This window comes from Histomonas meleagridis (genome assembly GCF_020186115.1).
Source record: "Histomonas meleagridis strain 2922-C6/04-10x chromosome Unknown contig_20, whole genome shotgun sequence".
Taxonomy (NCBI): domain Eukaryota; phylum Parabasalia; order Tritrichomonadida; family Dientamoebidae; genus Histomonas; species Histomonas meleagridis.
In genome coordinates, this window is record NW_027150805.1 from 1,874,551 (window position 1) to 2,006,706 (window position 132,156).

The 132,156-nt window shown below is 30.1% G+C and overlaps 41 protein-coding genes across 41 annotated transcripts; 18 read left to right on the forward strand and 23 right to left on the reverse strand.

Moving 5' to 3' along the window:
- Positions 1 to 1,908: 1,908 nt before the first annotated feature.
- Positions 1,909 to 3,372, forward strand: GO595_003125 (uncharacterized protein; the record flags this gene model as incomplete). Its single annotated transcript, XM_067916111.1, has 1 exon — positions 1,909 to 3,372. One exon carries the CDS (start codon positions 1,909 to 1,911, stop codon positions 3,370 to 3,372), a length of 1,464 nt encoding a protein of 487 aa, XP_067776926.1.
- A 454-nt stretch (positions 3,373 to 3,826) lies between these two features.
- Positions 3,827 to 7,938, reverse strand: GO595_003126 (Adaptin N terminal region family protein; the record flags this gene model as incomplete). The annotated part of the gene is made up of 2 exons (XM_067916113.1): positions 3,827 to 6,065; positions 6,179 to 7,938. The coding sequence occupies 2 exons, from the start codon at positions 7,936 to 7,938 to the stop codon at positions 3,827 to 3,829; spliced, it is 3,999 nt and encodes a 1,332-aa protein (XP_067776927.1).
- A 437-nt stretch (positions 7,939 to 8,375) lies between these two features.
- Positions 8,376 to 8,924, forward strand: GO595_003127 (uncharacterized protein; the record flags this gene model as incomplete). Its single annotated transcript, XM_067916114.1, has 1 exon — positions 8,376 to 8,924. One exon carries the CDS (start codon positions 8,376 to 8,378, stop codon positions 8,922 to 8,924), a length of 549 nt encoding a protein of 182 aa, XP_067776928.1.
- A 359-nt stretch (positions 8,925 to 9,283) lies between these two features.
- GO595_003128 (protein arginine N-methyltransferase 5) lies at positions 9,284 to 10,861 on the forward strand (the record flags this gene model as incomplete). Its single annotated transcript, XM_067916115.1, has 1 exon — positions 9,284 to 10,861. One exon carries the CDS (start codon positions 9,284 to 9,286, stop codon positions 10,859 to 10,861), a length of 1,578 nt encoding a protein of 525 aa, XP_067776929.1.
- A 2,056-nt stretch (positions 10,862 to 12,917) lies between these two features.
- Positions 12,918 to 14,231, forward strand: GO595_003129 (AGC family protein kinase; the record flags this gene model as incomplete). Its single annotated transcript, XM_067916116.1, has 1 exon — positions 12,918 to 14,231. The coding sequence occupies one exon, from the start codon at positions 12,918 to 12,920 to the stop codon at positions 14,229 to 14,231; it is 1,314 nt and encodes a 437-aa protein (XP_067776930.1).
- A 2,469-nt stretch (positions 14,232 to 16,700) lies between these two features.
- Positions 16,701 to 17,795, reverse strand: GO595_003130 (uncharacterized protein; the record flags this gene model as incomplete). The annotated part of the gene is made up of 1 exon (XM_067916117.1): positions 16,701 to 17,795. The coding sequence occupies one exon, from the start codon at positions 17,793 to 17,795 to the stop codon at positions 16,701 to 16,703; it is 1,095 nt and encodes a 364-aa protein (XP_067776931.1).
- Positions 17,796 to 17,899: 104 nt separating this feature from the next.
- Positions 17,900 to 18,316, forward strand: GO595_003131 (ribosomal protein L23; the record flags this gene model as incomplete). Its single annotated transcript, XM_067916118.1, has 1 exon — positions 17,900 to 18,316. The coding sequence occupies one exon, from the start codon at positions 17,900 to 17,902 to the stop codon at positions 18,314 to 18,316; it is 417 nt and encodes a 138-aa protein (XP_067776932.1).
- A 63-nt stretch (positions 18,317 to 18,379) lies between these two features.
- On the reverse strand, positions 18,380 to 18,982 carry GO595_003132 (small GTP-binding protein; the record flags this gene model as incomplete). The annotated part of the gene is made up of 1 exon (XM_067916119.1): positions 18,380 to 18,982. The coding sequence occupies one exon, from the start codon at positions 18,980 to 18,982 to the stop codon at positions 18,380 to 18,382; it is 603 nt and encodes a 200-aa protein (XP_067776933.1).
- A 397-nt stretch (positions 18,983 to 19,379) lies between these two features.
- On the reverse strand, positions 19,380 to 22,499 carry GO595_003133 (ATP-dependent DNA helicase, RecQ family protein; the record flags this gene model as incomplete). Its single annotated transcript, XM_067916120.1, has 1 exon — positions 19,380 to 22,499. One exon carries the CDS (start codon positions 22,497 to 22,499, stop codon positions 19,380 to 19,382), a length of 3,120 nt encoding a protein of 1,039 aa, XP_067776934.1.
- A 4,814-nt stretch (positions 22,500 to 27,313) lies between these two features.
- Positions 27,314 to 29,617, forward strand: GO595_003134 (ABC transporter family protein; the record flags this gene model as incomplete). Its single annotated transcript, XM_067916121.1, has 1 exon — positions 27,314 to 29,617. The coding sequence occupies one exon, from the start codon at positions 27,314 to 27,316 to the stop codon at positions 29,615 to 29,617; it is 2,304 nt and encodes a 767-aa protein (XP_067776935.1).
- Positions 29,618 to 30,487: 870 nt separating this feature from the next.
- GO595_003135 (small GTP-binding protein) lies at positions 30,488 to 31,093 on the reverse strand (the record flags this gene model as incomplete). Its single annotated transcript, XM_067916122.1, has 1 exon — positions 30,488 to 31,093. One exon carries the CDS (start codon positions 31,091 to 31,093, stop codon positions 30,488 to 30,490), a length of 606 nt encoding a protein of 201 aa, XP_067776936.1.
- A 319-nt stretch (positions 31,094 to 31,412) lies between these two features.
- Positions 31,413 to 31,760, reverse strand: GO595_003136 (uncharacterized protein; the record flags this gene model as incomplete). The annotated part of the gene is made up of 1 exon (XM_067916124.1): positions 31,413 to 31,760. One exon carries the CDS (start codon positions 31,758 to 31,760, stop codon positions 31,413 to 31,415), a length of 348 nt encoding a protein of 115 aa, XP_067776937.1.
- Positions 31,761 to 34,473: 2,713 nt separating this feature from the next.
- Positions 34,474 to 34,947, reverse strand: GO595_003137 (uncharacterized protein; the record flags this gene model as incomplete). Its single annotated transcript, XM_067916125.1, has 1 exon — positions 34,474 to 34,947. One exon carries the CDS (start codon positions 34,945 to 34,947, stop codon positions 34,474 to 34,476), a length of 474 nt encoding a protein of 157 aa, XP_067776938.1.
- A 154-nt stretch (positions 34,948 to 35,101) lies between these two features.
- GO595_003138 (Leucine Rich Repeat family protein) lies at positions 35,102 to 36,889 on the reverse strand (the record flags this gene model as incomplete). The annotated part of the gene is made up of 1 exon (XM_067916126.1): positions 35,102 to 36,889. One exon carries the CDS (start codon positions 36,887 to 36,889, stop codon positions 35,102 to 35,104), a length of 1,788 nt encoding a protein of 595 aa, XP_067776939.1.
- A 702-nt stretch (positions 36,890 to 37,591) lies between these two features.
- GO595_003139 (Myb-like DNA-binding domain containing protein) lies at positions 37,592 to 38,209 on the forward strand (the record flags this gene model as incomplete). The annotated part of the gene is made up of 1 exon (XM_067916127.1): positions 37,592 to 38,209. One exon carries the CDS (start codon positions 37,592 to 37,594, stop codon positions 38,207 to 38,209), a length of 618 nt encoding a protein of 205 aa, XP_067776940.1.
- A 7,673-nt stretch (positions 38,210 to 45,882) lies between these two features.
- Positions 45,883 to 47,118, forward strand: GO595_003140 (ubiquitin-activating enzyme E1 C; the record flags this gene model as incomplete). The annotated part of the gene is made up of 1 exon (XM_067916128.1): positions 45,883 to 47,118. One exon carries the CDS (start codon positions 45,883 to 45,885, stop codon positions 47,116 to 47,118), a length of 1,236 nt encoding a protein of 411 aa, XP_067776941.1.
- A 247-nt stretch (positions 47,119 to 47,365) lies between these two features.
- On the reverse strand, positions 47,366 to 50,455 carry GO595_003141 (uncharacterized protein; the record flags this gene model as incomplete). Its single annotated transcript, XM_067916129.1, has 2 exons — positions 47,366 to 48,654; positions 49,795 to 50,455. 2 exons carry the CDS (start codon positions 50,453 to 50,455, stop codon positions 47,366 to 47,368), a joined length of 1,950 nt encoding a protein of 649 aa, XP_067776942.1.
- Positions 50,456 to 52,745: 2,290 nt separating this feature from the next.
- GO595_003142 (chromobox protein-like 5-like) lies at positions 52,746 to 53,270 on the forward strand (the record flags this gene model as incomplete). The annotated part of the gene is made up of 1 exon (XM_067916130.1): positions 52,746 to 53,270. The coding sequence occupies one exon, from the start codon at positions 52,746 to 52,748 to the stop codon at positions 53,268 to 53,270; it is 525 nt and encodes a 174-aa protein (XP_067776943.1).
- A 2,411-nt stretch (positions 53,271 to 55,681) lies between these two features.
- GO595_003143 (Bromodomain containing protein) lies at positions 55,682 to 56,371 on the forward strand (the record flags this gene model as incomplete). Its single annotated transcript, XM_067916131.1, has 1 exon — positions 55,682 to 56,371. One exon carries the CDS (start codon positions 55,682 to 55,684, stop codon positions 56,369 to 56,371), a length of 690 nt encoding a protein of 229 aa, XP_067776944.1.
- Positions 56,372 to 56,737: 366 nt separating this feature from the next.
- GO595_003144 (uncharacterized protein) lies at positions 56,738 to 57,661 on the reverse strand (the record flags this gene model as incomplete). The annotated part of the gene is made up of 1 exon (XM_067916132.1): positions 56,738 to 57,661. One exon carries the CDS (start codon positions 57,659 to 57,661, stop codon positions 56,738 to 56,740), a length of 924 nt encoding a protein of 307 aa, XP_067776945.1.
- A 4,226-nt stretch (positions 57,662 to 61,887) lies between these two features.
- GO595_003145 (small GTP-binding protein) lies at positions 61,888 to 62,472 on the forward strand (the record flags this gene model as incomplete). The annotated part of the gene is made up of 1 exon (XM_067916133.1): positions 61,888 to 62,472. The coding sequence occupies one exon, from the start codon at positions 61,888 to 61,890 to the stop codon at positions 62,470 to 62,472; it is 585 nt and encodes a 194-aa protein (XP_067776946.1).
- Positions 62,473 to 62,917: 445 nt separating this feature from the next.
- Positions 62,918 to 65,176, reverse strand: GO595_003146 (TKL family protein kinase; the record flags this gene model as incomplete). Its single annotated transcript, XM_067916135.1, has 1 exon — positions 62,918 to 65,176. One exon carries the CDS (start codon positions 65,174 to 65,176, stop codon positions 62,918 to 62,920), a length of 2,259 nt encoding a protein of 752 aa, XP_067776947.1.
- A 975-nt stretch (positions 65,177 to 66,151) lies between these two features.
- GO595_003147 (small nuclear ribonucleoprotein-associated protein B') lies at positions 66,152 to 66,625 on the forward strand (the record flags this gene model as incomplete). The annotated part of the gene is made up of 1 exon (XM_067916136.1): positions 66,152 to 66,625. The coding sequence occupies one exon, from the start codon at positions 66,152 to 66,154 to the stop codon at positions 66,623 to 66,625; it is 474 nt and encodes a 157-aa protein (XP_067776948.1).
- A 263-nt stretch (positions 66,626 to 66,888) lies between these two features.
- On the reverse strand, positions 66,889 to 68,394 carry GO595_003148 (uncharacterized protein; the record flags this gene model as incomplete). Its single annotated transcript, XM_067916137.1, has 1 exon — positions 66,889 to 68,394. The coding sequence occupies one exon, from the start codon at positions 68,392 to 68,394 to the stop codon at positions 66,889 to 66,891; it is 1,506 nt and encodes a 501-aa protein (XP_067776949.1).
- A 2,473-nt stretch (positions 68,395 to 70,867) lies between these two features.
- Positions 70,868 to 71,938, reverse strand: GO595_003149 (glyceraldehyde-3-phosphate dehydrogenase; the record flags this gene model as incomplete). The annotated part of the gene is made up of 1 exon (XM_067916138.1): positions 70,868 to 71,938. The coding sequence occupies one exon, from the start codon at positions 71,936 to 71,938 to the stop codon at positions 70,868 to 70,870; it is 1,071 nt and encodes a 356-aa protein (XP_067776950.1).
- Positions 71,939 to 72,498: 560 nt separating this feature from the next.
- Positions 72,499 to 73,269, forward strand: GO595_003150 (Ubiquitin-conjugating enzyme family protein; the record flags this gene model as incomplete). Its single annotated transcript, XM_067916139.1, has 1 exon — positions 72,499 to 73,269. One exon carries the CDS (start codon positions 72,499 to 72,501, stop codon positions 73,267 to 73,269), a length of 771 nt encoding a protein of 256 aa, XP_067776951.1.
- A 357-nt stretch (positions 73,270 to 73,626) lies between these two features.
- Positions 73,627 to 74,598, forward strand: GO595_003151 (uncharacterized protein; the record flags this gene model as incomplete). The annotated part of the gene is made up of 1 exon (XM_067916140.1): positions 73,627 to 74,598. One exon carries the CDS (start codon positions 73,627 to 73,629, stop codon positions 74,596 to 74,598), a length of 972 nt encoding a protein of 323 aa, XP_067776952.1.
- A 1,837-nt stretch (positions 74,599 to 76,435) lies between these two features.
- Positions 76,436 to 77,431, forward strand: GO595_003152 (Diphosphomevalonate decarboxylase; the record flags this gene model as incomplete). The annotated part of the gene is made up of 1 exon (XM_067916141.1): positions 76,436 to 77,431. The coding sequence occupies one exon, from the start codon at positions 76,436 to 76,438 to the stop codon at positions 77,429 to 77,431; it is 996 nt and encodes a 331-aa protein (XP_067776953.1).
- Positions 77,432 to 79,423: 1,992 nt separating this feature from the next.
- On the reverse strand, positions 79,424 to 81,283 carry GO595_003153 (RasGEF domain containing protein; the record flags this gene model as incomplete). Its single annotated transcript, XM_067916142.1, has 1 exon — positions 79,424 to 81,283. One exon carries the CDS (start codon positions 81,281 to 81,283, stop codon positions 79,424 to 79,426), a length of 1,860 nt encoding a protein of 619 aa, XP_067776954.1.
- A 4,077-nt stretch (positions 81,284 to 85,360) lies between these two features.
- On the reverse strand, positions 85,361 to 89,044 carry GO595_003154 (Clan CA, family C19, ubiquitin hydrolase-like cysteine peptidase; the record flags this gene model as incomplete). The annotated part of the gene is made up of 1 exon (XM_067916143.1): positions 85,361 to 89,044. One exon carries the CDS (start codon positions 89,042 to 89,044, stop codon positions 85,361 to 85,363), a length of 3,684 nt encoding a protein of 1,227 aa, XP_067776955.1.
- A 393-nt stretch (positions 89,045 to 89,437) lies between these two features.
- GO595_003155 (uncharacterized protein) lies at positions 89,438 to 90,571 on the reverse strand (the record flags this gene model as incomplete). The annotated part of the gene is made up of 1 exon (XM_067916144.1): positions 89,438 to 90,571. One exon carries the CDS (start codon positions 90,569 to 90,571, stop codon positions 89,438 to 89,440), a length of 1,134 nt encoding a protein of 377 aa, XP_067776956.1.
- A 2,396-nt stretch (positions 90,572 to 92,967) lies between these two features.
- Positions 92,968 to 94,674, reverse strand: GO595_003156 (cleavage and polyadenylation specificity factor subunit 3-II; the record flags this gene model as incomplete). Its single annotated transcript, XM_067916146.1, has 1 exon — positions 92,968 to 94,674. One exon carries the CDS (start codon positions 94,672 to 94,674, stop codon positions 92,968 to 92,970), a length of 1,707 nt encoding a protein of 568 aa, XP_067776957.1.
- Positions 94,675 to 97,836: 3,162 nt separating this feature from the next.
- GO595_003157 (iron-containing alcohol dehydrogenase) lies at positions 97,837 to 99,015 on the forward strand (the record flags this gene model as incomplete). The annotated part of the gene is made up of 1 exon (XM_067916147.1): positions 97,837 to 99,015. The coding sequence occupies one exon, from the start codon at positions 97,837 to 97,839 to the stop codon at positions 99,013 to 99,015; it is 1,179 nt and encodes a 392-aa protein (XP_067776958.1).
- A 243-nt stretch (positions 99,016 to 99,258) lies between these two features.
- GO595_003158 (MBL fold metallo-hydrolase) lies at positions 99,259 to 100,266 on the forward strand (the record flags this gene model as incomplete). The annotated part of the gene is made up of 1 exon (XM_067916148.1): positions 99,259 to 100,266. One exon carries the CDS (start codon positions 99,259 to 99,261, stop codon positions 100,264 to 100,266), a length of 1,008 nt encoding a protein of 335 aa, XP_067776959.1.
- Positions 100,267 to 100,872: 606 nt separating this feature from the next.
- Positions 100,873 to 103,461, reverse strand: GO595_003159 (myotubularin-related protein 8; the record flags this gene model as incomplete). Its single annotated transcript, XM_067916149.1, has 1 exon — positions 100,873 to 103,461. One exon carries the CDS (start codon positions 103,459 to 103,461, stop codon positions 100,873 to 100,875), a length of 2,589 nt encoding a protein of 862 aa, XP_067776960.1.
- Positions 103,462 to 106,453: 2,992 nt separating this feature from the next.
- On the reverse strand, positions 106,454 to 110,473 carry GO595_003160 (uncharacterized protein; the record flags this gene model as incomplete). Its single annotated transcript, XM_067916150.1, has 1 exon — positions 106,454 to 110,473. The coding sequence occupies one exon, from the start codon at positions 110,471 to 110,473 to the stop codon at positions 106,454 to 106,456; it is 4,020 nt and encodes a 1,339-aa protein (XP_067776961.1).
- Positions 110,474 to 114,010: 3,537 nt separating this feature from the next.
- Positions 114,011 to 116,083, forward strand: GO595_003161 (uncharacterized protein; the record flags this gene model as incomplete). The annotated part of the gene is made up of 1 exon (XM_067916151.1): positions 114,011 to 116,083. The coding sequence occupies one exon, from the start codon at positions 114,011 to 114,013 to the stop codon at positions 116,081 to 116,083; it is 2,073 nt and encodes a 690-aa protein (XP_067776962.1).
- A 1,863-nt stretch (positions 116,084 to 117,946) lies between these two features.
- Positions 117,947 to 120,259, reverse strand: GO595_003162 (LysM peptidoglycan-binding domain-containing protein; the record flags this gene model as incomplete). The annotated part of the gene is made up of 1 exon (XM_067916152.1): positions 117,947 to 120,259. One exon carries the CDS (start codon positions 120,257 to 120,259, stop codon positions 117,947 to 117,949), a length of 2,313 nt encoding a protein of 770 aa, XP_067776963.1.
- Positions 120,260 to 120,575: 316 nt separating this feature from the next.
- On the reverse strand, positions 120,576 to 122,360 carry GO595_003163 (ATP-dependent RNA helicase dbp7; the record flags this gene model as incomplete). Its single annotated transcript, XM_067916153.1, has 1 exon — positions 120,576 to 122,360. One exon carries the CDS (start codon positions 122,358 to 122,360, stop codon positions 120,576 to 120,578), a length of 1,785 nt encoding a protein of 594 aa, XP_067776964.1.
- A 6,951-nt stretch (positions 122,361 to 129,311) lies between these two features.
- GO595_003164 (uncharacterized protein) lies at positions 129,312 to 130,451 on the reverse strand (the record flags this gene model as incomplete). The annotated part of the gene is made up of 1 exon (XM_067916154.1): positions 129,312 to 130,451. One exon carries the CDS (start codon positions 130,449 to 130,451, stop codon positions 129,312 to 129,314), a length of 1,140 nt encoding a protein of 379 aa, XP_067776965.1.
- Positions 130,452 to 130,570: 119 nt separating this feature from the next.
- GO595_003165 (uncharacterized protein) lies at positions 130,571 to 131,374 on the reverse strand (the record flags this gene model as incomplete). The annotated part of the gene is made up of 1 exon (XM_067916155.1): positions 130,571 to 131,374. One exon carries the CDS (start codon positions 131,372 to 131,374, stop codon positions 130,571 to 130,573), a length of 804 nt encoding a protein of 267 aa, XP_067776966.1.
- Between the last annotated feature and the right edge of the window lie 782 nt (positions 131,375 to 132,156).

Here is a 132,156-nt window from a genome sequence, read left to right on the forward strand (position 1 = left end):
CTCGTTTACAAAATGGAAATCGAATATATAGGCCATAAAGAAAAACTAAAAGCCACAGTGTTAAACTGGCTATAAAAAATGTCTTGGTGATGTTTTTAAGATTAATATAACAAATAATGCTTGATGCAAATATGCCAGATATTATATTGGTGATAATGGAATAGATTGCATAATTGAAAATGCCTTGCGACTTCCCATTTTTAAGAATTTGTTGCTTTCGAAAACAATAATAAAATAATGATAAAATTGTTGGAATTAAAAAAATAAGTGAAACACAAACAATTAACATGGCAAGGCTTTCTGTACCATAACACCAGGTGGCAACCTGACCCGGATAACATATTGAATTATTATCAATTGTTGTTCCATTGATCGATTTTTTTGAGTAATCAATACAAAGACCATTACATATATCAAACCCGCATGATATGTTGATTCCGCTTCTTGCAGTTTCATTGGTAATTATGGAATTCATGTCGAAGCTATAAGCCACGAGGGGCAATACCTGATATTAAACGGTTTATGTCTGAAAATTGAATTTGAGAGGCAAAAGCCGTTATTCAACACAAAAAACCAATTCAATTAACACATTTTTTTGGCAGTATTCTAAAGTTCTCTTTTGGCAATGATTGGAGCTTGAAACAATTTCTTATCTATTTCCCCTCAAACAATATGCAATACATTGCACCTTTAACACGCAATTAAAAATTTTTGGAATAACACCGCATTTATTCAAAATTGATTGTATAATTAACTCAAAAATGAAGTAATTCGATACAACTCAAAAAAAATGATTCATAATTGCGTGTTTATTATTAACAATAAAGAATTTTTAGTGATTAAAATTAATTTATGAACTTTAAAAAAAAATAATATTGATAACTGTCACTACCAACCATACTATATCATTAGGATTATTAATTTCATTTGTTATCTTAGCAAATACTATTGGTATAGATATTGAAGCAATTCTTTATATTATGTTTTTTTAAGATAAGCAAATATAAATCATATCAACCACACGCATTAAAATATGCAAACAACCATTTGATATCAGAATTTTTAACTTGTATAAGCTTAAACAGGGGAAAAAAATAATATTATGAAATTCGATGCACGTTTATTAAAAAACCGGTTATTTTTGCACAAATTTTTTTATTCAAAATCCAATACCATTGTTTCATTAAACTTTAGTATGGTTACTGTGTCTTCCTTTCTAAACATTTATGTTATTTCTATCAATCTTTCAAATATAATCACAAAAATTATTAAATTTCCAAATATTCTTTTATTATAAAGCATGACTATGTAGCGATTTAATTAAACAAAATGAAAATATTTCATATTTGTAATCTTGGAATAACCATCTGCAATTAAATTCTTCAATATCATTTTGTGAGCGCTTGGTGAAACATATTCAAATTTGACTATGAACTGGTAAATTGAGTAGAGCGTTTAAGAAAAATTGAATACTTTATACAAAAATTCTTTATCATGTTTGTCAGGTATCTTGACAACGTTCACAACATATCAGATTATACAGTTAAAGAGGAAGTAGCAAGAACCAAAAACACTGTCTTTAAGGAATGTTATTATAGTCATCTTAGTGAGCCATTATTAATAAAAAAATTTAAAAAAGATCAGAAAAAATTATATCAAAATGAAATAAGTGCTTACAATAACGTTATGTCTAATGCTATTTTACCTATCAGAAGTATCTTTTCCACTGAAACAGAAGATTACATAGTTTATAAAAACAGAAAGTTTAAGCAATTAGACAAATTAGTTAAAGAAAATCCTCTTTCATTTCAACTAATAGCAAAATTATCTCGACAATTTTATGAATTTTTAACACAATGCAATAAACAAAATATCTTTTATCTTGAACCAGAGCCACTAAAAACCATAATGCTTGCGCCCGAAGAGCAGATAGTTATTGGTAGTTTCGAATCTGCTTCTATTGGTGGTTCTGAATCTGATTCAATATTTTATCAAATGGATAAAGGTACCAGTGGATATACTGACATGCTTACACTCGGGTGCTTTATACATTGTCTTTTCACAGGGAATTCACCACTTGATTATAATACTAAAACATTTAAAGTTGATTCTGAAATTCCAGATGAAGTTTATGACCTTTTAACCAATCTTCTTGCAACTGATGTTGAACAAAGAAAACGTTTTTCGCCAAAGGAACATCCATTTTTATCGTATGCAGTTGAAATATCAATAGCCAAAAATTTCTTTTCTATTGATCACGTGTTTGTAGATTGGAATGATGGGTTTAAAGCAGGCTTTTACAACTCTGAGATGACCTTTAAAGATGGGATTTCATTTGTATCTGATTCAACAGTCATTACATTTAATGACAAAGAATTATGTTTCACATCTGAAGATCAAATTCTATGTCTTAAAGAAGGTGAGTTACAACTTGGATGTGAATATGCCACATATTGTCTTCGTGATAATTTAGTCTTAGGAAACACATCACAAGATGGTTCAATACAATTTACAAGTGAATCCTTTTATTACACACTCGGTAAGCAACGGGTCAAAATTGCATCTGATGGCGTTACGACGTTTTATTCCAACAAGCCCGTTATTGACGACGATAAGCTCTTAACGGACTCCGCGGTCAAACTCAAAGTTTTACCAAATGGAATTACGTCAACCATCAACCGAACCGATGTAACCATCTCTAAAAATGGTGTAAAGTTAATATTAGGTTCCTCCGAAATTATTCTTCAGCCACGTGGTGAATCGTTATATGTTATCTTTGGAACATGTTCAGTTTATTTATCAGCAAATGAATTTAATGTTCATATCGGAAATTACCAAATATCAGTCAATAAAGAAGGAGTATTAAATATAATATCAGATAAAACTATCTTTGTAGTAAATAATAAAGAAGTTTCAGTGACAAATAATGGACAACCATTTAATTTGAATAATTTCGGTGTTAAAGTCCCAAATATTAACATCAAATTACCAAAGGCTAAAATCCCAGTCCCGCCAAAGATGTTCGATTCCCCAAATCCTTCGCCTGCTTCACAACGAAAGTTTTCTATTGCGGACTATTTGTTCGAAGGCGAAGAAGTCATTTTGGAATCAAACATTTTGAAGAAAGCAATTTTTGCAAGTGATAAAATGATTGCGATATTAACTTCATATAAAAGAATTATTGTTTTGAAGCAAGAGTATAAGGGATTTAAGAGCGAATTTAAGTTGCCGAATAGTTTCGGAACTAAAGTTTCTAAAACAAAGCTGGAAATTGATACAGTGAAAAAGAAGAAAATTTATAATTTCTTGGACGAAGAAACTGCAAAACAATGGGCTGAAAAAGTAAGCCAATTTAGTCAAAAGAAAAAATAAAATTTTGTTTTGTTTTGAATAAAGAAAATTAGAATATATTTTTTGAAGAAAATTATTATTTAAATCAATTTGAATAATTTTTAGTCAGATTTACACGATAGATTATAACGGTCGCATGTATAATATTTAATTAAATCTGATCTAAGAATTTTTGGATGAATTAAAATCAAAAAAATTTAAATTATTCCATATTTATTTGATGGTGCTGAGATTCACGTCGCTCTCTTGTGTTTCGTGGTTTCATTTGGGAAGCCCAAATTTACCTCCGTTTCAAGAGATTTCGAAATCTAATCACCAATTGGTGTGCTAAAAGTTTTAAGCACTGTTTCGAAATCTCGTGCACCTAATCTGACCTGGAGTCCTTAATGTTGAAGAGGAGAAGCGCTATTTCATGGAAATCAATTTATTTAAGAAAGTTTTTATTATGATATTTGTTTCGACTATTTATTTATATTTAGTTAAATATATTGTTCACTTCGCCTGTTTCAACAATCGGCTGGCTTCCGTAGTTATATGACACTTGTACCTTCATCAGAAGCGGAACGTCACTTTGGGTGTATACCATAAGCTGCTGAAGTATTGGACGGCCTCCGATTGCTTCAAGCGTTGTACTTGAAGGAGGCTGTGTCTGTATGAACCATCCAACAGGTGCTCCATATTTGACATTAAAGTTTGTAAGTGGCATAGTCCCTAAGTTAAAGATCGAAGCTCTAAGTGCTATTTGCTTTGGATTTTGCGGGTTCTTTATGATCTCGAAATAGATTACGTAATCTGGTTTCCGCAGCCCTTCGATAGCGCCTTGGGGTGGCTTAATTTCAACTTTTTGTATGGGCTCTGGCGTCGTTTTGACATCAAAATCTGTCAGCTCATCAAGCAGTGACACTTTTTGCGTTTGATGCTGTTCATCGTTTTTAGTTTCTGTTGTGCTAAATAAGTCCAATAAGTCAACTTCGTCTTTATCATCGACTACAACATTATTCTTTTGGACGTTTCCGGCGTTTTCTTCATTCCGATCAAGAGGCGCTAAGATATCTTCTGAGAAATCTTTGAATCCTAAAATTTCATACATTTCTCCGGCTCTTTGTTGTACTTCTAAATCTTCTGATGGAATAAGTTGCTTTAGGAAGTTTCGAATTTCCGTCTTTTTATCAAATCTGACTGCTAATTTAGCAAGTGATGTTATTAACATACTTTTTGTAATTGTTGTTGTTTGTGGCTGCATTATAATTTTCTTCATTAGTTCAAAAATATCATTTTCAAATTGATCCATAAATTCCCCAATAACATATGCACTCACTTGAACAAGAGTTTGATTATCACTAAAGTTTGTCATTGACCCGGCTAATTGCTGTACTGCATTCTTTTGCATCTCAGGTGTTTTAGAAATTAATTTACAAAATGATACAACTAAATCATTTCCAACATAATTTCCATGTTCAATTAACAACAAATGTACAGTACTAAAATTCCATTCAGGGTTTGGTGAAAATCTTTGGATAGCTGCATATATTTTTGAAACAAGTTCAACTCTAAATTCTTTGTCTGCTAATTTCACATAATCAAGTACTTCTGGTATTAGAGTTTCGACATTATTTTCATCAACAAGTGCTGATATCACGTCCAAAGCTCTTCTTCTAATAGATGGGTCACCATTATTTAAACATCTGACAATTTGTGATTTATACCTTTGTAATGCAACTGAATCTCCACTTGTTCGGCCAATTATTTCATTACCTGAATATAAAACTCTTGAGAAAATCGATAAAGCCGAGTAAATCACATTTGGGTCCTTCAATTTAAAAAGTCGGCCGACTTGTGAAAAAGCCAAACCGCGAAGCGACGGTTTGTTAGCAGTTGTTACAACCGCCATAACAGCTTGAAAAAGTAGTGCGCGACCGGTATTTTTTTTGGTATCGGCGCCGGTTATGATCGACTCCAAAACGGTGTCGAGATCGTCCGACTTTTTGTTAAGGAACGATAGGATGCTGAGGAGCCTCATCTGGAGAAATGGGTCATTAAAGAAATTGTATGAGAATTCTTTTGATGCTTTGGATCGGTTGAGTTGCTTGAGGATTTTTGTAAATGGTGAGCAATAACGACAGAAAAATGAACGGAAATTTGGACACGATCGAACTAATGCTTCCATAAGACAAATACCAGCAATAACTACCCCATGTGAGCCATTTTTGAGAAGTTTCCCGATAAGTGGTTTAAATGATTCTGCATGTTCTGGTAATTTTTGGATTATTCGTATTGCTGCCATGGCTGCACAACGAAGAACTCGGGAATTTTTGGAATTAAAGATTTTGATTACTTCTGGTACTACTGTTTGACATGTTAAAGAAGATCCAATATTTGCAATTAATGATAATGCAAGACATTGTATGTTTCTATCTGTCGATTGTAAATCATTTCTAACTGTCTGTGTTAGTAATACTGATAATTCTGAATTTTCGTCGATCATTACAGCGCAAGCAATATATCCAAGTCTTTTATAACTAAATCTTTCATTTGTCATTAAAGTCAAAGGTTCCAATTGACCGAAAGACACATTTTCTCCTATTATATGTAAGAACAAAAGCTTTGCCACAACTCTTGGCATTAATGATGGATCATAATCTTTAATCAAAGATCTTAAATCAGCCATTTCGCTTCTAATCCTAAACTTTTCTTGTTCAGGGTTTTCAGCTAGTCTTACAGAAGATACGAAATCGAACAATTCCTGAGTCATAATAAACCGTAAAAGTGACACGATTTTTTTATTTATTTATTTTAAATTTTTTCTTTTAATAATAATTCCACGAACGAATTATTTTGTATATCATTATCAGCTTTCAATGATATATTTGTTGGTTTTATTGATTCCTCGAATACCTTTAATAAGTTATTTTTCTTAACTAATTGATTTTTATTATTTAAAACATCATTAGTTAAATTGTTCATAAACTTCATCATCAATTCCATTGGCTCTTTATGTTCTGCGCCAACGGATATATCGATTAAATCATACTCATTGAGCCTCGCAAGTAATGTCTTTTGGTTTTGCTTCTTGCTAAGCTCTTTCGATAAATTCACTTCTTTCTTGAACTTCGGATAGTCGTATAAACGTGGCGAAGTGAATCGCTCGAGCGAAACAAATGAATTATACACTTTCTCAAACACTTGTGGTGATGTAGGTAATGCTCCATCGATTCCGACTGATGACAATTTCGGATTCGATTGCATAAACTCTAAAAATGATAAAAGACCTTTGTCACCCATTTGTGTTCTTTCCATTGTTAATGTCGTTAATTGTGATTTTCCTTTTAAATCGTTAAAGAATTGCACTGCTGATTCTTTAAGTGGATTAGATGATCCGCATGATAATTCTAGACAGCTAAGTTTAGTTTCAATGATAAAGTTTGATAAACGCTTTAAGCATTCATCAATCCGTTTGTTAAAACAGCGTGATAAGTTAAGATAACGTAAATATTTTTGAGTTCGTAAAAAATTATATAATAATTCGCTGGTCTCTGGTGTTAATTCATTTCCGCAATAATTGAATTCGGTGAGGATCGGTAACGGGTTTTTGATGTCAAAACATTTCAACGTATCGTCCGGTGAACCGCTGGTGGCTAATTCAGACAAATTCAATGCAATCGGGTGTTTCCGTGGTTTAGAGAAAAGTGCCTTAAGTAAACTGCTGAGCGCTTCAATATTAATCTCAACCTTACTTAAATCAATATAATTAAGAGATTCTGGAAAGATTATGTCTGGATTAACTTGATCGAAAAAGCGTCCAGATGTAAGATATAATTGTTTTAAGGATTTAGTGCTGGGAAGAATTGATGAACAAATGGTAGATATATCAATAGATGCACGTGAAAGTGTTAAAGAACGAAGTTTAAAGGTGGAAAGGAATTCAGAAAGTTCTTGAATGTTGATCATATCGGCAGTTCCTTCTTCAAGTTTAAGATGAATTAATGTCGAAAAACAAGAAACTTCATTTAAACACTTGTATAACATTTGAAAGTGTTGGGAAGTAAGTTTGGATCGACCAATACATAACGTTTTAATATGGCCTTCAAATTCTTTTAATCCATTTAAAACACCAAAAATTAGATTTGGCGCACAGTTTCTAAAGTTAATTTCAGTTATTTTGGACTTTTCAGTTGCTCTAAGATGGAATGGATCTGGTGGAGCGTCAACATAATTTTCAATAGTAATTCGACAAATTGAGTTAGATGAGGAAAATATTGTACTGAGAAATACGTTGAGCTTCTCAGGGCCAAAGTTATCAAGAATTAAGCCTTTGATGTCGGGTTCCATTGCAATAGCTTCCGCTATTTGTTTAGCAGAATTACCTACATAGAAGTTGGATGGCAAGGAAAGGTTGGGAGTGATGTGTTTATCCCATTGGGCGAGGAGCTGAAGGCATTGAAATGGGAATTTTGAGTCATCTCGACGTGTAAATGCACGATGTACAATAGCCATCATTCTTATTTGGAGTAAATTCATTGGACGCGTTCGAATGTCGATTCGTGGGATATCTTCAGGAGTGGGAAGAAAACGAATTTTACTGAGCATCTTGATATTCTCAAAGTAATAACAACCATAAAGATATAAAACACGAATGAGAAGTTCTGTAACTGCATCGTCGTTTTTTATTGAGATGTTAGTTGCCGAAATCGCGAGTGCTAACGTATGAGGTTTAATATAATTAACAATTGATAAATCTAAAATACTAAGCTTTGTCTCTAAAATTACTTTGGATGATGAGGTAAATTTAAAAATATAAAGCGCACCAAGAGTTAATACAAAAGTTCTTTCATCTCTTATACCATTAATTGTAACAGATTGAAATTCGGCTCCAAACAAAGGAAATTCATTTGCTCCCCAAGCAAATTTAGTAACAAGTCTTTGAAGATAATTATTTGATAGACGATCGTATAATTTTGGAGGTTCCAATTTTTTTTGTGACAGATTTCCACTTTTTTGTAAAAGACATGTTATGTGAAAACACAATGATCCCTTCCAGTTATCCTTCAGCAATTCGATCAATATTAGTTGCTAGTGGTTGTGATACTGCATTAGTTCCACCACCAAGAGAATATGAAACAACAGATAATCCAATTCCAATGGATGAAGCAATTTTTGAATATGATACAAGTAAATTATTTAATGCCGCTGGATTTTCCCCTGAAGCAACTTCAGAATTGGATAAGTATTGGCATGTTAGAAGATTTTACATGGGACAACTAAAAATTTTAAGTAGAAATGATAATGAAGATCCAACTTATGAAAAAATCCAAACAACAGTGCAAGAAAGAAATATAGACAATGTCCTCGAAATGTTTCAGCAAAGACATCAATGGCTTGAAAATTCTTACAAATATAGAGCAGATTGTCATCCGTTATGTAAAATCCAAGATTGCCTAAACGAAGCAATATATGGATCTGAATATTGTATTAACCATTTAGATAATGACCCTAACCAAAACTTATTTAGAAAATGTGAAAAATGTAATCGAATGTATCCTGTTACAAGTAGTTGCTTCTTTTGTCGTGAATAAAAATATAAACACTATTTAGGAAAGTCTAATGTTTTTATTAAAATTCTTTAGCGATGTTATATGTTTTTTATACATTAATATATTTTTTCGATTTTTCTTCTTGAAGGATTGACATTTAATGATGAAGCCATTAATAAATCAGTTGAAATTGGTAATTTATGTCTTTCAGAACATATCCAACAAATTCCAAATGATGTTTTAGTTATTCATCAGCTTCTGGAAATATTGAACTTGTTAAGTATATTTTTGTACAAGAAATTGATATTAATGTGCATAGATGGTTTACTATTTTATAGTGCATAATTTGTTAACAGGTTAAAAAATAAACGGTTCCGATTATTTAAACGGTCTCTCGTTAAATGACTAATTTCGGGATTATTTGCAGAGATTTAAAAGAATATCAAATACTAAATCCATTTATATCAAAAATTACACAATACTCAACAGTGTTTCCTTACGATGTCGTAAAATCAGCACTTTATACACCAATCCTTTCGAATACTAGAACTTTTCCATTTTTAGCAGTTGAGGTTGATATTTCTAAAGACGAACAAATTGATTTAAGTCACTATCTTTCAGCTGCTATTATTTTTTTTCGACCGAATCTAAATGATTTATTTGAATCAGCTTCAAACGCTCTTCGTCAAATTAACAGATACCAAAACTTAAGGTTTTCTGCTTTATTGAACGATTTTTCCAAGTGGAATGAATTTGCAGAATTATGTGGTCATCCACCAACGTTGTTTGTTTCACCAGAATTACCAAACAACATACTGGAATTATCTCTTTGGGGTTCAACTCATATCTTTTCAGTTAGTTTAAGTTCAAGTCATTTTCTTCCTGATTTTACACTTCCAATTGATTTATCTCTTTTTATTAAAAACTTATTTGAGCGTTGTATTCCTGTTTTCCTCCCAGCATCTGTTCCTAACTTTCCAAATCTATTTGCTACAATTTATAGTGTAATGTCCGCAACAACCCCCACACCGTTTGTAGATATCTTTCGTCCTCCCATGGAAACAGTTACATGTGATCTCCCTTCTTTATGCTATGAAGAATTTGAGGAAGATCAAGTCAAGTATGAAAAATATCAATTAGCAATTGAAAAAGCTATAAAATCTAAAGGTGATCCCTCCGCACTATTTGTTGCAGTTGTGGGAGCTGGAAGAGGTCCACTTGTCGATTGTGCTCTCAAAGCGGGAGCCGTTAACATCTTTGTAATTGAGAAAAACCGCTCTGTCTTTCAATTTCTTGAGATGAAAAAAACGGTTTCCTGGCCCGGTACGGTTCAACTTTTTTGCGGTGAAATGAGGAGCATCGAGTTACCGCATAAAGTTGATATATTAATTTCTGAACTACTTGGGGGATTCGGTGATAATGAGCTATGCCCTGAGTGTTTAGAAGGGTGTGAACGTTTCCTTAATAAGAATGCAATTTCTGTTCCAAAAGAATATACATCTTTTTTAGTTCCATTGATGTCTCAACATTTATGGACTAAAGCTCTTTTCGAAATGAAGCAACAATCAATGCTCGTCATTCCATTGGCTGCTTCTGTTTTCATTTCTGAGCCTTCTTCTGTGTTTAAGTTTAGTCATCCAGGAAAAAACGAACTCTATCAAACAAAAATGATAAAGTTTAATCCGTCTCTGTTTAACGGAATGTGTAATGGCTTCGGTGGATGGTTTGAGGCAACACTTTTCGATGATGTTGTGATTTCGTCATCCCCAATTAATGGAACACTGAAAATGATTTCGTGGATGCCGGTCTATTTCCCATTGGAACAAGCTGTGAACGTGAAAGAGGGAGAATGCATATCGATTATGTTTTCGAGAAAATCTGATGGAAATGCGGTGTGGTATGAATGGTCGATGGTAAGCCCAGAATATACATCAATAAGTAATGGTGGCGGAAGAATATTCTCATTTGGATTAAAATAGAATTTATTTTTAGAAAATGTCATATATTATCAATAAACAGATATAATGAATCTAATAATGAATTCCATGTATGTTTTCTTGTAAATTTGAGAAATAATTTCAAACTTTTTTGATGAATAAATTATCAGATTGATGAATTTCTATTTTCTTGCTTGTTTAAAATTAATATTAGATTTTGTAATTAGCATTTTTTAGATAAGTAATGGAATAAAATATATCTACTTGTTAAACTCGTCTTTTGGTTTTGATTATAAGTAAAAAATTAATTAAACGTTCGTTCTTGCATCTGGATGCTTTTGCCTTCGGCAATTTCGGCACCAAATCAAGAGAAAAAAATACCTATCACAGAAATACTTCTTCCGACTAGACAGAAAGGTAATTATCATATGGATTCTTTGGATGCTTTTTTAATTCTATTTTTTTTATTTATTGGCGTTTTAACAAGAATTATTCGTATTCATTTTCCAAATAAAATCACATATGAAGAAGAATCCATTAGTACTTATCTTAATAATTATTACAAAAGAGAATATTTTTTTGATACGAATCCTCCACTAGGAAAGTTAATAGTTACTGGTGTTGCATACCTTAATGGGTATTACAAAGAGTTCAATCTCACACAAGAATCAAATTATTCATTTCCAATACATATTTCAATACGTTTATTTTCAGCAATTTTTTCTGGTTTATGCGTTCCGCTTTCATATGCTATTATGCGTGAAATTGGTTTAAGCTATTTTGGATCATCTCTAACCTCAATATATGTTGCATTGGATATCAGTCTTATTGTTGAGGGAAAGTTTACTGCTAAAAGTGGAATCAATCACTTCTTTGTACTCTTTGCCTTTTTTTCCATTTATATAAATGAGAAAATTTCCACAATTACATCTCTGATTTTTGAAGGCATCTGCTTTGGTCTTGCAGTTTCTATCGACTATAATGCTTGGAGTGTTGTCGTTGCAGGTGTAGCAAGGGAAATGATGTATATTACATCAAATTCCTTGAGTAAATTTTCTCTTATTTCATCAACTTCAAGGATAATAGTGATTACCTCTGCAACAATCATAACACATTATTTAATTTTCTATATTCATCTCTGTTTACTTCCTTATCGTCCAACAGGATCAAATTATATCCCTTTTTACATGAATTCAACACTTGTTGACAAAGAAAAACCAGATTGGAATCAAAGAGGATTTTTCCTATCATATTTATGGAGGATAACTTTTCTTATATTTGATATTATTATAAAAAAATTAATAACAAATAGAGCACATACTCAAGCTCCAACAGCTCGGAATATATTTCATTGGCTTTGTAGATTAGATACTGTTTTTATTGAAAAGAGCGTGATTGTTGCATACTTTCGAAGTTTTGTTTCATGGGGAGCGGTTATGGCGGTTACAGTATTTAACGGTTATCTTGTCTTTCGAGGTAAATGCAGAATTAAAAGTGAAGTTGGAACACTTTTTGTTGCATCTGTCGCATCTCTTATTCTTCAAATTCTTTCTTTTAGAAATCCATCGCAAAGTAGTCGATCGATTGCATTCTATTTCAATCTGTTTCATATGAATTACTTTGTGCAGAAATATTTCACCTCAAAAAAGAGAGGATTTATAACATCTTTTCTGATATTTGTGGCTGTTTTTAGTTATTTTTTATGGTATCCATTTGCTTATGGCATCGAAGTTAAAGATATGCGTTTCTTAGGCATTTTGAACACTACCAAATAACAAACATTAAATATAGTCGCACATTTAGCAGTGGGTTTAATTTATTTATGTATGTTTATTAATAAATTTTAATCAAATAATTTTTTTCTATGATGCGATTATGCGTAATATGATGCATGTTTTCATAGTTATCGTTCTAACCGCCAATTAAGCACGATAAGTATTCAAAATTTGAATGAGTTGAAAAAAGATGTCACTTTTTTGACTAAGCATGGTTTACGATAAATCAAATTCAAAAAGTTAGTAAGAAAATTGACTTTTTCGATGTTTTTTCAATATATTCAAATGTGACAAAAGTTTATTTTGCACGCAAACATTTCCCGATGTCTTCTGATGGGAAAGACTGTGGTCTTTATTGGAAAGGAACCCTTAAAAAGAAGACATTTCTAGGGATTTGGCAAACCTGTTTTTGTGAACTTCAACTCACCGAATTTTACATACGTAAAACAGAATCGACAGCTCAAATCAATAAAAGGATCCCTATGAATTCAGATACTATTGTTAATCTTATCGAAACAAATAATGGTCCCATTCTTACTGTTCAAGGAGCTGATAATGAAGTAATTTATCTTAAAAGCGACAATGAAGAATCAATTTTTAAGTGGGTGATTGCACTTAGGTCAGCTACTTTTTACAATGCTAGTCTTGGAATCGAATCATTCAATTTACTTAGGGTTATTGGAAGAGGATTTTATGGTAAAGTTACTCTTGTTTCAAAAAAGGATACGGGTGAACATTATGCACTTAAAACCATCCACAAAGCTCGTATTATCAAAGCGCGAAAGCTTCAAATCCCAATAACCGAATTAAACATACTCAAAAAGCTTCGGCATCCATTTATTGTCAACCTCAAATTTGCTTTCCAATCAGCCACCAAGTTTTATCTTGGTCTGGAATATGTTCCAGGCGGCGATCTCAAAACATTAATAACTCGCAATCGCGAGAGCCTCACACCTAACCTCATTCGTCTTTACGTTGCTGAAGTTGCACTTGCTTTGAACCACATGCATAGTGTTGGTGTATTGTATCGCGATCTTAAACCAGAAAATCTTCTTATCAACAATGATGGTCATTTAAAGGTCACTGATTTTGGGCTTTCTGAGGACGTTTCAGTTCTCAACTATAAATCTAGCGAGCTATGTGGTACTGCTGAATATGTTGCACCAGAAGTAATCAAACGTGAACATTATTCATATGAAGTTGATTGGTGGGGACTTGGCATACTCACCTATGAGTTGTTTTTCGGTGTAACTCCTTTCTTTGCTCAAACAACAGAACTTATGTACCAAAGAATAGTTTCCAAAAAACCTCTATTCCCTATCGGCGCCGATAGTGACGTTGTATCGTTCGTGAAGTCACTTCTTAAAAAGGACCCTAAAAAAAGGGCAAATTTTGAGGAGCTAAAGGGGAAACCGTTTTGGGGTGGCCTTGACTTTGAAAAAGTGGCAAATAGAGAATATGTTCCTGACTTCATTCCTTTATTAGAAGGCCCTGATGACGTGAAATATTTCGATGAGGAATTCACTGATGAAAAACCATGCGATTCCCCAGCAACGCCAATTATTGGGAGAAATGCTATGTTCACTGAATTTGATACAATTGAGGACTTAGGCGAGCACTGGTTCCAACAGAAATAACATTTTTTCGCGACTGTGTATAAAAATTAGTTGATATCTGTTACTTTTTTGTAATTTGTTTTAACTATGATCAAAAAATTATTTTTCAAATTCTGAATAATCATATTGAAGTTCTACAAAAGACTTTGCGAGATTACATTTGAAAATTCTTTCAGATAATGGTTTCGATATTTGGTTTATAAACATATGTTTTTTGATCGATGTTCATTCGAAATCTAAAAACGAACGGTTGACAAAAAATTGGTTTACAGATGACTTAGCAAATATAAATTTATAATCCACATGCCATATCTAATGTTTAAAAAAATCAAATTTAAAGAGTGTTATGCAAAATTTCTTCATAAGGAATCATATTTCATCTTAAACTTTAAACGATAAAAGTTTCTGTTGAAGCAAATAAAAGAACGTTCTTCCAAAAAAACCGATTCAAATTTGAATGTGGTATAAAAAAAATTCCGAATCGAATTTTGATAGCGAAAATTCAGTATAACTGTAAAATCTCTGATTTCAAAATTTTTGGAAACAATGTTTTTCTGGTGCTTGGTTACTTCTACAATACTTTTTCAGCAAACTTGCCAAGAGAACGAATACAGACTTAAGCCTAGCTTTAGGAAAGTTGCTACGGAAAAAAAGCTCATTTCAGATGCATTCCATCCTAATTCAAAATTAAAAACGCACAGCTCAGAACATGCGATTAAATTTCAAGTATTTCTAGATAAAACAGATTATTTTGTGATATCTTCACCTTACTTTGAAGTTCAAAAACAAAACAATGTTACATCATCACAAAGAAAAATTCTATCATCCGATTTTTTTGAAGAAGGTGACCTTGCAGGTATTACCGTCACTAATGCATCATCAACTGAGTTGTTAGAAAAGTATTTTAATATTCCGCATGTTTATACAGGCACTTCTTTTGAGCCACTTGATACTGAACAAAAAATTATGTTTCCAATTACTGATGAGAATCTAACATTTTCTATGTATTATCCTTACATCGAAAATATCTCTCGTGATGATGGTAATTCGATGATTATATCTACAAGTAACCAAAAAACAGTTGAAGACCAAAAAAAGATTGATATATATTGTCAAGCAAATGTACAAGGAGGAACTTCAGTTTCATTTAATTTGAAACATATAATGTCATCCATAGTATTATCTGTTACATTAGGTGATGGATTTACACCTGATCAAATTTCATCAGGTTGGACATTTTATTTATCAAATTTAAGACTTAATGGAACTTTTAATATTTATAGTGGATATGCAACAGCAGATTTGAACTCAGAACCAGTTACTGATTGGAATATCACAGATTTTGTTCAAACTAATGATGAAACAACAGGTAAAAGACAATATATATTATATTTATTTCCGCAAACATTAGAAAAAGGTTTAAATTTTTCGGCATGTTATAATGGAAAGTTTTACAATAAAACCATAAGTCTTTCTGAATTAAAAACCAATACAAGATATAATTTATCAACAGTATTGGATGAGTTTAATACATTAACATTTTCTGAATCAAATACATATACTAATTCAAACACTTTTACAAATTCTCATACATTTAAAGAGTCAAATACTTTTACTAAATCAAATATTTTTACTGAGTCTTTTCCAAATGATGTTTCGATAACAAAAACTTTTATTTTGATTCATACATTACAAGATACTGTTACGTTCACTCAAACTTTATATCATTCGAAAATATTATCAATGATATTAATTAATTCATCATATTTTTATACTTATTCAGAATTATTTTATTATAATTTTTCATTATTTCATTATTTAACTGAAACTGATATTTATTCACGTTCTTTTATGTATTATCAAACATCAGATTTAAATAATAATAATGAAGATGTTAACAATAAAGAAATGAATCTTACAATGATTATTGTTATTGTTTGTGTTTCAATTATAATTATTGTTCTCATTATTTTATTTGTTATATTCTTGCGACGAAAACATAATATTCAAAAAGAAGATTTAACAGAAGAAGGAAATAAAGATGAACAAGAAATCAACGCTAACACCAATATAACATCATATGAATATATTCCGACTGTTGAAGAAGATCCATTTGCTAAAGATTTTAAAGAAGATAATATGTTCAAAATATGAATTTCATTCATGTTGAAGAGTATTTATTTAAATAAACTGTTTTTATTTGTTAATAATGTCTTTGAATTTGAAATAATTAGTTAAAAATACGAAAATAAATTTAAAATATATCATTCCCCATTGTTAAACAATTTATTAACATATTTTTTTTATACCAAATATTTTAAATGATTATCGTACACATTCTTAAATAGTATAAATACAAATTAACCAAATTCTACATTAAAATTATCCAAATATGAGATAAATTTTGATTAAAAAATAATTTAAAACATAAAATTTTTATATAGTATATAATAACAATAAATATATCAATAAAAAAGAACTTTTTTTTTGTTATTTCTCTGTTACATATTCATGGACATGTATATCCAAGTTTGCGGCAATTGTACTTATTTCCTGTTCGTTCGCGAGACATTTTAGCTTTGGTTCTCTGTATATATCACCTCTAATTTCGATCAGTGCCAATCTTTCCAGCTGTTGCACCTGTAAATAAGCAGAATAATCGAAATCGATTTCGAAAAGATGACTATAAAAAAGTGCCTTTGATATAGCAAACACTCTTTCCAATGATACGTATTCATGATCTTCAAGAAGTTTTGTCGATCTTCTTTTCTTTTTTAATGATCTAGCAAATCTCATCAGATCAGATGTAGTTGAAGTTTTAGAAGCAATATAAACCGCAAGGAGAATCACAGAAGCAACAGTAGACAACCCATCAATACGGCAAACCTTCTGAATGCGCATTGTGTCGAGACATTTAAGAATTTCTTTCCCTATCGTCTTTTGGGGCGCCCCAGAAACCGAATGACATATGAAAATGATGTCTCTGATGTCCTTTGTCATCGGCTCTGAAATGGTAATGATCTTGCGAACTAATACACCAAAGGACTCATCGTCTTCTTTGTTATAGGCAGAAAGAATAATTTGTTCAAGCTCAGGTTTATCATACGCAGGAAAGATAATGTTTGTAATTGAAAATGGATCAATTCTGAAGAAAGAGGGATTAACATGTGTAACAAAAATAAAAGTAAAATTTGTGAGAATGTGTGAATCAATTACAGCAATTGATTGTGCTAAAAGATCATTCGCACCATCTTCAAGAAGATCAAAAGAATCAAAAACTATAATTGTTTCAACTTCATCATTAACATATTTGGTAATTTGTTGAAACGAAGAAATTTTCTTAATTTTTGTTTCTTCATCTGATAATTGTTGAACCATACTTGTCAATACATCTGAAATTGTATCGCCAGTATCACAATAGAGATGAACACATCTTGTTGTATCTTTCACTTGGTCAATAAGAAAGTTCACCGTTATTGTTTTTCCAGATGAAACAGGTCCTGATAAAAGAATTATTTTGCTCCCTGATTTTAAAGAGTATAAAAGCTTTGCGTATTGTTCTTGGCGACAAATTGGATGTTCCATGTTTGAGGAAATGTGACATGAAAACTCTGAGAACGACCGTTATCACTTGTGTTAATTTTTTAACATAGTCTGTGAATTTGGATGCGGTTTTGGCCTTTCTTCACATGTCAGGCAAAGCAGAAGCCGCAGCAAAAGCAGCTGAACAAGGACAAAAAAAGCAAATCAAGAAGACAAGGAATTTCAAGAAGTTCCAAAAGCCAAAAGCTACAATTCCAGCTAAGAAACCACAATATGAACATAAGGCTGTTCAACCAGTTTCTTTAAAGCGTAATGATTACAAGATCATCAAAGGCCCAGTTACATCAGATAAAGCTTCTCGTAAACTTGAAGATGAAAACACAATGACATTCTATGTCGATATCCGTGCTAAGAAACCAGAAATTGCTGCAGCCATCAATCGCCTTTATCATGTTAAACCAGTCAGTGTTAAGACATTGATCACACCCAAGTTCCTTAAGAAGGCTTATGTTCGTCTTCCAGAAGAAGTTGAAGCAATGAATCTTGCAAACGAAATGGCATAAATTGTCACGTTAAATTTTACGTTTTATTTAATTACTTTCTCGGTGAATATGAAAAATTTAAAATTAACCACAACATGACTTTTTACCCTGACCATTGGATTGCTTGATATCTACAGATTGTGTCTTGGTCGCTTTGTTTATAATGTTACCTTTGTTTTGTATTAATTTGTTGAGAGCCATTTGGAACATTCGATCAATACCGGTTCCTTGAGAAGCACTAGTTTCGGCGTAAAGCGCAAAGTTATCAGTAGCTAATGAATTAGCTGTTTGAAATTCAATTACTCTACTATCTTCTAGATCTATTTTGTTACCGCAAATTATTATAACAATTTCATCTTCTACGTTAGTATTAAGTTCTTTGATCCAATAGCTAACGGAATCATAACTTTCAGCTTTTGTAACATCAAAAACGATGATTGCAATCAAAGCACTTCTATAATACATTGGTGCCAACCCTCTATAAACTTCTTGCCCAGCGGTATCCCAAATCAAAAGTTCTAGTTGTTGTCCTTCAATATTTACATCTTTTGTTACAAAAGCAGCACCAATTGTTGGATTAACATTTTCCTGAAATGTTCCTGAGACATACTTCGAGACAATACTCGTTTTTCCAACACCAGAATCGCCAAGAAGCACCAATTTCACTGCATTTCCGTCACCACTCATTTGTAAAGTGAAAATGTATTTCAATGAAACCGCTGTCAATTGTGTTGTAATCTCATTCACAAACATTTCAACTGATCTTCAACAAGAAAAAACTTCAAAACTCAATAATCATCAAAATTAAAATAACATTTTCTTAGAAAAACATTTTCCTTTTAAACTTCTTTAGTTGTAAATTAATTTCGATCATTAGAACTGTTTTGTTGTGTTCCATCATTTCGAATGTGACATTTGCCAATCAGAATAATCCATTGAATTCCGATAACTTTTTGTGTTCGTTGTGTAAAAAAATGCAAAACGATAATAAAATGTAATTTTACTTGTGCAGCCGCAACTTGAATGAGAAATATGCGAAAAAAGAGAAAACGTATTAACAGTTAACGTTTACATATAAGTGTGATCACATTTTCATGAGCAAAGGCTTCAATTGTTCCGCTAATGCCTTTGCAACATCGTTACTCGTCAATAAGTTTTGGATCTTATTCATCAAATCCGTTTCTTCTTTTGGTTTCTGTTGCATTTGTTGCTGCTGAATTGGTGGTGGAGGAGGTGGTGGTGGTCGAGGTCTTTGTTGTTGTTGTTGTTGTGGAGCTATTGTGAGTTGTGGTGGTGGCATTTGTGGTTGAGCCTTTCGATTTGTGCTTTTGTTACCGAAATATGGCGATGATCCTTGAACTGTTTCTTGGCCATTTAATCCACGTATATACTCGCAAAAGCAATCTCCATATCTTGCGATTTGAGTCTTTGTTAGCCCATTAATATTTTCAAGCTCTTTAATATTTTTTGGATTAATTGCAGCCATTTGTTTCAAAGCGTCCGTTGAAACTATACTATTTGGATCTGCTCCAATTTGGTCTGCGATTCTCTGTCTAATATTCAACAATTCCTTATAAGTATTATCATTTGACACCGAAACACCATTTTGTGAATCATTTTCGGGGTGCCTCAATTTTGACGTGTTGTTAACGTTCTCCACCATCACTTTTGGAAACTCGTTCGAACGGATCAAACCAATATTTTTGCCCGCCCTTAAATAAACGATAGGCCCGTGAGCTGAGTGACGGTTTCCCTCTTCCAAAATTTCTTTTTCCAACAAAACCCTAATAATTCGATGAACGATGTCTTGGTTAATCCCTTTGAAGCAAGTTCCCATCCCATGTTCCGGTAATTTGTCATCACCAGCTTTGACAATCTTTTGACTTTTTGAACCGGTGTAAACCGAAACGATATAAGAAACGGTTGGGTGAGGTGCCGATCGTCTTTTGATGTTGTTAACTAAAGAAGCTATGTTCTTAGCGTGCTGTGTGACATCTATCAAATTAATTGAATTATTCCTTCCTTCAATTTTTGAAAGGCAATTGTCACACATGCCATGGCAATCATTTGGGTTAAAGTCTTCACCAAAATATTTCAATAAGTTCACCCGGCGACAAATGCTTTTCTCAATCCCATATTGTGTCATTGAAGATAACAATTCCATTTCAATGTCAAGCCTTTGCTTCGCTTTGTATTCTGTCGTCTGCCATATTAACTTTGACACTTTTGACTTGTCGGAGATTTTAAACATCAAAGCGCAACATGACCTCTTGCCATCTCTCCCCGCACGTCCGCTTTCTTGGTAATATTCTTCTAAACTCTTCGGCATAGTATGATGTATTACATATCGGACATCTTCTTTATCGATGCCCATACCGAATGCTAATGTTGCCACAATAACTTTCACTTGATTCGACATCCATTTTCTTTGGTTATCAGTTTTAACACTTGTGTTTAACTTCGCATGATAAGGCAAAGATTGTAGTCCATTATTACACAACCAGTCACTAATTCTTTCAGTTTCTTTCGTCTTAGTACAGAATATTAAACCAGTTTCATTTTCATAGTTATGTGACTTAATCCAATTTAATATTGTTTCACATTCCTTAATGAAGTTTCCTTCTTTTGAGATAACTTCATAAAACAAATTTGGCCTATTAAATGACTGTTGGAATATCTTACAATTGGCAATCGATAATTCCTTAATAATGTCCGCTTTCACAGATGGTGTTGCAGTCGCAGTCAATGCCATTATCGAAATATTTGGAAACGAACTCTTAATTATATTCAGCTGTGTATATTGAGGTCTAAAGTCATGTCCCCATTGAGATACGCAATGTGCTTCGTCAATAGCAAATCTACAAATCATATTCTTATGATATAGTTCAGTGATAATACCAAACAAATGTTGACTTTGCGTAAGCTTTTCAGGTGTAATATATAGAAACAATATATTACCTTGTCGTAAATTGTTTGTAACTTCGAAATATTTCTTCTGCCCAGTGTCCGCTGATAAAAACTCAACGGATATCCCGAGCGCGCGTAACCCTCGAACTTGATCTTCAATTAATGCAATCAATGGAGAAACAACAATAGTAAGTTTTTGTTGTATGTAACCCGGCAATTGATAACATAAACTTTTCCCGCCGCCTGTCGGCATTAGCACAAAGACATCTTCGCCTTTTAGTGCTGCATCGATTGCTGACGCTTGAACGCCTCGGAATTGGCGATGATGGAATACGTTTTGGTTAACGGATGTGATCTTTTCTAAAACATTCGGATCAATAGATGTCGTAGAAGATGGTACAAAAGTTTCAGTGATCTCTTCAAACGTTTCGTCAGGCGAATAATTGTAGTGCAAATATTTCGCTGAGGCTGTGACCGGCGGTTTTTCATAGATTCGCGGTGAACTGTTCGATGGCTCGTCAATGAGTTGTGATGAGTAGTCATTGTATGAGGACTGGTTATATGCCGTTGGAAATGAATTACTTTGAGACGATGTGAAATCATTTTGATTATAATTATAATTTGATGATGGAAATGAATTACTTTGATATGAAGTAAAACTGTTTTGGCTGTATGTTGTGTTGCGTGCGCTGTAGTCCATCGACGCAATGTTTGAAACTCGATCAATTTTCGGATTTTGAATTTGACTTTCGATATTGTCGATCCGTGACCATATTTGACTACGCCGTTGTTTGAGTTGACCGATTTCAATCGATTGTGGATTGGTTCGAAGAAGTTCGCCAATTTGATGTGATATGTCATCAGATTCTTTATAAAGATTTTGTAAATCTTGATGCGTTGGTGGTGCCACATCCGGAATTCCTTCACTGATGTTGTCAAAATCAAAGTCAGAGTCATCATCAAGAAAAGATAATATTTCACCTGGATTATCATTAGATTTATTGGGTGAATTTTTGGATGAATGAGCTTGCCTTGGTTGTATTGGTGGCATTGGCGGTATTTCTTGGAAGTTTTGGTGATTGGTATTATTTTGTCTTTGTTCAAATTTCTGATTCATATTAATTAAAAATGTATTAGAATAACTATTGTTCGGTCCTGAAGAAAGTTTTTGCGTATTTTCTTTTGCTATTTTACCAAAATCGATGGAATTAATTCCATTTACTGGTTCTTCAGCAAAACTATAAATAAATCCGGATGGCTGTAAAGAATCATAGTTTCCAGTGATCTTTTTTTCCATCTCGGAAAAATTAGTAACTAACATTTATAATGAAATACTTCTTTGCTTTGATATTTTGGTTAATGATTTTGAAAAGTGACACTTCACTGATTCATTCACTTTCATAAAAAACGTTTATAAACGTTCGAAAGTTCGCAAACAAGAGCTTAGCACTTTTCTTGCCTAGATGTTTTCATTGCTTGACATTTATAAAAACTGATAATTTTCTTGTAGCTTTTATTATATATGAATATTTATATGTAGCACGTGTAGAGTCGACCCCTTGTGTCGGTGCGAAATCCTCGAAAATTATTTTATAATGGCGTATACCTTATGTGCAATTTAGAAGGGTTCGGCAAAACAGGCCGTAGGCCTCATGTCGCAACCGCTGGAGCGAAAATAATTTAAGATTTTCGATGATAGGTGGCTCTTGCGATGAGTAAATCGGAGTAGGATTCCCATATCGTAGCGGTTTTTTGAAAGCCTTCTCAATCCAAAACGATCAATTTTAACACAGAAACGCACTGTTGTTATAAAAAGACAATAAGTATTCAATCCGTTCCTTATCCCCTGTGTAAGAACTGACCCTTTAGCAAATATTATCAATTTTTTGTACACGGTATTCAATGCTCACGACCTGCAGGCTGGAAAACAACAGATAAATTCAACTGTTTTTGACCAGAAAAAATTGTAAATTTGAGAACAATTGAATACGTATTCAACCGAAATAGCAGAACACCTGTTCAAAAAATGATTGCTGATCTTTTGCTTCTCCTGGTAAAATGCGCATCAAACAATATGCATATTTTCACAACCTCTTTAGGAAATATAACATTTGATGCAAATAAAAATAAAATACTTTCATCTAATAATCAATGGACATATGTATTTTTTCCTAATTCACCGAATATTGAACATCTAAAAGATCACGGAATCAACATACAAAAAGGAATCGTGTATAAAAATGTTTATAAGCTTTATTTAACAACAAAACAAATATCATTTTTGAAAAATAATGAAGCTCTTATTTCACTTGTTGATCCGAATAGCAAATTAATTGACATAAATAAGATTAGTAATTCTAAGCAATTATTTGTGAAAGGAGAGTTTACTCAATTTTTACCAAAGAATACTGCCTTTTACATAATAATATCTTGCTCAGATGATCACCTCATTGTTGAAACTAAAGATCCCATAAAATCAGCCAAATATTTTAGTTCTTTACCTGAAGTTGAATTTGTTAATTCATATGAACCACCGACACCAGCTAATATTATTGCATCTGGATTTACACAAAAGAATACAGCTGATCTTATTACTGATACACATGGTAATATTATTGCACCACGATATCTTGAATCCAAAGGAATTACAGGTAAAAATCAAACAGTTGCATTACTTGATTATTCACTTGATTATTATCATTCACATTTTTATGATCCATCAGTAAATATGACTTTTAACGAATTTATACCAAATCATCGAAAGATTTCATATTATTATAATTTTTATGATACTGAAGAATTATTGTATAAAAACTATATGCCAAACAAATCTCATGGTACACATGTATCAGGGACTATAGCAGGAAAATCATTAAATGAAAATGATAAAATTAATTCATATAATGGCATCGCACCTGATTCTAAACTTATGTATTTAGGTTCATTTGATGAAAACTTTAACAGACTTATGTCAAACACAAGTAAATTAATTGAAATAATTCAAACAGGTAATGTTCATATCTTTACTAATTCATGGGGTTCTCTTACACCATTGAATGACCGACAGTTGCAATATTTTTTTGATCAAATTATATATAGAAATAATGTTGGTGAAACTTGTCTAATACTTTTTTGTGCAGGTAATGAAGCAGGAAATGGATTTTATACAATTCGTTCACCAGGAAATTCAAAAAATGTTTTAACTGTTGGTGCAGCATCAAAGGTTTTTGATTATCAAAACTTTAAATTCAGTGTTATAAATGAAGAAGGAAAACAAATACAAGTTCTTATACCATATCAACAACCTTACGCTATTCAAGACCTTGAATTAAAAGGCATGAAATTTTATTTATCAAATTGTTCTGATTTTAGTTTACCAAAGAAAAGTGGGAAATTTTTATATTTGGATATTAATGATTTAAATAAAATGAAAACTGATTCTTCTGAAGTAACAGCTCAATTACAAAATTATGTTATTTATGGATTTGTTTATGATATAAAAGCTGAAGAATATAATGACTTTAGTTCATATTTTTCTAATTTTTATCCTTCCCGAAAATTTGTGACAAATAATCCGACAATACTTAAATCAGATGTAGGAAAATATATTACAATAAATTATTCTTATGATTCAATTATAGGAAAACAAAATTCACAAATTTCTAAATCATATTTTTCTTCAATAGGTCCAACACATTTTGGTGTAATTAAACCTGATATTATGGCACCAGGTTCATTTGTGATGAGTTCAAAATCTAAACAAATAATTGATCCAAATCATGGTTCAAAAGATGAATATATAGATGATTTATATTATTTAGAAGGAACATCAATGGCTACACCAAATGCAGCAGGTGCTGCAGCATTAATTTCACAATATTTTGATGATTGTAAATATTTAAATGAGAAAGTTAATATTAATTCATTATTATTAAAATCACTTTTAATTGCTTCTGCTTCAAAATCTGATGGAAGTTATACTCCAGATAATTTTATGGGTCATGGATTAATAGATATATCAACTGTATTACCATTTGAAGATGATAATTTTGGTTTAAGATTTTCGAATATTGTTAAAATGTCAAAAGGTCAAATGCATCATAAAGGTAAAATTAAAATTACTAAGAATACATCATCTCTTAAAATTGTTTTATGTTCACATGATATACCTTTAAGTATTGAATCATTAATACCAATTTATTTTGATTTAGATTTAATAGCTATTTCACCAACTAAAAAAATATATGTTGGAAATAATCGTATGAATGATACAGAACATTATACATTAAATGAAAAGATTATAATTCCAACAAAAGAATTAGAAATTGGTGAATATGAAATTCATGTAATATCAAATATTGAAATTACTTCAACTATTCCATATATTATAACAACAATTGGGCCATTTGAACAAAATGATATAAATTCAAATCCGAAATATATTGAAATGCAAAACACAAATGAATGTATATCAACAAAAAATTCAAATGGATGTAATGATGGAAAATTAATATGTAAAAATGGATTTACAGGACAATTATGTAATATTGAATTTCAAGAATTTCCTTCATATACAACAAGTTCATCAACAATTTTACCAGAAAATTCACAATTTATTATGCAACCAAATACATTAAAATTCTTTAAAGTATCAAAATATTCAAATTATGATGAATTATTAGTTGTGTTATTCACTAATCAATATAATAATCAATATTCATTACTATGGGAAATGGGAAAACCTGAAAATTATATTCCATCATTATCACAAAATGTTTATAAATGTATAACATCAGATAAAGTATTAACAAATCAAAATATACCAATAATAATTAATGCTTCACAAGAAAATTATTTCTTTATCTCAAATAATTATCCTTATTCTTCAACATTTTTTGCAGCTGTATTAAATAAGCCTAATGAAAATGATCCATTATGTTTCTGTGATAAGAATGATTGTAGTAATAAAAATATCTGTAAATTACAAAATACTTATTCAACAAATTCTGCATTATATGGAATTTTTTATTATTGTTATGATAGAGTAATTTATATTGATAAAAACATCGAAATACCTTCAATATATTTAAATGCAGAAATATTAACTTTGGATTTACTGAAAAATAATAATACGAATATAAAACATTTGATTACTTTTACTAATTGTATTTCTTCTAATATTTATAATTGTTATTATTTATCAATTAATAATTTAAGAATTAAATTTACTGAAACAAATCAAGTTTCAAGTAATGTAATTCATTTCGAATATTTAGAACTTAAAAATATTACTTTTGAAGATAATAATAAATTTGTTTTATCGATCAATAATTTAACGACTGATTACGAATCGTTTGATTCAAATATACAAATTACACAATCAATTAAAATGAATAATTCTGAAATTACAATTAAAACTATAAAGGTTTATAATAATTCAATTGATTTTGTTAATTCTAATGATGAAATAAAGAAAATTAATTTAGTAGAAAATTTGAAAATTGAATTTTTTGTAATACATAATGATACTTTAATTAATATATTGAATGGTGAAAATTATTCATTAAGTTTACCAAATAATATTCAAATTATTATTAATTTTCATGGAACAGTAAATTCAACTTATAATATTGATGAAAGTATTAAAGATAAAGTTACAATAATTGAAGATAAACATAAAAAAGGTTTAACAACATTGCATATTGTATTAATTGCTGTTGGTTCTGCTGTCGTTGTTATAGTTGTCATACTGGTGATAATATTCTTTATAAAAAGAAAAAAGAAAAACTATGAAAGTATGATGTCAACAACTGACTTAATGCGTAAAGAATTAGTTTAAGTAAATTTTACATTATTTCTTTTCGTAAATTTAAGTGTTTTACCTACTTTGAATTTTATATGATGATTGGTAACTAAAAAACTGTTAAAAAAATTTTCCGGTTTCGAGCTGTACAAAAAGTTAACTTAAATTGAATTTTTGAAGGCATTTCAAATGCTTCTGTTCATATTTCAGGCGCCAATTTCTGCAGAAAAATGTAAACGTGCCAAAATGAGGACAATTTCAATACAACCGACGGCCCAGGTCGAAATTTGTGTAATCAATTATCGATAATGCCTATAAAGACATCGCACTTTAAGGCAGTATTATTTCGAAAATATATTATGATCAAACGTTCATGGAGATCCTTTATATTTACAATTGTTGCATGTATTGTAGCTTCTGCTTTAGCAATTGCTATTTATTATGCAATGGCTTATTTTATGCAACCTGGAACAAATAAAATTACGTTTGAAGATTTTGCACAAAATTCAAATTTTTTATTGTTTGTAGATGATGGTTCATTACCTGAATTTCCATATTTAAAACAATCTCTTATAAATCTTTATGAAAGAGAATTAGGCCAAACACCTGACAGCCTTACCTTTAATTCATCAGATGAATTAAATTCATGGGTTGTTCAACAAGAAACATCACTTCAACAACCTACATATATTCCAATGGGTGTACAATTTTACCAAACGCAAAACAACGCATTTGCTATGTCCACATGGTTTAACACGTCAGGTTATCATGAAACATCTGATCAATTTACAGTAGATTTTTTAGCCACCAAAGCAGTCTGGAATTATATTTACGGCGGGAACTTCACACTGACCTTTACAGTATCAGCCAGCCGTAGTATTGAATATTATTTTGGGAATATCGGTCCGATCATATTAGTTGCAGGATTATATTCCATTATTCCATTAATCATTACACAGCCTATCATTGATATTACGGGCGAAATTCGGTCATATATGGTTTCCTGTACACTAAAAATCTTTCCATATTGGCTCGGCACATTTCTCTTAGACTTCATTGTCTGGATATTCACCACCACCATCATCTGGGCGATATTTTGCATTGCACAAATCCAAGCATTTTTAGACAATTTATTAACCACATGGTATACTATGGTCATGTTAGGACCATCATTTATTATCTTTATGTATGTAATTTCATTTTTATTTGATAGTCCAGAATCAGCAAATCGACAATGTTTCTTAACGTTTATCATTGTCTTGTTAGTTCCTTATGTCATCCAATGTGTTCGATGGAAGCCAAATCCTGTTTGGTTAGAATGGATTTATTCATTAATTCCTCCATTATCATTACAGCGGATATTTTCATATGTATTATCTAATATTGGACCACTTCGACAATCATTTTCATATTATTGGAAAGAAGCGACGTCACAAAGTTTCTTGATTATGGACTTTGGTAATATCCTTATTTATAGTTTCATTTTATTTATCATTGAATCAGTACGAAACTCAATCAAACGAAAACTTGCTAAAAACTCATTTAATAATTATAATGAATATTTCCAAGAGCTGAAAGATAAACAAGAAATAACACCGGACGTCTTAGAGATGCGAGAAAGAGTTGAGAATTCTCATGATTTCGCAGTCCGAATTGATAATGTTTCACGTTTATTCTTTAATACAGAAGGTAAACCTATACCAGCAGTGAACCATGTGTCATTAGGTATCGACAAAGGATGTTTATTTGGCTTTTTGGGCGCTAATGGCGCAGGTAAGACGACATTAATTCGAATGATAACTTCTTTGTTACCACCATCAGATGGAACAATTGAAATTAATGGAGTTGACATCTCTAAATTCCATGACCCAACAATAATTAGTGTATGTCCACAATTTAATAACCATTTATGTAATGAAATGACGCCGGCGGAACACTTTAAGTTGTATGGAATGTTATTCGAGTTCGATAAAGAAGAAGAAGAGAAATCAATTCGTTTAATACATGACTTAGAACTTGAAGAACTTAAAGATAAACCTTTACAAGACTTATCGCAAGGTGATGTCCGAAAACTTGCAGTCGCATTATCATTTTATAGTCGAGCAAACATTATATTACTTGATGAGCCAACTGCTTCGTTAGATCCAGTCGCAAGACATAATGTACAAGAGCTAATTCTAGAATACAAAAGCGATAAAACGTTTATGTTATGTACACATTTGTTAAGCGAAGCGGAATTCTTATGCGATATCATATCGATTATGGTCAAAGGAAGCGTTTATGCAATCGGAACACCACAACAATTAACTGAACGATTTGGAACAATTTATAAAATAGATATAATGCTGAGGAATGATTCCGATGAAGAGGCCGAAAAATGTACAAATTTCATAGAGAAAACATTGCCAACAGCTAAAATGGAGATCTCGAGGCCGGCAGCAAGGCTATACGACGTGCCAGCAACAGACATAGAGTTGGCGGAGCTGTTCGCACTGATGGAAAATGGTATGAACGGAGACAATGGATATTGCTATTACACGTGCTCGTCATCGTCGTTGGAACACGTGTTCATGGAAATATTGAAAATGTCTGAGACTGATGAAGAACTTTAACTGCGAATATTAATTTGTAAATGAAATTATTATTATTTTGGGTTTGTTTGAAGTTGTGCAAATATTTGTTTTAGACGAGAAAGCACCACCAATTAAATGTGTTCACGCTATTTATTTTGGAATGTACAATTGTTGATGTGTTGAGATATGGTCTTACGTTTTTGAGTTTAATTTCTAGTAACGAAGAAGTTATCTTTGCTCATTATACTGAATTAAGAAATTTAATTCAAAGAACACTTGAACAAGATCAACAAAAGCGAATCGATGCTTTTGAGATTAAAGAACATCCGTTCTTTGAGAATATTCTTGGAAAAGAGTGGATTCGAAGTGAAAAAGAATCACTTTACTCAAAGACAAAGTCACTGTTCTGTGTTGAAGAGGAAGCAGACTATGATGACTTTATTGGAATGTAATGAGTAAACTGTGTAATTATTTTTAAAATAATTTTGTTTTGATAAAATTTGTGGTGCGCTTTGAATATATTGGTGTTGTTATTTCCCTTTATAATATAGTGTTTAGGAAAATCAATCAAAATAATTATTACAAAAAATATATATAAAAAATCTACAAATAAGCGAAATGTTATCGAAGTACCCTTATTAGGAACGATTTTAAATTCAGATATATTTTCTATATTTACGCGCCCGTTTAAACTGTTTATTAAAAAAAACGATGGAGCTTTTTCAAAGAAAAATTGTCTTAATTCTGAGTTTATCGTTCTATTGAACAGTTTACACACGTTTTTTAAATGAAATTTGATCGGATATGTGGGTGGCCATAACGATCAATTTATTCACAATTTCGAACTGTAAAAAAACGGTTTTGATATGGGCTCGTTATCCAGATTTTAATTTACCAAAAGTGAATACTTTATTTGCAGCACTTTTTCTTGCCTTGTTTTCCTGTGTCATCCTTGAGGTTAACACCTCCATTAGGTTTACCATCATTTATAACATTTCCTTTGTTCTGTAATAAATTATTGATCGCCATTTGGAACATTCTATCAACTCCAGAACCTGTGGAAGCGCTAGTTTCGGCATAAAGTGCTCCGTTTTCAGAGGCCATTGAACTTGCACTCTGGAATTCAATGACACGTTTATCTTCAAGATCCGTTTTATTTCCACAAACAAGAATAACTATATTTTCTTCGACATTGGTTTTAAGTTCTCTGATCCAGTAACTAACAGAATCAAAGCTTTCAGCCTTTGTTACATCGAAAACAATGATAGCAATCAAAGCACTTCTATAGTACATTGGTGCTAAACCACGGTAAACTTCTTGACCTGCTGTATCCCAAATCAGAAGTTCGAGTTGTTGGCCATCAATATTAACATCTTTTGTAACAAAAGCAGCACCGATTGTTGGGTTAACATTTTCTGGTGCAGAGCCAGAAACATATTGAGTTACAATACTTGTTTTTCCGACACCGGAGTCACCAAGAAGGACCAATTTCACGGCGTTTCCCTCGATGCTCATTTTGAAATTAGAAGTTTCCTTCAAATTTCAATGAAACCGACGGACCTTTTTCAAAAGCCACAAAAGTTGGCTATAGTCTAGATTTCTTCAATCAAATCGAAAATTGATGAAACTCATAGAAAATAACTGTAATTCAATAGAAAAAGTCGGTGAATAAATTAAACAACAAAATTTGTAAAACATTTTTTACTTGGCAAGAATATATCCTTTTTACATATCATCAAAATTAAATTAGACGTAAGTATCTCTTTTCAAAATATTTGAGAAGTAAAACTTCAAATTGATTACATTTTCAAAATTAATTTACAAAATTAATATTTTATTTATTTAACCCAGGAATTTCGTTTAATGGACGGATTTGGATGTTGTGCTCTTTTTGAAAAGCAAGGAGTTCTTCCTCTTTAGCCTTAATCTTCGGATTAAATGTATTAATAAGTTCTTTTAATGATGCTTTCTGTTGTTCAAGTGCTGGCTTTGCATCACCAATTGTCATCTGTACGAGTACTTCTCCAATAAGTCTAAAACATTTTCTATCGTCTGGTAAATTTGAAATAGTTTCAAGAACTCTTTCATGTTGTTGTAAATCCAATTCAAATTGTATTGTTTTATTTTGGAGCTCTTTCAGTTCTGATCTTAATTTGTTAAATTGCTCGCTAAGGGAAGACATTTCTGGTGTTCAGCCTTCTAAACAAACTTTGTTAATTTTAATAAACGTTCTTTATTGACCGTTTATGATTTTATGAAATGTTATGTGAAATCATTAAATGGAGAAAAATGAAGAAATTGAAAAATCAAGAAGCAAAATCCGAAATATTAATATACTTCAAAAGACAAATTTAAATTGGATACAAAATTATTTTGATAGAAAATATTATACATGTGAAGAATTATCATGCATAATTAATTCTTTTTTTTCATTCTCTAATGAAATTCAATCTATTTTATTTTCAAAACTAAATTCCATAATATTTGATCAGGATAATGATATTTCAATTATTCAATCAACATTAAATTCTATTTCCCCAATTGTTAACAGCGACTTATTTTTTGAAAATGTCACCACTAGCCTTGACTTTTTTCCTCATTATCTTGAATTTCTTATCACAAAAATTTCTTCACCATTATATCAACAATTTCTAAATTTTGTTTCAATTTTTCTATTTCGATGTCAGTCACTTCGATGCGATCCAAAAGTTATACAATTTTTTGGTATTTTATTAAACAGATACTATACTGAATATGATTTTACATATATATGTAATGCGTTTCTTTCTCCGCCATTTGATATATCTCTTCAAATGATATATGAAGTGATATTTCCATATATATATAAAGTTTTACACTTTGAGCTAAATCATTCGATAATTCGATCTATTAAAGTTTTAATTTTAAGTGTAAAATATGAATTACAAATCGATTTAAATTATTTTCTTTCTAATTTAAATGAATTATTGTCAACAAGTGATGATGAAATTGTTTTATTAATTTTTTCATTATTATCATTTTGTTCAACAAATATAAAACCACCTGAAAACTTGGATAATTATATGATGCAAAAAGTAATGAACGAAAATTGTTCATTCGAAATGAAAAAAAGTTGTTTAAATCTGTTTATTAATTTTTTTGAGTTTTGGAATAATAATTTTTTTGTTTATTTTCCGTTGTTTGAGTTTTTAATGAATAATCCTTCTTATGAGATTAGATCTATCACTATACAAGTGATACTTTTATATTTGCCGAATAATGTTCCATATTCATCAAAATTATGTCGTTTATTATGTGATTCTTTCGATTTGGATAATGTGCAACAAAAAATCGGTAAAGTTTTGGTTTATTGGATTAATACTATAAATGATTCGGATTTATTGGATTTAATATCGATTATTAAATTGGAACAATATAATATATGCGATACAATAAGTTTATTAGAAATCCCTGAGTTAAAATTGCTTTCACAATACATTGAAGGTTTTAGTGATTTTTGGAATGCAAGTGAAGTTAATTAATAATGAATAAAAAACTGTTGTTTGTATTTTATGCGATTGTTTTTATAGGTTTTGTTTCATAAAAATAACTTTCTTCTTATTTTTATAAATGCAAAAACAATTTGCTACAAATGATTTTAAGATTTTTTCTGCAAAAGAAAAGGATAATATTGTACAAATAATTGTTTCTCCTTTTCGAATTCTAATTCTTAATGAAAATTATCAATTTAAAATTTATGATTTTTCATTTGATCAACTTTCTTCATTTTCTATAAAAAATGATTTTGTAACATTAGCATTTAAAAATAAAAAGATACACGTTTATTGTCATAAAGCTGAAAAACTAAAAAATGCTATAGAAATTGTACAATTTCAAGAAATGCAATCTGAGTATAAATTGTTTCAAAAAATCAATGATTTTTTCTCTATGAATAAAAATGATATAAATCAATTATTAAATGAATTACATTCAATTGGAAACAGTTTAATTCTTCTTCTTGATCAAAAAAGAAAAGTTCCAAATTTTTTACTTGAAACCATGAAATATATTTTTATTGTTAGATTTCAAAATGAATACAAACTCAATGATTTTAAAATATATGAAAAAGAAATATTCATGATTTTCCTTATTGTTTTATTGGAAGCAATTGAAGTTGCTTCACAACTTCAGACAGACAAAGATTATTTAGATTATATTATTGGTGGGCTTACAAGAGAAATTTTTCAAATATCTGTGTATATTAAGGTTGATTCCTCTAAAATTCTTGGTTCTTCAATGCTTTTCTTTAATAGAGAGAATCCATTAGCTATTATGTACGAGAGTAAAGTGATGCAAAGAGAAATTCAAACACTTCTCAATGAAAGTAAAATGGGAATTAATGTTTCTAAATCGCAATTTATTGATAAGCTTTATCTAATAATTGTACTAGAAGTATGTGCTATTTTAACAGATATATCTCACTTTGAACTAAATGAACTTACTGTTAATGTACTTATAATGATTTTAAATCCACAGGCATTGACAAAAAAAGTACATCGTACAATGAAAACCATAATTGGAGAAATGTTAAAAGCTTTTAATGATAATAGAGTCGATAAAAATTTCATTTATGTTTTTGCAATGTGGGTAATGAAAGACAAACTAAAATAATACAAATTATATTTCATATTACCATATAAATTTACAATACTACTATTTTTTTTTTTTCAAAAAATTGCATTCTTAAAACTGAGAACTACGAAATTTAAGGAATTATTTAAAAAGTTTTGTAATCATAATTTCCAGCATCCATTAAAATATCGTATTAAAATTGTGATTCTATAAATTAAAGGATTCGAATTTGCCTTGAATTCATTTTAAAAATATTTGAAAATAATATGTTTATTTAATTACAGCTAATGATAATGTGAATGGTGTGGTGGTGATTGGCGTCGCCTTGAGTGATGGTCGTCGCTGTGCCTATGAGGTGGCGAAGGCTCTCTGGATGGCTTACGCTTTGATTTGTTTTTGGCTTTCTCAAAGGCAGCTGGACTCAATGGAATAGGGCAGTCCTTATCTTCAAACATCATAGGCGCTCCTTTTCTTTTTTGGTTATTTTTCTTCTTGTTTTTTTCTAGTTTATAAGCATGTGGATCAAATATTTTTGCTGAAATAACATTTCCACGAAATTTCAATTGGCGCATAGCTTCAAAAAGCTCAGATGCATTACTCACGTCAGGCAATTCAACATAACAAGTTCCATCAAAATGATTATGACTCATCTTAAGTTTGCTTATAGTTGCAAATTTTCCAACATAATCTCTTATTTGGTTTTCTTTTGTATCCTTTGGAAATCCTGAAAGAATTACCTTCAGAAGCTTTTGTTCCATTTCCTGCAATTTGGTACCGGAGGCCGTTTAATCACCTTCGTTTTAACGTACAACCACAAACGGTTTTCTTTCATTGGGGAATCCTCATCAACAATCGTTGTTTAAATTCAAATTAAACCAACATTTACCAACATAATTTCTCCGTCATCCTTGACTATAACGACGTATTTAACATTTCGTTATATACATTAATCAATGGATCACTTTCTTCCAAATTTCGATCACTTCCAATGCATTCTTTTATAATTTGCTCTAAGCCCGCATTCAATAATGCCACATCTCTTACAAAATTCAGTCTGTCCTCTTTTGCCTTCCTCAAAGTGCATTGGACATCAATCTCAGTTTCAGATTGTATTGTTTCTGTACCTTCTCCAAATTTTGCGACAAAGCTTCGATGGATCTCTTCTAATTTCATTTTACAATTTTCTTGTTCATTTGATGGAATTAGTTCAATAGCTTTTATTACATCATTTGATGGCCAACTTGATCGCTTGACATTCCCAGATAAAATGATATTATTCAGTAATTGACAAATTGTGTCGAAATCGGTACAATTGCCATCAAAGAATAATTCTTCAATACCAATTTTAACAAGATATTGGAGAGACTTGATCCCCTTCTCCCCAACCATTTGCCCAGTGATATCAAGTGACTGAATACCACCGATTTTTTCGAGACGATTCAATAAATTTGCAACATCGGACCCATTATCAGCGTTCTCCGATGCTTTCATTGTAAGTTTCTTAAGGTGCATATCAATAAATCGATTGCTTAAGACTTTTATTGGATCTTCTTCATTAGGAATAATTGAATATGATATATCAATTTCTTTTAATTTGGGTTGATTAGCAATGAAATCAATAAACGAGTTAGTAACGAGATTAGATTTCCATGAAAAAGACTCAAGTTGACTTAGGGATAAATTTTTGATTTTTTCTATGGAATCAATAAAATCGTCACTTTCCGCAAAATGTAAACCATTCAATGCTATCGTAATTGGGCTGCCCTTTGTCTCGGAAAGACACATCATGAGAGAAACAAATGATTCAGAGGTGAAACTACAAAAGCTCAAATCAAGGAAGTTTAGCCCTTGAAATGAAGCTTCTTTGATCACGGTGTGAAATATACAATTTGTAAATGAAAGATTCTTAAGACCAGTTGGGAATAATGTTATAATTGGAAGAACATATCCAACATCAATTCCACAGTAACCTATGTTCAGAACTCGGAAACATTTGTTTGTAAGAACAGTATTACTTCCCATTAATTGAATAAGAAGAATCTGGAAAATTTTCAGATCTACACCACTTACAAAGAGATCCTCGAGGTAACTGAAACAAGGCGCTTCGAACATGCATGAGAAAATAGCACGAAAATTCGACTCATTAAAATTGCATGATGAAATCCTAAGACTTTTAATAAGACCTTTGTACTTAGATAAGTCCTGTATGAAGTACTTAAATTCTGGGTAGAGCAAATCACATTTTATAAAGGATAAATGTGTAATTATGTGATTATTATCATTTGCGAAAAAAACGATATCTTCAGGAATTAAAGAAAACGAAACTTCACTGAAGCGAATGGAACGAAATGTGTCTGATTTTATAGTGGATAAGTTTTTAACGGATAAATTAAGATTTGCATGTTCAATGGTAATATCAATAAGCCTTTTTTCATCACTAATAGCCTTGTTATAATAACTAAGGAGAGGGGAAGTAAGAATTTCCTGTGTAAAAATGATTTTTGCACTGACTAAAGAATTGTATAAAAGAGTTATTTGATCAATTAAACTTGGCGAAACTCTTGGAATAACAGTAGCAAGGAAAGAATCTCCTGATATTGAAGATGAGTTGAGATTAAAATCAAAATCTAGAGGTGGAATTGGTGTATTTGATTTAACATCATTTTGTGGAAATAATTTCTTGCATAATTCAAATATCATCGATGCTATTTTTGAAGCATCTTGATGGATAATTTCGATTTTCTCTCCTTCGATATCAAAAATAATTGAATCATTATTTAAAGCTATTGACAAAACGGAATTTAAGGCAACAACCTCATTAGGTTTAAACCCGGAGGGAAATTTTCTTTTGGAGATGAAGAATAACCCAGCAGATGAGATTAGTAAAAATAAATTTTCCTTTTGGTTTCTTCTATTTATCCTATCAACAATGTCAAACCAATATACTTTTACATAAGGTAAATTAAGAAATGGATGTGAGGATAAAAGTCTTTCTTTCAAACTTTCGCTCATGCTGTTGCGGTTATTATGTAAACAATACAAATATTGTGGTAGAAATTTGAGAAGTTTTCATCAGGATAAACGAACAACATATTTTCGAAGGTAAAATATGCATAAAATTTCTCTGCCTTGAAAGAAAATTTAAAATAACCATAACTTTCACCTATAGAGATAGATTTCATGCAAATAAAATGAATAGAAACTTTGTTATGAACTTTTTAATTTTTTGTAATCAAAGCTAAAAATCAAAATTAAATGCTGAATCATGTTTACTTTAAATATCCTTGCATTTTTAAAGTGATATAGAGATTGAAATTTCATAAATTCATTTGTTTGTATCAAAATTCGTTAGAAATTATTTTTCCCGCCAAAATTCAAACATGGTTAGACAAAACATTATCGATGCAAAGCAACGAGCAAACACCAAAGCCAAAACGCCAAAAAAGGAAATTTACCACAGAAGAAGATCAACAAATCCAAGAATTTGTGAACCAACATGGAGCAAAACAATGGGATCTTCTTGCAAGTACTCTTGTTGATCGAACACCACGACAGTGTAGAGATCGTTGGAAACACTATCTTTCCCCTGATGTTATTCATGCCAATTGGACAATTGAAGAAGATAAGACCCTTATGCAATTGACTTCATTATTTGGAAAAAAATGGGCTACATTGGTTAAATTCTTTCCAGGTCGAACAGACATTAATATAAAAAATCATTGGAATAAGCTTCAAAGAAATTGGAAAAAGATAAACTCAAAGAATGAAAACAAAGAAATTGCATCTAGTGAACTCAACACAGAAATAACAACAGGCAATGTAGAAGTTCCGCCACCAATACCAGAATCCAATAACGTCGGTATTTCACCAACTTTAGTTATTCCTCCTGCTCAAACTGAAACAAAACCAATAATTCAACCCATGGCTCCACAAGTTGTCCAACCCGAAGCAGCTCAGACCGAGACACCAATAGAAGTTCAGCAAACAACTGAAGTTGGAACTTTCACTGAAAAAGCATGAGTTCTTATGATTAGCATGAATTCCCTTAGCTATGGCTTATATTAAAGATTTTACTTTTTTTTAAGTCAAAATGAATAAAATGATTTTTATGAAAGAAAACTCGAACCTAATTTTATAAAAAATATACTTACAAGACACATATATCTTTTGGTAAAATGCATTTCACAGATAACTTTGAGCAAAAATATTTAAAAAAAAATTGATACATGAAAATGTTTAAATAAACTGTTCAACGAAATTAACTCCTCTAATTCCAAATTCCTCATTATCGTATTGTATCTTTACAATTCTTTTCTTTTCGTTTTCGATTTTGTTTGGTTTTCGTTTTATGTGAATTTCATTTTTATTTCGGAAAATTTCAGGAGTATTTTGTGTATTTTTATCTTTGTTTCTTTTTCTTAATTCTTCTAGGCTATTATTATTTTGATATACTTTTTTGTTTGCATGAATAAAATTATTTTTGAATTCATTTTTATTTTTTACATTTGATTTGATTTCGGGAAGTACATTTTGGATTTCATTTTCATTTTGATATATTTTATTACTTGCACGTGATGAGATTTCTTTTTCTTCGGATTTTTTTGCTTCATTTATTTGATTCTTTGCAAGTTGATGATAATTTTTTAAATAATCTAATAAAAACGCATATCTTTTTAGAGATTCATCTGTTTTTGGAGTCAATGGGCTTCTTGGGAAAATTTTTTTATTTGATAAATTTGATAGGATATCAAAAACGACAGTTTTATCAAATTCGCTATTGCTTGAGTTCTGTTTACTTAAGTGGTTTTTATTTCTTTTCTCTGTCATTTTTTTCTTGATGAAAGCTCAAGCCAAATTATGAATACAAACGATAGTAGTATAAAATATTCAAAAATGTTGAATGAATGTGAAATGTAAAGCACACAAATATTGATTTAATATTTTTATAATTGTTAAGTTTATATATGTGAAATGGTTTAATGCCTTCTTAAGGAGTATGTTTGCTCAAAGAGATGTAGAAGAATTAAACACTAAATTTCTTGCACTTACTTCAGATGACTCAAAATCACGTGATCAGGCTTCGGAAATAATTTTTCAAAAAATGAAATCTGATCCACTTGAATTCGCACTTATCTGTGGAGGTCTTCTTAATAAAGCCGATTTCCCAGTATCGTCTTACTCTCGTGCTTTATTTTTTATTGATCAAATAATCACTCCTGATGAACATAATAAAATCGAATTTATCAGGGAAAAATGGATGAACTATTACCAAGAGAAGCGCAGTTTTATTAAAACTTCTATCTTACGTGCGTTAACTTTTCCAGATATAAGTCTTGCCAATGAAGCATCACAAACATTAATCAAATTATTTGCAATAGAAAAGCATGAGATGCTTCCACTCGTTGATCAATTATTTGTTATTTTTGGATCTTCAGAGTACAACGATGATACGCATCTAGTAGCCATCAATACTCTTAATAAAATTTGTTCAGAAGGTATACTTGATGATATAATTCAATCAGAAGATGTTAAAGGATTTCTCGTAAAGATATTTGATTTTATAGGTACGTCTTTTCTTAATAAGAATAATCCGGAAAACATACAAGTTTCAATCTGTAATGTATTAAACTCATTAATTTCAATAGCTACCCCACTCTTTTGTCCCCCGGAAGTTTTTAATAATTTTGTTACACTTATTGGTAATTCTCTTTTTAGTAATCCGCCTCAATTACTTCATCAGCATCTGATGCAACTTTTGACTTCACTTACTTTGAAAATTTATGAACACGACGGTTTCAATTTCAATGATATCGGCACTATCGCCCTCAAGTGTCTATTAGAAGAACAAAACCCAGAAAAGATCCTTAACGTTCTCGATTTTTGGACTAAACTCACAAAATTCGAAAAGAAAAATGCCCAAGCAATTCAATTTAAGCAAAAATATGAAAAACTTGTACAAGAACCTCAAAGATCAATTCGTTGTTCAATATTACCACAGATTAAAAACACAGCTCAAATGAGAGATTTGATCAACCCAATACTTGACAATATAATACCTTGTTTAATAGACATGTTATCACTTATACCAGATGATGAAATAGAACCAGAAAATCCGAGTGATCAAACCATTCATAGGAAAGCATTACAAGTTCTTTCTAACATCTATGAATATCATCCTGATAAAGTGTTATCTTTTATTGTTAAATATTGGCAGACTCATGATCCTTATAGTTCTACGTATCCAGTTCAATATTCTTTATTATTAACAGTAGCAATAGTATCACGTCCACCTCAATCACCTCAGCAAGCACAATCTATTATAAACTTTTTAACAAAAAACTCATTTAGTGATAAGGAATTTTATATTTCCAATTATTTATTTGAAGCAATTGCACATCCATATAAGCGAATGACAGATACGGCACTATATGTTATTAGTTTGTTGTTAGAAAACTTTGATTTATTTATATCAGATGAATATTTTGATATATTAATTGGACAAATACATGCTCATTTTATGGATCATGACATCATTACAGAACAAATTTTTTCCTTAATTAATCAAATAATTTTAAGATTTAATGACTCAAATAAAATACAACTTTATGAAAAGTATTATGAACAATTCGTTGGCATTTGTGAAAGAGTTTTAAGTAATCCAATTGATGTAGCACAAAATGTATTACAATCATGTTCTTATGTTATGTTAAATTTAATAAAATATGCGCCAGATAGTAAAATCGAAGTCATTGAGAAAATATTAAATCAAGCAATATCAATTATAAGTTCAGATATATATTTTCATGATTCCAAAAATTATATTGCAATATTATCAAATAATATAGAATTTGTTACAATGTGTTTCCATCGATTTCCTCATCAATTTCAGCAACATGGTATTACTGTAGCTCAAAAATTATTTGATATAATGAGAAGTAAAACTGAAATATTCGAAGAAGGTTTATATAGTTTATCATCTATCACATCCTCATTAGGCATAAATGTCATACAAATATTTAATGAAATGATACAATGCATAAGTTTTGGATTAACGAGTGGAAAACCTTCTGTTATATGTGCCACACTCACATAACTTGCGGAACTTTATAGAAATGTTTTAAGTGAAGGAACTAACAATGAATATGCAATCGAATTGTTAAATAGAATTCCTGCAACGTACCAATTAATTAATGATTGTTTGGAAAGTGGAAAATTTGGACGAGAATCAAATGTTAAAATACTTCGAAGTCTTGCGAAAGTTATTAGATCAACTGCACATGTTATAAGTATCGAGGATAGAGATAAATTAATGCAAATATATCAATTATATTTAAATACACCAATTAACTTTAACAATAAAAAAGATGTAAAATTCGCTCCCCATTTATATGAAGCTATAATTAGAGGTCTTGAAGCTTTGCTATATACAATAAGACCTGAAGAATTATCAAGAAGAAATTTAAAGAAATTTTTCATTGTCGTAATAGCTTATAAAGTATTGGGAATGAAAGAACAATCATTCGAATGTTTAAATGCAATACTTGATCTGTTTGAAGCTTATAATAATGTTTTTGGCTTTCAAGGAAATACGGTATTGAATAGTACAATAAATTACCAATTAGTATTATTCGCTTATTGCTTGTCTTTACCTGGTCGAAGAAAAGATGAATTCACATTAAAACAAAAGTCAAAGAAATTATTTGAAATTCTAAGAAAATCATAGAAATTGATAGTAAATAAAGAAGAAGCAAAATAAAGTAATAAAACAAATGCTGATACTTTTTACTAAATTATATACATCCCGCAATAATTCTTTTTCTACTACTCTTAACTTTTATATAATTTCATAACTATTTCTCAATGAGTTAATTATAAAACTTCTTTTTGTTTGAGGAGCAAAGCGAAACAAAAAACGCGAAGCGCATTCTTGTTATATTTAAGCTGTCAGTTCTGGTTTGATCTGTTCTTGTGTCCTATTCCAATTTATTATAAATGTTGAGATCAAAAATATGTATGTAACAAATTGTAAATATGTAAAGAAAGATGTGAACACTGAAAAGACGCCACCATAAAACAAACAAACTATTACCCAAGCAACAGTAGCTATTAACATAGCCAAACTATTTATGCCGAATTCCACTTTCTGTAGTAAACAATGTTTAACTGATTCGAAGTAAATTCCGCATATATTAATTACGGGTAAAACCCATAATAAGTAATAACATATCATAATACCATATGAATGTGCATCGAAATATATATCACCATTAGCACTATAACCCCATAACCAAACAATTGCTAAATAACTTTCAATTTTAGTTTCAGCATAAGGTACACCTAATATTGCTAACGATAATATTATTATAAATATGTAAACATATATTGGAACTTTCCTTAATCTATTCCATATATAAAGTGGTCCAACAAAAATTTGCTTGCAAATTGGAATTGAATCACTTCCACAATAAAACATATAATTTTCGAATTCATCAAGTTCTTTCTTAAATGGAATCCACATTGGAATTAATTTAAGAACAGTAATAATCAAAAAGACAAATGCAAAAGCAACAAGAAAATCTTTTGAATTTGTATTCGGTATTATTTCTACAAAAATTGGCGATTTTTGACCAACATAAAATTCGATTTCTTTGGTTGAATCTCCTTCTATTTTAAGTTTATGTTTTCCATCTTTTACTGTTACATTTAATGAATAAAGTTTTACGTTTTCTTTAATTAATTTAACCATTGGTATTTTACCAATTTTTTTCCCATCTATTACTAATGTTAAATTTAATTCTTTCTTAGAAAATCCGATTATTCTAACAGGAAAATTATTTTCATTAAACACTTGATACTTACTTACTTGCTTTAATGGTACAGGATAAGAGATAGCAATAGTATTATTATCAAATGGATTAAATTCATTATATATAATTGCACCTTTTTCAATAGTAATAATTCCAGCAGTTTGTTCATAACAAGTTGAAGTACAAGCAATTGTTAATGTATCATCTACATGATAAGTACTAAATGTTTTTGGATGTGTATGTCCTGCTAAATAAATATCTGTTTTTCGAATGATTGATTCAAAACTTTCTCCATTTGATGCAGGTCGATCCCATAATGATTTTACAGGGAAATGAGAAATTATAATATTTGTTGCATCATCCATATAACTATTTTGAAGTTTATCTACATCTGATTGAAGTAATACTGGAAAAGATCCAAATGGTCCTGTTGGACTAGGGAAATGTAATCCTGTAAACGAAATGAAATTAATTTTTCCAACATTTGTTTCAATTGTATAATTTGTTCCAGTATTTCGTAATTCATTATTAAGAGCGAATTGCTTATAATAATTTATTGGCGAATCATCATCTGAAATACCAAAATAATCATGGTTACCTGGATATTCAAGTAAGACTCTTCCTTTTTTAATAAGACCTGATTGATACCTTGATATATTATATAAAACCCAATTTTGATGATTTGATTCATATTTTTGTATTTTAGAACTATTTTCAGTGCCATCAGTGATATCTCCTGAAATAATTACAAGTGGTGGATCTATTTTTTTAGATATGTTTTTAAAGATCTTTTGAAGATTTTCAACTTTTGATGGATTCTTTTGGGTGAAATGCGTATCAGACATTTGAACAAAATAAAATGGTTCTTCAGTAAAAGGCTCTGTACGATTATTTGATTGGATTTCATGAACTGTTGAGAATTTAGTTAATATAAAGGCAACAAATAAACAAATTAATAAAAAGATAAGATTTAAATAATGAGATAAAAAGTATGGTATACGACGTACATTAAATTTCTTTTCTTTTATGTATGTTTCCATTGTATGCAATCTTAAATGTGATTCTTGACCGGGAATCAGAATTTGCACCGGAAACGTTCACAAATAATTGAAAGGACGATAGCTGTCGTAAACTCAAAAATTTGTTTTTGAGAGAAAACCCCTGTTGAATTTTGTGTTTATTTTTACCGGTGAGCTTGACTTTGGGCTTAGAAAAACTTCTTTGACAAGATTGGGTATAAAAAAGGAAAATATTTTACGGTGATTACCAGAAATCAATGACCGATTTTTAGGGCAATCCAAAATGAGGTTGGAATCTTATTATATTTTCATCAGAAATAGATTTATTTCCGATTTATTTTCCCATGAATTTCGATGTTTTTTGTTACCAAAAGATTCGCACCATATACGTTTTCACAATGAAATGATTACCATGCATTTTTTAAAAGTAATTATTATTAAATTAATCAAAAGTAAGAAATATTGTGAATTAGCGAAAAAACATAACAAAACCGGCCAGCATGGAAATTATGTTCGTTTTCGGTAAAAAATTTCCAATATTTAAATTAATTATATTATATGAAAATAATATGCATTACCTGTGTATTTTCAGTTCCAAATCTTAGCCTTCATAAATACAAAGAAGTACGCAACATTTATATTTCGAAATTTAGTAATTTATCAATTTTATCAAATTGGCTCTGCCAACAAATTAAATGATAATAACATTGATTGATCAGTTCTTGTGGATTTCATGCTTTTTTTTCTTTTTTGATCATGATAAAAAATGAATATTTAAGTATTAATTAGTTTTCGAAAAATAAGAGTTGCGACAAGGGATCCTTCTTTGCTTTGCCAAACAAGACTGCTAAGTGTAAGTAAGGTCAATTTAAATTCAAAATTCAATAAATAATGTTGAAGATGGAAAATGATTTTTTAAAGTCTCAAGGTACAGCTTGACAATACAGACCTTGCATCGGAGTGAAATGATTATAACCGGAAATAGGTATCATCGGATGAATTTTATCATTCTGAATAACCGTGGCTCGAAAAGAAGCTAATTCTGAATTTTTGATAAGAAGTTAAAATTCTGTGGTTTATTTTATCCGATGATGGTTTACCGAAATAAAAAATACTGAAATTTAAAGTAAACTTCTTAATTAACCATGTTGTTTGAATCTTTTATCCTTTCAAAACTTTGGTTGTAATCGGTATCTGAAAAAAATTATCAACAGCTGAAATAATTGTTATTATTAACAATTCAAAATAATTATATGTCATGTTTAAATAAAAAACATTCTGTTATGAATGATAAAAACAAGCACTCTTTCATGAATCTTAACCACACATAATATTAAGCGGAAACTCAAGAAACATCCAAAAGGACACCTTCGGATACCTTTCTCTAATAGAAACGGATAAAAATTTATTATTTTACTTCGCATATTTTGTATATTAATGCACGATAGAACTATTTTCTGTAATGTCAATTTTTTCGAAAGATAATGTTATTTGATTGTAAATAAAAATTCTGAGATGGTTCTCTTGTTTCTTTTTAATTATTTGCGCTTTAGTGGAAGAGTATTATAATGCTTCTGTCGATTTTTAAATATATCGACTTGAATGATATAAAATGATATAAAACTTGGTATAATTTTGGAATACCAAAAAATTTTTTGTTGACGCCATAATTCAAACACTATCGTTGAATTAAAATATAATTTTTTTAAAAATTCCACAGGCATTTTCTAATTGCCTTGCTCTAAACTTCTAAACATTACTGCCTTAATATAAATATTGATTTTCGAACTAGATATCTGCTTGTGCTACAAAAATTAAAAGTAAGAAATTTCAAACGAAGATTGTCAATATAAATTTTTTTTTCTTCATGTTAGCACCAGGAATTTCATCACTTCTCGAATCAAAAGGGCCGTTTTGTCAAAACTATTTTGAAACTGGAAAAGAAGGAATTAATTATTTAATAAATAGCAAAATTTTAATAATTGGTGCAGGTGGACTTGGATGTGAATTATTAAAATCTTTATCACTAACTGGATTTAGGAATATTCACATTGTTGATATGGATACAGTTGATGTTTCTAATTTGAACCGACAATTTCTTTTTCGTGAGTCTGATATAGGTAAACCAAAATCCATTTGTGCAGCGGAGTTTATAAAGCGTAGGATTCCCAATATTAATGTCACACCTCATTTTTGTAAAATACAAGAATTCGACGATGATTTTTATAAGCAATTTGATCTTATTATAGCTGGTCTTGATTCTATCAAGGCCCGCCTTTGGATTAGTGACAATTTATGTCGTATATCACGGGAATCATATGGTGAGTATTCCATTCCATTTATTGATGGGGGCTCAGAAGGCTGGAAAGGCCATATCAAACTCATTACTCCACTTGAGTCTGCATGTATGCGTTGTCAACTTGATCTTTTTCCACCACCAGTTGTATTTCAATCATGTACAATTGCATCAAATCCACGTCAACCTGAACACTGTATTCTTTGGGCCAAAGAGCATCAATGGCCATTAGAAAAGCCCAATGAAGCATTAGACGGCGATAACAATTCTCACATTGAATGGATTGTTGACCAAGCGAAACAACACGCGAAACGCTTCGGTCTCCCGACCGAGGACATCACGTTTAAACTTGCGAAAGGTGTAATAAAAAATATCATTCCAGCGATTGCGTCTACGCAAGCTATTGTTGCATCGATATGTGCAACAGAAGCGTTCAAACTTATCACTGGTGTCGCGCCAACGCTTGATAATAACATATTATTTGTTGGCGATGCTTTCACTGGTGTAAACTGGACGAATTTTAAGTATGAAAAGAAAGAAGATTGTGAGGAATGCTCAGTTAAATTAACAAAAGTGCAAATAGTTGAGAACGAAACAGTTCAACAATTAATAGATAGAATTGGAAAAGAATTTAATTACAATGTGTCAAGTTTAAGAACAGCAACAAAAACAATTTACATGCCAATCATATCAGCTACAAAAGAGAACCTTTCAAAGCCAATTAGCGATTTCGTAGAGGAAAACGAAGTAATTGTGGCAACATCAAGAACAGCACCCGAAGCGTTCGAGTTCATGCTATGTAAATAAAAGTAATATTTCATGTGATTTTGCTATTAATCAGATAAATTATTAAAAAAAATGTTTAAGCTAAAGCATTACACATTTAAGTCAAACAATAGCAATAGCTCAAAAAAATTTAATTATTTTGGAAAGTTTCGTTTTTATTTTCAGGTAAATTTTTTGGTGTTTTACATCATTTGCAATCTGATTAAATGAAAATGGAATTGACAAAATTTTGTTTATTCAAAAATTTTTGGTTTATATGCACTTCGTTTTAGTTACCGGGTTGTACTTCTACTTCTGCAGTTCCATCGGGTGATTCCAATGTAATAACGCTTGGAGTTTCGACAACTCTTGGTTGACTTGGTAATTCCATTCCTGGAGTCCAAGTTATTCCACCCTTTGAGAATTGTTCTGAGTTAAAGTTAACTCCTTCCAAGTCCTGTAATGCATATTCGTTACCATTATCTGCAGCATTTTCGTCATCAAATATCATTGTATAACCATTAGCATTTTCTTTCCTAAGCAAGAAAATATAGCATATCATAGCTACTATCACTAAGTCAGACAGGTTAGACATGGTTTGGTCGACCCATAGATAATAGTCTGCAAAGAAAAGTGTGAAAATTTTGACAACGATCAAAATTGAATACACGACGAACGTTATCTGCAGTTGATGGTACATTTTGTGCTTCTGCCAGACGGGCGTTGTCTTTGGGTTAATGCCACGATTAGTGATGGACAAAAGATGGGCTAAGATACGTAATGATGAGTTACTTATGGATTTAGCTAAGTCTCGGAAATATAATGCAAGAAATACAACTAATCCTAAAACTATAAGAATATCCCAGTTACCAAATGATGTGTATGAAAGAAAAGTATAAAAGACTAGCATCAAGGCTGTGTAGAGAAGAGATAATGCAAGACTTGAAAATTTAATTGAAGATCGTATAATACACCAACCTTTGGCAGCAAGAATAATGTCAAGGAATAACGCTATTTGGAAGAAAAGTTGGAATATAATTGATGCTGTGGTCATTCCTGTGCTATTGTGATGACTTTTTTCATGATAAATACCAATAGTATTGATAAGTTTGGAAACAACGCAAAGCGCAAAGCATCCTGTAAAGAAATAGTGAATGTATATCTTTGAGCCAAAATTCATAAACCAGTTGACGAGCCATACAACAAGAACAGCAACAAAAAGTACAAGGAAAATGGGTAATATGTAAAGAAGTGGCTTCTTGCGGTAATCAAGTGTTGAACCAGGGTTTGAAAAATCTAAATTAAGATACAGCGAAACTTTCCTGTTGTCACCTTGTTTGGGACATATGTAATAGAATATTGCATAAACGCCTTCACTTTCTATAGTTCCGTTCAAACAATATGAGCCATTTCCATCGACACGTGCTTGAATTTTTGAAAAAGTATAATTTCTATAACAAAAATCATCGGCATCTAAACCTGGAAGACTTAATATTTGACTGTATCTGCTTTGGTTGACAAGTCCAAAAACAATTGGAACACGAGAAACATGTGAAACATCAATATCATATTTGCCACCTTGTTCAAAGCCATAACCCATGTGGGCTCCAAACGGAGGGGTGATTGTTACCTTTACATTTGTGTATTTTAGGGCAAGAAAAAAAATACTGAACATCGTAAATTACAAATGAGATAAATTTTTCAATTTTGAAATGAGAAAACCGATGGGATTTGTATGCCACTTTTTCGTAACCGATTTGACAAAAGCAAAGGAAAACGACTTATCACAGCTCAAAACCTTCTCTAGAGAATCTTTTAAGATAAAGGTTAAAGCTCCCAATCAAATTTTAAAAATCTCTTTAAATAATTTTATATAAAAATTTTTAGATAAAATTTTTTTTCTTGAATTAACGTTTTCGAGAGATGGGTATAGCAATCAAAAAGTGGGAAATTTGTTCGGACAAACAATTTTACAATTCTTGATTTTTTTCCAATTATTGAGTAACTTGCTTGAACCTCTGGTTTTTTCTTTAAAATTATTTTTCTTTTTTGTAAATAGTCCTGTAAAATTGATATGTTTTATAAATAATCGTTACCTGGAAAAATTAATTTTTAAGATAAGTAATGCATAAAATTTTTTAAATTTCAATTAATTTTTGTCTTTAATTTTGGTTTTCAATGAATTATTATTCCCTAAAATTATTTTGATCAACATAAATTTATAAACATTTAATTAAACAATGTAGCGAATGTGTATTTTATTATACAAACTGATAGTTTAATAATGATACTTTTGTTGAATCAAAGAATGAAGTCTTTTGATTTTTTGCTCTGAATTGTTTTCATAATCCCTATTATTTCTAGACATATATTTTGTTCGTTTTGGATTAGACGTCGGGGAAAATGATCTTGTGCCATTTCTTTTTGTTGGTGATGATTTTCTTCTCTTTATACTTCTAACAGGAGATTGATCTCTTGAGGAATTAGAAGAACTTTTATGTGTTCTAACCCATTCTGTAGGATCAAATCTTTTATATGATGATCTAGATGAATTACTTTTTACAGAACTACTTCTTGAGGAACCAGATGAATAATTTCGTTTCGAATCAAGTTGTAATGGTTTTCTATTTTGTGCAGATGAATTTCGTGATTTTGTATTTACTTTTGGTAGAAACTGTCGCTCATAAAGTGGTATATATTTCGATTGTGAATTTCGACTTTGTAAATGTTGATTTTTGGGTTGTGGATTGATAATGTTTTTCTCAAGAATGGAGATTTTACGTCGAAGACTATTGATTATGGCATCTTTCTCTTCAGTGACTTTTTTAAGTGTGTTATTGATTTCATATATTTGCATTTCAAGAGAATGAATTTCATCTTTTTGTTTGGGAGGTTGTGTAATTCGTGTTAAAAGGCGTCTGTTTTCACTCTTTAAACCACGGATAATGGCGCAAAGTTCGTCATTTGTATATGGTTTTCTGACAAGCATTAATGGATATTTAACACTATCAAATTGAGTTGACTGAGTTATCACCAAATATTTTTTATCATCGGTTGGTTTAAGAGATGATGATGAAAGTTGGCTTTTTTTCTGTAGTGCTAAGATATCTTGTTGACTAAGGATGTTAAGAGATACTTCTTCTGATGTTCCTGAAATTGCAACTTGAAGCATTTTCCAGAAAACAGAAACACGCTTGAAACTTCCTGTAGCACGAGTCATTTCTTCAATAAAAGAACCTGTGAAATCACCACTCCAACGATCAGGTATATCTTCATCAAGAAGTAAAACATTAAAAACATCAGCTTGTCGGACAGTTATGCGTACTTTATAATTAGTTCCACGAACAGAAAATGCTGCTTCAATTTGTTCATTATCCATTTGTTTCCCTTGTTGATCTTAACGTACTTTAAAAAACTTATTATGTAAACTATTCAATCGTAATTTCAATACTTTAATATATGTCAATATTTTTGAAGTTGAATATTAATGCCAACAGTATAAATGGAAGTTGGAGCAAAAATAAATATACATGGGCTTATAGCAACAGTAAGATATATAGGTGATTATCATGTAAAACCTGGTGTTTGGGTTGGGCTTGAATTAGAAAAACCAAAAGGGAAAAATAATGGAACAATAAAAGGAAAACAATATTTTACTTGCAAAGAACATCATGGATTATTTGTTAAACTCGAAGATATAATGAAAGTTGCAAAGTTATCAACTCCAACAAAAAAAAATTCAAATGAGACATCAATTCATCAAACACCAACTAAATCTAATATGCCAGCATCACTTTCTAAACCTGTTAAACAATCAAGGCCCAATAATATTCAAACAACACCAAAAAATGATAAAAAGGATGAACTTTCTCTTCCAAAAAAATTAGACAAAATTAAGAAGCAAATATCAGCAGTAAAAATCAAGCAACTTCAATGTGTTAACGCATACAAACAACAAAAACGTGCTTTTGATAAAGAGATTGATAATATCACACAAGAATTCAATGAAGAAAGTGTGAAAACAGAAATCGAATTAGAGTCCGAAGTTCTTGATCTTGAAGAACAAATATATGATTCTTCTTTGATTACTCGTCATCTAATGGAAATCTCCGATGAAAAAACAGCTCTTAAGCAAATAGATCTTTATACTAATATTAATAACGAATATGCTGAATATGAAAAAGACTTCGATATGTTTCTTCAATCGCAAAGAATCAATGTTTCGACCGTTAATAATTCCATTAACGTTCTCAATAAACGTCTCCAAAAGTGTCACGAAGTACGTGAAAAGCGGCAAGATGAAATGGAACAGCTTCAAACCCAACTTGATGAAACTCAAAAAAATCTAGAAAAGAAGCGACCACAATGGCATGACATTAGTAATCTTCGTGATAAATACCAACAACTTTCAACTCAAAATTCGGAAATTGAAGAAAAGAATTTTCTTCAAAAAGCGGAACAAAATTCCACCAACGAATTTGTTAATATTCTTCAAGGTAATAACCTAATTAATTTAGTTTTAGTTACAAAGCGAATTCAAAAGAAATCCCTACTAATTGATGAAACGCCAATCAAAGAAGAGATATTACACATTTGTGATATAATTTTATTGATTTTTTGTGGGTTTATAAGCAATGAGGAAAAGGCACATGAATTACTTAATGAATTGGAAAAACTTGAAAAAAGCATTGAAAGCAATACGTTACCGAATAACTTTGACATTTTATACCAATTGATTCAAGATTCGACTTACATTTCTATCGACTTGGTTTTCACATCACACTTCATACGAAAGTCACTTCATATGATCAAAAATGAAAACACTAAAAAAGAATTCGACGGTTTTACGCAAAAGATAACATGTCCAATACACCCATCAATACTTAGAAGTGAGAAAGGTTCTTTTGTGAGTTTTTTTAATTCGCTTAAAGAAGAACTAAAAAAGGCTATAAATGAAGAAGAAGAAATTCAAATTGGAATTTTTGATGAGACTGCAAATATGTTTGTGTCTGATGTGAAAGAACTAAATGTTTTTGATCAGATTTATCATTTACAAATGTTAAATGTGATTGAAAAAAATAATAATTTAGATTTGATAAAAAATAAAAAGCAAAATGAAAAAAATAAATTAAAAGAACAAATACAATTTTTAACAAGGGAAATAAAAATAGAAAGAAATATGTTCTTGAAAAAAAAGCAAAAATTGTTGGAATTAAATGAGTCCCTGAAAGAAGAGTTGGAAAAACTTGGAGTAATTAAGAACGAAATTAAGCAGTACCAAGAAATGGATAATTTTGTATAAATAAATGTTTTTATAATATTATCTTTTTAATAAAAGATTTTTTAAAGTATATAGCTATATACCACGTTTAGTAGATCATAGATATTAATATATAATCTTGTATTTTAATTACAAAAATATATTATTTTTAAATGATTTACTTTAATCAAAAAAAAAGTTAGATGCCGGAGATAGTTTGCTTGTGTTATCACTAAAAATGATGAATTATTAAGCTTTATTGATCAATATGGGCGCTCAAAAAATAAACGGATTTTTGCCATCTTGCTCAAAATTCAGCTGCCAATTCAAAAAAAAAGTAAACGGCATAAAAGTGTTGCAAAGATTTTCTGAATTTTAAATTAAAACCGCCATATTTAGCCATTTCAGGATGAGTGAAGAAGATGTATACGAAGTTGAAGCAATCGTTGGTGAAAGAACCAGGCGTGGAAAAAAGCAATTTAAAGTCCATTGGGTTGGGTATCCAAGCGAAGACGATACTTGGGAAAATGAAGAAGATGTTGATTGTGATGAATTAATTGAAGAATACCGCGAAAAAGTTAAAAAAGAAATAGAGGAAAACAAATCAAAATCACCAGAAAAAAAAGGTAGAAAAAGGCATACAAGAAAAATCATTGGCGTATCAAAGAAAGATGGAAAAATTAAATATTCTGTTCAATCATCAAATGGAGATGTATCTACTTTCTCTTCAAAAGTTCTTATCAAATCAATGGCCAATAAATTAGTTGAGTTTCTTGAAGGTCTTATTCCTGAAGATCAAAGTGTTGACGAACAGAATGAAGAAAAGAAAGAAGAAAAAAGTGAAGAAAAAAGTGAAGAAAAAAATGATGTATTACCCCTTGTTGAATCTGTTGATGATATTGCTGAACCAGAAAATAATGATGTTAATCAATAAACATCTTTTCCAACCCACCCCTGCGGTTGTGGTCGTATTTCACTAAAAAAGTCTGGCTTTTCGGCGTTCGCATAAAAAAAATTTACTCGTTTTGTCTCATATGAAACAAATGAATTAATAAACCCTTCAAGTTTTTGTGTGGAAGACATTGTTGTATTCTATTTGACTCCTTTGTGAAAGTGTTTCATGTGTATTCCGATTGTTAACGGTTTTGGGGCCGTCCACGAGAATCTTCAGTTCTCAACACACTAAATTTACATTTTTTGTATCGATGTATGCTTTTAACTTTTGCTTTTTATTTACGGTTTTCCCGCGTGGGAATTGAATACTCATTCAATAATTGAATACAACTCAAAATTACTGGAAAATATCATAATTTCTTCCCATGAATACAAGATAATTTAATCCAAAAAAACATTATAGATATTTGTTCTTGAATGTGTAGATTCGATTAATGCTATTGGAATTTTAAAATAAAAATATTTTTTCAAATTGATCTTATCTCATTTTAGAATTAATTTTTTGAGATTTAATATTAAATTATTTCATTACTTCATATAAGCTATATTATATATTAATTTTATCGAAAATCATTAAGTTTGATTTTTTAAGTTTAAAAAAAATCAAAAAAATAGGAATTTATTACGGTTAGATCGGCGTGCATTCAAAAAAGTGTGTATTTGAATGGTTTATTATGAAAAGCGCGTATAAAAGTGCCGATGCATTCCACAGTCCAGGGTAAAGCGACATCTTTGATTCGTCTGAAAATAATAATGTGTTAAAGTCTATATTGCTATTATATGATGAATATCCAAAAATCATCCTCTTATGAATTTGTTCATCTGTAACAAAGATTTGAATGGGAGCCCTAGTTTTAGCAATCTCGATATTGAAATCTGTGATATAATCTCTTTCCATTCAGTATGAAAAACCGTTTCTATCGTGCTACAACCTTTTTGATATCAGTTTATAATAAATAAAAAATATTCATCATTGTATTTATGGAGTTCAGCAAATGCATGTGCTACTTCATATCGGCAACTATTAACTTCAGTCCATAACGGTCGCCAGTACGATAGAGTGAAAGTGTTAAATTAAATAGTTTACTCATAAATTGATTGATTTTTGAGAATTTCCATACACAACAAATCTGATTGGTTCAATCGGAAATTAGAGTGCCCCAATAATAAGCACTTTTTAGCAAATGACAAACCGATGGATTTGACAGTTTTGTTTATTGTTTTGAGTGATTTACATAAAGAGAGTTATGGGAATCAAACCTTGGATTCTCAATATTATTTGCACAATAGGTTGCTTTGGTATCTTTTCCGGCATAATTGGGATGACAATACAATTTGCATATTGGCATGGGCTTACAGATGACGAACTTTATATTATTATATTCAGAAATAATGAATCTGTATTGAGTATAATCGGATGTATTCTTGGGGTTCTCACCTTGATCACCGGTACATTTGCATTCCTATTTAACAAAACCAAAATTTTCTTGATAATATGCGGAATTATGTTACTTGCAACTATGTGCTTTAATATAGCTGTCATCCCATCCCTCGATATAGAAGAAGAAGGCAAAAAAAAGGCAATATTTATAGAGAATTACAAAAATTATACTCCTGCCGAAAAATTTCAAAGTTTCGAAGACGATCAAACCTGTACAGGCTTTGAAAACATATCTAACAGTTGTCCAGTAACAAGGTATGGTTTAGAATATAAATGCTGCGATGAACCTATTAATGATTATTTCCAAAAGCGTTTCTCAAATAACCGCAAGTACCTATTAGTGTTCCTTGGTTTTACAGCTGTTGGAATTGTTTTTCTTGGGATAACTATAATTTTGTATTATAAGGAGAAACAGAAAACTCAATAAATTTTTTATCGAACCGAATTCTTCTTTGCTTCTTTAAGAAATAGTGAATGCGTAACACCCTACCCTTAAGGACGTTTTGATTTTGAATTCGATGGAATTATGGGGTACCCGAAATATCGATATCTAAAATGAGTGGAATTTCATCGTCATAAAGGTTTCTTTACAAAATCAAAATTGAATTTATTTGAATGTTTTAGGTAGTGAGAAATGTGTGGTTTACATTTTCCTTCGGATAACCGTAAAAGCGGGCAAACATTTTTTAATCACGAAAATGCAAATTTTATGATATATATTGATAATATTCAAATATCTTGGAACATATACAACCATATATTCAGTAATATTTCATATTTATATAAGTTTGATCTAAATTCTTTCGCACATCTTCAAGAAACTTGAGAAACAATGGTTTATCAAACCGTTTTGTAAATAGAAACCGTTTTTCATAATGCCTCTAACACCTCAACAAAAACAAAAATGCATTAATATTATGAATAAAATGCTAAACTTTAATATATCTAAGATGTTCCTTCAGCCAGTAGATCCAATACGAGACGAATGTTCTGATTATTTTGATGTGATAAAAAATCCAATGGATTTAGGAACTGCAATGAAGAAACTTCAAAGTGATGAATACCAAACAGTCGAGCAATGGAAAGACGATATCAACTTAATATGGACTAATACGATTACTTATAATACGCCCAAAGCTTTAATTTCAACATTAGCCAAAACCCTACAAAATTATTTCAAAGAAGAAACAGCGACATTTTCTTCTGATTCTGAAAATGATTGGAACACAGAATTTGAGAACCTTAAAGCTCAAGTATTGAATTTAATCAAAACTGGACCAAAAGTTGTTCAGCAAAAGCAGACCAAAAAGTCACAGCCATCAAATTCACAACCAAAGCCCCCTATTCCAAGGTCTGTTTCTGTTCAGCCAAAACCAATAATCCAACCATCTGAACCGGCTCCTTCATCAAGCACATCATCTTCTGTTCCCTACATCAGCCAAAAGGAAATCATACGATTATCCAAAGAAATAGAACTGATTGAAGATTCTTCGAAACAAGATCAAATCATTTCTTTGATAAAGAAAAATGAGCCAAAATACGCAATTGGCGATGACGAAATAGAACTTAACTTGTTCAAGCTCAGCCCTGCGACATTAACAGAACTTCGTTCGTTGTTAAACAAATTTCAAAATAAATAAATTTTTGTGTTGGTTCATGTTTTTATATGTGAATGAATAATATTTGCAATGCCGAAAACGAAATGAAACAAATGCCAAAATATTAACAATGTCTTAATAACATTTGAAGAATGAAAATTTAAAGTTACATATCAATACCTATAAATTATTTTTCAAACAATACTACAAATCAAAGATTGAAAACAAAAAGATTTAATAAATAATTTTTTTTATTAGTAATATTTTCATGTTAAATAATCAAACTTTAAATTAGTATAATATTATTTTAGAAACTATTCGATTCTCTCATAAATTTGCTAAAAAATTATAATTATAATTAAACAAAAACTTATGAATATTAAAAACAACACGTGAAATTTTTACATATCAATCATCATCGCTCATTGGTTGAGGTTGTGGTGGTGGACCCTTTGGTTTTGGTGCTTCATCATTAAACACCAAAAATCTTTGGATTCTTTCTTGTCGTTTTTTATTTCTATCATCTATGTTATAAGTTAAAGCAGCTGGTAATTTCTTCTGAGGTGCAGCGTTTAATTGTTCCAAGTTTTCATTAATTTCAATTTGTTTAATCATTTCCAATTCTTTTTCTAATTTTGCAGCATCTTTTTCGGCATTATATTTTTTAATTGATTTGTTTATAATTCTTTTCATATTTCTTTCTTGTTTCTTTTGCTTTTCTTCTTGTTCTTGTTTCGATTTTTCCATTTCTTTTTGATATTGTATTGCTTCGTTATTTACAGGAATTAATCCAATATCCGCATGATAAAATGTTTTTGCATAATCTTCTAAATAAAGTTTTGGTCGATATATTTCGTTTTTCTTTTGTTGTAATAGTTTTTGTTGTTCTCTTTCTTCTTCTTTCTCTTTTTCAATTCTCATTACATATTTTTCTCTTTTTAACTTTTGCATATTGTTTTCTGACTTTTTAGTTGTTTGCATTCGCTTAACACGTTCGCGGAATGGTTTGTTAGGGTCATTTTCTCTTTGATATTGAATTGCTTGGTCATAACGTTCTGCATCTAAAATTTCTCTTTCTTTTTGTCTAACAACATCAAGTTTTTGCTGTTCTTCTTCCTTTTGGTTCTGAATGACTGCGGCATGGTGGGCATTTCCAATATTTTTTTTAGCATTTTCGAGGCGTTTTCGATATAATTCAATCTCTGCTAATTTTGCTTTTCTTTCTTCTTTTGACATTTTATTTTTCCTCTTGTTGTATTCTAATTTTTCTTTGGAGTATTGTTTTTGTTGATTTTGTGTAAAATTTGAAAATTGTTTTCGAACTTGCTTCATTCTTTCAATCCTTGTGATCCTTAACTGCTCCTTTATATACGCTTCCTTTTCATTTGGAGAAAGAAACTCTAATCCTTCATATTCATCTCCAAACATTTTTTTTCTCTTAACGTACAAAATACTTTCTTGCAAAATTTAATCAAGCAGCATATCCAAAATCCTAACTTTAATAGAGTTGAGAATAATTTTTAATTTTAATCGAACCAATATGGCCTACGTTTAATCATTTAATATATTTCATAAAATCTTTTAAAGAATTCTTGATTCCTAAACTACCAAATCAAGTAAAGTGGTTGAAGAAAGACTTCCCAACGATAGAATCGAATGAATGAAAAATCATCGGATTTATATTCAAAAACAGAAGTGTTTCGGAAGCCACTTTAAATATTGGAACAAAATTGTTATCTCCACATTCGAATTTAAGACAATTACAAACATTTGTTTCGATTTGGTTTTTCTTAGACATTATCCAACATAAAATTTTATAAATTTTTTACCAAATTTCATATAATTCCTTCCAAGTGCTTCGGCACAACCATTTCTTCGTTATCCGGCAAATGAGGGATTGGCCAAATTGCTCTGACGAGCTCTCTGTTCAGCCTCAACAGTTCTTCAGCCTTATTTTTCTCGTCCAACAATGTTAGCAAGTTACAAATTTGATTAATTTCGTTCATTTTGTCTTCGTCCGGCAACAAATCCGACAATTGCTTAATGATTGCCGGCAGTCCTCTTTTCTTTTTTGCCTTTCCGTGTCTATTTATTGATTCCGGATGTAATTTTTGTTTTTCGTTTATATCATTAAATCTCTTTTTTAAGTTATTCACATTTATTATATTCTTTTTCATTTCATCGATTAATATATTATAAGCACCGATTGCAACTTCTTCTTGTGTTGCACCACATTCGAGTGCTTTTAACCATTTATGTGCTTCCATATATAACTTTTTACTTTCATCAAAATCTTTCAGATAAACAAATGAGAAATACGCAGCGTTTTCTATTTGTTTCTCTTCGATTAAAATATTTTTTATTATTTCATAATTACTTTGATCAACTTTCGATATGATCAATGGTAATTGATTACTTTTGATAATTGATTTAATGTTTTCCATTATTATGTTCGTATCATTTGATTGTATAGCTGTTAATGATATTTCTTTTAATGGCCGATTATTCTTTATTAAATATTCGAGTTTTTTATGAATGATTTCTTTCCATATATTACTATCATTAGGAAATGATTCTAATCCGATATCATATAAATGATCTCTATTGATGATATATAAACATTTCTCTTCATATTCTTGACCACATTTAGAATAATGTTTAATAGCATCAACATAATCATTACATTCTTCATCTATTAATGCTTTACGTAATTCGACGTTTTCGATTTTATTAATTTTCTCAATAAATGGTACATATGAAGAAGGCTCTTTCATTGTTAATAATCCAATCGTAGCTATACATTTAGTATCATAAGTTTTATATGATAAATCAAATAATGAATCATTATCATATAATGTTAATAAGAAATTAATTGATGATTTAATTACATTTGAATCATTAAATGAACATGAAAATTCAATCGCTTTAATGACTTCATTTAATAATATAAAACAAATATTAATTGAATCCGAAAATTTCATTAATAATTCATTAGTATTATCATATTTTGGAATGTTTAATTCATGAGCTTCTTTATCATATTGAATTTCATTACCAAATAATAACGTTAAAAAGTTTAATATGAACTTTAAATCAGTTTCATTCTTTAATGGAGTTAAACATGCTAAAAATTGTCGAAGTTGTTGATTAGAAATTTGTTCACATAATTTAGGAATTGAGATATCTCCTAATTGGATAAATCGAGAAAATGGAATTTGATATTTTTTGGATGATGTTAACGATTCAATGTATTGATGATCTGCAATTAATTTACTTAAATATGATTCAACAATTACATGTGGTGCATTAATTTCTATGTTACCTCGATCCATTTGTGTTATTATCGAATGAATTTTCTTCGTGAAATATAAAAGTTGCGCTTGAGGTTCAATTTGATGTTGTGTTTTATTATTGTTATAATTTATATATATTTGATTAGTAATATCAATGTATGATAATAATTTCTCATGGAATAAAACGGATGTTGCTAAAGTTGTAATTGTTTCATTACATAATAATAATAATCCACTTCGACAAAATATGATATATTTGGATTCATTCTCAATAAACTGTTGTATGTTTTCTTGGCGTTGTATAAGTTTCGGAGTATTAAAATCTTCATAAACTTCATTCGTATTTAATACAAAATAATTCGGTGAAATTAATGAACAAAATTCTTCAAATTCTTTAAAGACATTAATTTCATTGTTCTCAAAGATATATAATATATTTCCTACTGAAAATAATAATTTATCATTCGAAAATGTACTACATTGGACTGGTGAATTTGGTAATTTATATCTCTCATTAATAGGCATTATATATAAATATTCTTCAGTAAAAATTGCAGTCTTTTCATCATTGGATGTTATCGAAGTAATTTGTGAATCAAATTCTTCTTTCCGATGACATAATGGAGGTGGTATTATTGAGCGACTCCAATCTGAGATTTGTAACATGTTATAATTAATAACAAAAATTGATTCCGAATTTGAATCAACTGTAAAATTATAATCATATGTAAAGAGGAGACCGTTAAGGCTGATCACGAACAGAGTTAGTGAATTCGGCGCCCAATAAATTTGTGGAATTAACGGTTCTTCGGATCGGATAACATATTTACGATAAAAGACACGATTCTTGGTGGAAAGTATTACAATAGAAAAGTCACTTAACATAACAGCTAAAATGTCTTTGTGGGGTGACCAAGAAAAGGATATTATATTTTGTTCAAAATCAACAAATTGACGATCACAACAATTCTTTTCAAGAAATTGAAGACGTGAACCATGTGAAATACCAAGCCAATTACCAAGAGGATTCCATGATAAACTAGTAATATTAGGAATTTCGCGTTCACCTTGTTGATCTGGAATTGCTTGGGAAATGGTATATATGTTAGTTGAATTTGATGCCGCAATAAATTTGTTATCATTACGGAATGCTGCGTTTGTAATAAGTGAATCCATATTATCTTTAACAGGTGTAAGCTCTTGGGTGTCTATATCCAAAACAAATGCAGTATCTTCGCTTGCTATAAAAAGAAAATCACCGCCTGGAGAAATAGTTGCATAAGTTATTTGAAATGAAGTTCTATAAATTGCTTCTTCTTCTGTAAATCCAGAATAAACAGATCTGTCTGTAACTGTTAAATATGTATCTAAAAAATCAGAAAAGCAAATGCAAATAATTGGTTCATTTATGCTTATTGGTACAAGAGATGAATATTTCCCAGCGAGCCTTGGAACTTTCACTTGTTGTGGATCAGTGATATCAAAATTTCTTTTACTGGAGTTAATCAAGTGGATATTCAGCATACAAGGAAATGCAATCGAACAAACATTCTCAAATTCACAAAGCCTTTTAGCGGCACTTTTTTATATAATGCATAATTTTTCATGTTTACTTATATAGCCTTGTTATTGCTTTACCATTTAAAGCTAAATGGATATGTTTGCGCACAAACAAAAGTGAAAGTTTTAGTTTTGTTAATTGAATTTGAAGTCACATTAATGGCTTATTTAAATACTATTCAACAATCATCAATTTAATATACATGCATAAAACAGCTGATTATTTGAATAATATTGGTTAGTTAATATTTTGAAATTCAAATTTGATCTGACTTAGAATTTATGTAAAATGCCATTAGGGTAGCAATGCCTTTGATTAAAAGTTTGGTGTTATGAATGTTTATATTTTTAAAAGATTTAATTATTTGAAATTAGAAGTAAAATCTTATTAACTTTACATACACATCATAATGCAAGCAAGTAAAGGCATTGCATTTAGTAGTTTCTTTAAAGTTTATGATCAAATAAAGTGCAAGGATAAAATGTTTGTTTGAGGGGTGTTGGAAATTTTTTTTGAATGTTAAAAACGATTATTTTGGCATTGAAAAGCGATGTAATCTATTTAATTAATTGGTCTAAGACGTTCGTTTTTGTAGCATATTTTGACATCATACCAATTTGGTATTGAAAATTGAATGAGTTTAAAATCTCGATTTTGGTAAATTTTCATTGAAATTTTTATCTTCATTTTACTTCATTATTTTTATGATCGATTGCAAAGTAGTTGTATTTGGAGCTGGAGGTGTAGGAAAGTCAGCACTTACAGTACAGTTTGTTCAAGGATACTTCATATCTGATTATGATCCAACGATTGAAGATTCATACAAGCGTGTTTTAGCTGTAGATAACGAAAAAGTTCAACTTGATATTCTTGATACAGCAGGCCAAGATGATTTCGCACCAATGCGTGTTTCATATATGAGACAAGGGAAAGCGTTTGTAATTGTTTACTCAATTGATGACCGATCTTCATTTGAAGCAGTTCAAGAAATTTATAATGAAATAGTGCGAACCAAAGGAACAAAGAATATTCCAATTGTTATTTGTGGTAACAAGAGTGATCTTGTCGATAAACGTGTCGTCAGTAAGGTTGAAGGCCAAGAACTTGCTCATGATTTAGGTGCAATATTCTATGAAACATCAGCATTTCTTAATGAAAACATCACTGAAGCATTTACTGCGCTCGTCAAAAATGTCATGAAATCAGTTTCATCATCACAAAATCAAAATGCAAACAAACAAATTCAAAAGAAGAAAAAGAAAATTATGGCATGCTGCAACTTAATTTAATTAATACTGATTTTTAATTAAATAAATGCGGATTTTTTTTTTTTAATATTAATTTTAAATACAAATAGGTGTAATTTTCTCATATTTCCGGATTTTTTTAATTCGTATTTCAATTGGCTAATTTAAAAGATATTTTAATTTTGCTAGTTGATTAGTCAAGATGTCCTTCTGTTTTGGAGGGATACAAAAGTACTTTGATAGAATAAACTTATCAAAAAGTAAAATAGGGCACTCCAAAAATCACTCAATAAAAACAATTTCCTTCCTTACCTAGCCAATGAACCTATTTATCCCAAAAATTTGTATATTGTCTAAATAATATTTTTTTTATTATATAAAATTTTGTCGCCAAAGGTTGAAGACTTCCCCTTTTTTCCCTTCAAAAAACAAAATAAAAAAGGTTTTTATTTCATAAATAATCGCTAAATTAGAGATATTTTTTACATCACACAATTGTATTCGATTTCTTCAACTGTTTAAATATTGTTTTCCTATAGTCCTCGAACATCACTGGCAATTTCATTTCTGCCAAAGTATGTATCACTTTGTATCTAATGAACTCCATATGCGTTTGTTCGAATCTACTCAACACAGTCAACAACGACAGCGCAATTAAAGCTGTTTGCGGGTGTGCTGTTAATATTTGTTTCATTGAAGGGAACAGTAACAAAAACTTATCGTTATATGTAACTCTTGCTAATGAATCCAACATCAACAAGCAGCTATTTAACAAGTCCCAATTTTGGCTTCTTAAAGCCTCGTTTATAAATCGTTCGACAAAACCTTCGTTACACAACTTTGTTACGAATTGTTTTGTTAGGTACAATCTTCGAATTATTGTTGCAACAGCTTTCATTTCGGTATGTTTCCTCACCATTATAATCTTCATTAGAAATGGAATAAGTTTTGGATATTGTGTTAATTCTTTTCGATTTTCTTTCCGTGAAAACAACACCAAAAAGATCGAAAAGATTCCTAATGGCCCCATGTTCGATGTGAACCATGAATTATTCGTCAACAAATATTTGGAACCATTTTCACTTTGCGCTATTTTACATAATATATATGGCGACATAATGATGACATTGGCCTTATTAATCAACGTGTCTATTAGTTCTTTATTTACGGGTACTTCGCGCATTTTTAATAACATATGACATATCTCATCACGAATTCCTGGCGTTGTGATTTGAGTACAAAGTGTTTCGACATCAATGTCATTCGGTAATTCAGCTTCATTACATAATGATGCATATGCAGCTCGAACTAATGATTTTTTATTACTTTTAGTGGCATTGTTAAGTATTACGAGACTTTTAGTTCGATATTTCGATTTAAATGCTGTAGAATGTGTAAGCAAATGTTTTATAATACGAACATATGATATCGAATTTTTGGAATTAAGAGCCGAATTAGAAAAATCTAAAAACACAGAAGCAATTGGAATGAGTGATGTAAATCGACTAGTAGACAAGGAAATTTCCGAGAAAAGATGAAAGAAATTGGAATTAGTAGGTGATAGTTCAATAAGAGATTTAACTTGCGCAAGTGATAGTTGTCGTGGATGTTCTTGTGCAATACAAATGAAAATGCGATAAATGGAATCTGAGTAAGATGCATTATTTAATGGAAGTTTGGATGGAATACCAGAATTAAGATAAGATGACGTACACCATGGATCATGTTCGAGAAATTTGGCGATCTCACTCAAAAGTAGACTCATGTTTTCGGAATTTAATTTTGAGAAATTAATTGAAACAGTATCGAAAAATGATTTGGATGTCTCCTTAGAAAGGTATTTAAAGACTGTGTCGAATTGTGGATGATTGGGTTCAGTTAGAATGGTTTTAACATTAGGAGAAAGTTCTTTATCTTGATAAATGCCATTTAACGGTCTCTCGTTGTCAAAACCGTTTTCGATCTTCTCTAAAAACGTTTGAATCGCTTTTTCATCAGTTCCATCAAAATAAATCTTTTTGGAACACATGGTTTGATAGATTTCCTTGAAGGATGGTCGGTTTTTCGGGTTTTGATCCCAACATCTTTCAACAAATTCTTTGAAATCACTTCGAACTCCTTCAGGAAAAGTGGGACGTTGTTTATCTTGAAGGATTCCAATAGCAATATGAATGCTATCTAATTCTCCGAATGGAGTTTCCTCTGTAAGTAATTCCCATAATAACATTCCATATGAGTATACATCAACTTTTAGATCATATTGCGTTGAACCAAACATCTCTGGCGCCATCCAATTTGCTGTTCCAACATTTTGTGACAATTGTTGTGGTTCTTCAGGAAAATCTAGAAGTCTTGCATTATGGAAATTAGAAATTTTAGGATAAAGATTATTATCTAAAAATACATTAGCTGACTTTAAATCTCTGTGCATAATACATTGTTCATGTAAGTCCATCATTCCTTTGGCAATTCCAAGTGCAATTAATGTTTTATTTGTTGGTGTTAAATGTGCTGAACTTTTATGAATATAATCTTGAAGTGAACCATTTGGATAGTGTTGTGTGATAATAATGAAAGGTGGAGTATTTGTATATCCAAGTAAAGGAATTACAAAAGAATTTCTGCAGTTTGACAAAATTAAAACTATTCTGCAAAAGCATGCAAGGTCTTTATCTTTGAGTTTGTTGGATTTAAATTTTAGAGCAACACATTTTGTTTTGGTTGGTATATATTCTGCTACATACATGCTTCCAAAAGAAAACTGTGTCATTGCTTTTTCTGTAGTTATATCTTCTGGTTTGACTAACAAGTAAGCTGTATCTGAAAGTATCTCCTCCATCGAATTCTTTTTCTATTTCTATTGTATTTAACCGTTTTTAGACATCACATGTCCCTTTAGGATTTTTCAAACATTGCATTATTGGGTGATTTATATGAATCATTTTTTCCATAATGGGCTTCTTTTGATTTGATTTCATAAATATATTTATTAAAATTTTCGATAATTTTTGGTATGTTTTTATATATTTCTTCTTCTGCTTAAATTGCATGTAAATAATTTATATAAATAGAACTTTCTTTTGTGAAAAAAATACAAAGTATACTAAATTGCTGAAAATATAATTAAATGAATATGGATGATCTAAGTTAAATAATTTCATTGTTTGTTGAGTTGACAAAATAAGATTTTCTTCTGTTAGATTAAATATTAACTGCTTGAGAGATACGAGCAACTCCAAATAAATGGTTTGATTTTTAAAAACAGCGTCTTCGCTTTTGAGATTATTTGTGTTAATTGGATTGATATCATTAGTATTAGACATTTTAATAACCAGAAATTCACACTAATTAGTGTTTCTTGAACACGATAGAGTTTTTCTGGATAAAACCGTTTATTGAATCCACAAACACACCGACAACCAAGTGTTTTTTCATTTTTACATTATTTAAACTTTCACAATAACAAGCAATTTTGCCTGGAATATCAAAAGGATGTTTATACAGAAAAATAAATAAGCTTATCAATTTCATGAAATTTTTTATATTACTAACTTTATTTAATAAAATGCAATTTCTCTTACCTTCGTTAGGTTGTGGCGTTATAAGGTTCCCAAAGAAACAACAAATATTTTGTTCTTTGGTGATTTACAGCTGCTTTTCATTAGTTAACCGTCACGATACCACTTTTTGTTTGTTGTTTGGAAGTTATTAATTCCATTTAATGTCTGCAGCGCCCAGAGGATCAAAACTTGCAAAATTTCTCAACCATAGAGTAAGTGTATCCGTCAATGAAAAGCGCCGTTTTATTGGTCAACTTCTGGGTTTTGATTCTCATTCGAATATAGTTTTGAAAGATTGTGAAGAATACAGACAATTAAAAAAACGTAAAGCAGGAGAAGCAAGAGAAGTAAAGAGAAATGTAGGATTACTTGTTCTTAGAGGAGAATCAGTTGTTCATGTTGATGTGATTGGTCCGCCACCTCCATCAGGAAACAGACTTGCAGCTTCAACAGCTTCTGCAGTACTTCAACCAGGTATAACACAAGATAAAATTGTATCAAAAGGAACCGGAATTACAATTCAAAAACCTACAAATTTATCAAACTTATCAAAGCCCACACAAGGTATTGGAATGGCAAGTACTGCCATGAGCGCTGCTCCATCTGTTTTACCACCATCTGCACTACCTCAATAAATTATTACAATTTTTTTTTAATTTCATTTTTTCACAAAATGCCTTTATAAACAAAGAGAAAATATTCCCCTCTTTTCTTTAATGAGATAAATACATTTGTTTAAATATTAAAATGCAATTTTCATAATATGAATTAAGTAACTGAAAAAGAACTTTTAATTATCAATGATAACATTTAAACAAAATTTTAATAATAAAATCATTTCAAATTGTTCAAACCATGAATAATTATTTATTAATTTTATGTTATAATAAAACGCATCCTATTTATGTCTAATTAAGCTCTTTGCTTTTCTCGTCACTCTCAGCGATCCTCTTGCCGACCTTACAGATCTTGGCGTTTCCACTATTGCCGAGTCGAATCCGTCCATTGAACCGAACTGCAAGCCCATAGAGTTTGTCGCCCTCGCCTTAAACACGATTGAGTTTGGCGGCGGGCCCAACAATTTAATTGATTCTTCTTCTGTTGTAGCGCCAGTTACCTGCGGTATATCTCTGCCGCACGCCATACACTTCACTGCCCCGACTGCAGTTTGCGAATCTTTATTAATTTGATTAGATAACTCTCTAACAATTTCATTTATTTCATCCCGTGTAGCTGTCTGCTCTAAGAAGTCTCTAAGATCATCGATCCTTCCGGCGATGTCCCCAATTACTGATTGGAATTTTTCGAACATTTTCTCAACAAGTGATTTATCCGCTTTACCTTTAAGGTCATTATCATCAGACACAATCTTCCCGTGAATTGCAGATAAATGCGCTTGAAGTTTGGGTATAAGCTTGTATAGATAATCAACAGATTCACCAACATTCGCAAATTTGGTGATCGCAGGAAGAAGCGGAGGATCGCGCCAATCAGCTTCGACTGATGGATATGGTCCATATGATGAGAGATCAACGTTTTGTTGCACATATGTAATCGTTGGTGATGGTGCAGGTTGAACACGTGGTGTCGATGGCGATGAAGATAATGATGAAACTGATGACGACGAAGGTAACATTGGTGTTACTGTTGGCGGCGTTTGCGCAACTGATAGTTTGGGCGTTACAGAGGGCAGTGTTGGTGTAACTGCGGGTTTCGGAGTTGGCGTCGGAGTAACTGTTGGTTTCTGTGGAGGAGATGGAGCTGGAGCTGGTGATACAACATGAATGACTTCGGGCGGAAGAGAGCTACGCTGCTTGAGATCGTTGAGAGATGAGCTCAGATCTTGAAGAATGTTTTTCACAGATGTGACAGATGTGTTGAGAACGCGTGGAAGGGTTTCGTCAAGTTTTGCAAATGTGTCATTGAAGAGAGAAATAGAAGAAGCAACTGTCTGCAGATGCTCGCGTGTGTTGTGAAGAGTACTGCCATTTTTGTATACTGTGTCTTCGAGAAATTGGAGTCTGTCGTTGATGTTACTATTACTATTGCTTTGAGAATTTGGAATTGCATTCTCTAAAGATTCGAATCGCTCTTTGTTGGCATTGTTAATCATATTGACAGTCTCAAGAAGGCGTCCTTCAAATTTATCTTCAAGATCTTTTAATCCTTTGTCAAGCTTGTTTTCTAATAAGTCAATGCGATTTCCAAGTTCAGTGGTTTTGCTTTCGATTTCTTTCATTAGGGTATCATGAAGTGACTTAAGTTCAGAACGGTCTGGTTTATCTTTAATGAGACGTTGTAATTCAAGAATCATTTCTTCATGATAATCAAGCCTTTGTTCTATCTGTTTAAACGCCTTCTCTAAAAAACTTTCATCAATTTGGATTCTCAAATATGAGCTCATCCAAATACGGAAGTTCAACTAACGTGTTCTTTCTATCGTTCATTTTGAAAATCAGATAAAAAAATTGAAATATTAGAAAGAAATTAATTAGCTTTATTACATGTTTATAAGCTTTTGGATATATTTATTATCGCATGTATTGTTGGGTGTGTTGTAATTTATTGGTTTTTTCATTACGAAATTAATTTTAAAATTTGGTTTTTGTTGTCTTGTAATAGAAATTACTTACTACATACTTCTAATTCTCGAATTGATTGTTCTATCTGTTGTTGATTGAATTCTATTATGGCTTTACAAATACGATTTTTTAGCAATTCATGATTGTTTCTTTTCACTTTCATTGATTGTTTGTTTGTAGTCATCATTTGCATATGATTTATGGATGAGTTATTGGTTTCAAGTTTGTTTAATTCATCAATCGTTTGCTGAAGAACATGCATGGAGCTTTTTAATTCAGCTTCTTTTATATTTATGTATTGTTTATATTGACTTTTTAAGTCACTTAGTAATTGTGAATATTTTGTTGATAAAAATTGATATTTTTGTTGAATGTTATTATTTATATCAGAATTATCACCTAAAATCAATTCTTCATTTTTCTTTAACATATCATAAAGAGTATTTTGAAGTTGAGTTATTTTTTGTTTTTGCTCAATTTCTAATTGTTGAATTTCGTTTTGATGCCTTATTTTTAATTGTGAAATTTTTCTGAAATGAATTTCTTTTAAATTATCTAATTCATTTTTAAGTGATGATATTTCAATCTTTAATCTTAAAATTTCATTTTGAGATTCATCAAAATTGATTTTTTTCAATTCTTTGATTTTCTGATGAATTTTTTCTATTTCATTATCTTTTTGACTTGTAATTTCTCTGAGTTCTTGTATTGTCTTGTTTATTTGAGATTTTTTTGTAGTAACAGCCAAAATTATTTAATGATTGAAGTACGTTTACTATTTCTCAGGGGTTATGGCGGGAAAAGAAGTGATTTATAAAAAATCAAGCTTACAGCAGCAAGGAACCCTTTTCGAATCTGAGAGCACATCAAGCACTAACGCAGATGGTTTGGATACTTTTGTTTATAAGACTGATTTGATTTCAAAAATTCAATTTTTATTTCATTATCCAGAGATTCAAGAATATTTATCATCTCTTTCAGAGGCAAATGAAGAATTACAGAATATGAATTTATTACCATTTTTTCAAATTCTGCTTAAGATTCTTGAAGTTTCAAAAGATTTAAATGAACAATATAACATTCTACTTTTATTAACTAATCTCACATACAATAGCATTGGCAATGAGGTCCTTAATAATCAAGATTGTTGCTCTTTATTTATTTCTTTTCTCTTAAATCCAGACCCAGAATTTATTAAACCAACAGCAAAGATAATTCTTAATTTACTAGATGAACAATTTTCATTTTATTGCATGCAACAAAATATTATTGAAATTATTTTTCAAAGAATTATTAATGAGGATATCTCTCTTCTCTATGAAATATTGGTTTCTCTCGCTAAACTCATTCCACATGATGAATTAATTCGTTTTTCGATTCTTTTTCCATTTTTAGTTTCTGTACCATGCGAACATTCGATTAAACTTTTTTCGCTTCTTATCCAAAATGTTGAATCTGAATATTTACTTCAAGCAAATCCTATTCCAAAATTACTTTCATTTCTCATTTCTGGTGATTATAAAGATATTCCATATGTTTTTATTTGTATCAATTGTATAATCGAAAATGACAAAGGTCAACTTAATTTTGTCAATGCGGAATTTATTGATAACTTATGCCATTATTTAAGATTCTGTTCACAATATGCAATTCGTCCTCTTTGTGTTTTTATTGAGATCATTTATGAAGACTATTGGAACTTAATATGTTTTTCAAATTTAATTCCAACATTAATTGAAATAGCAAATAACGGAGTGTTCCAACTCAAAAGAAAAATCGGGTTTTTGATTTCGAATTTTTTCTCGATGTGCTTGGAAAATGATTTATTAAATTATGGATGGATTCAAAATGCTTTCGCATTAATTATTGATACTATTGATTCATTTTCACCCATGAAAATTCAGATGACATTGAGTCGGATCAGTGAAGCATTCGATCATTGCTCAGCATTTATTGATATCGCACAAGAACTTGATTTTGATTCTGTTTTAGAAGATCTTTTGGAGTTAGAAGATGAGAGAATTAATGATTTGGTGTTTTTGATAAGAAACAACTACTTCCCTTAAGTGAACTTATTATCCAGTTACCACAATCGAAATCAAATATATTCAATAAATCAAATACAAAATGTTTTTAGTAAAACGTTACAATTTAAAATTTCAGCAAATGTTACAAAAAGAGTTAATGACATTAAATGTATTGTATCAAAGTGATCTTCATAAAGATTTGTAAGGAAAAGTTGAAATATTAAAAAGTGAAAATAAAGCTGCTTAATTCTTTACTGCTTTAAGTTGTTCAGAACTTTCCAAGGCGGTGGAAGATATCAGCGCAGCGGCAGCTGTACATCCATTCGTTATCGTACCATGAGAGGACCTTGACGAGTGAGCCACCATCTGGGTTTGGAAGGACCATTGTGGAGAGGCCATCAACAATTGATGAGTGTGGGTCATCAATGATATCGGATGAAACGAGTGGTTCCATTGAGAACTTCATGATTCCCTTAAGTTGTTCGGATTCGCAAGCCTTCTTGAGAACTTCGTTAACTTCTTCCTTTGTGACTTCCTTCTTAACATTCATTGTGACATCGACGAGTGAGCCAGTGATTGTTGGAACACGGAGTGAGAGACCGTCCATGGACTTTGGTGGGAGTGCTTTGACAACACGTGGGAGGGCGATGGCAGCACCAGTGGATGTTGGGATGATGTTCATGCAGGCTGCACGTGCACGGCGGAGATCCTTGTGCATAACATCAGTAACGACTTGATCGTTTGTGTATGAGTGGACTGTGGTCATGAAACCGTTCTTGATGCCGAAGGCGTCATTGATTGTCTTAGCAACTGGGGCAAGGCAGTTGGTTGTGCATGAGGCGTTGGAGATGCACTTTGTTTCTGGTTTGAGATCTTCATCATTAACACCGAGAACAAGTGTGCATTCAATTTGGTCTTGGGATGGAACAGAAAGAACAACCTTCTTGGCACCAGCGATGATGTGACCATCATAGCCATCCTTTGTAACCTTGCCATCTTCAACGACAGCCTTTGTACGGAAGATACCGGTGGATTCGAGAACAACATCAACACCTAATTCCTTCCATGGGAGTTGGGATGGGTTAAGACGGCCACCAAGATTCTTGACGGTCCAGGCGTTTTCGCCTTCACCAACTTGGAATGTATCATCACCAGTGATCTTGATTTCTTCTGGGAACTTTCTGTGGGCTGTATCGTATTTGAGAAGATGAACGTTTGTCTTCATGTCGCAAAGATCATGGATGGCAACAACTTGAACTTCGTTTGGATAGAGAAGACGGCATGCACGGAAAACAAGACGTCCGATACGACCGAAACCATTAATGGCAACTTTCACCATTTCTGCAAAGTGAAGCGACCGTTGTTATCTGGCCACAGCATTCAAAAAATTCAATAGAAGTTTAACAATTAACTTAAATTAAGTGGTCGGGTGAAGAAGTTAACTTTTTGAATATAAGACGAGAAATGGACGATAGATAATTCAGAGGACAATAAAAAAGAAAATTTTCTCCTCAGCTTTATTTCATTGCTGATTTATGTTTTCTCCTGCTTTTTGATAATAAAATTAATATATAAGTTGAATTAATTCTGAATAATTATACAATATAATTTGTATTTCAATTTGAACTCAATCATTTTTTTAATAGTATTAGAACTTTTTTTTAAGGTTGATTATAATTTTTTTAAATATTTAGTAAATATAAGAAAAGAAGACAAATGAGCCAGTATAAAATCATAATCAATATAAATTTCAAATGTTAAATATATGCATAAAGCCCAATTGATTTCCTTCATTAAAGGTTAAGGTTTATCTTTCTATAATTTTAATGATGGCGTTTAAGGAGAAATCTTGAAAACAGCTTCTTTTTTGTCCAATTTGAGAAGGTTTGCTTGATATTAATGAATACAAGCAGCCCAACAATCAAAAGATTACTTACTGAACTCAGAAATTTAGCTAAAGATCCTGATGAAAACCTCGTTGCTGGGCCAGTAGATGATAGTGATATATTAACATGGCATTTCACAATTAAAGGTCCTAAAGATACACCATTTGAAGGCGGTATTTATCATGGAAAAATTATATTTCCAAACGCATATCCAATGGAACCACCTGATATTATTTTTTTGACTCCCAATGGAAGATTTGAAACGAATGTAAAAATTTGTTTGACTGTTACATCATATCACCCTGATTGTTGGCAACCAGCATGGGATGTAAGAACAGTTTTGACTTCTGTTATAGCCTTCATGCCAACTGAAGGGGAAGGAGCTATTGGATCATTAAATGATGATGATGAAAAAAGAAGAAATTATGCCATACAAAGCAGAACGTGGAAGTGTCCTCAGTGCAATTACACAATAGAACCGGATCCGCTTCCAAATCTCAAAAATACAGAAGAAGAAAATTCAGAAGAAATTAAAGAAGAAGTGCCAACACAAGAAGAGGAGGAAGAAGAAAGCAATCAAAAAGATGATATTCCTAAGCAAGAGGAAAATGAAAATGAGGATGAACAATTGGAAAATGTTGAGCCTAGTATGATTGTTTCAATTCCTTATGATGAGGTAAAAAAGTCGATGTACCGTCATAATTACGAATTTGCGCCATTTATTGATATTCCGATAATAATTTGTGTAATCTTTTTGATCAATTTCTTCTTCTTTAAAAAATAAATTGTTTTCTATAGAAAAATTTAACTGAAATATTTTTTATTTTCTATGGAATGTAGTAGAGCTCTAAGATAGTTATCAAAATGTTTGGACTTTACTTCAATAGAAAATTTACATAATCTTATGTAAAAAGATAAAAAGAAGATTTTATGATGCAAGTAAAATCCTTTCTTTAACATAATCAAAACGCCTTTTAAACTATCTAAAATATAACAAACACAATAAATAATACATGTTCAACTCCAAAGAATTTAATTTGTTATTTGAGAGTTAAACGGCTGAAAATAATTCAGTTTTGAACGCTTATTTAGCCAAGCCGGATTTTACAATTCGGAGAACGTTAAGATCTTGCCCAAGCAAATGGGAATTGAAGGCTCTATTGCATCTCACATAAAACCATTGGCAATTCTTGGTGTCGCTCCTGAAAACATCAAGGCCATGGCATGTAATGACAAAGCGTTATTGATAATTTCAAATTCAAAGACAATTGAACTTCGGAAATACAATAATGAAACACTCACAAAGATTTTATCACTTAACCCAACTTGCTGTTGTTCTACAGAACGAGGGTGGGCAATTGGTTTTACTAATGGACAACTTTCTGAGTTTGATTCCGATTTAAATTTAATTATATCTTATCGAATTCCTGGTCGTTCACATGCACATGATGGAGAAATAAAACAAATTCAAGAAAATAGTGATTTTACTGGCAAAAGCGAAAGTTATTTAATGTCATATGGTTCAGATAATACCATAAATTTATGGAGTAAAAATGGAAAACACCTATTTAGCTTCACCCCCAAATTTAACATTACAGCTGTTTGCACCTCACCATTTTATGTCTTTCTTTCGGATGATCATAATCAAATCCATACAATTAACATCGAAACGCATGACATTGCTACCTATACAATTCCCAATTATGCCAAGTCTATTATTCCTCTTGGAGATGGCTTCTCTAGTCTTGCTGTTCTCAGCGATGGATCTGTAACAATTTTATCTTCACGCGAACTTGTCTCAACATTTAACATTCCCATCACAGAAGGAATTGTTTATGCTCTTCCTCTTGTTGTTGAATACGGTACTGGCCTCATTACGTATTTGACGATGAACAAAGACGGAAAAGTTGTGTTGCGCGCGCTCGAAGTCGAAATTGGAGAAATCGGCAAAAACGAATCAGTGTTCGCTGACTCAGTGACACATACCATTGTACTTAAGGATGGACTCATTAACGCTTATTTGCGTGATGACTTGGAAACGTTGTCAATGCAATACCTCCCTGAAATGAATCTGCCAAGAGAAAGAATCGCTAAGTTCCTAATGCGCCAATGAATAAACAATTATTGTAATAACTTTGGAATAAATAATAATATAAACCTTGAGTTGCAAAAGGAAAATTAGAAGTAAAAATGATCAAAAAAAATTCTTAATAAAATGATTTTTATTAAAGAGTAACTAAAAAGTCTTTAATTAAATATGAACTTTCATCTATATTCATTATCCTATATCCTAATGGATGGAATGGATGGGCTTCATGTAATTTATTATTTGAATATAAATAGTTTCAAAACTATGGTATTGAGAAAAAGCAAAAAAATATTTTTTACCCATTTTGTAACATAAATTTTGATATGACTTGAATAAGAGAACTCTTTTGAAGCAAAATTACAAATTTTAGTTACAGTTTCAGGTAAAATTAAGTTGGCCAAATTCTTACATTTGTGGAAAACTGAGTCTTTCATTCTATCAATCGAATTTGGAAGTGCAACATTCCTATGAATTTTACATATTAAAAATTTCAAATATGTGTAAATATAAGTGTGTTCAATACATTTATAAAATTCCTAACAAAGTTAAAGATGTGTTTACTTAATTTTTGATGATTTCTTGTCAAGACAAAAAACATTTGTTGTTATTTCCATTTGATTTTGGGTCTTGGAATGTTTGTTGTTCATCAACAGTTTCAACTTCAGAAATTTTTGTAATTAATGCTTCGAATGCTTCATAAACATTTATGTTTTCGCGAGATGAAACTTCATAGAAAATAAGGTTCTCTTTTTTGCTGAGTTCAATTCCTTCATTTGTTGGCACTGCTCTCAATTCATCAAGATCACATTTTGATCCTATAAGTAGTATGAAGACATTCTCATTACATTTTTCATGGATTTCATTTAGCCACATTGGAATAGCCACAAATGTTTTCCAACTGCTAATATCGTATACAGAAGAAATACTCCTTTTGCTCCTCTATAATAAGCTTTGGTAACATATGTATAACGTGTGGGACTAACGATATCCCAAATCTGTGCTTTAACAGTTTTACCTTTAGTTTCTACTAATTTTGTTTCAAAAGTATTAAAAGCGTATGCTATTCTTGTATCCAAGAATTCATCTTCAGCAATATAGTATAAAAATGTGTTTTTACCTACACCACGTTCTCCACAAATAACAATTTTCCATATGCAGTCTGGATCTTTTTTCTTTTCCATTTTCATGTGGATCCCATAGAAAAACAACCTGAAAATTTCATTGATCATCTTTGTCTTTTTCAAAGTTCTTGGAGTAATGAGCTCTTAAATTAATTCATTTCCTCTATTCTAAATTATAATTGTTAGAAGTCATAAGAAAAAAAAGTTACTTCAATGAATTCAATGAAAAGGCCTTCAAATGTATGTTAGACATTTGCAATCAGAAAATGCATAACTACAAATTTTAGTTACACTTATGGAAAATAAATTTTTCTTCACTATGATTTGAATAAAGACATGAGCATCCACAAAAAGCACCAAGTCCAATACGTTTTGTTCTTTGAGGAAAAACATTCTAAGAAACCTTTATATCATAGTCATTCTAATCATTGTCACAAAAATATTTTTTTTTGCTTAAATTTAATAGAATTATTTTTGAAGAGCAAAGTCTCCAAATTTTTTGTGAAATCTGGTTAAATAAATGAAATTAAGTATGAGCATTTTTTTTTTGATTTTATCATGATTGTGATAGTGTGATTCTTTCCATATTAGAAAATTAAATTATACCAACAAGACAAAAAATGCATCTAACCTTTAGGATGTGTCTCAATCGTTCAAAACATTATAATTCATTAAAAAAATGATGATAATTATTTTTCTTCATTATAAAAATATTTCATGTCACATTTCGCCTCTTCTGGATGAAGGCAACATGTGTTGCACACCCGAACATAGCCCTCATTAAGTATTGGGGAAAATCAGATGAAAAACTAATAACGCCAATTCATGGTTCTTTATCTCTTACAATAGATGTTGGTGAAACTAAAACAATAGCCCAATTTTCAGATAAAGATTCGTTTATATTAAATGGTAAACCAGCTCAAATCACATCTCGTCTTCAATTTGCACTTGACTTCTTTCGAAAATACACAAATAATAATCATTTTTTAGTTCAGTCCACAAATAACTTTCCAACTGCAGCTGGTTTTGCATCTTCAGCCTCTGGTGCAGCTGCTTTTGTAGGTGCACTTGCTGGGCTTGTTTCACAGAGCGAAGATCCAATTTCGTATTGGAGTACCAAAAACGTAAATTTATCCATAATTTCTCGACAAGTTTCAGGAAGTGGTTGTCGCTCTATCTATGGTGGCTTTGTTGAGTGGCTTCCAGGTGATAGTGATCATTCATTTTCTCGGCAACTTTTTCCATCAAATCATTGGAATGATTTTTGCGTTATAAGTGTCACTCTTAAACAAGAAGCAAAGAGTATTTCGTCTACTTCTGGGATGCAACAAACGTGCCAAACAGTTCCGTGGATGAGATGGCGTGCTGAAAATGTTGTTCCCGAAAGGATCAAAAGTGCCATCGAATACATCAAAGATAAAAATTTCGAAAAACTTGCGCCAATTATCATGCAGGAGAGTAATGAGCTCCATGCAAATTGTGCAGCAACATTTCCACCAATTCATTATCTTAATGATAATTCGTATAAAGTTATTGACGCTATTCATAAAATTAATGAGTCATTTGGGAAATACGTCGCTGCATATTCATTCGATGCAGGACCAAACCCATTTGTGTTCACATTAGAACAATTTGTGAATGTTGTGAAAGATGCTTTGCTGGAATTAGATTGTGTAAATCCAGAAAAAATAATCATTTGTCACCAGAGCTCTGGTATTAGAGTAAAATTAGAATAAAATTGTTAATTTTCTTTACTTATTTTATGCAAATATTTGCAATGATTTTGCAATTGTATTTTGGTTTCGAAAATTATATGCACTTGTTATACTCAAACAAGGATTTGTTTTTATTATTTTTTTATGAGTAATTTATGGATTTTAATAGAAAATGCTTCAAAACATTAATAAGTGTTGCCTTATGTAATGTGAGATTTATTCCATGGTGATCATGAAAAAAATGCGCTTTTACAAAAAAATTCAAATTAAGTAAGATAAAATTATATGAAATATTAAATTTTTAATAAAAACAAATAAAAGTTTTAGACATTAATACCTGGAAGAAATTTCTCTGTTTGATCAAGCATTAATTTTAGATTGGTTGTGAGGAAGTTTTTTCAAATAAAATGAGTCGCCACTTTTCTGAATTTTCTTTCCAATTCCTTATAAAAATTGATAGAAACAGTTTTTAATATGGGTAAATGTGTTTCAAAGCATTGTAATCCCGTGAACAAATTTTATATTCTTTGAATCAAAACAATGTGGAAGTATCTGCTGATTCAGCTTTGAAGCTATTTGATTACAATTCTCAAATTCATTTTATGTTATTCTTAGTCAATTAATTTATTCTGCACTTGTTTGTCAAATGAAAGAACTTAAAAATTATATTTCTTTTATTATTACAATTGAAGCTAATGGGGAAAGTAATCAAAAATTAATTGATATTTTCACAAACCTTCTTTTATCCTTTGGTAAAATTGATCGGGAACCATATTTTATTCTCAAAAAAATGATTGTATTAAAAGCAATTGATGTTAATGCTAAAAATGAAATTTATTTTAATAATTTGATATTTCAAAAATAATATTTGGAAATTATTTAAATTATTTAATACATCACTTATTTTGGCATCTCAAAATGGTCATACAGAAATCTTTAAATTACTTCTTGATCGTTCGCAATTTTAGAATAAAACATGCTCAAGAAACCGTGGTATTGAATCATATTCGGAAAAATAGAGAAATCAACATCATTACATAGAATGTACAATAAATTGAAAAATGTAATATATTCGAAATTTGAAAGCACACGAGTAATATGAAATAAAAGGAATCGATGAATGTATCTCAAGTCAGTATTTTGAAGATAATTTGCAAATTGCATTTGTATAAATATTTATTCAATAAAATTGAACATTTTGCTATAATAAGAAAATAAAAATAAATAAATAAAATCATCAAATAAATTCAATGATCAAGAATCGTTTTGTTCAGAAAAAAATATTTAGTTTGTACCAAGATATTTCTAGAATGGACTCATACAGAAACTATTTTATTGATCATAAATTATTAATCAGGTTAAATAAGTACATCATTAAGGTATTACGAAAATTATCACATCATTCATTTTTTCAATAAAATTCATAAATTCAATAAAATCAAGATTCCATATAATCATTCGAAATAAATAACAAATAACGATTCTATGAAAAAAAGATAAAATTTTTGTTTCTTAACAACCCTAGAATCATTTAATTTGGCTGTTGACAAATTACAATGATGTAAATAAATAACGTATCTTTTCGAGGAAATAGTAAAATTTTGATAATATTTACCATCATTCAAATTCGCTCCTATCGTCACTTATCATTGTTGCTATCGTTTGATATAAACCATGCAAAAGTCGATTATTGTCACTTTTTGGAATGAAAGAATAAATTTATCTCGTGCTAATCGTGATATTATTCTTAGATTTATATTAATCATAGATGTAACTATGTATATATATTATATGTTCATAATATCAAGATCGTAGGATGATCGCTATATACGATGGGTGGAAATCGCAAGTCGAGTTTAATATATAGTAATTTGTATCGTATTATCAGTTTCGCACTTTTCCGTAACGTTATAAAATTCGTTATTCAAATTTCACTTTTTATTCATATCGTTTGCTATCGTCCACTACAAACAATTATTTACTTCATAACTATTATTATTTACTTTATAAATTTTATTTTTTCTTTTCCTTTTCCATTGACAGCTTCATCATTCCCATTGTGTCGGGTAATTCAGGGAATGAGTTCTTGATCAAGTCTTGGATGTAGTCCAGCTCCTTAAATTGCACTCGTTCGTTTTGGAATTTATCGATTTGTTTGATTAATGTGTAACACGCGGTACATTTTTGGAAGTTGATAAGACCATTAATTTCATTCGGATATCCTTCTTGGACATATATCAAATCTCTTTGTAAACAGCCAATGAATGGAATAGAACGCTCAGGAGCTTTCGATAATGCTGGACGATAATTATGGAAATCGTTTTGGAAATCACATAAATCCACAAGTTCTTCATATTGCTTCTTCATGGATCGGCCCATGTTCTTCATCGCTATTTTGATCGTGTCCTTTAACCGTTGGACCGAACGATGGGTCAAACCGCAAATAACCGCAAATATGCCGTGGTAATTGTTCGCTTGTTCCTTGAAGGCAATGGCTGTTTCGACCCAATAGTTGAACATCTTGGCACGAGCCTTGGCATCGTTACCTTGGATAATGGTAAGTTGAACATATCGTGAAAATTTATCAAAATGATCAGTTAATGCATCTAAGTTGGCAGAGCCACCGCCTTTCTTTTGACCCCAGATGGCCGTAAGTAACTCCATGGGACCGATCTTATGGAATATCTTGCTATGTAATATTGACACTTGACGAGCTAACTCTACAGGATTAACATCGGTGATTTGCTTGGGCTTGTCCGGTGACTCTATTGGCGGAGGTGGATTCTCGGAATTTGTGGTACATGTATTATTACTTTCACCCTTTAATATACGTAGTTCTGTCGTTAGAATTTTCACTTGGTTCTTGCAGCTTGGATCTGTGCTTAAGTATTTGATAAATTCATCTAATGCATTCATCATATCAGATGTAAATTGATATGGCGTAAGTCTTAACCAGGCTGAAATAATACGGATAATGATGATTCGGATTTGTTTAAGTTGGTTTTCATCTTTTATGTTACAGTTTGGTGTGGAAATATCGACAAAATATCGAGTAAAAATGGCAGCTAAAACTTTTGGTGGGGTCGCAAAGGATGGAAATGTTATCAAAAACAATTTTTGGAAATCAACTGTTGAATATTCGGGTTCTGTCAAAAATAATATGAGTTGATTAAACGTGGCTGCATTTGGTGAATTGGCATTACCTGTGTATTCGTTCGGATCTTGGAATACTATTGTGTTGATTAATTTAAGTTCTTCGCGAGTTTCATTTGGGATATCTAATATTGTATAAAACAAGACAACGCGATTAGCAGATGGGTTAATAATGGAAAACGATAATGGATTGTCAGTGTCGGTGTCAGAGCCTGAAGATGTATTACTAAATGGATTAAGAGATTGAATAAGAGCACTATGAGGCATAGATTGAGCATCACCCTTCCTTCGTGTTTTCCTACGATGATGTTTCTTAGTCCCGTGAACAGCTGATTTTGTTTGACGTTCTTTGTTTGTTGAAAATGGATTTAATGACATGACGCTAGTTGGTTGTAATGACATTAAAGTAAAGAAATTACCGCCCTTTGGATTTGTTTCACGTGACTTTTGAAGTGCTGAAGGTAGTTGTAATGTACCTGCTTGGCCTCCTCTATTTTGATTAAGAGGTGTACCTTTTGTATTGAATGTTATATTCGTTGGAAGACCAGACTGATTTGAGAATTTTGTTTTAGGAAGTGCTTGACTCGAATTAAGTGGAGGTTGCCCACCTTGAGGTATTGCTAACTGAGGAATTCCTGAAGTACCAGAAAACTTTGTTTCTGGAATCTTACCTGCCTTTTGCGTACTTTTTTTGCCTTCTTCGCCATTTTTTGTGCTCATAATTTCCTCAAATAGATATAAGTGTTGTTATGACACTTTTTTAACTGTTGTGAATTTTGAAACAGCTTTTTCTGTTATCGTCTGAATACAGCCAAGCCAGCGTCTTTTTCAATATGGTTTTGTAAGGCTGAAAAATCGATATTTCTAAACAAAAACTACATATTAGCTAACTAAAATATAATTAATTATTCTAACACATCTGATTAATGAAAAATATGAATCTAATTTCAAAATTTTATTGAAAAATTATCAATCATGTCGATAATTTATTCATAATTTCAATTGTTTTTTTATTATTATAAGATGTATACATCAACATATACTAAGTTTAATCATTTTTGCTTTTAACTTTTGGAATTTTTTTTTAATTAATAAATCTCAGAAAATATTTTTTTCTTTTCAGCAAACGCAAAAGACCACAGCAACAAAATATGTTTGTCCAATTTTAATTTGATAATCTTACAATGGTCAAAACTTTTTAACTTTTTATTGAAGGGTTTTTTTAAAATATTATGAATACTCAAAGTTATATATTGATTTTGAATTCGATGGCATTTTTATGAAAAAAATCTTGAATATTTTATTCATGTCTTTATATGAATAAATATCATATAAAAACTACAATGACATTTGATCATCTTTTAGTAAAACAATTTCCAGAATACTTATTTATGAAAAAGTGAGAATCATGTTTATATAATCATCAATATCTTAAATTAATTCAAAACCATCAAGATAATCTTTGAATGAATATAAATATATAAAGTTTTCTATATACAGAAATCATGATAGAAGGTGTAAAAATGCCTATTATCACGAATATTTAATATATAAAAATTTTATTCTGATAGTTAAATAGAAACGTTTTGTTAATGCGAAATGGTATCCAAACAGATTTAACATCACATGAACACATGAAGTCAGATGTGATTTGACGATGAGGTGTCAGAAAAGTCGATCCCAAGTGTCAAATTTGCCCTTTCTCCAGCGAACGTCACTGCCGAAATTTGATAGACGATGTGCAATGAACTCATTTGCATTGAATATTTCTGGCAAGAGACAAAATTTCTATGCAGATCACTGAAAAAGCGTTACACTTTTGCGACACAAAAGTTTTGTGGTTTTATTCAGCGGTTTTTTATAATGGCATTTTTTCAGTTCATCATCGAACGTTTATTCTCGTTTTTAATTCTTCGTAACCTATGAATTACAATTCGAAACATAAACACATTTTCTAAATTACAATTCGGAACATAAAAACATTTTATAAATTACAATTCGAAACATTAAAACATTTTCTAAATTACAATTCGGAACATAAAAACATTTTCTAAATTATAATTCGGAACATTAAAACATTTTCTAAATTACAATTCGGAACATAAAAACATTTTCTAAATTATAATTCGGAACATTAAAACATTTTCTAAATTACAATTCGGAACATTAAAACATTTTCTAAATTATAATTCGGAACATTAAAACATTTTCTAAATTACAATTCGGAACATAAAAACATTTTCTAAATTATAATTCGGAACATTAAAACATTTTCTAAATTACAATTCGGAACATAAAAACATTTTCTAAATTATAATTCGGAACATAAAAACATTTTCTAAATTATAATTCGGAACATAAAAACATTTTCTAAATTACAATTCGGAACATAAAAACATTTTCTAAATTATAATTCGGAACACAAAAACATTTTCTAAATTACAATTCGGAACATAAAAACATTTTCTAAATTATAATTCGGAACATAAAAACATTTTCTAAATTACAATTCGGAACATTAAAACATTTTCTAAATTACAATTCGGAACATAAAAACATTTTCTAAATTATAATTCGGAACACAAAAACATTTTCTAAATTATAATTCGGAACATAAAAACATTTTCTAAATTATAATTCGGAACACAAAAACATTTTCTAAATTATAATTCGGAACATTAAAACATTTTCTAAATTACAATTCGGAACATAAAAACATTTTCTAAATTACAATTCGGAACATTAAAACATTTTCTAAATTACAATTCGAAACATTAAAACATTTTCTAAATTATAATTCGGAACACAAAAACATTTTCTAAATTATAATTCGGAACACAAAAACATTTTCTAAATTACAATTCGGAACATAAAAACATTTTCTAAATTATAATTCGGAACACAAAAACATTTTCTAAATTATAATTCGGAACATAAAAACATTTTCTAAATTATAATTCGGAACATTAAAACATTTTCTAAATTATAATTCGGAACATAAAAACATTTTCTAAATTATAATTCGGAACATAAAAACATTTTCTAAATTACAATTCGGAACATTAAAACATTTTCTAAATTACAATTCGGAACATAAAAACATTTTCTAAATTATAATTCGGAACATTAAAACATTTTCTAAATTACAATTCGGAACATAAAAACATTTTCTAAATTATAATTCGGAACATTAAAACATTTTCTAAATTACAATTCGGAACATAAAAACATTTTCTAAATTATAATTCGGAACATTAAAACATTTTCTAAATTACAATTCGGAACATAAAAACATTTTCTAAATTATAATTCGGAACATAAAAACATTTTCTAAATTATAATTCGGAACATAAAAACATTTTCTAAATTATAATTCGGAACATAAAAACATTTTCTAAATTATAATTCGGAACATAAAAACATTTTCTAAATTATAATTCGGAACATTAAAACATTTTCTAAATTATAATTCGGAACATAAAAACATTTTCTAAATTACAATTCGGAACATAAAAACATTTTCTAAATTACAATTCGGAACACAAAAACATTTTCTAAATTATAATTCGGAACATTAAAACATTTTCTAAATTATAATTCGGAACATTAAAACATTTTCTAAATTATAATTCGGAACATTAAAACATTTTCTAAATTACAATTCGGAACATTAAAACATTTTCTAAATTATAATTCGAAACATAAAAACATTTTCTAAATTACAATTCGGAACATTAAAACATTTTCTAAATTATAATTCGGAACATAAAAACATTTTCTAAATTATAATTCGGAACATAAAAACATTTTCTAAATTATAATTCGGAACATAAAAACATTTTCTAAATTATAATTCGGAACATTAAAACATTTTCTAAATTATAATTCGGAACATAAAAACATTTTCTAAATTATAATTCGGAACATAAAAACATTTTCTAAATTATAATTCGGAACATAAAAACATTTTCTAAATTATAATTCGGAACATTAAAACATTTTCTAAATTATAATTCGAAACATTAAAACATTTTCTAAATTATAATTCGGAACATTAAAACATTTTCTAAATTATAATTCGGAACATTAAAACATTTTCTAAATTATAATTCGGAACATTAAAACATTTTCTAAATTACAATTCGGAACATAAAAACATTTTCTAAATTATAATTCGGAACATTAAAACATTTTCTAAATTACAATTCGGAACATAAAAACATTTTCTAAATTATAATTCGAAACATAAAAACATTTTCTAAATTATAATTCGGAACATAAAAACATTTTCTAAATTACAATTCGGAACATAAAAACATTTTCTAAATTATAATTCGGAACATAAAAACATTTTCTAAATTATAATTCGGAACATTAAAACATTTTCTAAATTATAATTCGGAACATTAAAACATTTTCTAAATTACAATTCGGAACATAAAAACATTTTCTAAATTATAATTCGGAACATTAAAACATTTTCTAAATTACAATTCGGAACATAAAAACATTTTCTAAATTATAATTCGGAACATTAAAACATTTTCTAAATTACAATTCGGAACATAAAAACATTTTCTAAATTACAATTCGGAACATTAAAACATTTTCTAAATTACAATTCGAAACATAAAAACATTTTCTAAATTACAATTCGGAACATAAAAACATTTTCTAAATTATAATTCGGAACATAAAAACATTTTCTAAATTATAATTCGAAGCATTAAAACATTTTCTAAATTACAATTCGAAACGCAAAAACATTTTTTGAAAAATGTTCGTTTTTTATTTATTTTAATTGTATATTTTAACTGATTGGTCATTATCGATATACGATGAGTAATACGAGTAAGAGCTTTTCTTCTTTTCCATTGGGTGTTCAATTATCAAAACTTTATCTTTTTCGTAATGTTCGAATGCGATTTGGTCGTTCTTCAAGAAGTCCTTTGATGTTGTTTCAGCGTCACCGAACATCAGACGACATTTCTTTATCCATTGCGCGTTATCATAAATTGCGGACAATCTCTCGAATATTTGCTTTGTAGTTTCGTCCTTTTTGATTACGAAGTAGAATGGGTCATAATCCTTTAATGTACGAGACGAAGTTAAAGAACAATGTGAAACTTTGACGAGAACTTCATTTTCTTCATTAATATTTTGTTGTTCTTCAGTTATTATATCGAATCTAATTTGTACGGAAGTGAATTTTTTAATTATATCATCATTTTTATATTCATTTTGATAAAAGTTATTTGAACCTATTTTAGAAATTCGATATTTATCATCTTTTGTTATTAAATTCTTAGATATTAAATCATTAATAATATCATTAATTGTCATATCATTTAAATAATATATTTGATATTTCTCTACAATTGGAATTTGTCGACAAATTGATATAATTATACCATTTAATTGATTAATAATTTCTTCATCAACATTCTTAATGAAATAATAAAATATCTTTTGATTGTTCTTAGTTTTTGGTGAATTAAATTCATTTCGTACTACACCTGTTTTAGATAATGTTACAATTGGTTTAGTATCAGGTCCTTCGCCATCTAATGCTCGTTTATATAATAACAATGTATCAGTCTCAATATTATAATCAATATCTAATGCAATAGCTATAAATTTCTTTAAGTTAATTAATGTCGTATCTCTTGGAAATGAGACTTTTTTAATTGGATGTTGTCGATCGAAATAATTATAACATGTAACAACTTGTGAATCTTTTTTAGAGAGATATTTATCAACTGTTTTAGGTGAACTAGACATAACATTAGAATAATCTAAGATATCTTCTTGAGGTTCATTACTTTCATTTAATTCGAATTCTGGTATAATTTCTTTGATATTTTGTTTAGTGATGAAATTATAATTACATTGTATTGTACTTGTTTTAGGATCTTTTGGATCTAATTGAAAGATTAATATGATTTTATCTTCACGTATATAATCATCAAAATCTGTTTTATGTATATATCTATTCGAATCTGTAAATATTAAAAAGTTTACATCTTCATTTATATTAAGTTTAGCTTTAACTATTGGTATTAACTTTGAATAATGTTCACCATATTTTAATAAAGTACTACCAATATATTGTAATGGATAATCTAATGTAGAATCAAAATATTCTAAGAAAACTATAGTTTGTTTTGTAGGTGAATAATCTTCATCTTTATCTTTCTTTTGTAAAAACAAATCATATGAAAAGAATATTTCATCATCATATTCTATTGGTTGATAAGGGACATAACCATTTGTACTAAATAATTTCCAAAGTCGAAATTCTTCTACATCAAGTTTATATTCTTCTGCGATCTTATGATATAATTCTTTTTGTGTAGTTTTAGCTTCAACTTTAAATGGCTTTGCAAGTTTATCATATACAAATTTACTCTTATTATTAACTAAATTAGCAATTATTGATTTTTCATCATATATTTTAATTTCTTTTGTTGCAAATTCAAATGGTTTAATTTCAGTAACTTTGTTATCTTCATTATTCTTTGTGTCATCATCATCTTTAGTCTTTGTTGGTTTTTGATCACCTTTTTCAACATAATCTTTTAAGTATTGTGGAATTTCATCTTCACTTACAGGTTTATAAATATTTTCTGCATCATCTCTTCTAACATAAATTAATAAATATCCATTATAACTTTTCTCGGAAGAAGTATAAGAAGAACTTGATACACCACCAAAGTTATCTTCAATTGCATCTTCTTTCTTAGCTTTAGTTACTGTACTATCATTAAATTTATACCATTGTGGATCAGTTGAAGTTCTTAAAAATGCATAATAATGTCCACCACGTACAGATCCATGATGTACTAATACGCCATAAAGATCATATACCCATGACTTAGTATGGTCTGCATCTTTAGCTAAGTATGGATCCAAGTCAATACTTTCCGGAAATTCAAATCGTGAATTAATCTTTGTCATTGTATCATAGACATAATCATATTCAAATCGGCCTAAATGTAATTGTAATACTTTCGGAAACTCAATGAATTCTGTGCCAAGTTTCGCATCTTGTTTACCATATTCATCTGTAGAATATTGATTAGCTCCTTCAAGGATTTCGACTTCTGTAAATTTGTTAAATGATTCAATCAAATTTGGTGTGTTCTTAACAACCATTGATAAGTCATAAAATGGTTCAATTCGTGAACTTTCATAATCAACATTAATACATCGTACAAATGATCGATATGTCCCTTTAAATAGATTAGGAATACTTCCATCTATTTTCGTTCCTTTCATTTTGTTCTCAAGATTATCTAATAATACTCGGCAAAACTCTTGAACATCATGTTGAATAAATGTTAAATGTGTATTCCATCCAAATGACGTAGTTAATTCTTTGGTAGAACATGCGCTAGTTCCTAATTGCATCTTGGCAAATAACCGTTGCAATGCTAATGGAATATTCTTCTTGATATCGTCGTCGACGTTAACTTGCATTTGATACACTAACCGTCGGAACGCTGGTAAGTGGAAAAGTGCCTCCAACATCGAATTCATATAACATGTCGCTCCTTGGTTGTATAAACCAACATAGCCAGTCTCCTTTTTGGAGTCATGGATTTGTGTGCGTGTGACAGAGCCAGAGGTATAATTACCATAGTTAAAACGATGAAAATATGATGGTGAAATATCATCGACTTGGGATGATGCCGTGTTGTATAATTTGTCTTTGGATTTCTTCTTAAGAAATGATTTGCTAACTGCGGCTTTGAATTTGATGGTAATATGCCCAAGAATAACATAATCTGTTTCCTCAGTGAGTACAATATCTTTTGGAAACGTGCCAAAATCAACAATGTCATTGACTTTTTCAATCTGTTGTGATTTCTTGACTTTTTTGTTGAGCTTTTGATCAACATTTAGAAGCTTCATTTGGAAGAACATTTCGAATGGACGACGGACTTTAATAAATTTGACTTTTGGATGGAAATTATTAGTTTTTGAATCTTTGGTTATTATGACGACATAATTACCATATGTACCAAGTTGACATGGTTTGCTTTCATTGTCACCATCGTGGTATTCTGCATATCCGAGTTCAAACTTCTCTTCAAATAATTTTGTATCATCATACTCATTCTTCATAATCTTATATTCAATAACAAGAGAGTCATTTATAATCCAACCTGGCTCACTCATGAGAGTCGAAACAGATATTGGAGAATCAACACTCATCGAAAAAAAATTATCTTCACACAATATTATATACTTTGAAATTGCTTGAGGTGGAACCTCTGGGTTAGCGTTGCGTACTTTTAGCTCTACTCTTCCTTCATAAGGTTCAAACGATTGAAAGACAATAGAATGACCTCCTTCAGCAAAAATTGTGATTTTACCACCTCCAGGTTCTTTAACATTTTCTTGAGCAGAGTTTGCTTCTTTAAAATTACTGATTTTCCATTTCCCACTTGTGTATTCTCTTTCGAAAGAATTCTTCATTTGTTTGAGCCAACTAAATTTGAATTAAATTTGAATGACTATGTCAAACGATCAACCAACGTGTCAAACTGATCAATTTCAGATGGCATTTCATCATTGAAAAAAAAGAAATTTCAGCCAAAAGTAAATTTGTAAAAAAGTGAAAAAATATTTTCCAAACGTCATGTGCGATCATATTAAATTCAAAAAGTTAATGATGTAATCAAAATTAGAAGCTTCTAACATCTACGATTCATTACCAAAAACAAATGTTTAGTTTTCTATTTTCATATCAAAAGCATTTGTGTAGAAAACTTTGAAATTTCATTTATCATTTGAACAAAATTAATTTTCAAGTTTTTTTACTTATATTAAAATAAAGAATTCATGACATCGGAACGTTCTTAATGTGTATCAGGATGTGAGTAATCTTTTTTTTGGTATCATTTCTTCAAAATAAGTTTGATTAAGATAATCATTAAGTTCGATTTCATTTGCGAAATATTTAAGTTGCTGTGCATATAGCTTTCGAATTTCATTGCTCATTTCATGGTTGTAAAAGAATCTTAAAAATCTTTTTTTGTTACCAAAACATTGAGCAAATTGATGAAATGATTGTACAAATGTAGGAACATTCCGAAGCATTTTAGCGCATTTATAAAGAAGTCGATGCTCGCTTGGGTCAACCAAAGGCGCAATCTCGACAAGCACTTTTGCGGCGGTTTCAGGGAAATTTTTAATAGCTTCTGTGAAAGCTGAGAAAAACTGCCCAAATTCAGAGAAACTCACCATTTGAGAGAAGCAAGAAAGTGCACTTACTGTTGTTTTAGGATCATGTAAAAGTCCTATATATGTGTCTGTCATATGTGGTGTGATATAGCCAAAAACTGAAGCAGCTGCATTGCGAACTAGATCTGATTCATCATGTGCACCTGCATTTAAAATTGGTTCAATGATATGATCTCGAAATGTACATGTCACAAGTGAATTAATTACTTTGACACGAACTAGTGGATCGGAATCAGAAGCTAATGTTTGAAATTGGTTAATAATCCGATAGTTTTTACGTACAAGTGTAATGATTGCAACTGATAGAACTCTTAGTTTGACGACTTCTGATGTTGAGTATTTGAATATCGCTTCAACTAAGATATCATCACGAAAACGTGAAGAGATTGAAGAAACTGAGTCACAATAGAGATCTAAGAACTTTTCTTCTTCTCCATCTGAAGAATTTAAGTATGTGGTTATTATTGAATCTAAAATTTCGTTCTTAATTTGGTCTAACATTTCTTCTCCTAAATTATCAATAATAATTTTGATAAGATCAGGGATCCCATTAAGGGATTCAAGCTCATGATTTAAAATTGATTTTTTCATATTAGGAATCAAAACAGTCGACACCATGTTATCCTGAATAAATTTCTCTGCAGAAATATCTTGATGAAGAAATGGCAAACATAAGCTCGAAAGTGTGGACGTAGGGTCGCTCATCTGTGAAATTAAGAAAGCAGGAGAGGGAGAAAAGTTGGGGCTCACGGAATCCATTTCAATGTCCAATTTACACACAAAAATCATTTTTCATTCAAAATTCTGTGGCCATAACCATTTTAAAAACTAGAAATATTCTTGTAAAACCGAATCAAAACATATTTCTTTTTGGTGTTTAGATTTTATATATCATTTGAAATATTACTTGAAAAAATTTCATGGGAATACGCTGTATTTAATTGATTACGACGAAAATAATTTTCCGGTATGGCTGACGTTCCTTTATCCTTTGAAAATTTCAATGATGACATTTTTGCTATGAATGTAAAGCAACTCAAAATTTCGTTATCGTATGGTCGCAGAGAACCTTTTGAATTTTTGAATGACGAATGAAATTTTGGACAGAATCGAAAATTTGGCAAAATGACATTTAATCCAAAGAAATTCAAGAAAACAACAATTTTTACAAAAAGAGATGGCTACAATTTTTCCTCGGCTGAATTTTGATCTGCCTTGTCACTCGCATCAACGCTCTCAATGATAGCTTTGATTTCATCTGTATCATTCATATCTGAAAGTTCGCCTATATCATGTGCACTGTTTTCATCTAAGGCATCATCAATGGTTGGCGTATCTCCAGAATATCTTTGCTGGCCATCATCATTATTCCTTTTTGGAAATATAAGAAATGGTCGATACACATAGTTTCTTGCGCTTTCAGCTGTGACAAGTCCGAGCCTACTGAAGTTGCAACAACAAAAAATTTTTTCAATTTTTGTAAAACTTGATAATGATGGAATCAATATCTTCAAAATTCCAAAACGATACAAGTACCCAACAGCAATACCAGATATGTTTCTATACAATGCCATGTTAGGAAAAAGAATCGAAATAATTAAGAATATTACCCATGGATATAATAATGAAGGCATCAAAAATAAGCCAAAAAAAGATTTTTCGTTTCCAGGTCGTGGCGCATCGATAATGATTAGCGCGATAAGTACTCCTGAAAAACCAATTGAATTTGATTGATATTCAGAAGATAATTCAAAAACATTTGAAGCAACTGCAGCTAAGGTATGAAATACGCTTGTAAAAAGTGCAAATATGATAATATGATAATAAAATGAAATTGTTCCTAATGATGATTCTAATGAGATTCCCGTTGCAATTAGTGTGACCATATTTACAACTAGCTGTAAAATATCTGTGTGTATGAATACTGATGTTATTAGTCTCCATAATTCACCATCCATTATTTTTTCTGGACATAGTGTTAATTTTGTTTTTATTTTGGAATCTAGGAAAGAGCGATTCATAAAGAAGATAAGAATTATTATGAAAACTACTGATTTTGTTCCGAAATGGATGGAACCCAGTAATTGAACCATGTATGCTTTTTTCACATAACATGTCGTTGATCCCAAAATCTCACCAACAAAAAATTAAAATTTTTCATTTTCTGCAAATTTTCAAACTATTAGGCCTAATCGCTTGAACAAGACGGTATGAAGCAGAGGTTACTTCACGGTATTTGGATTAAAGGAATGATCTTGATAATGTATCATTAATTTAAGCTCAAATCCATCAACTTACACAACAAAGATCTTCACGATTTCCTAACGCTATCTGTGTTACTGAAATAACACGTGTGATAAGCATCATTGATGTTGATCAAAGTTAATCAAGTTATAGGGTTAACAATAATCATTAATTACATGTGTTTTAATATATTTCATATGCTTATGATTATATAAAATATTTAAATTACTTTGTTGTTGATGAAATAATAAAAAATCAATTCAATCTGTTAAATTATCATTTGCTTTGTTATTTTTTAAAGAATAGATTTGATATTCAAATTTTCTTTTCTCGTCGTATCAAGTTTTTTTAAGTTTTTGAATAGTTTTTTTTATGTTATTAAAATTATCAAGCAAAAACAAATATTTTCAAGATTTCTTTATAGTTCAATAATGTTTATTTTGCTTTCTACACATTATCGATTTAAATGATGTAACCCAACAATTTAAAGTCTTATAATCATTATGAAAATTATCTTGAACCCATAATTTGGAGTTAATGAAGAATTCTTCACGTGGAATACCTGATTCTTTGATAGCTTCTCCAACTGATTCTTCATTTTTATATGCTGCTGCTGTATCAATTAATCTATAATCAGCTTTGATCACTTCGAGAACAGCTTCCTTAAATCCATTGAGATCTGCAACCTGGAAAACGCCGAAATTAAGTAAATGAATCTCAACTCCATTGTTCAACTTCAAAAATAAGTTTTTAATTTAAAATCCTTTTCTGAATTAATTTGTTAATTCTTTAATATTAAATATAATAATATTAATAAATATTTTTTAGTTATACTAAATTTGGAAATAATAAAAACAATTTTTGTTTACTAAAAACATTTTTTAATCTATAAAATTATTTTGGAACATATTTCATTTCAGCATTACGCAGAACTTATCAACGTTTCTTTTTTCCTTTAAATCGAACTCTATCACCAAACCATAATCCGTAAAATCTATTTTAAACTTTTGCAGTGGCAATTCGTCACCATTAAATTCCGAGTTCTCATCGATGAAATTCAAATTCTTTAACACTTTAAACACTTCTTCTTTCGACACGTTCACATTCAATCTTCTTTTCACGTGTATTCTACTAAAAGCAGCGCCGTGTTCATCGGCTGCCTTTTTTAAGCTTTGTATGTTAATTCCCGAATTATTTTCTTGTGCTATAGCACCAGAGAACTTCGAAGGCACTCCGTCGACATTCACAATACAATCTTTATCGACTGCGACTTTGGTCATTTTCATTTCGGGATAATTTTTCGGCTCTTTATTCTTTGCGACGTGCGTAGGAATTTTTAATTCTTTCTTAATCTTATTCGCGAGTTCATTAACCGAATTATTATCGCCATGAATAGTAATAACATTATGAGGCTTTAACCTTTCGATCATCGAAGTAATTTCGAATTGATCAGCATGTGCAGAAAATGATACGCTTGTAACTTGACATTGTATTATAATGTCAATGTCTTTATTATCTTTATTGTTAAGAAATTTAACTCGATTATCATTACCGCGATCAAGTATAGCTCGACCTAATGTACCTTCTCCACAATAACCAGTGAAGATTAACATGTTCTTTTTATCTTTATACCAGTGATGATTGATTAACAAGTCATATGCTTTGCCCGCATTTAACATTCCACTTGTCGCAACCATTACACATGGCCCTTCTAATGGTATTGTGTCATCATATTTAATGACATTAGAATATGCTAATGTCGGCTTCCCATAATCAAAATATCCAGATTGGATGGTAGGATTCATCCAAGTGACTGAACGGCGATATACTTCGGTCGCTTTGGCACCGATGCCGGATGCAAAGTATATCGGAATCTTGCACTCAATGCGCTCCCAATAGTCATTAAGCATGAGACAGACTTCTTGAAGCCTTCCGATCGCAAAGACGGGAATTAACACTTTGCCGCCGCTAAGAACACATTTGTGGACTAATTGGACAAAGTTTCGCTCTCGATTATACATTGGTTCTCGCGTCTTATTTCCATACGTTGACTCGGTAATTAAAACATCGGGAAATAATCGTGGTATCATATGACCGGGTAAGTGATGGTCTGCTGCGGAACTAAAATCACCTGTGTATAAGAAGCTACGGCCTTGAATTGTAACATGAAATGCACATGCTCCTAAAATATGGCCGGCTGGATATGCAACAAAATTGATCCCATTGACATTGACATGTTGATAGAATTCAATGTAATTGATTTTGCTTACACATTTATCAATTTGACTTTGATTATATGGTGGATCGTCTGTAACATTTAAAAAGTCACGCAACATAATGGGTGCAAGCATATATGACGCTGTGGTCATGAAAATTGGTGCTTTACATTTCTTAATCTCAGTAAGCCATGGAAGTGAACCAAGATGATCTGTATGAATATGTGAAATTAAAACTAAGTCAACGTCAGGTTGAGAGTTGGGTAACATGGGGAAACGTTTTGATGGATTTTTGGTTCCAATGTTAACACCACTATCTAGAAGAATTCGTTTACCAGAAATTTCCACAAGAATACAACTCCTACCAACTTCAGAACCTGCTCCATAACAAGTTACACACATGCTAGTTATAGGCTTCCTGTTAACACGGGATGCCTGCTTCATTAGGAGAAATGTGATATGAAATCATACATGCAAAAATAAGTTTTTTATCAAGATCCAACATATGCAAGTGAAACTTCAGTCATAATTATGGCATATCTCTTTTACGTTCAATTTCTTTTTAGTTTTCCTTGGTAAAACCAAAATTAAATATCAATAGGTAAAATGTTTTAGAATTATATTAGTTTATTATTTTCTATTTTTCATATGATCCAAGTACATTCCTTACGTCTTTTTCTTTATTACATAGATTTAAAATTGGCATAATAACATTCATAAGTTCAGTATCAAAGCAATCACCTATCCACGATGTAATTTGGATACCATTTGATGGCTGTAACATAAACGATTCTGGGCTATTATCAACTAAAATGATGTTATTTAAATCTGTTGAAAAAATTGCCAAATCTTTTACAACTATTCCATTAATAATCTTACAATGTTGACGCGTTAATACCCTTGATAAAGGAAATCCAGGGATTAATTTTTCTATTACCGGAATCGCGTATTCCATTATTGAAGCAGTAAAAATGAAAACTTCAAATGCAAACAAAACGTTACTGAAAAAATGATCAAATCCAGGCCTTTTTTGTACGTAAACAGGAACAATATGTTCTCCAAAAGAAAGATCAATTGCAAAATCAAAATAAATTGGCTGTGTGAATGAGGAATGAATTAAAGTTTCATCTAAATCTAAAACTAATGTTTTTTTATTTGTATTTGTTGGAATATATTTTTCTATATCGTAATTATGTTCAGAGTTTTCTTGTGTTTTACATAAATCTTCATTAGGTATTTCCATCTGGTGTTAGACAAGAAAAAATAAAATGTAAACAACGATAGAATCAAACTCAATCATATACTTTTCCTATAATCCCATCTAATTTTCCATTATTAGATTTAAATCAAAGATTAAATCAGGGTTTTACTTAGAATAATATTCAATCATCAAGTGTATCTTAAGGTAGATCGAAATGAAAAAGGGGTGGTCCAATTACGTTTATTAATTATAATTGCCGTTTATTAATTCGTGGAAAATCAAAAAACATTTTGTTTTTCTTATAAAATAGTTTTGAGCAGATGGAAGTCGAAAATTATTAACACATTCTTTATGCGCACTGTGTGTTTTGAGTATAATGAAATTTGTTGAAGTTTTTATATAACTTAAATATATCCCTTCAGCATTACAAAAATATCCATGCTAATTCTCATTGATTATGCTCTACATTTGATCTTACTTATCTTAGTTTTGTTATAATTCTTAGATACATGTTTTAAAAGACTTTTAGTCTATGAAAAATTCAAAGAATATTTTCGAACTTTTTACAAAAAAACTTCAGAGATGGATAATCTATCAAAAGTTGTGAATCAAAAATGAAAATAGTTTATATTATAAATATGTTTGGCGATTCCTTTGATGAAGAATGGGATTATCTTATTGAAACCAACATTACAAACACCAAAAAAGATGAAATCATTTCAGCATCACCAATGAATGTTCATTCATTTGATAATGCGTTTGATAACATGAACTTAATCTTAGATCTGCAAACGATAGGATTCATTCCATCTGAAGAATGGAAAGGTAAACAAATGACATTTCATCATATAGTAATTAATTTCTTTCGAAAGAAAAATAGCTCTAAATGCTTATTTATTTATAAGCTATATAATGCATTAAAATTAACCGAAGCATTTCCAGAGTTTGCTTATATATGTGGTGTATCATGGTGGAATAATTCATTAATTAGAGTTTATCCAACAATATTTGCTAAGCTTTTAGGAATAAAAGCAATTGATGGATCATTATTCCATAAACAAGGAAACTTTACTACACATGGATTTACTGAAGTAGAACCTGCACTTGTAAGGAAAATGATACCTTCATTTGATTTTACCACTGAAAGAATGTTGATGCACACAAAGAAGATATTCGTTCAAGGGTGTTCCGAAAAGGATTTATTGAAATGCAAATGGAGAAGCAATAATAAAGAAATAGTAAATTGATTAACACCATAAATTTGTTTATTTCATCATATTTTTGAAATATATGATTATGATTAATGTGCTGTCTTGAGAAAGCTTGGAATAGATTCTTAAAATAGGATATTGTTATTTCTACAAAAAAAATGAATATTAACAATATCTATTTGTGCTTGAACAATTTAATGATTTACTCTATAATATAAAAGTCATAAAAAACTAGAACTAACATTAATTAACATATAACTATGAAATAATCAAATTTTAATACTAGATCACCTTTTAAATCAACAAGGTAATATTGAGATTTTGATTTATTTTTGTAAAAATAAGAGAAGAAGAATTATAATAATTTTCAAACAAATTAAACACCATGACATAAGATATTCTTAATTTTTTTTTGATCAACATAATAAGCTAAAAAAAATTAAATCCAATTTTATCACTTTTAGCTAACAGTAATATTTTCCCTTAGTTTTGTTGGCTTTATATTTCTAAGTATTAAGAATATTATTCATCATTTGAATTCAATATTGAATCAACATTTACTGAAGTTAATCAAAAAGAAAGCTACTTGTAGAAATATACAAGGCATTGCTTAACGGAAGTAAACTATTAGCAAAATACCGAAACACCAATGGAAATGTAATACCAAGAATTTTTTTTCACTTGAACAGGTGAAACATTCCCTTTTTGAGTAATTTACTTTATTCTATTATGATAAAACATTGAAACTTTTCAATATAAAGTAGGCGTTTTAGATAAGTTTAATTGAGGGAAAACTACCCATAACCGGAAGGTTTGTCGGTGATAAAAATCGGTTTATATCAAATTTTGGGAGAAGAATGGTCGGATCTGCGATCAGAAAAGAAATAGTTTTGTATTTTCATGGCATTGAGATTGTAACTTAAACATTCACATCTAAATAAATATGTAACAAAATATTTTATGAAATTTTCATTAATATTTTTTCTAGTATATTTAAAATTAATCAAAATATTTTAGTATTTTCCATAAATAAAAAATTGAAAGGATTTCTGGAGGATGTAAAATCACGTTCATGTGACCTGATCATTATCAAATTACAAAATGAATCTATTCTCGTCTATATGCGAGTTCCTTTACAGGGTTTATTGTCGTATGTATCAATTTGTCTTGTTTGCAGCGGAACATGTATTAAATTGGAAACCTCCAAAAACAATTGAAGGTCCAAATTCATTACTTCAAGTTCCAAAAATTCTCAAAGAAAAAGGGCTCAAGAAACCATTAATAGTCACAGACAAATTCTTAACCAAGCTTGGCATGTGCAATAAGTTAATTGAAAAACTCAAAGAAGAAAAACTTGATTATGCATATTTTGATGATGTCCAACCAAACCCAATTATCAAAAACATTGAAGATGCAAAAGATGTATATCTTAAGGAAAAATGTGATTCGTTTATTGCTGTTGGCGGAGGTTCATCCATGGATTGTGCCAAACTTGCGGCATGCAGAATTGCGCGACCTCGTACTCCAATCAAAAGGATGTTAGGTGTACTTGGGGTGTTAACTCGTTTACCACCAATCATTGCTGTTCCCACAACAGCAGGCACTGGATCGGAGACCACAATTGCTGCAGTTGTTGCTGATCCAGAGAAAAAAACGAAAGGCTCCGTCATCGATCCTAATCTTCGTCCTCCATATGCGGTTCTTGATCCGTGCTTAACATTAACACTTCCAAAGAATGTCACAGCAGCAACTGGAATGGATGCATTCACACATGCTATTGAAGCTTACATCGGAAGAGGCAATATGGGCAACACAATGAAATACGCAGAAGAAGCAGTTTACTTAATATCAAAGAATCTCGAAAAATGTTATAACGATGGAAATGACATAGATGCAAGAATGAACATGTTACGAGCATCATTTAAAGCAGGTTTAGCATTCACGCAAGCATATGTCGGATATGTACATGCGATTGCTCATACGCTTGGTGGTATATATAATGTCGCTCATGGCTTGGCTAATGCTGTAATTTTACCATACGTTTTGGAATATTATGGTGAAAGTGCACACCAAAGATTGGCTAAACTCGCTGACATCGCTGGTGTTAAAGCTAAAGGAAACAGTAACGAAGAGAAAGCAAATGCTTTCATTGATTATATTAGAGATTTAAACAAGAGAATGGGAATACCAAAGAAATTTGATTTCATTAAGAAAGAAGATGTTTCACTGATTGCAAAAAGATCTTTGGAGGAAGGTAACCCTCTTTACCCTGTTCCAAAGATAATGAATAGAGAAGAATGTGAGTCAATTGTTAAAAATCTTATTGCTTAATAAATACTATCTCTCTTTTTTGTTTGAAAACATTTTGAGCGAACAAACTAAATTAAATATTTGATGAATAATAATAAATTTCTTGCATTTCTATCTGAATATTTTGATCGCATTCTGAAAAAGTGTAATTTTTCATAGTTTTGTAAGTTGGCCCCACAGTATCAATAACCGTCGGAGATAATTTTTCAGATGTTTATCTGAATTTTTCTATTCATACAAATCTTGTTTCACAAAATTTTTTAAATGGAACAAGAAGAAGAAGTCGGCACGCCACAAAATTTACCAACATATAATAAAGATCACCATGGCAATGGGGTATTTGTAAATAGTCCTTTGCCTCCATTTTATCCTCCTGCTCGTTTTGAATCTTTTAAATTTTGGACAGATAAAGGAGATGTAACAGAATCACTTCCAGTTCGTAACCCTACGAATGATTTTGCCAAAAGGGATGTTATCCGTGTTTATTGGCTTGCGCATGCAACATGTTTAATTCAATTTAACGAAATCTTTATCATTACGGATCCAATGTTTAGCAAATATGCTTCACCTATTCCAGGATTTATAAGGCGTCGAACACCCCCACCTTGCGATATAACTGACTTACCACCAATTTCAGTAATTCTTTATTCACATGATCACTATGATCATCTCGATTATTCTTCACTATGTAAACTCCGAGAACGTTTCCCTAAAGTTAAAATATTTGCACCGATTGGAGTATCAAATCTCATTGAAGGTTGGGGCTTCAAAGATATAACTGCTTTTGATTGGCGTCAATATCTTGTTTATAAAGGCATTCGATTTACATGTTTCCCGGCTCGTCATGGAACCAATAGAAAAGGTTATGATGGTAACACAAAGCTTTGGTGTTCATGGATGGTAAATACTGACCAAGTTTCGGTCTACTTCCCTGGTGACACTGCCGTTGGCCCACATTTCCAAGAGATCAAGGAGACAATGGAAAAGCCAATTGATTTGGCATTAATGCCGATAGGGCCGATAGAGCCGTATGCGATGATGCGCACTGTTCATCTTGATGGAAAGGATGCTTACGAAATGTCACGAATATTGGGCTCAAAGCAACATATTGCAATTCATTATGGCACATTTCCACTTGGTATGGATCCAAAGAGACCAGAACTTGATATATTAAGAGAACAATGGACATCAAGCGAAGACTTACATATTCTTAAAGTTGGAGGATATCTCGAATGGAATGGAACAGAATTTGTAGAACCTGCTGAAAATTAAAAATAGATTTTGATTTAAATTTAGTTATAGTTATATTGTTTATTGAAAGTTCCGATACAAAAAATGAAAGTAAAATATAATAAAATTTATAGAAGATTATTATCTGGTTTGAATAGTAAGGATCTTCAGATGAAAATGGAAATATCTTTTTATATATATATTGGAAATCCAACAAGTTTGAATAACATTTTCTCGAGTGTATTTTACCTAATAAATGTTAAATTTTAATAAATTTTTCTGCCCCAAACAATTGGTTTCCCATCCGGCGGATTTTTTTTAACCGATATAGGAAACGATGGCAAAGCAGCAGCCTTAGCGATGAAGTCTATTTTGATGGGAAACATGTGTCTGAAGCGTCATAAATACTCGGCACAAAGCAACATCTCCAATTCCACTACACCATATTTACACTTAGTAGCTCTATGGGTACAAAGAGCTTAACGTCCTTCGTGAGCAATGGGATTCACTCGAGGACAGGCGCATACTCAAATTTTTCATTGTGGAACGGGGCAGACGTCCAAAGATAGAGTTACAAATAATAGTTTATTTATAGTGCCATGCTCACTTGGACTTAATGCATTATATACAATCAATAAAGTATACACATTAGTCGCTTTCACTCGCTGAGGTGTCGGTTTCGTACTCCGAGACAACGGTTTCATAGGAACCGCTGCTCGAGTCACTTTTGTTATCGGCTTTACCACTTTTGGTGTTTGTATCGGTTTCGGTTTGAGTTTCGGTATCTGTTTCAGTGCTTTGTTCGGATTTAACACTTTCGCTGGTGTCGCTACGACTATCGCTTGTCTCTGTGTTTGCTTCGGACTTGTCGCTGGCTTTTTCAGGTGTCCTTTCTGTTTCGCTTGCTTCGCTTGTTTCAGTTTCAGTGCTTTCATACTTTGCGACTTTTTTGGTTTTGTTTAATTCGGCCGCCTTTTCACTTGCTTTTTGTTCAACTGCTTTTTCGCTTTCGCTTGTCTCTGTTTCTGTTTCACTGCTTTCATAGTCTGAGATTTTGTTTTCTTTTCCGATCTCATTTAAATTACTTTCAATATGTTTAATATCTTTTTCGCTTTCACTTGTTTCTGTTTCTGTTTCACTGCTTTCAGACTTCACGACTTTGTCTTCATTGTGTTTGGCTTTCTGTTCAGTTTTGGCTTCAACTTCATTTTCGCTTTCACTTGTCTCTGTTTCTGTTTCACTGTTTTCAGACTTCACAACTTTGTTGGGCTTCTCACTTTTAGTTTTGATTTTATCGTTATCGCTTTCACTTGCATTTGATTTGTTATCATCTTTTTCGATTTCTTTATCGCTTTCACTCGTTTCTGTTTCTGTTTCAGTGCTTGTGCTGTATTTAGTTTCGATTTTCTCTTCAGCAGTCTCAGCAGTCTTTTTGTTCTTGGTTTCGATTTCTTTATCGCTTTCACTTGTTTCTGTTTCTGTTTCAGTGCTTGTGCTGTATTTAGTTTCGATTTTCTCTTCAGCAGCTTCAACTGTTTCTTTTTCTTTATCATTTTCATTATCTGTTTTTGTGCTTATAGAATCATTATCACTTTCTATAATTTTCTTTGGCTTCTTCTTATTCATTTTAATTTTTACATTTGTTTTCTTTTTCTTTTTACTTTTGATTTCTATTTTCACATGATCACTTGATTTATTATCTGATTCAGCATCAATTCCTTCTTTATCATTTGTAACATTTTCGACTTCATTTGATTTTTCAGGTATTTTCTTATTCTTCTTATCGTTACCTTTTGTAATTTTCTTCGTTTTGTTTCCGTTTTTCTTTCTTTTTGTATGTTTCCTTTTCTTCTTCTTAAGTCCTAAGTCTGGATAATTCGGTGTTTCTGGTATTTCTTGATACACGGGCAGTATTGAAGATCCTCCAAATATTGGCATTCCAGTCATTTGTATTAATAACTCATAATATTCGGGATCATCTTTTAACATACCTTGAACTTGAGGTTTGAAATCATTGTTAATAAATTTTTCACGAAAGTTATCATCATCAAAACATGACCAAAGTGATGGTGCTCTCGGAATTTTGTTTCGTTCTTTATGTGTATTAATTACAAAATCACCATAAAGTTGAGAATATGAATGGAAGCCTAAAAATGATAAAAGTTTTTCATTAAATTCAAATTCGTTTGGATATACATTCATGATTTGAAATGTCGCGTCAAGAAATTGTGGAAATATAGGTGATGCTTCATCAATCTTTGAATGTGGTGCATGACAACAACGAAGATGAAACATATGTCCGGTATCAATCCAATCTTTTTGGATCAATTCTCGAAATCCTTTAAAGGTACGTGAATATGGATCTAAAAGAATTTGGATTAATGATGATACTTGTGATGTCCGATCCCATCCATCACTACAATGAACTAATACACTAATGTTTTGAAGAAGTTTTTCAGCACCAATTTTCGATGCTGATATAAGTTGTAAAATTAGGGCACCCCATTTATCGAAGCCTTCTGATTTGAGAAGTTGTTGATAAATCCCTCGAACTTTATGGATGTTTGGAATTCCAAGAAATTCAAATGTAGAATTGTCATAATTTTCTTCTGACTCATATCCGCCACCAGTAAATTGATTTGCTACAGCATTGATCTTTGGTCGGCAATCAAGAATCGCTAATTTCCTGCCATCAATTAATGCTGAAATATACTCTTGGTCAGCTTTCGAGGCTTGCTTTAAAAAGCCACTTAGAGGTTGCGATGATCGTAATAATGGACATTTATTTTCTGGATAAATGTATGTGAGGATTGGAATCCTTTCCCGAGAGCGATACTGAGAACATGTTACTATGGTTTCCTTTTTAATAGATTTCGGAATAAGCATGTACTCTGGATATGTAGGTGAAAAATCATTTTTGATTAATTTATATCCTGATTGATTCTTCAAACGTTTCAACCAAGACTTGTCTGTCGACCATTCCTTTTCAGGGAAATTATATATGTTTTGAAGGTGATGGAAAAGTGCTGATATAAATGTATTTCGAGACGATTTTTTTGAGTCAAATGGTATATCTAAAATAAAACTCGAAGAAAGATAGAGTGATACTCCATAGAATCCCATTCTTTTTTTACCGCCAGTTTTTTTATAGTCAACAATTGTTTTATAAGGGATCATATAATCTTCGTCCGATTTGAACTCGTCTTCGTATACAAATCTAAGTGCCCAATTTGTCATAAAAATGTATATTTTTTCGTCATATTTATTAAGAAAGTGATAACAAAAATTTTTATCTAAAATTTCTCCTTTATAAAGTGTAACATGATCATTAAAAAGCTCCATGTGCTTTTGAATTTTGCGATTTTTTGTTTTTGGCTCGCTATCCGTTGAGCTTTTCTCCATCTATGGTTTTCAATTCACTTTTTGGTTCATTCAAAATTTGAATTCGTTGTCTGATGGTTGAAAAAATGATCATGCAGTTTAATGAATAACCAATGCATTAGTATCGAATGATACTCAAAATATAATGCGCCTTAAGCATGGCCTTCAAAAAGGAATGGAAATTATTAATGAAATATCCATTTGAAATAATCAGATCAGATTAAAAAAAAAATGATCAATATATATATTATTCTTATTATATATAAATATCCAAGAAGATGTTATTTATATATGTTTTAGAAATCTTATAATATATGTAGTTATTAAATATTAAATTAAAAAAAAATTTTACGAAAAGGACAAAATTAATTAAATCAAGATTTCAATGGTAAATTAGTTTTTGCGTTTATCTTCTTCTTAAAAAGGTCAAAATGGTTTTGATAATATTTTTCTTCAAAACTATTTTTATACCAAAAAAAGTTTATTACAAATGACTTCAAAACCACAACAATCACGTAATTCTTGTATATTAAAATCAAAACAATTACCAGTATTTGATAAAATTAGTAAGAGACCTATTTCAGATTCTTCAATATATGAATCACCAATTATTGATGATAAACTTAATGAAGAACGTAGTTATTGGCTTACTCAAATTTTAACTGAATACCCACATATACTTGCAATGCGTGAATCATCATTAAAAATATCTGGCGGATTTTCATTTACTCAAATATCACATACACAAACATTCACAGCACAATCAATTCTTGATCGCCATATAATTTTAGAATTAATATATCAATATTTACAAGCAATTGGAATGTATCGAACCGCAGAAATACTTTGTAATGAATCAGGTCATCTATTTCAGAAATGTAATCAACCATGGGACAGAACAGATTTAAGATTACTCGCATCATTAGCAGTAAGTTATCGAGAAGATCCATGGAATGTTCTTCCAGATCAAGGACATCATTGTATTATAGAATATCTTGAAGAAGATTTTTTTTCTTCACCTTATCGTGAAGATCCTAAATCTATTTGGAATGAATACTTTAATAATGAACTTAATTGTGTTTTTAGTGATGCTGAACATCATGATTATCATCATTTAATAGCTGCTTCTTTAAAGCGATTAATTGTTTATCAATGTACATCAAATATACGTCAAATTAATGATGAAGATCAACAATTATTTTTTCTTACGATTCATTCTATTACTTCTGCTGAACATTTTCTTAGTCATATTGTTGAATTATTTGATTTTAATTTTGAAGGAACTCAATATACATTGCGAAGAATTGATCCACAAATTAAATTAGATATTCGTATGAATATAATAAATTTAATTAAAAAATGGATTAATTATCATGGTTTATTTATAGGTAAAAAAACTATTGGTTTAATTAGAAAATTTTTAGCAAGAATATACAATGAACCAGAACATGAAAAAATTGGTGTATATATAATTGCTATACTAAAATCAATGGAAAATATTACATATGGTTCCAAAAAAGGTACTTCTAATTATGATAAAATTCCAAAGATATCTAATCCGCAAGTTTTATTTAAGCCAAGTTTAACTATACTTGATCCAGATCCTTTAGAAGTTGCACGACAAATAACATTAATTCATCATAAGAAATATTCATCAATTCATTCATTGGAATTTATTGTTGCGTTAAAATCTAGAAAAGCTACAATTCAAACTCAAACGTTAAATGACTTTTTACAATTTGGTGAACATATTACAAAACTATTTTTAGAAACATATTTAAATTCAAATAATAAAGATTTTGCTTATGATAGAATATATGAAATTATTATGAAATTAAAGAATTTAGGTAACTTAGATGCTATTGCTTGTTTAACTCAATTAATGTTAAGAGAAGACGTATGTTCATTCTTAAAGAATGTTGAAACGTTAGAAACAAAAAAGAATAAATTACTTGAAATGTGGAAGTATACAGGTGAAAATGATAAAAATGAAACAAAAAAACCTACTGTTTATGATGAATGTCTGGAAATGAAATTTACAAGTTGGGATCCATGTATACCAAATATGCATGTCGAAATAAAAAGAATCGATAAAAATATGTTAAAGAAAAGTGATTTCGTTGATGGTTTAATAAATTGGGAAAAGATGAAAAAGCTAGCCGAAAGATGTACTATTTTGTATAGATTCCAAAATATGAGATATAATTATTACACAATTCCTCAGATTGAAAATGTAATTTTAAAAGGCTCAAAAATGTCTATAGAAGAATTACTCAACAAACTTCAGGACGAATACTTGTATCGCAAAGAAAATAATAATTAAAAACTATTTATTCCCTATTATTCTTAATAAAATCGTTTTTTGAACACGAATTTTTTTTGTTTATAACTTATATGTATCTCATTTTAACGCAAACAATGAATTTCATTAAATTATTTAACATACACAATATAAACATCCAATAACCCAACTTAACATATACCTCCCTCACACACCAAAGAAACCTCAACAACCACACTCAACATAACAGATCAAGAAAAATGTTACCATTCATCATGCACTATAAGTCATAATAATTCAAAACCAACATACACCACAAACCACATCAAATCAAAACCATTCATCACACACTATAAATCATAATAATTCAAAACCATTCATCACACACTATAAATCATAATAATTCAAAACCATTCATCATACACTATAAATCATAATAATTCAAAACCATAAATCACATACGGTACCACAAATTGTATTAATTATTGATCAATTATGCACACTGTTGACACCAATTCGTTACCTATTTCACATCCAAACATTGGCTCATTCATATCATTTACTTATTCAGAGCTCGAGTATTTTCTTCACTGCATCTCTTGTCTTCTGCTTGAACAAGTCCCTCATTGCCTCCTTGCCAGGCAAGTACGATCCTTCCCATCTGAACTGTTCGCATATGTCGACTACCTCCTGCATGTCCTGTGCGATGTCCTCCGCCTTACCGAACATGAAGTAGACGTTCGCGAAGTTACCGCTGTTTACGAATTGCTTTGTTGATATGTGCTTTGCTATCTTTACCAATGGAACCATTTTCGCGGCGACTTCCATTGCGTCGTTTGCGAAGCACAAACTTGCCTCACTTGAAGCCGCAGCCTCTAACAACAAACAGACGAAGTCCATTTTCATTTCTTCGATAGTTGGCCATGACTTTGTTAAGAACAATTCTCTTTTAGAGAACTCTGTTAAAGTTTCAGCGATTTCAATGTTTTCTTTGATTGGTAAATTCATTTGACCATGTGCAGTCATTAAAGTCTTTAAGTCACATAATCGAATTCGAAGCTTTTCGATAACATTCGCTTTATCCCAAGGTAACATACCTATTTTACCAAGTGGCTTATAACAGAATGAAGGATATATCGACTTATCAATTAAATCATTAGTATATACATCGATTACTGATTTCATATATGAATGAATTACTCCTTTGTTATGTCGATAAAATGAACGGAATAAGCCACGAAGATATGAAGGTGGAGAACCGGCTAATAAACGACGAATTGGTTGTGTCTCATCAATATCTGAAGGTGATGTTAATATTACACGGAAATAGTCAGGTGACATTTTATATTGTTTTCGAGTTATTCGATAAATTTTCTTTAATTGTTCATCGGTCATAGCTAATGATAAACTTAATTGTATCATTTGATATGAGATTTCATCTTGTTTATTTAATGATGATAATAATGAATCAATGTTTGTTGTACCTAAGATTAATGGTGTACGAATAATTGTTGTGTCTTTAATGGTTAAAACTTTATGATGATAATTAATAATCGATGGTAAAAGTTTAGTAAGTTTATATTCAGATGATGAATACATTAATGCAGATGAAAATGAATTAAGAATTCGAATATAAACATCATTCGTAGCTTTAGTTGATAACTTCTGGATAATATTTGTTATTAAGTTTTGTTGATCAACTGGTGATTCAATATCAGATATAATTAATGAATCATATTCTGTATATTGATTACGATATATACATATTACATTATATACAAAATACCATTTAACACCACTATTATGAATATAATATTCGATCATATTTCCTGGTGTTGTATCATAAATACCAATGATATATAATATATTATCAATAAACTCTTTCAAATATTTAGGTACTTCTTCATTTTCATTTGGATGATAATTACGTAATAATAATGATGCTGCCATAAATGTATTTTCATCATTTTCATTAATTTTAATTCGTTTAGTCCATTCTTCAATATTAATTTCGATATTATTACGTATAGCAAATGATAAGAAACCAATGATAATTCTTAAATCATTAGAATTATTTAATGAAAATTCTTGTAATTTATCTATAGTAATATCTTCTGGTAAAGGTTTCTTAGAATACCATAAATATGATATTGTTTTATATAACGTTGGTTCTTCATAAGCAATATTTAACCCTTCTTTAATTTCAATATCTTGTTTAAACTTATAATTCCTTGGTACAATTGGTCTACTTTCAATAACATTTTGTTGTTGTTGTTCTTCATTAATATTCGTATTAGGATCATTAATTTTATTATATATCAATAAATGTTTTTCATCTAATTCATTTGGATTTATATTCTCAGGTAATGAATCAATAAGTCGATAATCTTTAGGATATATTATCCAATCATTAAACTTAAAATGTTCTTTACATTGTTGTGCCCATTGTTGATGTTTCTCTTCTCTGAAATATAAAAATGTTGGCATTAATGGTAATGGTTGTTCTAATGAAGAAGAATATAACTTTGCACATTCAGGATCTTCTGCTACAGCTATCATTATATGAGATTTACATAAAAGTAAAGAACTACTTGATCCAAATGAATCATGTGCAGCCTTAGCTATAGATGAACAATCAGAATATGATATTTGTGGCTTAAAGAATCCTTCTTGGAATCTTAATGCAAGTGATTTACAATTATTACTTAATGGTGATATTGAATCAAGTTTATGTAAATCACTACATAAGCTACTCATTAATTTTCCTGCTTGTGATGGGAAGACTTGAACAATTTGTTTAGATACAAACATTAATGTTAAGATATGATTCTCATCTAATGATAAATATTTCTTAAGGATTATAATCGAATCAATTAATGACTTAAGAACTTTACCTAAATTAGATTCCGGTATTGAATATGATGTTTCTTTAAACATTAATCGAATATCCCATTGATTAATTAAATTATTCGATTTATCAAATGATACATGGATTTTGTTTCTACTTAAATCTTTCTTCTTATCAAATAATCCCATTTTATTTAAACATGTTAATGTAGTAGATAAAATTGTGTTGTATATTAATGGAGCATTTTCTTCTGCTTTTTCTGTGATCTTTTCAAGTAATTGTCCAAGGTTTTGTGGCTTAAATATATTAGCTGTTAATAAATTATTAAGAATTATTAATGGTAATGATGGTAATAATTCAATGTTCAAATAGAAATATTCACCAAAGAAATCAAATTTAAATATTTGTAATTCAACTTTATACTTCTTAATGATTTCTTTTAAATATTTGTTTTGTTCTTCAGTTCGATAATTATTTATAAGATCATAAATGATTCGATCAATGATTGTTGTATATTTATCATTAAATGGTAATGTTGCTAATAATTTTGTTAATAAATAATTGTTTTTAACATTGTTTGGCAATGGATTTATGATTTTACGAAAGATATATTCGAATTTGTTTTCATCAATTTCTTTAAGAATTTGATAATTTTTAATATAACATTTGATTAATAATGTCATTTCTTTGGTATTCCTATGATTTGTAACTAATTCAAAGAAATCATAAATCTTTGATTTAACATATTCTTGTTGAATATTCTCAATCATTACTAAAGTTGAATGGTGACGACGATTCTCTTTCTCAGTATCAATAAATTCGATGATATCATCAAATTTCATAAAACCTTTCTTAACGGTTTTTGTCAATACTTTATAAACGGTTCCCATTTCCTTACATGCATCATCTTTAAGTCTGTTTTTAAGGACATCAATCATGTTTGAAACAGCACCAAAGTTATCGTTTGTTACCCAATCAAGATAATGATAAAGAATTTTAAGAGAAGGTTTGTAATCTGACCCTTCACCTGGGGTAATGGCTGCTTCAATACGTGGAACAATTAACTTTTCATCAAAGGTATAATTACGATCAAGTCGTTTGAAGATTTGTGATATAAATTGTAACTTGCCATATGATAAAATTATATTTACAAGTTTGGTGGGATTCTTTTTGGTGAGATTAATGGATAAATCAACAAGATCAGAGGTGGTAGCAATAGTAAGAAAACCAATGACATCATCTTCTGTTGACTTTTCAACATAGAAATCAATTGCTGAGGTTGGAATCTCTTTAATACCTTCAACGTTACAGGAGAAAATGAGTGATGAAAGTAATGGAAGATGTTCTTCTCGACGTTGAGGATTAATCCTTTCCAAGAAATAACCTAATGAAGTTGCAAGATAACCATAAGCACCTTGAGGAAGCTTGCTTTTGCTAAGTGAAGTTATCATACTTAAAAGGAAATTTGGGCAAAATGCAATAGCAAGACCAAAATAATGATGAAGATATCCAGATAAAGCCTCTGTAAATTCAGTGCAAGAATGTTGACATAATGGAAGTAATCTCATGATAACGACATCTATGATCTTTGGTGCAAATTTTTTTGATGTGCTTACAAAATAAATTGGCTTAATATTTGAATCAAGAAGGTCAAGTGTTTCAATTGCCTTTTTATATTGTTTCATCCCAAGAAATCGATAAATTTCGGAAAGATTGTTGTTTATGATTAGAGAGTCCATGTCAAATGAAGTGTTAATTAAAAGGTTTACACTATCGATCAGAATTATATTGAAAAAGTTTTATGTTAAATCACAGTTAACGTCTTCACAACAATTTTCATATATTTTTTTTTATTTATTGTAATAGTAATGATATTCGTATACGAATTTCTTCAGGTATTTGATCAAATATACCCATTTCTTGTGTAACATTTTTGAATAACTGAAGTTCATCTACAGAATCAAATGGAATTATAATACTTGGATCTAATACAGGCACATGTATTATCTCCATATCTTCTTCTTCCATTCCATCCATATCTTCTTCTTCATTGAATCCGATATTTTTCATTTCTTCTTTTTGTTTATTTATATATTCTCTGTTTTCAATAATCGGTTGTAGAAGTTGAATAGTAGCTTGAAAAGCTAATTGATTTTGTGACTTAATTAAATATGTTAAACCAATGAAACAAATTTTTAAGTCTCGATACATTTCGAAACATTGAGGTGTTGAGTTTTGAATCCATTTCATTATTATTTCAGGTGGTATTACTTGGACAAAACTACCATTAGTTACATGTAAAGCAGATGTTAAAATATGTACACATCCAACTAAAATAAAGTCTGAAATTTCATTATTCATTGTAACCATTGCAATATTTGCTAATTCTAAAAATGGTTCTCCTTTTGCTTGTATTATAACACCGAAAATTGCTAATGAAGTTACAATAATACTTTCTTCTTGACTTTTGAATGTTATTAATAAATTACAAGTATTAATTATTAATTGTAATAAATTAATATCATTACAATAAGGAATTAAAGCACAAAATATTTCTGCAAATTCGGAAATTAAATAATGGAAATCATCATTATTTTGCATGATTTCACAACAAAATGGTATAAGTGCAAATGCTTCATTTGGTGGAGGAGAACATTTCTTACATAATGTACCACATAATTTAATAATATTATCAATTGAACCAGAATTTGGAAATTCATTTATCGATTGCATACAAAAACTAAGAATTGGTTGAATTATATTCGATAAGAATTGAATTGGTTGATTATTTATAATTAAATCGATACTATATATTAAATCTGATGCAGCTACTTGTTGTTCTTCTGTTAAATTTTCATTACTATCAGAATACATAATCTCTCTAAATTGATTTATGATTTGCTCAATTAAAGCTTGTGAATATGGTGCCATTTCATTAGGGAATTTATCAGCTAATGTTTGAAGTAATCCGCCAATAGATGAATGATCAATAACTTTCGATAATTCTAATACGATTTGTATTAAATGAACAAAATTAATATTACCTAAATCACAAAATTGTAATGCTTGATCAATCAATTGTATACATAAAACTTTATGAACAACAAAATTAGAATTTGCTAATATAGAAAATGATATATCTCTAATTTGTTCATATGCCTTTACATGAAGATTATATAATAAATAAAGTATAGAAGATATAATAATTGGTTGTTGTTGTGTATTTAATAAACCTATAATTTGTTCAAATACAAAATTCTTAATTTTTCGTTTGGATTTACAAAAGCTAATTAAATATAAACATGCTTCAAGATATGTATCTGATTTTCCTGAAACATTCATTAGAATTGGAATGATTTCAAAGTTCAGTGGCATTGAAAATACTACGCGAGCACAACAATTTCGCACCATTAATGGTACATCTTCTTCTGTTCCAAGAGCAAATGCTAAATAATGTGAAGGCATTGATACAAAATCTTCAACATCACTTTGTACAAGTGTACAACATGGAACTAATATTTGTTCAACAAATTGATTCGTACAAATGTTTTCACAATATATCTTTTTATAAAGAATTCCGAATATAAAATACATCATATGTGTAATTACTTTATCGATTGAGGCATTACGTGCATTTTGGAATGTAGAATAACATTCATAAACAGATCTAACAATTAATGGAATAAAATTATCTCTAAAAATATTAAAATATATCATCCGATTTTCATCGTCAGATTTTACATTAACATATTTAACAATTTGGGAAAATAATTGATAAATCTTACGTTTCATAGTCAAGCATTGATCTGAAATTGATGGATATGATAAAAGAGTTATTAAAATTTGAATAACTTTTGTACTAAAATCAAGGCGGAGACCGTTTGAAAGAAGCTTTATTAATTTTTTGAAAATACGACTTATTGATTCAAATATAAAAAAATGTTCTTCTTTAACCTCTGTAATTGAACTTATAAGGGTTTGAAAAATAGGGAAGAAAGCTTCACTAAAGATATCTGTTCGATTTATTTTATCATGTTGAGGGATAGAAATAATACTGGACCACATAGTAAGAATTTTAAGAGAAACACTAATGTTATCTAAGCTTGGATTATTTTGAATCATTGTGACTGAATAATTAACAAAAGATTCACACTGAAGTTGATCAAATCGTATAATAATTTTTAAACATTCAATGATATGTTGCCTAGCTTCACGAGAAATGCTAAATGCAAGTTTACAAAGATAATCTTGAACATTTAAAACTAATTCTGGTGAATATAAATTTTGTCCCCATGTCTTTCTTATGTCATCTACAAGTACAAGACAAACGGATTGAAGCATGTGAATATCATTTTTAACTTCTTCATTTGAAAGAATTTGAAGCAATGAAATTAAAAATTGTGGATTCCCCATATTTTCAAGCAAAAAAGTACGAGCAGGATTACTTACATTTGGATCTGGAGATGTATAAAGCTTAAAAACTTCTAAATTCATTTTGCTTTGGTCAAAATCCAACCACACGCCACTTTTCCTATAATTCTATATAATAAAAGATGTCAATGTTGTTTTTATTCAAATTTATTTTTGTCGATGTTAATATTTAAATTCCACCAGATGAAATGAGCGAAATTATCAAGGTTCCAGAATCGGTTTTAACAGATGTCTTTAATGTTTTTCAATATTTAAGCACCCTTATAGGAGTTACTTTACCAAACGTTTTTAATACTGCCGTTCATTTCTTTAGTTCAATATATAATGAAAACTTTACAGATGAAAGCATTGTATTTAATAGTATAGCAGCATTTCATTTAAGTGCTAAAACCCATGATATAAATATTTCATATTCAAATGTTGTAAAAAATTCAGAACAGAATCTTAAATTTCTCATTGATCAATATCAAAATCAAAATACTCCTATGTCTGTTCAAGCTCAGAAATTAAAAAATTTTGGTGATTTAAAAGATATCATTTCATTTGTTAGACTTTTTCCCGATATTCCACCATCTATCAGCCAAAACATTATTGAGGAGTACCTTTTTAAAGGTCTAATCCAATGTGAGAACGATATTATTTATGCACTTGATTTTAATTTCGAAAGAGAATCAACGAATCGCCTTCTTGAGTTCTATTTATTTCGTATTCTCAATTGGCATTTGTATAAAGTTATATCGAGGGACACTTTTTCTGAAGTATATGATGAAATGTTTCGAATATCGCATAAAATATTAGAAGCATTAATGAAACATATTTTCTTTTACAAGCATCGCGCAAGTGTAATGTGTTTATCTGTGATCATTAAAGCCTTTTCCGAACGTGACATTGAATTTAGTTATCCTAATCCTCGATATCGATGGTATTACTTTTTAAATCCAACTTTTACACAAAAGGAAATCGAAAATTGTCTCAAAGAAATCAATGAATATACTAAAGACATTAAAATTGATGAAAGTCGGCAAATTGTTTCAATGGAGACAATGCATAGTTGGCAAATCTTCCCATTAGAAATCGATGAATCTGAAGAACCAACACTTGCGCCACCTCCGCCGCTTCTGATCTTTGATGGAATGCCCGAAGATACATTCACTGATCTATGGAATTATTTTGAGCCTTTATATCCACCGCCAGATGAGCCAATACTTGATGAGATTAGTAATACTTTTGTTGGCAACATAAATATGGATAATGTTAACTTATATAGTAATAATAATATGAAAATGAATCGAATCGTCGACCAAAGAAATTTCTTCGATAAATTAAGAAGTGAAACAATTCATAAGGAATTACAGAAAGAAGAAAAAGTTAGCGAAAAAATCGAAATTAATAATAACGAAAAACCTGAAGTTCGAGAAAACGTTTCGATTAGTGAATTCATGAAACCACGCGCAAAAAGACGTGCATTATTACCGAGTATTGATGACGAAGAAGAGGAACAGAACGAAATCGAAACAGTATCGCAAAAAGACAACAATGAAGAAATTAATCAATTTGATAATATCGAAACAGTATCGCAAAAAGACAACAATGAAGAAATTAATCAATTTGATAATATCAAAACACTACAAAAAGATAACAATGAAGAAATTAATCAATTTGATAATATCGAAACACTACAAAAAGATAACAATGAAGAAATTAATCAAATTAATGTTTTGTCTCAAAGTGATGCAATAGAACCAGAGCTCGAAAGCGAGTTGGAGTCATTAAGTGATGATAACATTGAAGAATCGGAATTTTTACATAAGTTCAAAATGTTTATTGGTTACGAACATTTAAACGAAGAAAATGTTAACGAAAATATTCAAATTTTAATGTTTATTAAGGATGAAATAAAAAATTTGATTAAAGGAGGAAACGAATACACTAAAAATGATAACAATAAAATATATAAATATATGAGTAAATGCAAAAATGAAAAAGAATATGGAAAATTTGTACATAAATTAATTGAACTTTATAAGAAGTTCTTTAAGGTTTCGAAAGATAAAAATAGAACAAAATCAAAAGTTCAAAAGAAAACTAAAAAAGAAGAAAAGTTATACAAAAAGGAAAAAGAATTCACAAATGAAATAAAAGAGAAAAATTCACACAAAACGAAAAACGAAAAAGAAAAACAAAAAGATAATTCGCAAATTAAAAATAAAACTAAAGAAAAAAGAGAATCGCCAACTGAACGTTGGAATTATTTACAAAGAAATGAGCAAAACAAAAACGCAAAGAAATTTATTCAAGAAAATGAACGAGTAATTAAAGAAGATAAAACTTTACTTGAAAATATTATTAGACAAGAAGAAAACAATTTTCGTAAGAATGAAAAAATTAAACAAAAAGAAAATGAACGAGTAATTAAAGAAGATAAAACTTCACGCGAAAATATTATTAAACAAGAAGAAAACAATTTTCGTAAAAATGAAAAAATTAAACAAAAAGAAAACAATTTACGTAAAAATGAAAAAGTTATTAAAGAAGAAAATGAAAACAAAGAAAAAATTATCCAAAAAGATGAAAACAATTTACGTGAAAATGGAAATATAATTAAAGAAGAAAACAATTTACTTAAAAATGAAAAAATTATCCAAAAAGAAGAAGAAAAAGAGCAAAAACAAAAAATCGCTAAAGCAGAAGAAAGTGGAAAACTTGTTCCAAATGAAGAAATTCCACATAAATATTCACAAAGTGAAACGAATGATAAAAATGAACAAATCGAAACGACGAATCACAAAAATGAAATTAATGCAAATGTGCAAAACGAAGAGAAAAGTCAAACAAATGAAAACACAGAAGAAAGTGATGATGAAATCGACATGTTGATAATACCAAAGGTCAGAAGAAGAAGGCGACCGAATCGATGAAAACATATTTAAATAGAAATTTATGTAATAATGAATCGATAATAAAACTCTATAATTAAATATTTCATTTTTTTCTGATAAGGAATTAAAATGTTCTCAAATAAATTTTCTTTGGTTATTCTTAATTTATCATTAGTAATTAATTTTATGTATTTTGGAATCAATCTTTTTCTTATTTTTTCATATTAGGCTGATTACATTCAGAAAGCTTTCACAAACTTTTACATATATTCATTACCAAAAGAAACATTATTTAAAAAACATTCTTCCAATTTTTAAAATATTATGATCAACTTATGTCTTATGCAATGAAAAACAGACACCAGCACTTTGTTTTTTGACTTTTTTTTGACATTTTTTCCCGACACTTTATGGCATTTTTTTTTAATGATGGCATTTGTTGCAACTCAAAATATTCGGTTGTGATATGAAATCATTACTTTTTATGTTAACATTTTTATTTTTTAATTTAGCTTCAAGTGTCACATATAAATCTGTTTTTTATGGATTTAACGCATTGCAATACTATTCTTGGGAAGATAATTTTCGAGATTTTTCAACTTTTATCGAAGGTGATGATTATTATACAAAATTATGTAATGATGCAATTGAAGCCGTTTCTGGTTATGTATATCAATCCCTACCTGATGCAAAATCTAAAGGGTATTTATCTGATTTTGCAGAAAATTATGAAATACTTGAAGTTGGTTTTGAAATTGACGCTACCATTGATATATCAAACGTAGCTAACAAACTTACTGTGCTTCAAGGCAATATAGGTATTACTTCACCCATAACTAATATTTCCATGTCACTTCCTTATGTTATAGTTATTGGGAAAGTTAGATTTATTGATAGCATTACCTTTAATACTTTGTTTATAGATACTGATCAATGTCAAGTAGATAACGAAATTACAGCAAATAACTTCATTTCAACACGAGTTGATCAACTAGAAAATTCAAAAATAAATGCAACAAATAAAATATTTCAAATCACAAATGTTGATAACATTACATTTCATGAAAATGATGTTTCTGTAGGCAATGTTGTCCTTTCAAATAACTTATCTTTGATGGTTTCGCCATATGTATATAAACAAAGAATTATTGATTTTATTCTTCCAAATGATGTAACTCAACCAAGATCATTAAAAATTTATTTTGATGACCTAACAATGAGGCAATATATCGAAATATATTATAATACATTTAATATATATTATTATCGTGAAAATCATCATGTGAGAAATTCAACAATAGGATTCAATTTCATAGGAAATTGGGAAAATGTACAAAACTTTGATCTAAAACTTTATGTCTCTGATATAGATAAACCATTCATTGATACTTCAGGAATACCAAGAAACATAAATTACACAATTGAAAATGATCCATTATTTAATTTAACAACGGGATATGTACAAAGTGATGGTTTCAGAGCGAGAAGTGTTACATCACTGATACTTATTGCATTTCTCATGGTCACAATGATGATATTCTAAAGAATATCTTCTTCTAAGATTTTTTTTTTTTTTTTTTAGACAACTGAATATTGTCTATTTAAGGATTAACAAATTTGTGTTAGATGAAACAAAATATAAGTATAAACAACTCACTAGAACAACATTTTAAATATCAAAAACAGATTTCGATTATGAAATTCGAGTCTTTACTATTAATTCTATTTCGTTTTATATGATTGACTTAATGAATTAAACGAAATAAAGACTGCATGAAGCAATTAATATTATAATCCAAATTAGGCAAATTAAAAAAATTATTTTCTATTTCGTTTTATATGTTCGAAGAAAACAAATAAAAGAAAATTTATTCAGAACAGTACTTTATTTATTATATATTTTTATGGAGAGAACACTAATTTATCTGTCATATCATTTATTTTATCTAAATTACGCGCTTTTTTACGCATCACACAAACTATTGGCGTTGTCACAACAATTGCAACAATAACCACAAGCAACACAATACTTAATATCAAAAAAGGTGTATTAACTACACATTCGAAATTATTATTCATTTTTTTGAACATTGAATTACATTTTCCCATTATATTCACTGGTTCTTTTTGGACATTCATTCCGAATAAAATTTCATCTTTATCAGCAGCATAAATAATATCATTAGTTGCAAAATAATTCAATGTCACATTTCCAATTTTCTGTAAACATTTCAAATCTGACATCACATAACCGTTCGCTTTAACTTTATAATTATAAAATGTTTCATTTTCATTATTATCATATAATGAACTAAATATTCCGTCAACTATAACAGAGTAATTATTTCCGTTCTTTAAATTCGGTGTTTGGTTAATTCCATTTTCATTATTTCCATTAATTTCATTGATTCGATTTCGGTAAAAGAATTCTTCGCTTCCTTTAATTACTTTTAACTCTTTAAGAAACAATTTAAAGATATCTGTTAATGGATCAGAGTAATCATAACGCGTTATGTTACTGAGCATTGTATATCCATCGCCACCTTCAGCTAAGATTGTTACAGTTGCAAGTGTATAATATTTATCATCAGCAATGTCTTCGATATTTGTTCCATTGGCGTCAACAAGTTTCATTTCTGTGATTCGTGCGCTTTCGTTCCATTGTTTACTCATGTCAATGGTATACGTTAACCCGGAAAAAAATGGAAAACATGATAAAAGCGTTTGCTTATATGTACGTGTGCCAAATTGTATAACTTCGCGAAGTTGTCGGCCACTAATGTTTAAATAGACAATGTTATCATCAAATGGTAATATCTCTAAAACTGTGCCAAATGTCACTGTGCCTTTTGTAATTGAGGAGCGAATGCCACCGCCGTGAAGTAAGGCAATGTCAATCGCTCGATTTGGTATTGTAAGAATGGACGTTGTAATTAGACTTGCAAGTTGCGAATTACCTAGCATACGTAGCTCGGTAGTGTTGGCAAGCAAGTCAAGATCGGATTGTGCAATGGATTCGTTGACAATACTTTCAATTTCTTCATTTTTAATTCTTAAGAATTCTGTGATTTCTGGATCTGGTTCAATGGTTAACATGTTTTCATATGATATAAGTTTGGACTTTTTACCTACAACTTTATTTGAGACATAATCTATTTGTAAATCAGTAATACCTATGTTATTTAAATAACTTCCTGTTTGCACAATGAGCGTTTGGTAATCATTGTTTAGATGAAAAGCTCCATGTTCAAGTTCAGTATGAGAATGTCCATCAATAATGACATCAATGCCATTGAAATTTTCTGCAAGATAATTAGAATTGAGTTCAAGGTATTCATAACCAAGATGAGAAAGAAGAATTATAACATCACAATGTTCTTCTTCTCGAAGGGTTTTTACAACGGATTTTGACACTCCGATCAAATCGCTATCAAACACAACGGTTTTGACGCTTTCTTTGCTGGTTATCTCAGGAGTATAAGGAGTTGTCAACCCAAAGATTCCAACCTTAACTCCAAATACAGTCTTTGTTGTATATGGCTTGAAGTTAAGAGGATTGACAGTATCAGTGTCTTTTACATTTGCACATAAAATTGGAATTTGAGAGGCATTTAAATTGACTCGAGCACTATCATACCCAAAATCCCAAAAATGATTTCCAATTGTAACAGCATCATATTCTGCTTTGTTAATTGCATTAATGCCATTAATTCCATCTTTTAGATTACAAAGTGGATACCCTGAAATGAAATCACCAGCATCAAAAAAGAGAACTCCGTACCCATTTTTAAGAGCTTTTTCTTTTTCAGATTTTACATATGATATTGTTCTTGGAAAACCAATAACTCCTTTTTGATCTGATGGATCAAGTGAACAGTGGATATCATTTGTATGGATTATTTTAATTAATTTATTTTTATTAGTACTAAAAGATCCATGAACAAAAAGTTGTCCTCCATCCTCATTGTTAACTCTTATTGGTCCCTCTATAATGTTTTCATATTTTGGTAAATATAAATGTACATTTGCCTGTATAATATCAAGTTTTTGTAAAATATCTCCAGATTTTACATTAAAAATGTTTAATGTTAATCCACCATCGACACGTAAAGTTCGATATTCAACTGGAAATTGTTTAATTGCTTCGTATGTTGTATTAATTGTGATATTATGAAAATCAGAAATCTTACATTTCGAAAATGGTATATCAAACATCTCAATAACTTGATTAATTCCATATTGGTTCTGACAGTATTCGCTAAAATTTTGGCAATATTGACCATAAACCAACAAGAAGAAAAACATCGAAATACGTTTGCATGTTTTCATCGTCTTCGGCTCACAAATATCTCCATTCAAATGGCGGGGCACCCCCAGAGAATTAACCGCACGATTGCTTCCGATAGAGCATTGAATGCGTTACGACGAACTTTCAGAGCCTAAAACCGCTTTCTCTTGTCAATTGGCCATCGTTGTCAGACATCAAAAAATATCATCGTTGAAGATCTTTATAATTACTTTATTTAAAAAATTAAAGGAATTCTGAAGTTCTTTCTTCGAAAGCAGGTAAGAACTTAGCTTTATCTGCATCTTCTTCATTCGGCGTCTTCGACTTACTTAACAATTCTCTTTCTTCGGCTAACATTCTCTTTAGATCACCAGGAGTTTTGGTTAATCCAAAAGATGCAGCCATTTGACCTAAATGTAACTGCGTTTTATCGAATATTTTCCTGGTTTCTTTCCGATGTGATGTATAAGCTTTAATCGTAGATGCCCAAGCTCTAGCTGCTAAGTTTTCTAATTCTTTGTCGCTTTCTACTGTGGATTCTGTTTCTTTTTTCATTGCTGCAATACACAAACCTTCATCGTCACCTTGCATGATGGATACCGCGCGTTTTATTAAACGTTTATATGGATATTCTTTTATATCGACTTTTTTGGTTTGAAGTAAATTAATAAAGCCAAGTTCAAATTCTTGTAAAAACAAATACGCAATTCCATCTTTGCCAATACGTGCTGTTCGACCAACTCGGTGGACATAATCTTCTGTATCGATTGGCGGATCAAATTGTATAATTGTGGTAACGTCGGGTATATCAAGTCCTCGAGCTGCAACATCTGTACAGAATAAGATTGCTTTGTTTTCTGTCGTATATTTGCTTATCGTTTTTGCACGATCTATTTGATCGACATTCCCATGGATACGAAATATTGGGCAATTTAAATATGGTGAGAATGAGCCGATTTCATCATTATCTGTTGATGCATGAATATCTTGAATCGTTGCTTCTTTTTTGGGTTCTTCTTCATCTTTTTTATTTTCTTCGTTTTCTTCATTTTTTGGCTTTCGTGGTCCTTGTTTTCGTTGATGTCTTTCTGCAGGTGTCATGAAATTAAATAAACTGAAAAATGTATAATGAAAATCTACCGATAAGCAATTGTTAATAAAGACAATAGCTTTCATGTTTGGTATATCAGTGACACATCGAAGAAGAAGTGATGCAAGACTCGTTAGTCGCCATTTCGGCCGAACGACCAAAAACCGCTGCAAAAGTGTCGGAGGAATTGAGAAGTCTTCGCTTGGAGCCTCGCCAACAGTTACGGGGTTAGTAAGAGATATTTCTGTTAGCTGTTGTAGTTGGCGATGAAGAGTCGCAGAAACCAGGATTGTTTGTCGTGGTGGGAGAGAATTGATGACTTCTGTAATTGGTTTAAGAAATCCCATATCAAGAAGACGATCAGCTTCATCAAGAACAAGGAATTGAAGGTGTGGGAATGTAAGGTTTTGCGTGTTTTTAAGATGATATTGTATTCGACCAGGCGTTGTTATAAGAATGTTAATGCCTTTGCGAATACGTTTCTTCTCAGATGCAACTTTCTCTCCACCTAAGAGTACACCTGGAGTGATGTATGCCATTTGACTTTTGAATTTATCAACAACAGTAGAAGTTTGAAGACAAAGTTCACGTGTGGGACAGATAATAACTACAAGAGGGCCCAAAGAACGGTCAATTGGATTTGTGTCACGAGGAAAACGTTGAACTAAGCACTGCATTATCGGAATTAAATATGATAATGTTTTACCACTTCCAGTATCAGCACGCATAAGAACATCTTTCCCCTCAATTATTGGGTGATATGATTCCGCTTGGATTTTTGTGAGTCGTGTTATTTTCATTTTTTTTTCTAAAACTGAAATTATACGATCTTGTAAATTCAGTGATTGTGGTGTAACATCAGAGAAAAGGTCTTCGTTTATTTCTTCTGTTGGTTGTTCCTCTTGAGGTGGTTCCCTTACTTTTTTTACTTTCTTCATGGGTCTGTTTCTTTGGTCTTCCTTTTTTTACAAACTTTGTTCGAATTGAAAAAAATGGAAGAAAAATCCTGATTGTTAAATCTAAATGAAATAAATGATTGTGGAGAAACACATTGACTTGTAAGCATGCTTGATCATGTTGAATTATATTAATCTTGAAAAATTATGTTGGAACATATTGGGATTTTGTTCTGATTCCAAGAAATTAAGTGCAAAAATTGATGGATTATAGATTTTAAATTTAAATTTAATGAAAAGGAATTTTGAAAGATTCTATCTAAAAGGAAATTGACTGACAATTCAATTTACTTTAAACTACTTAGTGTTTAGGGGTCCCGTGAATTGGTAATCATTTCCATTATCTCAGTTTATGATGGAAAAAAATGTTTTATATGTTTCCAAATCGTCAGTATTGACAGAGTTTGTCTAAATTTTTTTTGTTCTATGACGAAATGTAATCACATGTCGCATATATCATTCAAAAAATGAATTGTATGCTTTACATATATCATACGTGTTTACGATCGTAAACAACACAAAAAGTGGAACATATCAAAAGATCATTTTCCGACCGTTAATGAATATTTTAATTAAAACTCAGGAAATAAATCGATAAAATTTTCTACATCAAAAATGAAAAAATGAACAACATTTTAATGGATAAGAATAAAGAAATATAAAGAATAATTTAAAATATAGAATCACATCTCAATTGCTATCAAAGATTAAAATTATATCTCAAGAACAAATTAGTAACTGCCCAATACTGAAATCACTTCTCTATTGATATCAAGAATAGTATTCAGCGAGAAAAAAGATATAATGATTTTCGAAAGACAATGCGATAAAGTATTTGAACCTGTTCAAAAAGTCCTATCGTAAACAAACCTTTTCAATCCATACCGATCACAGCCCCTGAGATTGAACCAAAAAACATTAAAAAAGTGACTATTATTAAAAATGAATGGTTTACAATAAAATATTCAAAAAGTAGGAATATTTTGACATACTCCACATATTGAATTGACGATGATCGTCTCTCTATTTGGCAAAATATTCAAAAAGTGGAATAACCCTAAAAAATTAGCATGATCATGTCAGGTCGGAACTCCCAGAATTTAATTCAATTTGGCCGATTTTACATTTGAAAGCTTATTTGCTGTAAATTGAATGAAGACATTTGAACTATTTCAATTTTTTGAATAGGGAGATAGCATTTGAGCTTTATTATTGGCCACCAAACTCTTCATTTTATTTTAGGAATGTCCGAAACTAATTGCTTGATCAACAACCAAAGATTGAACCCTGTTGAAGCACCATCATATGAACAAAAGGAAAGTTTCTTGGGTTATGGAATTGATACATTTGTACCAAACATTTCTCAACCACAAATTGTCCAAAATATTACAGAAGAATACTATAATGCAGATAGAGAATACAGCGCTTAGGATCATAAAATAACTAAATAAAAATAGAACTAAAATTTTCGAAAATTTAAAATCAATTTTCATTGACAAGTTCGAATTAAACTGAATTTTTTGTACTCACTATGTTGCCATATAATGCTTTTGGGTTATTAAAATTTGGTTTTAATATAATTTTTTTCAATAATTTTTTTAAAAAAAGATTTCAAACTACATGTTTTTTTGCTTATTCTCTTATGGGGTTGAATCTTTTTTATAGATAAGTTAGGCTGCCTGCAGAACAGCGTTGATTTAAAAGGATTTGCTCTATGTTTTATGTGGACAAGTGATATGAAAATTCATTATGATTTGTGAATATTAACGTACAGCAAGAAATTGGGCATGCTTCTCAAAAGGAAAAAACATGATATTTTCCATGCTGTTAAAGCTTTGACCACACATTACAATGCTGCTACGAGAGCAACAGAAGAAAATTGTATTAATAACTTTCAAAAATTGCAATCTAATGATATCAGCTTACAATGCGATGCAATAACATTTTTTAAGAATAACATTATATCAGCAAATTCCCAAGTTGTAAAAACAATTCTTTTAATTGGCAATTCATATGATTTTGACTTACTTGATTGTATTTGTCCATTTTTTTTGGAATTAACAAGCTACCCTAACTTTGTAAAAACTTGTACTTATGCACAAGACATTATTGGTTTCTTCATTTCACTTATTCAAAAATCAAAAGAAAATCAATTCATTTTAGATTCATTCACTATCATTTCTAATTTTACAAAATATTCTGCTGGTGTTGCAGAGGCATTATTTGGGATAAATTTCATCAACTTTTCATTTACAATTCTTGGTACACTTTTGAAAAGTCTTCCAACAGCAGAAGATGATGATGTTCAATTTTTTGATCATTTATATTTAATAGAGGAAATACTCAAATTATTTTCAACTATTTTCATTTATCCAAATCTCGTAACAGAAGAATTTGCAACCAATGTTTTTTCATCTTATAATGCCTTATTAAATATTTCTAATATATCTCAACATTCAATTACAATCAAAGGGTTTGTTATTGAAAATCTTTATTGGCCATGTATTAATGGACCTGATATTTCAATAAAACAAATAATTACTCCACAATTCTTTGAATCAATTCTAATTCTTTTGAAATTAAAAAATGATCCAATGACTGAAAGTGTATTTTCAACAATTTTTAAGATTACATCACATTCAGATGAGTTTTCTCATTGTTTTGTTCAAACGAATTTTCTATCAGTTGTTAATGAATTCACATCTTGGAATGCTAAAATAGTTCTTAATTTCTGTCAAATACTTCATAATTTTGCCGCATGCGAAGACAAAAGAGTTGTTGATGCTTTACTTGATCCCTTAATTATCAATTTTCTTAAAATAGCTAAAAATAATGGAACGTATGCTATACAAAAAGAAGTAATTTTGATTGTTTGTTATATTGTTAATATCAACGAATTAAAATACACCAATTTTGTATACAATAATATGTTAGATATTTTTGAAAACATTGCTGATTTTATAACAAATGATGATCCTCAATTTATTTTTAGTTTATTAATCACAATATGTATTTTCTTAAATACAGCTGGTGTCAACGAAGGTTTTATCACCTTAATCAATAATACTGATTTTGAAAATGCAATTAGTGAATTAACTAGTGATCAAGACCAAGACATTGCGAAATTATCTGCTGATGTTCTTACTTTTTTTGATAAAATCTAGAATAAAATTGTTTAAATTTCATTTTTTTTAAGTTTTTTCTGAACATTACATAAAACTAACAGTACGATAGAAAAACTTTAAATTTTTATCTTTATTTATATATTTCCAAACATTTGATACTGTCGAAACAAATTTTTGATTGATTCACTAATAGTAAAATCATTTTGCGCATTAATTCCTTTGTTATTATTTTCGTTTTTCATAATTTTTTCTTCTTTATTAGAAAATGTATTTTCATCTAATTCATTAACTTCTTTTATTCCATTTGTACTTAATTCGTTATCTTCTTTTGTATGTTTGATAACATTTACAACTAATTCGTTGTCTGCTTTTGCTTCTTCGCCATCATTTTCATCTAATTCGTCTTCTTCAATTATGTAATCCATGATATTTGTATCTAAGCTATTTTTCTTTTGAAGTCCTTTCTTTCTAAAGTCTCTCATACTCAATAATCGAGTGACATTTGGTGATGGGTCTGTGCATATTTTCGGTGTTTTAATAAGAAGAAGTTGTCTTTCAATTTCAGTTTTTAAATTGATGTTTCTTCTTCCTAAGGATGGGACTTCACTGTTGATGTAATACTGCAAAGTTTCGTTCCCAATTTTTATGATTGAACGTGAAATTTTGGGTGGATCAAAACGGAAATCTTTGATTTCAACAGGAAAAATTCCATCACTACATGTAAAAATGCCCGTTTTTTGAATTAAACAATAAAGTTCTTTTGATAATTGCCCATTTTCGAGTGATTGTATAATGGATTGAACTTCTAATAAATTTTCATAAGAAAATTCAAATTTAGCTTCATAATCACCAGTATACAAAATAAACCCCATTTTATGGAATTCAAATATTAATGATGGTTTAAAAACATCCAGTTTCATTCGATCAACTGAAATGATTTCAAATCTATTATCTTTTACTGTTCCTAGGAAGTAAGAAGAATAGTGTAATACTTTGGAAAGAACTTCCTTGTCATATTCCATGGAGGGCTGTAATTTATGAGATAATATTAATTCGATTATTTTAAGTTCGAAAAATTTGAAATGTTCTCTGAAATCATTGTTTGAAGTTTGGCTTTGGTTTTGCTTTTTCCTCATTTGGTTTTCTGTTATTTCAACAGAAAATTCCTCCAAAGCCTTTGTTCAAGTAACCGCTCTATCGGTTTGTATAATTAAATTCAATAACCGTAAAAGTGCCGTTATCATCTTAATTTTTGATTTGCAAAAATATTTTTGTTATCCAATTAATGCTTCTATGAAAACGCTAAATAATAATGATATAACACCTTAAAATTATTAGTTCTTATAAAGAACTTTCAAAGAATGATAGTAACCATAGAAATAGATTAAAGAAGGAGCTATTCCAAATGAAATTGCGATGATATAGTTAAACCACTTAATGAACAAAAAAGTACAGATATTAACATTAATGCTAAAATATTTATTAGTTTTGTTTGCATTTGTGAAAACATTAATTAATAAATATTTATTTATTAAAGTTTTAAGTAACTTTTAATCTTTACCAGGTTAAAAGTCAAACCAAATTACATGTTAAAATCATCAAATTTTATATCGATATTGTTTATTATAATAATCATTTGATTTTCAAGTTTTTCAAACATTCTACATGAATTTATATAAGCAATTTATTAATAATACTAATAAAATATTTACATTTTTCAGCAAAATCTTTTGAATATGATTCAACAGCTTGTGACGAGAGATATTCCATAATTTCTTGTTTACTTATGCAATTCCAAAACAAATTTATATCTAATGTCTCGAAATATAAAAAAATATTTATAATTCCATCCAAAAAAACCAAATTAATTTTTTCGTCATCATTAAATTGCATTGTTTCAAACAATTGATATATCAAATTATGATTTATCAAATTCTCCATTTGACTTTGATTTGCATTTTGTATTAAAATCGAATATATTAACAAAGAATTTATTACTAATGAAGAAGTACCAAATTCAACACATTTATCCAAAAAATCGCAAATATTATAATGATAAATTTGTTGTAATGAAATTGGACATTCTTCAATATATACCAACAAAAGCCAAACAGCTGTTTCTCTAATTTTATCACTTTCGGAATATTGTAATATTTTATTAATATCAAAAATCGGTGTTTTAGGATATTCTTGTTGAAGGATTTCTCCATAAATTGTTAATAATGTAATTATTACTGACGATGGTAAATTTTGTTGCAATGCTTCGAAAATAGGAACAATTCCTGAGTAATAAATAACATTTATACTATTAAATGAATATCTTCTATAATTAGAAATTGAATGAAAGGCTTCTTCTATTATAGAATGTTCATCACAAGTTTGAAGTATTGTTTTATGTATTTGAATGATTTCATTACCTTTTTCATCAGAAAGTGGATGAAGACAATAACTAGAAATAATGGATAGTCCTAAAATTTGTAGATTTATATCTAAGTCTTGAATAAAATTAAATATATCAGTTGGTGAAAACATTGTATATATAAATTCAGAGTTTTCCATAGATCGAGATACCAAATTTCGAATGATTTTTAATGGATATAAAAGAATAACTTTTTCATGAATAAAAGAAAATATATTAGATAATAATTCTTGTTGACATGAGATGTTAATAATGGCTGTTTTGGTAATTTTGGAAAGAATTTGTAATAAGTTAAATGCGATCGTTTTTTCTTTTATTGAAAATATATATAAAAATGCTTGAATCAAAATATCGAAATAATTTTTAATCTGATATTTATTAAGTGAATTTAATAAATGTATTAAACAATCATTTAGAATTTGAATATCATGCTCTTCAAATGAATCAATAAGATCTTGATTATAATCTTGAATCATATTTTCACTCATTGATATTTTATCTTTTCTTCTTTTGCTATAATTTGTTAATAATGAATCATTAAGTTTATTAATTCCATTAGATGAGTTAAGTTTATCAATTTCATCTCTCAACATATGAAAAATTCACACATACTGTCAAAAATTTGGCTAGACAAAAATGGCTGAAGATACACCAATAAAAATAAAGATAAAAATTCTTGGAAGTGAAGAAGAACATGAACTTGAAGTACAGCCTAGCTTAAAAATAGAAGCTTTAAAAGAACTAATTCATGGTTTTTATAATTCATCAGAAAATCTTAGATTAATTTTTCGTGGACATTCCCTAAAAAATGGTGAAACATTAGCATTTCATCACATAGAAGATGGTCACACAATTATTGTTGTGCCATCACGAAAACCAGAATCTGCACAAAATTCTGAACCACCTCCACCAGTTCAGCCACAAAATCCCAATGAGATTCCCCAAACCCCATCACTTCCTCCTATTGCGCCAGATCCTATATGTCATTGCAAAAAAGATATGAGTATTTTTCAGCAATCATTTGCAGTTCTAAATGAATCTGCAACAAAATTGCAAGCCTCTTTTCTATCTGGTGATCCAGAAACCATTTCTAATTGTATCACAGAATATGTTCAACTTAATGATCAAATTTTTCCACAAATCACACCATTAATCGACAATATCAAAACCAAAAGATTTATCTTTAATAACAACAGAATCGAACTCGATCCCAATTATCGTCCTAATATGGATACACAACGTAAGCCAATTAAAGCAGATATTCTCACACAAGAAGACAAAGACGAAATTAGAAGACACATTTCACAACTGGAATCATATATTTCAAGCAACACACTTTACGAATCATATCGAACAAGCAATCTTTATAATGCAATAAACTTTGAATGATTAGTTTTTGGGGAGTGTGCAAAGTGTGGTGCGAACTTCCTTGTTCATAAACTTTACATACATTCCATCATTTAAAACCAAGTATCCGTTGGCGAAAAGTGGCGCCAATTGAGCGGTCTCATTGAAATTGAGAAGAACTTTTTCTGATTTTGAACAAATTTCCGAAGGAACTTTTGAGATGCCGATCCTTTGAATTGTTTGTTTTATTTCTTCTTTGATATTCAAAATGGACTTTTCAATGGGGACGTTGTAACGCAGATCTTCGAAAACACGTGCAAATGTTCCTTGGTGACTACCAAATGTGTTGAAGATCTTTCGGTACTCGGAACGCCTGAATAATGGATTCGTGAAAACAAATTTAGTTCGAGAATCATGAATTGGTTTGATGGTGAGAACTTGGAATGATGAAGTAGTTTCTAAGTTAATGAGATTATGAGAATTCTTGATTTCAACAAAAACTGGTACATAGTCATTATAATGATTTCTTCGAGAAAGTCGTGAAACTGCTGACTTGATGATTCTTGAATCAAGTTCATATATGTATTCAATATTTTGGAATATGAGAACAGGCCTAAGAAGCTCTTCATAGGCTTCAAATGTGTCAAAGAACTTGTGAACTGCCATCTCTGAGAAATTGCCAATTGATTCTAAAGTTGATGAAATTGCTATAAATGGTTTTTGTAATGCTGGATTAGGGAAACTAGGAATTGGCAAGGATGTCTCATTTTGAGGATCTTGAATTTCATTCAAACCAGTGATCATATTTGTTGAAAGAATATTATAGGCTTGAGTAAGACCAAGTGCAACAGCAGCTCGTATCCTTTTTACTAAGTCGTCAAGTGTTTTGACTTCTAAAGCATCAACATTAACTACAAATCTTCCTTCGTTCTGTAATTTCTCAGAAATTTGGTTAAGAACAGTAGATTTACCTGACTGACGTGCGCCTGTTATTAAAGCAACATTGCGAGTTGGTCTAGTTTGTATATAATATTGAATTGAACTATTAAATGTTTTATCCCAATATATTGGAAACAAACCTTGATAACGATGGAATGGTAAAGACAATATTATAATTGTAATAAGAGCCAAAACTCCTATGATAATTCCAATTATAATCTTGGTAGAGGAAGAATTTTTCATCCAAATGAAAAAACCGTCAATGACACTCCGCAAAAGTGACAAAAAGAACAATTTCATTTGCAGAATTAATTTCAATTGCAATTAAATTAATAAAACCAAATAATTATCAACAATTTTTACTATTTTTCTCTTTTGGTTGTTTTATAAAATTCGATTTGCGATTCAGCAATTTCTTGAATCAGTTTGGAATCTCTGTACTTAGGGTCATTCATTAAATATGGCCTTAGCTTTTCAATAAAGAACTCTTTCATTTGTTGAATCGATTCTTTTTCTTTTTCTGTCAATGAATGTGTATCTAAACATAAATTTGTTATTAAATGAAGAACATCACGAAGAAGTTCCATTGGTGTTGTGACAAACCCACACATTATTCGAGATATGATGTTATCAATTGACATATCTTTTAGGCCTAATGGTCCCTTTCCATTGATTGGAAGTGTTTGATACCATTTTTCAGATTTGGCTGCAACTGCAATTTGTGGTAGGATACTGACTTGCTGTTCTTCTGGCAGTTCAGGTTCTTCTTTGAATCGAAGCCATCTCATGTCGCTTTGGGATATTGGCTCATGATTATGATGTTTGCGTACATAGTTATTAAACCTAATCTGGTTATTTACAATTAAAAGCTGTTGGCGCAACTCAGCACGCCTTAACCTTTTAATCTTTTCTTTGATGTCTTCAGAAGGATATGTAAAAGGATCTGATAAACTTCGAAAATCTCCAAATTCTGCGAGCATTTGAAGGTAAAAAAGATGGCATTGGTTAGAGTCAATTTGTATATCGTGTCCAAGAAATGCATTTGTAAATTCTTTGAGTTTTTGAAGAATTTTTTCCCAAGATTCTGTTGGATTTTCTTGATCGAATCCTACGTAGTCAATTGCTTCTATTAAATAAAAGCGAAATGACCAATTTAAAGGGTCCATATATCCGCAAAACATCGGCTGATGACCGTTTGCAGAAAATAAACGCCCTCTTCTGCATTAATGCAAAAACAATTTAAAAATAAAATTATTTTTTATTTAATCATAAAAGGTAAACAGCATAACTTATTTCAAATTCGCAATAATCAATTCGGACATTTTTGCTATATTTTCATTTTCACTTTGCATATGGCATTCCAAATCTTGTGTCACGCTAAATTCGATTAATTTTTCTTTCAAATTATTTCTTAACTTATCAACACTCAGTGCCTTTATTAAGATGCATAAAATCTTTTCCAGAATTGGATTATTTGATTCACATGAAAGGAAATCGAATGTCAAATCTTCGAAATCATTATAAATACTCAATATAAAATCATCAAAGCCAAAAACGATTATATAATTCAACAATAAATTCATTAGTGCAACTTTCATTTTATAAGATGATGTCGTATTCTTCAAGCATTTGTTAATGAAAGCAAACAAATCTTTATTTAATAATTGCATGATTCCTAATTCGATAATATTTGCATATAAAAGAAGTACCGAAGTGGCAAAATTAACATCTTCAACAGTAAAATATATTGGAAATAGTTCGTTAATATTAACTAATGGTAAAAATAACTTTTGCGAATTATTTTTATTAACAAAAGAAAACATATCATTATAAAAAGTAAATATTTTTGAAACAGATTTCGGCTTATTATCAATTGTGTAATTTTTTATTATTTCGGGAAGTAATTCTTCAAAATGAAAGTAAAAGAAACTTTCTATACCTTCATCAG